General features: G+C 62.3%; 4 protein-coding genes and 1 long non-coding RNA gene across 18 annotated transcripts in view; 2 read left to right on the top strand and 3 right to left on the bottom strand.

Moving 5' to 3' along the window:
* Positions 1-13,623, bottom strand: part of WDR4 (WD repeat domain 4) — a 21,319-nt gene extending 7,696 nt beyond the window's left edge. The window contains exons 1-6 of one of the 3 annotated variants that reach the window (XM_070071789.1): positions 13,462-13,623; positions 12,711-12,776; positions 12,262-12,353; positions 4,037-4,193; positions 3,416-3,528; positions 874-934 (exon numbers count right to left, since the gene is read on the bottom strand). In XM_070071789.1, coding sequence (XP_069927890.1) covers positions 874-934; positions 3,416-3,528; positions 4,037-4,051 — 189 coding nt within the window. In that variant the 5' untranslated portion in view covers positions 4,052-4,193; positions 12,262-12,353; positions 12,711-12,776; positions 13,462-13,623. Of the gene's footprint in view, positions 1-873; positions 935-3,415; positions 3,529-4,036; positions 4,194-12,209; positions 12,354-12,710; positions 12,777-13,461 lie in introns of all 3 variants that reach the window. The other 2 variants (XM_002724033.5, XM_070071788.1) reach the window with 2 other exon arrangements.
* Positions 13,624-16,596: 2,973 nt separating this feature from the next.
* Positions 16,597-24,757, top strand: NDUFV3 (NADH:ubiquinone oxidoreductase subunit V3). Of its 2 annotated transcripts, XM_051829962.2 has the most exons (4): positions 16,613-16,771; positions 17,925-18,045; positions 21,688-22,599; positions 24,536-24,757. In XM_051829962.2, the coding sequence occupies exons 1-4, from the start codon at positions 16,724-16,726 to the stop codon at positions 24,691-24,693; spliced, it is 1,239 nt and encodes a 412-aa protein (XP_051685922.2). In that variant the 5' UTR covers positions 16,613-16,723; the 3' UTR covers positions 24,694-24,757. The 2 variants fall into 2 exon arrangements, with proteins under 2 accessions (XP_051685923.1, XP_051685922.2); XM_051829963.2 differs by lacking the exon at positions 21,688-22,599 and having other exon boundaries at positions 16,597-16,771.
* Positions 24,758-50,439: 25,682 nt separating this feature from the next.
* PKNOX1 (PBX/knotted 1 homeobox 1) lies at positions 50,440-118,987 on the top strand. Of its 8 annotated transcripts, none has more exons than XM_051829951.2 (12): positions 50,444-50,605; positions 82,582-82,650; positions 84,183-84,288; positions 86,551-86,678; positions 95,804-95,975; positions 98,159-98,329; positions 104,207-104,306; positions 105,471-105,568; positions 109,185-109,313; positions 111,922-111,998; positions 114,273-114,445; positions 116,522-118,987. In XM_051829951.2, exons 3-12 carry the CDS (start codon positions 84,238-84,240, stop codon positions 116,725-116,727), a joined length of 1,305 nt encoding a protein of 434 aa, XP_051685911.1. In that variant the 5' UTR covers positions 50,444-50,605; positions 82,582-82,650; positions 84,183-84,237; the 3' UTR covers positions 116,728-118,987. The 8 variants fall into 8 exon arrangements, with proteins under 8 accessions (XP_069927888.1, XP_051685913.1, XP_051685911.1 ...); XM_051829949.2 differs by having other exon boundaries at positions 50,480-50,605; positions 104,210-104,306; positions 109,191-109,313; XM_051829947.2 differs by having other exon boundaries at positions 50,480-50,605; positions 104,210-104,306.
* LOC103346741 (uncharacterized) lies at positions 59,313-61,302 on the bottom strand. The gene is made up of 2 exons (XR_001792820.3): positions 60,777-61,302; positions 59,313-60,604 (listed from the first exon to the last, which is right to left on the bottom strand). It is a non-coding gene; the product is annotated as an uncharacterized lncRNA (long non-coding RNA).
* A 4,821-nt stretch (positions 118,988-123,808) lies between the features above and the next one.
* The window catches only part of CBS (cystathionine beta-synthase), a 12,813-nt gene continuing 1,058 nt past the window's right edge, over positions 123,809-135,563 (bottom strand). Inside the window, exons 2-17 of one of the 4 annotated variants that reach the window (XM_051829933.2) lie at positions 134,077-134,294; positions 131,157-131,263; positions 130,043-130,177; positions 129,733-129,812; positions 129,512-129,646; positions 129,219-129,288; positions 128,494-128,585; positions 127,850-127,975; positions 127,612-127,696; positions 127,014-127,119; positions 126,261-126,338; positions 125,725-125,859; positions 125,371-125,479; positions 124,880-124,964; positions 124,602-124,643; positions 123,809-124,057 (exon numbers count right to left, since the gene is read on the bottom strand). In XM_051829933.2, coding sequence (XP_051685893.2) covers positions 123,954-124,057; positions 124,602-124,643; positions 124,880-124,964; positions 125,371-125,479; positions 125,725-125,859; positions 126,261-126,338; positions 127,014-127,119; positions 127,612-127,696; positions 127,850-127,975; positions 128,494-128,585; positions 129,219-129,288; positions 129,512-129,646; positions 129,733-129,812; positions 130,043-130,177; positions 131,157-131,263; positions 134,077-134,285 — 1,698 coding nt within the window. In that variant the 5' untranslated portion in view covers positions 134,286-134,294 and the 3' untranslated portion in view covers positions 123,809-123,953. 4 annotated transcript variants of the gene reach the window in all.

Raw genomic sequence — 135,563 nt, 5'->3', positions numbered from 1 at the left:
GCAGACATGTACATGATACACACGTGCAGACACGTACATCAGGGTACACGTCACACACGTGCACGCATGCACCTGCACCATTGCAAATCTGGCAGATAAACACGGAGACCAACACACAGCGACAGGCCTCTGCTCGCTCCCAGACCTCTCCACCAGGGCGAGAAGCCACGAGCCTCTAGCAGACGCCCGGTGAGGAGAGGACAGAGAGAGAGCAGACCTCACAGGGCAGAGGCACAAACGGGCTGGCTGCACAGGCCAGCAGGGCCCAGGGGCCCAGGGGCCCGGAGCAGGGGGAAAGCAGTGAGCTCAGTCGTGAGGCAGGCACGGGGGTCCCATTCCCTCTGCTTGCATGACAGCAGACCCCGCTCTGAAGCGGAGGGGCAGGAGACCCAGAGGGGAAACCACACAGAACACAGCGTGGGACAGACTCGGCCATGGTCCAGCCTGCAGGACACCAGGGACGTACTGCCTTCACTGGACCACGCCAGGGGCGGCCGTCCCAGGATGCAACAGCAGCGGGGAAGACCAAGAGCGGGGGCAAGGCAGAGCGAGACTCGGACCGCCCGCGGGAGTCCGCTGAGCGCACACCGCAGCCAGGTCCCGAGCCGCCAGGGGGCGCGCCGCCCGTGGCCACTGCACGGCCAGGAAGCTGAGCTCCGCAGCCAATGTGAGGGCCTCCCTGTCACGTGCTCCCACCTGGGACCCCAACACCCCGAAGGCATGGCAGCCTGAGAAGACGTGCACCCCGTACACTGCACACAGCCGACACACACGTGCACGCACACACACCACACACACGCATGCACGCATCTCTGAGACGCAGACAGGGGTGGAGGCTGCTCTCCCCATGCTGGGAGGGGCACGGTGACTCACCCCAGAGGACGACAGCAGCAGCCCAGGGTGCCCAGGAACCACAAAGATGCGACTCACAAACCTGTAGCAGGACAGGGGCAGAGGGTCAGCCGTGTAACGGGACACACACGTCTGCCACTCGGGGACCCACCCACTCCTCCAGGAAGGACAGGCCCTGCTCCCCAGGCCCCAGGCTAACCAGGTGATGGTCTCCAGGCAGCACAGGCCCTGCTCCCCAAGCCCAGGGTAACCAGGTGACGGCCTCTGGCAGCTTGGAGAAGCATAGGGCCGGCCCGGCTGAGGTGCCCAGGCACACCTGCCACGAAGACCCCAGAGTCCGCCCTGCCCAGCTGCGGAGCTCAGCGACACCGCAACACGCTCCCCACCTCTCCCCGAGACTCCTGCACGGAGGCCCTGGGGAGCCCAGCACAGGGGCAGGGGGCAGGGGGCAAGGGTCCACACTGACAAGCTGAGTCAGACCGCAGTCCAGTCCCTCAAGGACAACGCAGCCCCGATGTCCCAGTCCTGTGTGGCTGGCAACCTGTCCCCACCGGCCCAACATTGCCCGCCACGCCCGGCTCAGCTGGCAAGAGCGACCCTGAGGCCTGGCTCTCCACAAGACCCACCTGGGTCTGTCACTTGTGGGGCTAAGTCTCCCTGCTGTCCTCCCAGGCTGAAGGCACGGACCTCAAGCAATCATGGATGGCGACACAAGGTCCCCTCAAGCAATCATGGGTGGTGACATGAGGTCCCCTGGTCCCCAGCCCTGCCCAGCATTTATCCCATCACGGAAACAGCCACTGAGCCACTTCCTGTGTTGGAGAGAGTCGCAACAAAAGCCCCAGGACGCCAGGGGTCACAGGGTCACTGGACACGCGTGTCCACAACGGGCTGAGGGCAGCACTGCCCAGCAGACGGCGCGCACCTCAAGGCCAGCTACAGGCACGCTTTAAACCTGCAGAAACCAATGAGGAGCCTCGGTGCTACCTCCACGTTGCCCCAGACTCGGGCGAAGTCGCACAGCGCGCTGAGGCGGCGAGGGGTGGGCACTGGCCGGGGGTAGCACATGCAAAGGCCCTGAAGCCAAAGCCGGCATCTGGCAGGGCCAAGCAGGGGGAGATGGCCGAGGGCTCCAGACACGAGAAGCCCCAGCTGGGTCCCTAGGGAACTGGGAGACCCAAGAATGAGCCCTCGCGATGGACAGGCTGGGTACCACACCTCCCTCGAAGCCAATCTCCGTATCCGCCCCCTCAAGAACACAGAGCAGTCTTGGAGTCGAATTCGCTCCCCGACTTCTTCCACTGCTCAGATACCGGGGTGTCACACACCGCTCAGCCACAGGCCGCGGCCTAGAGGACCGCAGAGTGCATTCACGCAGACCAAGACGGCCACAGCCCCAGGCGACGGACCCCGGAACCACGCCCCGGCCGATGCAGCCCATCAGCCTCTCCCAGACACGCATCAGCACCTCCCCCAGAAGGGCTGATGGACGGTCCACGACGCCTCCCCAGACCTCCGACAGCTTGCCGGCCAGGAGCCACAGACCCAAGGTAAGGCACGCCTGCTCCAGACTGCTAACACCACAGAGTGTCCCCCCTCGGACACCGCTGGGCTCAGCCACAGACACCCACGTGGAGAGTTTTCCAGGAACCAGACTCATCCCCAGGCTAGGGTGGGGCGGGGGCAGGGTACCCCAGGAGGATTCAGTGTGGGGGCGCGGGCAGGGGGACTGCGGGAGGACTCGGCGTGGGGGTGTGGGCAGGGGTACCATGGGAGGACTCAGCGTGGGGGCGCGGGCAGGGGTACCATGGGAGGACTCAGTGTGGGGGTGTCGTGGGGGTGTGGGCAGGGGTACCACGGGAGGACTCAGTGTGGGGGTGTGGGCAGGGCAACCGCGGGAGGACTCGGCATGGGGGCGCGGGCAGGGGTACTGCAGGAGGACTCAGCGTGGGGGTGTGGGCAGGGGTACCATGGGAGGACTCGGCGTGGGGGCGCGGGCAGGGGGACCGCGGGAGGACTCAGTGTGGGGGTGTGGGCAGGGCTACCGCGGGAGGACTCAGCGTGGGGGCACGGGCAGGGGTACCGCGGGAGGACTCAGTGTGGGGGTGTGGGCAGGGGTACCATGGGAGGACTCAGTGTGGGGGTGTGGGCAGGGGTACCATGGGAGGACTCAGTGTGGGGGTGTGGGCAGGGTTACCGCGGGAGGACTTAGTGTGGGAGCACGGGCAGGGGTACTGTGGGAGGACTCAGTGTAGGGGGCACGGGCAGGGAGACTGTGGGAGGACTCAGTGTGGGGGCGCGGGCAGGGAGACTGTGGGAGGACTCAGTGTGGGGGCACGGGCAGGGAGACTGTGGGAGGACTCAGTGTGGGGGTGCAGGCAGGGAGACTGTGGGAGGACTCAGTGCGGGGGCACGGGCAGGGGTACCGCGGCAGGACTCAGTGCGGGGGCACGGGCAGGGGTACTGCGGGAGGACTCAGTGCGGGGGCGCGGGCAGGGGTACTGCGGGGGGACTGGGCGCGGGGGCGGGGAGGGGCACGGCTCTGCGGAGGGCGGGCACTCACTCGGTGTGGCCCAGGCAGAAGGACTCGATGCTGTGCGGTGCCGCGGCCCAGCTCACCCGGATCTTCTCGTCCCGGTCTGCGGTGAGCACAAATCGGTCATCAGGACTCACGGCCTGCGGCGCAGGGGAGAGAAGGAAGCCACTCGTTGGTCTCTGACAGCACCCCTGTCCCCCAGCAGGGAGGACGAAGACCCAGGGCGTGGGCGCGGGCTCCTGCCCTCCTGAGTCTGGTGCCGGACCCCCTCTCCGTCTCGGGGTGGTCCCCGCGTCCCAGCCCTCATCCAGCTCCATGCTCCTGAGGCCGGGGGTCCCAGCTGATGCCTGTCCTCTGCCGGGCAGTCTGGACCCAGTGCCCCCGCCAGCTGACCCACCCAGCCGCCACCTCCTGTACCCGCCTCCCCCACTGCCCCTGCTGGGCCCACCGTGGCTCCACCACCTGGGACTGCGGGCCTCGGGTGTCTGCGGGTGACCTGCTTGCGGGGGGTGGGGGGGACGGCCCTGGAGCAGAGGGTGAGCTCGGGGCTCCTGCTCGGGGCTCCCTCCACCTCATCACCCCTACCTGGGGCCACCCCTCGCCCACGGCCGCTCCTGAGCACGGAGAGCAGAGGTAACTCCCACGTACCACGTCCAGCAGCATGGACAGGTGCCCGAGCTGAAGCTGGCCGCTGGCGTGAGGCTCCGACACGGAGAAGGAGTAGACATCGCCCGACTTGTCGGCCACCAGGACCTTCTCCTCAGAGGCCGTGAAGGTCAGGGCTGTGCACCTCCTCACCACGGTCCTGCAGGCCAGAGAGACCCCCGGTGAGCAGCCAGGAGGCAGTGACGGCCCCTCCAGACCCTGAAGCCACACGCGGCCACCTGCAAACAATGAGGGCTCGGCCTCCAAGCGTCCATCAGGCCGTCAGTACCGCGCGAACCAACCCTTTACCATAAAACAGCCACAGCTGCCGGCTTTCTCCAGCTGCAGGCTGAGTAAGGGTCCCGGCTCGTTCCAGGCAGGCCCGAGGATGCACACCGCGGGTGGATGACGTAAGGCACATTTCAACGCAGTGGGTTCACCAGGACGTGACCGCTAGCACGGAGCCCCTGGACCCCACTGGCCCACATGTGCCCCTTCCTCCCGCCACCGAGCATGGGGCCACGCCAGCACAGCCACGCCAAGAACCGAAACACCGCCAACGGCTGAGCGAACCTCACTTCTGCTCGCAATGGTAGGAACCAGGTGGAGACACGGGGTGGGTGGCTGTGGGCAGTACGAAGCTCTGGCCCTCAGCTGGCACAGTGTCAGGGCACCATCGAGTCTCCGTGAGGCGCAGCACACGCATGAATTCGATCCTCGGTCCCCAGCCACAAAGTTCTCACGTCTGCCAGCTGGCTCGGCGAGAAACAAAGCTCCCATCCACCCCTCTCCCTAACCAGGGCCAGGGTTCGAGCCATCGCTCCCCACTTGAGTTCCGTGGGAATCTCCCAGGTAGGGGTGACACGGCCTCTGGCTAAGGGAAGGTGCCACACAGGTGCACACAGCCACACTTGCCTCCCCCGAGCAGCTGTCCCCGCTCTGTCACCAAGGGTGTGGCAGCTGCCAGTCCCCACAGGCGGCCGCGGGGCACCTGCCTCCCACAGCTGGGTACCAGGTGCCAGTTCAGACAGGGACTGAGACCTGGCAGAATGCCGTCCCCAGTGCATGGACCAAACGGGGCTCCTGGGCTTCTCATGGACACAGGAACTAAAGGACAGAAGAAAGGGACGGGCCTCCGGGCTGTGTCCCCAGCCGGCCGTCTCCTCTTCCACGTGGCGAGGCCATAGGAGCCGGCGCAAGACTCTTGGGCTCTGGGGCAAGAGGAGTCCAAGTTCCCAGAGTGCGCCATCATGCAAGCAAACTGCCGGCTGGGCCAGCAGCGCTGTCCCCACCGGCTAATCACGCGGCTGTGACAAACGCAGCCACAGTATCCAGGAGTGGTGGCCTCGGCTTCCAAGATGACATCCAGCCCAGGAGAGCCCACCAGGGCCCAGAGGAGCCCCAGCGCCTGCAAGCCTCCCAGGCAAACCTGTCCCGGGGCTGACCCCAGGGTCTGAGGAACCAGGCCCCAGGCAGGACAGCTGGCCATCGCCCACTAGGGCGCCGCAGGCAGCCGGCGCACTCACTCCACCCGATGCCCGGCCCTCAGCCTCTGCAGCCTCAGCTCGCGGCACTTCCTCTTCCCTCCAGAGTCAGGGGTTCAAGGCCCAGAGCCCCCACGGAGGAGCTCGCCCACAAGCACTCAAGGCTGAGCCTGAAGCCCCCACGACGGAGCTGGCACCGCCCTGAGCCCGATTCCGGGCCGCCCTGGTCAGGCCCTCCAGAGCACGGGGTGTTGCAGGAGCCCACACCTTCTCTAGCCCCAGCGCCCAAACTCAGGTTTCCAGAAGGAAGCCACCCCTGCGCCTGCGGGCGGCCGTGCCTGGCTGCAGACTCTCCCGGCCCTCGCTGGGAGCGGTCACCACAGGCCTGCGGGCTCTCGTTCTCAAATGCTGAAGACCAGGGCAGCACCACCTGCGTGCTCCCCTGTGCCGGGGAGCCGGCCTCGGTCCTCCTAAACCCCCTGGAGGAATCCTTGTCGCCTCGAGTCCCACCTGGGCTGTGCCTCAAATCCCTCCCAGGCCACGTCTGAGAGAAGCAGCACCAGCAGTGACCACTGGATGGGGCTCCGGGCAGCAGCAGCCAGCAGTGACCACTGGGCGGGGCTCCGGGGCTGGTCCCCACTCAAGCACAGCCCCCAGCAGTGTAGACCCCCCCCACCGCCAAGTGGATCAAGGCAGATAAACTCCAAGTGCATAGAACCCACGTCCGACAGGATGAGGGTGGGCATTTTCTGAACAGGGTCCATTGGACACATGGGCATGTGTACCCCAAACATGGGAGGGGCCCTCAGATCCAGGGAACACTTCACCGCCCCGTCCAGCGAGGCTGCTCCAGCCCCAAGCCGGCCAGCTCGGACCCTGCCGTCCAAGCAGTTCCCACTGTCCTAACGAAGCAGCCTCTCCCAGCCCCCCTCCCCCCTGACCGGTGTTCCCAGAATCCACCCCACCTACCAGAAACCTGTCCCCATCGAAGACAGCTGAGCTCACTATGCCCAGCACCAAAACAGCCACAAATACAGAATTCTAAAGGAACGCAGTCAGTAAGAGAGCCTCAGGAACTCGAGGCTTGGCGGGAGAGGGAGCAGGACTGCACCAGGCACCTGCAGTCACCCCGCCCACGCTGGGCCGGGCAGTCCGAGGAGGGCCTTCAGGGCCTCAGGGCCGCCCCCAGCTGCAGCCACTGGGCGTGGTCACGTGGCAGCCGAGGGCATCAGATCTGCAATGTGCCCTCCCCGCACCTAACTGTTGGCTACACAGAGTTGTGTTCCTAAGCACAGCCCGTCACCAAGAGGAAGCCGCGAGCTGCCTAACACCACCCAGCCGAGTCTGAGGAGGCCCCAGTGTGCGCCCCTCAAACTACAGAACCCCACGCGGACTCTCCTCCCCCACCGAGGACACCGCCATCACACCCACACTGAAGTCTGCACGCCCCACGGGCCTGGCATGCGGGGCACCCTGCCCCAGCCAGCCTAAGTGACGAGTCTAAGTGCCACAGGAAACCGCTGAGGGCTGAGAGAATCCTGGCGTCCACCGTCATCCCAGCCCAAGCCTTCTGGGGCGCTCAGAGCCACCGGGAGCCCAGGGCACGGCAAGCTCCCTGGAGGAAGGTGAACAGGCTCCCAGCACCCCTCCTCCCAAGTGCAGCCACACCGGGAAGCCACGCCTGCGCCTGACTGCCCGGCTACACACTGTCCAGGCCAACAGACACCTGCAAGACACCCGAGAGTGAGCCTGTGCCCCAGGGCCACCAGCCGGGCCTCGTGCTGCCGCCACCCCACACACGGCAGTGCTCACTCCTGAGTGTGGGACACACACTGCCCAAACACAGCCAGCTCGCCTGCCCTGTCTCGGGAGGTCACGGGAGACCCGGGGCCTAGAGCCCCAGCACCCAGCTAGCAGTGACAGGGCAGGGGCCAGGGCCACCCAGTACCACTCTGCCGCTGCAGAGGCCCCAGCAGTGTGATGGAGGACGCAGCGGGGCCCGTTCCACAGCGGGAGCTCCTGGACACTGCCCAGTGCCGCTGCCCTCGGCTGACGTCTGCGGCCCTCACCACGGGGAGGCCGCCCTGGCACAGCTCTCAGCGACCACAGCCCGACCACGTGCCCCTGGACTCAGGCAGAACAGAGACACTGTGGGTGTCCCACAGCCCCTGACCATGTCCCCTGGACTCAGGCAGAACAGCGACACTGTGGGTGTCCCACAGCCCCTGACCATGTCCCCTGGACTCAGGCAGAACAGCGACACCGTGGGTGTCCCACAGCCCCTGACCATGTCCCCTGGACTCAGGCAGAACAGCGACACTGTGGGTGTCCCACAGCCCCTGACCATGTCCCCCGGGCTCAGGCAGAACAGCGACACTGTGGGTGTCCCACAGCCCTGACCATGTCCCCTGGACTCAGGCAGAACAGCGACACCGTGGGTGTCCCACAGCACCTGATCATGTCCCCCGGGCTCAGGCAGAACAGCGACACTGTGGGTGTCCCACAGCCCTGACCATGTCCCCTGGACTCAGGCAGAACAGCGACACCGTGGGTGTCCCACAGCACCTGACCATGTCCCCTGGACTCAGGCAGAACAGAGACACTGTGGGTGTCCCACAGCCCCTGACCATGTCCCCCGGGCTCAGGCAGAACAGCGACACTGTGGGTGCCCCGCAGCCCCTGACCATGTCCCCTGGACTCAGGCAGAACAGCGACACTGTGGGTGCCCCACAGCCCCTGACCATGTCCCCTGGGCTCAGCAGGAACAGTGACACTGTGGGTGCCCCGCAGCCCCTGACCATGTCCCCCTGGACTCAGCAGGAACAGTGACACTGTGGGTGCCCCGCAGCCCCTGACCGCGTCCCCCTGGACTCAGCAGGAACAGCAACACTGTGGGTGTCCCACAGCCCCTGACCATGTCCCCTGGACTCAGGCAGAACAGCGACACTGTGGGTGTCCCACAGCCCCCGACCATGTCCCCTGGACTCAGGCAGAACAGCGACACTGTGGGTGTCCCACAGCCCCTGACCATGTCCCCCGGGCTCAGGCAGGAGCTTGATCCCAAACCAGACATTGAGGGAACCGAGAGGATGGACACACAACCTGGCCACAGCATTTGGAGGTGGGCATTCAGGAACGACTAGATCACTAGCGGGGAGGCCCTGAAGCCCGGAGGCTTGATGAGGAGAGGCCAGGGATCACTGGACACCTGCACAGACAGACGGCCACCTGTCTCCTGCCACACGAGGCCTGCACTGCCCTGGGACTCTGACCAGCAAGAAGCCATCGCCAGATGAGAGCCCCAGACCTTGAGACTCGAGCCAGGATCAAGCTCTTTCCTGATGGAGTGGGCCTGCCCCGGTACCGGTCTTGTCCAGTTCTCCGTCCAAGTCCCAGAGGTAGAGAGGCGGGAGGAGGTGCGGGTTCAGCGTCACTTCAACAGGGGACGGCTGGGAACAGGGGACTGTGCACACAGCTCGCTCTGGGAGGCAACACCCAGGAGCAGGCGCACACCTGCAGAGCCGCCGGGCAGCGCCAGCGGGGCTTGGAACGCGGGAGAGGACGACTAAGAGTTAACACAGGAGACCAAAGCAGACCCTGAGGAAGCAGACAGCTGCCCCAGAGCCGGGCGAGAACCTGGGCGGGCCTGCAAAGGGCTGGAGCCAGCAGAGGGGCACGGGAACCCAGACGGCCCGGCCCGGAGCTCGACCCCAGGCCTTCCGGGTTTGCGGGAAGCGCAGTCCCCGGCCTCAGTCACCTCCCGCCTGCCACCGTGAAGCTTCTGTGGATGGGGGGGGGGACGACACTCCGTTGACTGGGTCAGCTCCCCCCCATCAACAAAGGAAAGCGCACACACCCGAGGAGCCCGGAAGCACAGAGCTGCCCTGCCCCCTCCCTCAGCCAAGTACACGCGACAACAGCTTCCCCGCGGCCTTGGTGACACCCGTGCTGTCCACTCCGTCACAGCCACTCAGACTCCAGCGGGCGGAGCAACAGACCCCTCGGAAGGCAGGGAGCGTCCTCTAACGGAATCACACGCACGCCATTCGCCCCGGCAGCTCGTGCGGGGTGCCCGGACACATCAGTCACGAATGGGAGACAGCTGTGTATCAGTGCCCAGCACTCCGGAACAGCAAAGCAGAGAGAAAACACCTCCTCGCGGGGCAGTGGAGAAAACCACGGCCGTGCCAGGGCCGTGCCACGCCACGTTAGCCGCCCTTGTCACCAACCCTGCCCGGGAAGACGGCGGCCCACGACTCCAGAGCCGGGCCTGCCCCTCCTGCACGGGAGAGCGGATGCAGGTGCTGGCCCAGCCCCAGCTGCACCCGCCTGGCGTGAACCGTGGACGGACGAGCTCGCTCGCTCTCTGCCTCTCACATAACTGAGTGAGCAGCTAAGGAACGAGTGAATCTGATTACTGCCGCTCCAGAGGCTGCGCCCCACCCCCCCACTGCCCTCGACTAACCCCTCACAGCCCACAGCCTGCACTGACCGCTGCCCTCCCCTCCCCCGCTTCATCCTGATAGGCAGAGTCAGAGGAGAACACGCCCACTCACAGGCCCACTCCCCAAACGCCTGCAATCAACAGGCCCCTCGGGTGCTAGGCACCCATTACCCGAGCCATCACGCTGCCCCCAAGACGCAGCCGCAGGAAGCTGCAGTCGGGAGCCAGGGCCAGACACCAAAACCCGGTGCCCAACGTGGGCCATGGGCGTCTCAGCCAGCGTCTCCACCCCAAGCCCCAAGGCCGCCCCCGCCTCCCTCCCTCCCTACCCTATTGGAAGTCCAATCCCAGCAGCCAGCGGGAGCAGCAGGGCACCGCCATCAGCCGCGCCTGGGAAAGCCGGCTCCTCCTGGTGAGGGACTCCCACCGCCCGCAGAGCTGCCGCGGCTCCTGCCTCCAACCGTCTCATCCAACACCACACACCACGTGAAACAGCAAAGCGGCCACAGCGCCTGCTCCTCAACATGACCCCAAAAGAGGGCAGGAAGGGTGGTCCTCCTCGCAGCGCCATCTGGACCCTGGCTTCGCACTCCTCTCGGAAAACAAGACGGAGCAGCGGCGAGCAGCTGGCCTAGTCCTCACCACACTGCTTGGGACCCCCCCACCCCCTCCTAGGTGCCCCCCCTCACCCCGTCCCAGGCGCCCCCCGCCCTCACCCCCTCCCAGACGCCCCCCACTCCCACCCCGTCCCAGGCGCTGGGCTCCAGACCCAGCGCCGCGGCTTCCTGCGGCAGCGGGGGTTGAGTTCCGGGCTCCTGGTTTCCTCCGGGCCCAGCCCAGTGTTGCAGGCATCTTGAAGACCTCCCCGTGTCTGTCTCTGGCTCTCTGCCTTTCAAATTAAAAAAACAAACCAACCCACCCCACAGGGCCGGCCCTGCGGTGCGGCAGGTTAAGTCGCAGCCTGCAGCGCCAGCCTCCCTCACCAGAGCACTGGTTCAGGCCCCGGCCACCCCACTGCCCCGCCAATCCACTCCCCAGCTACAGCGCCTGCCACCCACAGGGGAGACCGGACTGGAGCTCCCGGCGCTGCCTTCAGCCTGGCGACAGCCCTGGCCACTGCTGTCACTCAGGGGCTGAACCAGCAGACGGCAGAGGTCTCTCCCTCGGTCTCTCTGCCTTTCATATAAATAAAATAAACCTTAAACACACACACACACGGGATCTAACAGCCCCAGTGACTCAGCTGTGAGCCAGTTAGAACGGACTTTCCTGGCCCTCAGTAACTCCAGCGTCACACCTGCGGCGCTGCCATCGTCCACGGGTAAACCACACGGCTTCCGGGGCCGGGGCAGACCGCGCACCACGCGTGCGCACAGTGACGCCAAACCATCATCACAAGGATTCCGGCCCCACCCCGCCACAGAGGCGGAGCACGTCTGTGGCAGGATTCAGGGCGACAGAAACGCTAGCCTGCCCGGCGTCACCCACAGGGCGCAGCGCAGGAAGCCCTGGCAAAGCTGGGCCTGGCACTGTGGTGCCACCATGAAGCTGCCCCTGGAGACACGCGCACCCAGACCAGTCTCGGGGATCAAGTCCCAGCCTCCTGCTAATGCCAGCCCGGGAGGCAGCCGCCGGCGGCTCGAGCCCTTGGGTCCCTGCCACCCACAGGGGCCTGGGCTTCCTGGCTCCTGACCTCAGCCTGCCCGCTGTGGGTATTCAGGGAGTGGACCCACGGACGGAAGATTCGGTGACGGGACGCCTCGGACGGGGCCGAGCAAGGCCAAGGGCGTGCTGGGGCTGGCTGGGTGACGGGACAGTGAGGCCGCGGCGTCCTGCTGAGCGGCCCGATGCTGAGCTGTCCACTCAGACACGCGGACGCCACGCTCCAGCCCAGAAACAAACTCACCCAGCTCACAGCTGCAGCACCCACATCTCAGTGACCCAAACCCCAACACCTCCCGGCACACGTCGTGAATCCCAGGCCGGAGGGACACCTGTCTGGAAAGCGGAGGGCACCGTGGCCAGGGCAGCTGCGCCCCATCCCCCTGCCCCCACCCCGCTGACTCGCCTGCCGTGGGCTCTCCAACCCCCCACCCGGAACGAGAGAACGAGGCCCCTCGAGCGCCGGAGGCGGCTGCCCCTGGTGGCGGTGCGTGCCAGCTGCTGGCCGCTGGTGACTGGCTACTGCTGTGGCATGCAAGCACGGGGAGGGCGAACATCTCAGTTATTCAGCGCTGGCATCGCATACCTGACACTCAGACATTGCCACGGTTTTGTACGGAAAAGAACCAGACGCTTACTGTCATCAGTCAAAGCAAAATGGCTGCCGGACGTGGAGAAGGTGGACGCCAGGATCGTGTCACTGCCCTGGTCCACGGGCTGTCCGTCCTCCCTGGGAAAGACACGAGACAGTCAGGCCTCCGGGAGGGTCCAGCGCCAACTCCCGGCCGCAGTGCGGGGGATGCAGCAGGCGCCACCTCCCATCTCCTAGCAAAACCCGCTCACTGCAAGGCCCCAGGCAGAGTCAGGCAGCGAGGGGGTCGTGTCAAACACTCCTCGAGAAGCGAGCGGAGCCCAGCGCCGCTGCAGGGCCCCGCGGGCAGCCACGCACACACAGCGCCCGCGCCACCGCCGCTCCCCGCGCCTGCCCGCGCCCGGCGTCCGCGCTCCGGGCTCCTGGCTGGAGGGGCCGCCGCTGTGTCCCGGGGGCAGCTCGCTCGCCCACGCGCCCCTCCGGCCCCCATCTCACCCTCGGTTTTCCCGCGAGGTCTTCTCCGCGGCGCTGCAGTCGTACGTGAAGACGCTGTCGCCATCGCTGGGGAGAGACAGGGACGGGGGGTTTTAAAGCCGGCACTCGGACTTCCAGCGCCGCCCAGCTGTCTGCACGCTCGTTAGACGGCGCGCGAGGAGGAAAGCCCGGTGCAGAACCCCACGGAGGACTCGGGGCGCCGACCCGTCTACTCTGCGCACGCCACCTGCAAGGCCGTCCCCAAAGCAAAGGCGGGCAGAACCTCAGCAGGAGGCGACAAGCCGCCCCTCGGCTCCCGAAGCCCCACGCGACACGGACCAAACCAGCCCTGCTCCGTCGCGACACCGCCTTCCCCACGCGAGGGCTCCCCACGCCGCCGGCCGCCGGGGCGCAGGCTGACCGCGGCGGGGCGTGCGTGACTCCCGCGGCTCCCCACGCCACTGCCCGAGGCCGCCCACGGCCGCCTCCCCCAGGCCGCGCCGGCACTGCGGACGCGCGGAGCACAGGGCCCCGGGGGCACCCTCCGGGTGCGGGCGTCCCGACCCCACCCCCGCCGCCGCCGCCGCCCGGAAGAGTCCGTGCCCGACTCGGAGGCCGCTGGCCGGGACAGGACGGCCCGAGGCCCGGGCGGCCCCGCGGGCTGCGTGTGCCCGGGCTCCCTGGGCCACCCCCGAGCGATGACGGAAGGAGCGCGGTCGCCAGGTCCGGCGCGCGCCCGCCACCTGGGCTCGCCGCCCGAGGACCCCCTCACCTGCACGCAGTGGACGCGGCCAGGAATCGGCTGCCGCCCCGCACCACCAGCGTCTGCCCGCACAGCGCCAGCCCCACGGAACACGCCATGCGCCCGGCCGCCCAGCCGCCCAGCCGCCACCCACGTGCTCCCGCCCCGCGGCAGCGCCTTCCTGCCGTCGCCGGGCGGTGACGTCACGGGAGACGCCGCGTGTTGGCGTACTTCCGGGCCCGCGTGCGCATGCGCGGAGGGCTTGGCTTGGCCGCTGTGGGTGACCCAGGCGCCTTGGTTCACCAGGTGTGCCCGCGGAGAGGTGGTCCACGCTAGAGCGAGAACAAGAGGGAGAAGAGGAAGACTCCTCCATCTTCTGGTTCACTTCCCAAATGGCTGCAGAGCCAGGGCTGGGCCAGGCTGAAGCCAGGAGCCTGGAGCTCCGTCTGGGTCGCCCGCATGGGTACCTGGGCCCATCCTTTGCTGCCCTCCCAGGCATTAGCAGGGAGCTGGATCAGAAGAGGAGCAGCCGGGACTCGAACCCGTGCTCTTCTGTGCGATGCACGTGCTTGTAAGAGCTCAGCGTGGACCTGGTCTAGCGCCTTGTGCTGTCTCTGCTCTGGGGTTGGACACGCTGCTTCCCCTGAAGGCGCTTTATAGCATTCTGTGCTCTCTTTAGAGGGAATACTGTCTTTTCTTTCTTTCTTTCTTTCTTTCTTTCTTTCTTTCTTTCTTTCTTTCTTTCTTTCTTTCTTTCTTTCTTTCTTTCTTTTTTTTTTTTTTTTTTTTTTGACAGGCAGAGTTAGACAGTGAGAGACACAGAGAGAGAAAGGTATTCCTTCTGTTGGTTCACCCTCCAATGGCTGCTGCAGCCGGTGCACCGCGCTGATCCGATGGCAGGAGCCAGGTGCTTCTCCTGGTCTCCCATGGGGTGCAGGGCCCAAGCACTCGGGCCATCCTCCGCTGCACTCCCTGGCCACAGCAGAGAGCTGGCCTGGAAGAGGGGCAACCGGGACAGAACCCGGTGCCCACATGGGATGCCGGCGCCGCAGGTGGAGGGTTAACCAGGTGAGCCGCGCCGCCGGCCCCGGAGGGAATGCTTTCCCTCTCTTCACATAGCCAAGGCCAGGTGAATACGCGTCTTGCACTGAGACTTTTAGTTGTACTCAGAGTCTCCGCCATGAGGTTGTAAACTTAGATGGTTCTAAAGAAAATGAATGAATTAAGGCGAACCCTAAACATACAGACAGGATGTGGAGATGCAGACCCCTGTGTTGGATGGTGAAGTGTTCAGCCCGTGTGGCCAGGTGGCCACAGGCACAGGTGGGTCCCCTCCCTCTGGGATGGGGCTCTGGCCGGCTGGCACGAGCCGCGTGCTGGCTCTGTTCCACGCAGGTGGCCACAGGCACAGGTGGGTCCCCTCCCTCTGGGATGGGGCTCTGGCCGGCTGGCACGAGCTGCGTGCTGGCTCTGTACCAAGACGAGACGCCTGGGGGAGGAGACCTGCAAGAACGCTCACTTCCCAGCAAGCTCCCCGCCGGCCTGCTCCTTCTGTCTCCCGGACACAGTGAGCCCCTCCTCGTCTCTCCAGGCCTGTGGGAGGGCCTACCCCTGCACTGGGTGTAACAGCCACGGCTCCACAGGCCGCTGTCTGGAGGGGACAGCTTTGCGGCTGGTGGTCACCCAACTGGACAGGGCCCTGAGCCCTGGTGCAGCGGGCCGTCGGGACCACGGCCCATCCTGGGGGCGCCAGAACCAGGGTCTGATCAGAGTGCCCAGGGAGTCCGGGGACTCGTAGACCGGCTTAATCCAGGTATAGAACGAAGACGGCACCGAGTGGTGCAGGAAGGCGAGGCGGGCGCTGCGGGCACCACCCGGTGGTGTATTTCCCCGACAGGCTTGGCTGGGCCCGGCGCGGCCGCGAAGTGTCTCAGGCCACAGCAGGTCCACGGCCGAGCTGGCTTTGCCATCGTCGTAACTCAGCAGCTCTGGACCTGCACCCAGAGCCTGGAGGCTGCCACGATGTGAGACCCTCCTCCCTCCCCGCACCGGCACCCCTCCCCCACCCTGCCCAGGGCCTAGCACGCGGGGTCCAGGCTGTGGCTCCCAGGGACGGGCAGGGGCAGGGGCCGAAGGCTCCAGTCTGCTTCCACCTGCTGGGCGCTGCTCCCCAGCCCGAGCCACAGGAAATGCCTCGCTTTCTGCTTCCCTGGTGGTTCTGATCCGTCCTTGGTGGGGCGGTGGGCTGGGGCGGGCTCGCACACCCATCAGTGAGGCCGTCCTCCAGGGGCGGTGGGCCCCCGCACTGAGGCTGACCATCCACCCCTGCTCCACGACTGAGCCTGGCTTTCTGAGGGCTCTCCACACTGAACGCTGTAAACATTCGGGGGGTTAGGCCGGCGCCGCGGCTCACTAGGCTAATCCTCCGCCTTGCGGCACCGGCACACCGGGTTCTAGTCCCGGTCGGGGCACCGGATTCTGTCCCGGTTGCCCCTCTTCCAGGCCAGCTCTCTGCTGTGGCCAGGGAGTGCAGTGGAGGATGGCCCAAGTACTTGGGCCCTGCACCCCATGGGAGTCCAGGAGAAGCACCTGGCTCCTGCCATCCCATCAGCACGGTGCGCCGGCCGCAGCAGCCATTGGAGGGTGAACCAACGGCAAAGGAAGACCTTTCTCTGTCTCTCTCTCACTGTCCACTCTGCCTGTCACAAAAAAAAATAAATAAATAAAAATAAAATCATTCGGGGGTTGAAAGTTTCCATTGCTGACCTGCGCCAACTCTGACGTCAGCGTGGACCGCGCTGACGTCACGGGGTGCGAGGTCGCCAGGACACGAGGTGGGAGGCTGCGCGCCCGGGCAGGATGTCGGTTCAAGGCTGCGACGACGGGGAAAGGCGTGAGGAGCAGTCCCAGTTCCCGCCCCGGGCTCCTCCGCGCCCACAAGGGCACCCACAGCGCCTCGCAGGGCGCGGACCCATCTTCCGGGCCGGCCTGGGGGCGGCGCCCTTCTCGCTCCTGCCTCTGATTGGCGGGCTCGCGCAGCCACTCGGCCTCCGTCCCGCCCCCACGCGGCCTGTGGTTGGTGAATTCGGCCCAAGGGGCGGGTTCCCGAGCCGGGGCGAGCGCAGGCGCCCGCTTCCCGCCCCGCCCAGCCCCGCCCTCGTGCTCGCCTGTGATTGGTGAGCCCGGCCCACGGGGCGTGTACTCAGGCGGGAGTGCGCGCGCAGCGTTCGCCTGGGTGTCCGTGCGACCTCCGCCGGTGTCCACTCGGCGCGGCTGGTCGTGTGCGGACGCCATGGCGGCCGCGCTTCTGCTGCGGCAGGGACGAGCCGGAGCGCTGAAGGTAAGGCGGGGCGGCCGCGCGGGGACCCCGGCGTCGGGGCCGGGCCGCGGGGCGGCCGAGGGCGGCGACGTCTTGCTTCCCGTGTGGCCGGGACGGGAGGGGAGGTCGGGCTTGGGCGGGCCCGGTGCTGCTGCGGCGTTCGCTGCAGGATAATTTAAAATACAGTGTGTGCGGGGGGTCCATCTCTGGGGCGCGGGGTCAGCCTTCGCGTGCGCGCCCCGCGAACACGCGTGGCCGCACCGCCTTAGGTGTGCGTGTGCCTGCGGGCCGCCGCTGAGTCCACGCGCGGTGAGAGGCCCAAGATCTATTTACTTATTTGGAAGCCGGAATTAGAGGCAGAGAGAAGAGAGAAGGGGGGTGGGGGAGCTGGTTCACTCCCCAGTTGGCCACAACGGCCAGAGCTAAGCCCACGCAGGTGCAGGGGCCCAAGGTCCTGGGCCATCCTCCACTGCGTTCCCAGGCCACAGCAGGGAGCTGGATGGGGAGTGGAGCAGCCGGGACTCGAACCGGTGCCCATGTGGGATCACAGCGCCGGCCCCAGAAACAGTGTTTTGTGGGCTCACGGAGGGAAAAGACCCCGTGGGACTGTCACTCACCGCGTGTTGGTCGTGATTGTTCGTGAAACCCCTGTTTTATTTAGAATTTCCATACCGCGCATACAAGTATGTTGGGAAAATCATGGTAACCATTAGAAATACACTGTGTGGGGGCTGGCGCTGTGGTGTAGCGGGTACAGCCACTGCCTGCAGTGCCGGCATCCCACGTGGGCGCAGGTTCCAGTCCCGGCTGCTCCACTTCCTATCCAGCTCTCTGCTGTGGCCTGGGAAAGCAGTGGAAGATGCCCAAGTGCTTGGGCCCTGCACCCGCATGGGAGACCTGGATGAAGCTCCTGGCTCCTGGCTTCGGATTAGCACAGCTCCGGCCGTTGCGGCCAACTGGGGAGTGAACCAGCGGATGGAAGACCTCTCTCTGTCTGTCTGTCTGTCTGTCTCTGTGTTTGCCTCTCAAATAAATAAATAAATCTTTAAAGATAAGCAGACAGACTCCGGGTGACGCCCTCTGCCCGGGTGCGGTTCCTGCGTGGTCCTCACGGGTCGTGAGCTGGCCCGGTGGCACCCTGCTGAACAGCCCCGCGTGTTCGTTCTTCCACCAGACGGTGCTCCTAGAAGCACGCGTGTTCCGAGGATTTGCTGCCACGGCTCCTCTCTCCGCGGAATCCGGGAGGAGTGAGAAGGGACTGCCGCCGACCCCCAAGAAGCAGGGTGCACCCAAAAGTAAGACCTCAGGGCCGTCGTGGGGCTCCTGCCAGCCCTGCTCGCCATCCCCACGGGGTCCCGGATCCGCTCGGGAACGGCTGGCCGTGGTCCCCTGCCCGGCCTGGCTGCTCTGTGCTCCGCGCGCCCGGGGAGGCCATGGAGCGGGTGATGCCGACAGCCGTGCCGCATCTCCAGGGCCCCGCCGTGAATCCTGCCCATTCCCCGTCTCCAGTCCCTGGGCCGGCTGGGGTCCCAGGCTTCACCCAGTCAGGGTGCGGGAGTGGGGTGCAGGGGCGCGGGGGCGCGGGGAGCAGGCATCTCCCGCCCTGTGCGGATGCAGGACGTCTGGGCTGTTTGCAGCTGTTCCACAGTTGTTCTGCCTGTGCTGCGACAGTGTGTGTGTGTGTGCGTGTGTGTGTGCATGTGTGTCTGTGTGTGCATGTGTGTGTTTATCTGAAAGGCAAAGCGGTGGCGGGAAAGAGCCACTGATCACACCCTGAATGCCTGCAGTGGCACGCTGGGCCGGGCCAGAGCTCTGTCCAGGTCCCCTGTGTGGGTGGCGGGGACCCGAGTGCAGCTGTGGCCTCCTAGGACGCATCAGCAGGAAGCCGGGACAGAGAGAAGAACCGGAGCTCGGATCCGGGTGCGGCTTCCCGTCGCCCCCACCAGTCTGTTTACGAAGGCTGACCTAAGTTTCAGAAGGAGGGAGCTGCTCCACCGTCTGCCTCGTTCCCCAGGTGGCCAGTGCGGCCAGGGTCTCCCACGTGGTGCAGGCCAGGCACTTGGCCCATCCTCTGCTGCTTTCCCAGGAGCAGTAGCAGGGAGCCGGATCGGAAGTGGAGCAGCCGGGCCTGGAACCTAATAGCGTCTGCACCCCGTCCACTTGGGCGCCATCCCCGTCCACTTGGGCGCCGTCCCGTGGCGTCTACACCCCGTCCACTTGGGCGCCATCCCCGTCCACTTGGGCGCCGTCCCGTGGCATCTACACCCCATCCACGTGGGCGCCGTCCCGTGGCGTCTACACCCCGTCCACTTGGGGTCTGGATTCCACAGGAACTTACTCGGTGTGCTGCCCTTCTTGAAGGTGCGAGTGCTTCAGTGTGTTTCTGAACACAAGGACTCCCTCCCAGAGCAGTCACGATACCATTTTCCCACCTGGGAACGTCTGTGGGAGCGCTAGGTGAACTGTCACACCTCACATGTTGGTATCTGTTGAGTGTTCACTAGCGAACAAGTAGTCGAATTCTTTGCTAACGTCCTGACGTCTCATGCCCGTGATTCTACTTCACAGATTCATGAGTTACGGCTAAATGGATTTTCAGATGGTCACGCCAAAGAGCCACCCCCCCCTTTAAAAAAATTATTTATTTGAAAGGTGGAGTTAGAGAGAAGCAGAGGCAGAGAGAGTGACCGTCCACTGGTTCACTCCCCAAAGGGCTGCAGTGCCAGGGCTGGGCCAGGCTGAAGCCAGAAGCCAGGAGCTTCTTCCAGGTCTCCCACGCGGGTGCAGGGGCCCAAGCACTTGGCCCGTCTTCCACGGCTTTCCCAGGCCATAGCAGAGAGCTGGATCAGGAGTGGAGCAGCTGGGACTGGAACTGGCGCCCATACGGGATGCAGGCACTGCAGGCAGCCCCAGGAGTCCCTTCTTAGAATCGTGCTCGTGGGTGAGTGAGAACCACCGCCTTGTGCTGTGGGGGCCCAAGCTGGAGCCCGGCGGGGGCTCTCCGGGAGCCTGTGTCTCTGGCGGTGGTGGGCCCTGCGGGCCTCAGCAGGATGCACGTGGGACAGGTTGGGGCACGCTTCGTGTCCTTGCTCTGTGGACGGCTGAGTACTCTTGGGAGGGAAGGCAACCTGACACACAGCTGTGGCCTGTCACTTATGTGTGAATCCCTGTACGAAGAGAACAAGTGGTGCTTCTACACCGCACGTGCAGGGCTGCCTCCCCCGTGTGGGTGACCGACAGGGGTCTGGAGGAGCTCTCGCCCTCAGCCCCTCCGGCTGCCTGTAACGGGGCCCTGGGCAGCTGCTGTCAGGGTCACAGCGCTCAGCAGAGGTCGAGGGTCTGTCCTCAGGCAGGGCCCCGGCCCATAGCCCGTGTTCTGCCTCTTTCCGTCCACGGTCTCCGGCTCTGTGTGGCGCAGGTGTCAGCATCCCGGCTGCTGTCAGGTGCACTGTGCACACCACCCGGCTGCCCTCACAGGTGCACCGTGCACGCCGTCCGGCTGCCCTCACAGGTGCACTGTGCACGCCGTCCAGCTGCCCTCACAGGTGCACCGTGCACGCCGTGCACCCTCTTGGAGAACCACAAGGCCCTCTGGCTTTGGTGAGTTTGAATCCGTTCACTGGTGGAATTTTGCCAGTGAGCATTAAGTTGTTGACTGAATAACATCTGCGTAGCTTCGTAAAGACTATAGCAAGTTAAGCCTCCACCTGCAGCGCCGGCATCCCGTATGGGCACTGGTTCAGTCCCGGCTGCTCCACTTCCAGCCCAGCTCCCTGCTGATGGCCCGAGTGCCTGGGCCCCTGCACGCACATGGGAGACTAGGAGAAGCTGCTGTCCGGCCCGGCCCGGCCCTGCAGTTGGGGTCATCTGGGGAGTGAACCAGCAGGTGGAAGACCTCTGCCTCTCCCCTTCTGGAGCTCTGCGTTTCACATAAATAAATCAGTCTTGGAAGGAAAATAAAACAGTAAAGGTGGGTGGCTGGCAGGTGGCGGAGGCCGCACACCGTGCATGGTCGGTTGGGATTTCTGAGTGGTACAGGCGTGGTCAGGGAGACGGCGGTCGGCGACGTGCCGCGTGCAGCGTCCTGAGCTCTGAGAGCCGCCGCTTACTGCTTCGGCACCTGCTCTGTGTGCCTGGTGGCCGCAGTGCGCCGGGGGCGGTTAGGCCTCCCCGCGTCCGCCTGCCCTCCCCTCTCCTCGCCCCTCCCCGCCCCTCCCCTCCCCCCTGTGTGAGCGTGTGCTGCCCCTCGTCTCGCTCGTCTGTCCGTCTGCGGCTCAGCACACAGCGCCTGGTGTTCAGAAGGAGGCTGGGAGGGCGTTCTGTGCTTGCGAGGAAAGCGACAACAGTGTTCTTCCACGAAATCCCACCCTCCGTCAGTGACTGGAATATGGGACTCTCATACTGGAATGTTTTCAGGCTTAAAGCCTGTTCCCTCTGGTGTGCGTGACAGGAAATTCCAGTTTGGGAGGCGCTGTGACGCTCTGTCTTGCTGGCTGAGGGAATCCCAGCGACGCACGTGGTCTGAAGGACCTGTCTTCCTTTTTCGGGTGGCGCTCTGAGCTGCAGGACCCCTGTACGTGTGCAGGCAGTACACGCGCCACGTCCAGATAGGAGTCACGGTTCTGAACTCTTTTGTTTTTTGAGAAATATGTCTTTTAAGGGATTCAAGCGATTACGCATTTTTGAAACTTGAATGTCATTCAAAAATATCTTTATTATAATTTACCTTAGATTTGGGTGCGGTCTGAGAATGTGAAGCGTCGTCTCGAGGGAAGTGCCGTGGTGAGAAGCGGGGGCAGGCTGGGCGGCGGCACCCTGGCCAGGCTCCCCCAGCCGGCTTTCCCCGGGGCCGTCACACCGCGACGTTCCGAGCGCGGCCGTGTGACGGGTGTCGGGTCAAGTGTGGAAAATAACGCTGCTCTTTGTGCATTTCCTAGATGTAGTGGAGCCCCAGGAGGGGGCAGAGCTGCCGGCCAGGCAGACGGCCGCCGCGCCCCGGGCTCTCCCGTCGGCTGGCCGCACAGGCGGAGGGGCGCACGGGCTCCTGTCCGGGAAGACTTTGGTAGAGTTTCCTCGGAAAGCTCCATTCCCGTCCCGAGAGCGGCGCTCAGACCCAGCAGTGACGCGGGAGGGCCGGAGAGGGCCGGACGGCTCGTCCTCGTCCTCGTCCTCGTCCAGCTCCTCCGACTCTGAGTCCGACGAGGAGGGTGACCGCCCAGGCGCCCGTCCTCGCGGGAAGAGCAGAGGCAGGCCCCCGGCAGCCAAGGCCTCCACAGAGGAGAAAGCCCGGGCACAGAAGCCGCACGCGTTTGTCGCCCACCCACCCAGGAAGAACGGGACCCCCGCCCAGCCCTGGGAGGACACAGGCGAGGCCAAGCCCAAAGCCGCAGCCCACAAGCCAGAAGCAGGCGCCGAGCTCGGGCGGCGGGACGCAGCGGGGAAGCAGGTGCCGAGAGTAGTGCTGTCGGCTGGCGCTGACAGAGGAAGCCAGAAGCCGTGTGACATCAGAGACGCCTCGTCCGATCACGCGGAACCAGGGCTGTCTGCCCCCGCGACGGCAGAGGCTGGCCCAGGAGGGCAGCTGCAGGCCGCTCCCCCCGGTGCCCAGCAGAGCCATCGGGAGCGAGCGCCGGGACCCAGCCTGAAGGCCGCGTCTCCCCCGACGAGAAAAGAAAGTGTGGGCGGGCAGGTGACGGCCGGGCAGGCGACGGCCACAGCGGAGGTCCTGGAAGATCGGGAGCCCCCGGGCAGCGTGAAGACCGTTCCCGTGGACGGGGAAGACGTGTGCGAGGAAGCGGGCGGGGTGACGGAGGCCGCCTCTGCACTGGCGCCGCGGGACGCCGCACAGGGTACACAGCCCTTCCTGTCCCTGGGGCCGACTCCAGTTAGTTCCCTCCTGTGTCTGTGCGATGACCTGGGCCACGGGCAGCAGGGCTGATGGGAGAAGGGTGGCGTGCCTGTCCTGCAGGATCCACTGCCTCACATGCGGCCCTGAAGCGCCTTACGCTTTTCTTTTCTTTTTTTTTTTTTTTTAATTTATTTATTTATTTGAAAGAGTTACAGAGAGAGAGAGAGAGAAGTCTTCCATCTGCTGGTTCACTCCCCAATTGGCTGCAATGGGCAGAGCTGCACCGATCCGAAGCCAGGAGCCAGGAGCTTCTTCCGGGTCTCCTACGTGGGTGCAGGGGCCCAAGCACTTGGGCCAATTTCCACTGCTTTCCCAGGCCAGAGCAGAGAGCTGGATCAGAAGTGGAGCAGCCGGGATTCGAATTGGCGCCCACGTGGGAGCCGGCACTGCAGGCGGCAGCCTCGCCTGCTACGCCACAGCGCCGCCCCAAGCTGGGGAGTGTGCCCTTGGCACTCTTGACGGCTCCCTGAACAGTGTAGTTTTGATGTCCTGCCCTAACTTCTGGGCGCTGAGTGTCCACTGTTGTGCCTACAGAGCGTCTGGCTGAGCCAGCGAGCGTGGGAGCTCAGTGTCTGCCCTGGGTGCGGGGTCTCTGGGCAGACCCAGCCCCACGTTTGCCTCGCGCGCTCAGGCCTGAGCGAACACTCACTTTTTAGAGTTAAAGCAGGAAGTGCCAGGTGTCACTCAGCCAAGCTCTGCGTGGAGCCCTTCTCTGAGTTTCCCGAAAGCCCGTGGTCTGCTTGAGCTGCTGTCGCGAGCTTTGTGGACGGTCTTCCTTCCTGTGCTGCCCGCTCTCCTGGGCACTCGTCTGGGAGGCCGCGGCCCTGACGCCGCCCCGCCGCCGCCATGGGCCGTGTGTTCCTCCCCTGCCCTCGCTCCTCTCTGATACGCCGAGACGCCCGGGCCGCGTTTCCTGGTGCGGCCGCCTGCCGTCGCTTGCTGCGGGGCGGAGTGGACGCCACACCCGCAGGACAAGACGCAGAGTCCGGGTCTCAGACTGCGGTCCTGAACGCTTGCTTGCTTTTCCAAATATTCTTTGTCCTTAGAAGGCGGAACGGCACAGCCCCTGGGTGGGCTGGGCTGGGCCGGGCCGACTCTGCGGGCTTGCAGGCTCGCGGGCTCCCACGTGGGCTGGGTCTCGACGAGACTTAGAGCCCTCGTCTCTGCTGCCGCCTTCCTCGTCTTACCCACGGTGATGCATTGTTGGCTTGAGATGGGATAACTGTCACCTCGTGCTTTCGTTGAGCTCAGCTAAAACCGGGCAGTGGAGCTGGGGTGTCCACGCGGTGGTGGAGCCGCGTGCCGCGCCCGGGTGCCCACGCGTGCCCTCAGCTCTCCGCCTAGCCCGCGGCCCGTGTGCCACGGCTGGGAACAGGGTTCTTTTGTCTCTGCCCCACACTTTGCAGTCTCAGGATCGGCAGAAGTTCCGGTGTGCGGGCTTTGGTGAATTTTCCCATTAGAGAAGTAAAGCTGACTTCGTATTTTCAGTCTACGAACCTAAGCTGTAGCCACTTCTTCCTCCAGACAGCAGTCAGCCGCGCAGCGCAGGCCGCCCCTGACAGAGCCCCGGGTGTGCCTGATCGAGTCCCAGGAGGCTCGCGGGCTGCGTGTCTGCAAGTTTCCTCCTGACGTTGCTGGTTGCTGTCAGCCGGTCTCCAGGGCAGAGCAGCTCGGGTGGCCCCGGAGTCCCTCCGCAGGCGTCCGAGGCTGAGGAACCACGCGAAGACGCCAGGGCCTGGTGCCCGTCTCCGCCGCTGGGGTGAACTCAGCTCGCTGCGGGGGCACGTGGCTCCGGGAGCTTCTCCTGTGGCCGGTTGGGCCCCCGCCGCGGGCTGTAGGCAGTGCGCCCGCCCCTCACGCTCTGCCTTCCTCCCCAGAGCCCGCGCTGGCGCCTGCGGAGCCGTCCGACGCCACCACCTACAAGAACCTCCAGCACCACGACTACACCCCCTACACCTTCCTGGACCTCAACCTGGAGCTCTCAAAGTTCAGGATGCCGCAGCCCTCCTCGGGGCGAGAGTCGCCTCGGCACTGAGGGAGCCGCCCGCGGTCTAGACCGTCTGCGTCCCCGCCTCTGAAAATAAAACCCGCTCAAGGCACGAGGGTGTGTGGAGTGTGGGGGTGGGTATGGGGGGGGTGCATGTGTGCGTGGGGTGTGAGGGTGTGGTGCGGGCATGGGTGAGTGTATGGGTGTGGGGGGGTGTGTGGGTGAGGGCTTGTGTGGTGTTGCATGGTTTGTGGGTAGGGTAGGGTGTGTGGTGTGGGTGAGGGCATGTATGGTTTATGGGGGTGTATGTGAGGGTGAGGGTATGTGTGTGGTGGGTGTGGGTGATGGTGTGTATGGTTTGTGGGGTGTGGTGTGTATGTGTAGTGTCTGCATGGTTTGTGGTGGGTGTGTAGTGACTGTATGGTTTGTGGTGGGTGTATAGTGACTGTATGGTTTGTGGTGGGTGTGTGTGTGGGTGTGGTGGGTGTGTAGTGACTGTATGGTTTGTGGTGGGCGTGTGTGTGGGTGTGGTGGGGGTGTAGTGTATGGTTTGTGGTGGGTGTGGGTGTGTAGTGACTATGATTTGTGGTGTGGGTGTGTAGTGACTGATTTGTGGTTTGTGTATAGTGTATGGTTTGTGGTGTGGTGTGTGTGGGTGTGTAGTGACTATGGTGTGTGTGTGGGTGTGTAGTGACTATGGTGGTGGGTGTGGTGGGTGTGTAGTGACTGTATGGTTTGTGGTGTGTGGGTGTGTAGTGACTGTATGGTTTGTGGTGGTGGGTGTGTAGTGACTGTATGGTTTGTGGTGTGTGGGTGTGTAGTGACTATGGTGTGTGTGTGGGTGTGTAGTGACTATGATGTGTGGTGGGTGTGTAGTGACTGTATGGTTTGTGGTGTGTGGGTGTGTAGTGACTATGGTGTGGGTGTGGGTGTGTAGTGTCTATGATTTGTGGTATGGGTGTGTGGTGACTGATTTGTGGTGTGTGTGTAGTGTATGGTTTGTGGTGTGTGGGTGTGTAGTGACTATGGTGTGGGTGTGGGTGTGGTGGGTGTGTAGTGACTGTATGGTTTGTGGTGTGTGGGTGTGTAGTGACTGTATGGTTTGTGGTGTGTGGGTGTGTAGTGACTGTATGGTTTGTGGTGGGGGTGTAGTGACTGTATGGTTTGTGGTGTGTGGGTGTGTAGTGACTATGGTGTGTGTGTGGGTGTGTAGTGACTATGATGTGTGGTGGGTGTGTAGTGACTGTATGGTTTGTGGTGTGTGGGTGTGTAGTGACTATGGTGTGTGTGTGGGTGTGTAGTGACTATGATTGGTGGTGGGTGTGGTGGGTGTGTAGTGACTGTATGGTTTGTGGTGTGGGTGTGTAGTGTATGGTGTGTGGTGTGTGTGTAGTGTATGGTTTGTGGTGTGTGGGTGTGGGTGTGTAGTGACTATGATTGGTGGTGGGTGTGGTGTGTGTGTAGTGACTATGGTGTGTGGGTGTGTAGTGACTATGGTGTGGGTGTGGGTGTGTAGTGACTATGATTGGTGGTGGGTGTGGTGTGTGTGTAGTGACTATGGTGTGTGGGTGTGTAGTGACTATGGTGTGGGTGTGGGTGTGTAGTGACTATGATTGGTGGTGGGTGTGGTGTGGGTGTGTAGTGACTATGATTGGTGGGGGTGTGGTGGGGGTATGTGTGTGTGTGTGGGTGTGTAGTGACTGTGGTGTGGGTGTGGGTGTGGGCTCGGGTTCCCTGTCACAGTGGAGGCGTCCCAGCACCTGCTGATGCGCTCCACATGCGCTTGGGGTTGGTTGGGGGCTTCGGGCTCACGGAACGAGCAGCAGTGGGGAGGGTCGGCACCTCAGGCCTGTGGTCCTGCCCGCTGCGGCGTGGGGTGACCGCACGCTCGTCAGAGCCGGGCCTCAGAAGGGTAGCGGTGACTTCTGGTTTTTGGTAAGTCAGAAATAGGAGTTTGTCGCTGCATTGCAAAGAAATGCCCATGTCGGCCATAGCGTCTCGGCAGGAAAGCGCAGTTCGCTTTGTTCCCTCCACAGGATCTGACGGCAGGGGCAGTGGTGGGAAGAGGGACAGTCGGTGGCCCAGTGACAGCCAGGCCCAGGGGCTCGGCGTCTCTGGCTAGGCCGGGGCACCTCCCGCGCTGTGGCTTTAGGTACTCTTGAGGACGGCTTGTGTGTATGGCGAGGTGGGACGGCCAGCAGTCTGGGCAGACGTAGGCGGGGCCGTAGCTGCCGAGAGCAGCCATGCCGTGGGTGCCGCAGCCGTGCCGTGGGCGCACGATTTGCCTTGTTCACGGCTCTCTCCGGGTGGTACCGCGTCTGAATTCTCCTTGGCCTCTGTCAGCTCAGGCAAACTCCAGACAGCGTCCTGGGAGTCACCTTTCTCTAAGCCCACACTTCTTAAAGGAGTCAAGAAAAGGGGGAGAATTGACAGCCGGCGGTCGTCTGCCAGGTCTGTCCCACGCAGGGGCTCGGCGGCTCAGCGGTTCCTCTGTCACTGTCTCAGTTATGACAGAAAGGGGCCGCAGCCCCAGACGCACAGTGGGAGGCGGGCCGCCGCAGTCTGCTCGCTTCCGTGTCGTCTGGCTGCTTCCTGCTCGAGGTGACCAGTGAGTGCACAGGTTTCTTGTGTAAGATTGCAAGATGACAGGAGAGATGAGATCATCCTCTGCTGGCTCACCGCACGTGGCCCTGCTCGCCCGGGCTCAGGCTGACGTCAGGAGGAACCGGGCGCTCCCTCGGGTTCCGCTGCTTCTCCCAGGCCCTTAGCAGGGAGCTGGATCAGAAGTAACACTGGGGACACAAACCGGCGCCCACAGGGGATGCCAGCCTCACAGGCGGTGGCTGTACCCGCAGTCGGTCTCCTTGGCGCTGGTCCACCTGCTGTTGCTGTAACAGTCGCTGAGGCTGGGCCATTGTACAGAAGAGGGGTCCGTGTGGCTCGCGGGCTGTGAAGGCCCCGTCTGCATCGCCCGGGCCGGGTACCCCACTGTTGGGAGTTTGGTTTGCTCTTTGATTTACTAGCTCGTGGAGCCCCTGTGACGTGGAGGTGCGCTGGGGGTGTGAAGCCACGTGTCCCAGACTGACTGCCTCGGGCGGAGTTCTTCCATGGCCGGGGGTGTGTTTAATGGGTACACAGGTACCCATTAAAGATGAAGCCTCACAGGACAAACTTGGTCCTTGGGAGCTGGTCCCGTTGGGCCAGACTCGGGCTGCTGGGAGCAGAGTGCACTCCCTCCACCTCCCAGAGGCGGGTCCTTGGGCATCGCGACCCCGGGGCCCCGTGTGGTGGCCCGCAGAGTCCGTGCCGTCTGCCTGTAGTCGCCGTGTTACTCCAGGGACACCCTGTGGGTCACATGCTGTCACCCCTGCCAGATCTGTCACCCGCGTAATACGGGTGTTAACAGAGGTAGTCACTTTACCTCCTCTGTTTTTATTAGATTATTTGTATTTATGGACAAACGATAATTGTACATATTTATGGGGTACATGTAATATTTTGATACATGCATACATCTTAATGATAAAATTAGGATAACGAGCATCCATCACTCATATATTCAAGATTTCTCGTAGTGTGAACATTCAAAAGTCTTTTTTCTAGCTATTTAGAAAAATGCAGTCTGCTGTTGTTAACTGTTGTTACCCTGATGTGCAGTAGAACACCAAAAGGATAATGTTTATAATAAGGGATAAAAAGGTACATTTTAATTCAATAGAAGGAAACCTTTCTGAGGTTTAATATATATATATTTTTTTTTTTTGAGAAACTTAATTAACTTTGAAGAAGAACCCAAGAATTGTTCCTGTTTTGCGAGCACTTAGACATAACTATAGCTTAGGAGGTGTAGAAAGTACCCTTCACTTAATGCGTTAAAGTGAAGTAAATCCTTGTGCGTTGGTTTTACAGTTAACTCTCATAATCCCACTCTTTGAGGACAGAGGTCCTGCACAAGGAGTAAGTGCACAGTGACTCCCGTTGTTGATTTAACAACACTCCTATGTAGGATGTCAGTGACCACCTGAGGCTTTTTTTTTTCTTTTTTTTTAGTTTTATCCATTTATTTAAGAGGCAAAGTTACAGAGAGAGAGGTCTTCCATCCATGGTTCGCTCCCCAAATGGCTGCAGTGGGTGGAGCTGAGCTGATCCGAAGCCAGGAGGTTCCTTCGGGTCCCCAATGTGGGCGCAGGAGCCCAAGGACCTAGGCCATCCTCCACCACCCTCCCAGGCCATAGCAGAGAGCTGGATCGGAAGAGGAGCAGCTGGGTCTGGAACCAGTGCCCATATGGGATGATTAACCTGCACCATAGCACCAGCCCCACCCACAACTCTTGACGTGAGCTACCAAGGCTGTGGAAGCCTTTTGAATCCACAGTCTCCGTCAGTATTTAGACAAGGCCATGGGCAAAGTGGACGTTCTCGCCTCCCTTCAGAAGAAAGTGCCTCCTTCTTTGATGGCCCCTTTCCACTGGGGTCTCTCACTGAGATCCTTCATGTAAAATATTTTTTGCCTCAGTGGCTTGGCTTCCCATGGCTGAAATGCTCTCGTGGGCTTTTCAGCCAGACCAGGATGCATTAAGGGCTGATTCTGAGGTCCGAGTGCTACTTAGAGCGATTGTCATTCTGTGAGCCTGCTGTGTGTACGCTTCCTCTCCCGTTCTTCCTGTCGCCAGAACCTTTGCTCCCGTAACATCTGGCCCGAATGCCCTTGGACTGCTGGAGATTGTGTGCTGGTCAGGCCCAGCCCTCGCCTATCCCAGGTTCTCCCCGCCCCCTGACTGCACCCTCCCCGCCCTCTGACTGCACCCTCGGGGCTGACCTGCTGCTGGTTTGGGACGTTCATACCTTTAGGGCACTGCTGGCTGAGTTGCAGCTCCCTGCCTAGGGTGCCGGTGTGAGCACACAGGAAGCGAGCAGAGGTTCATAGAACGGGCGCCGCAGAGCCCACTGCCCTCCCGGGAGGATGCCTGAGGTGGCGGGGACGCCAGGTGGGTGTGTCCTGTCAGAGCAGAGGCGGCGTGCCTTGTCGGTCGGGCCCAAGGGAGTCTCTGCTTCGCATTCCCTTCTGTTTCTATTTCTTCTTCTATTTGCAGAGTGAGAGAGACAGAGAGGTCTTCATCCACTGGTTCACACCTCAAATGGCTGCAGTGGCCAGGGCTGGGCCAGGCCAGAGCCAGGAGCTTCTGGGTCTCCCTTGTGGGTGCAGGGGCCCAAGCACCCGGGCCACCCTGAGGTGCTGTCCCAGGAGCGGGAGCAGAGGTGGAGCAGCCGGCATGGGAACTGGCAGCCCTGTGGGACGGAGGCACTGCGGACGGTGGCTCACCCAGCTTCCCTGGCCGAGCCGCAGCCCCGGCCCCTGGGTTTTCTTCAATGACCTGGCAACAAGGGAGCCTCCTTAGCTTGCGGAGGGCGGCCAGTGCGAGCAGGGTGACACATGCTCCAGTGGTAAAGGGGTCACCTGGCCAGAGAGAGGACTGAAATGAGGGGTGGGGCCAGGCGCTTGCAGTGCCTGCGCAATGTAGAGGACTAAAATGGGGGGCAGGCACGTCCGGTTCCTGCGCCCCACGTGTAGGACTAAAGTGGGGGGCCCCAGCACGTCTGGTTCCTGCACCCCACGTGTAGGACTAAAGTGGGGGGCAGGCACGTCCGGTTCCTGCACCCCACGTGTAGGACTAAAATGGGGGGCCCCAGCACGTCCGGTTCCTGCACCCCACGTGTAGGACTAAAATGGGGGGCCCCAGCACGTCCGGTTCCTGCACCCCACGTGTAGGACTAAAATGGGGGGCAGGCACGTCTGGTTCCTGCACCCCACGTGTAGGACTAAAGTGGGGGGTCCCAGCACATCCGGTTCCTGCTCCCCACATATAGGACTAAAATGGGGGCCCCAGCACGTCCGGTTCCTGCGCCCCACGTGTAGGACTAAAATGGGGGGCAGGCACGTCTGGTTCCTGCACCCCACGTGTAGGACTAAAGTGGGGGGTCCCAGCACATCCGGTTCCTGCTCCCCACATATAGGACTAAAATGGGGGCCCCAGCACGTCCGGTTCCTGCGCCCCACGTGTAGGACTAATGGGGGCCCCCAGCACGTCCGGTTCCTGCGCCCCACGTGTAGGACTAAAGTGGGGGACCCCAGCACGTCCGGTTCCTGCACCCCACGTGTAGGACTAAAATGGGGGCCCCAGCACGTCCGGTTCCTGTGCCCCACGTGTAGGACTAAAATGGGGGGCCGCAGCACGTCCGGTTCCTGCACCCCACGTGTAGGACTAAAGTGGGGGGCCCCAGCACGTCCGGTTCCTGCACCCCACGTGTAGGACTAAAGTGGGGGGCCCCAGCACGTCCGGTTCCTGCGCCCCTCGTGTAGGACTAAAGTGGGGGGCCCCAGCATGTCCGGTTCCTGTGCCCCACGTGTAGGACTAAAGTGAGGGGCCCCAGCATGTCCGGTTCCTGCACCCCTCGTGCATGCCTGACCAGACTCCCAGCTCGTATGCACCTGGGGAGGGGGAGGAGGGCAGTGATGCCGCACACGACTGGGTCCCTGGCACTCACCTGGCAGTGTCCGAGCAGCCGGACAGTACTGGTCACGCAGTCCCCGGGGAGCCAGGCAGTGCTGGTCACGCAGTCCCCGGGGAGCCAGGCGGTGCTGGTCACGCAGTCCCCGGGGAGCCAGGCGGTGCTGGTCACGCAGTCCCCGGGGAGCCAGGCGGTGCTGGTCACGCAGTCCCCGGGGAGCCGGGAAGTACTGGTCACGCAGTCCCCGGGGAGCCGGGAAGTACTGGTCACTCAATGTCCGAGCAGCCGGACAGTACTGGTCACGTAGTCCCCAGGGAGCCGGACAGTGCTGGTCACTCAGTGTCCGAGGAGCCGGGCAGTACTGGTCACTCAGTTCCCAGGGAGACGGGCAGTGCTGGTCACGCAGTGTCCGAGGAGCCGGGCAGTACTGGTCACTCAGTCCCCGGGGAGCCAGGCAGTGCTGGTCACACAGTTCCCGGGGAGCCGGGCAGTGCTGGTCACTCAGTGTCCGAGGAGCCGGGCAGTGCTGGTCACTCAGTCCCCAGGGAGCCGGGCAGTTTTGGTCTCTCAGTCCCCGAGAAGCCGTGTAGTACTGGCCTCTCAGTCCCTGAGGACCGTCCTGGTCACCTGGTGTCAGGACCGCTCTGAGACGCTGCACCTGAGGCGTGGCTGGACCTGACGTCCTTAGCCTGCCCGTCTGGACACAGCCGCTGGAGTCCACGGCCACCCCTCAGGGGCCCTCTTGGAGCTGCGTGAGCGGAACAGGGTTCCTGTGTGCGGGCAGCGGGCTGGCCACACGGGCTCACACTCGGACCAGCTCCTGTGTCGGCGCCAGGGAACCAGGCCCCCGCCACCGAGTGTGCTCACCCGGCTTCCCGCCTCCAGCACTGGGGAGTGGATTTCTGTTGTATGTGAAGCCCAGGTGGACACCCCGCCCCCTCCCTGGGGAGGCCCCAGCAAGCTCACAGCACCGCTGCGCTCAGGAGGGGAGTGTGACCGCGGGACTCCCAGAGAGATCCACTCCAGGTGTCTGCAGTGGAGTGTCTTGGCAGGGGTGCTCTGCGGGGGGCCGGGCTTGCAGGGGGGGCTTGGGGGGGTGCTCGACAGGGGGCTGGGCCTGCAGGGGGGGTGCTCTACAGGGGGCTGGGCTTGCGGGGGGGTGCTCTACAGGGGGCTGGGCTTGCAGAAGGGGGGTGCGGGGGGTGCTCTACAGGGGGCTGGGCTGGCAGAGGGCGGGGAGAGATCCACTCCAGGTGTCTGCAGTGGAGTGTCTTGGGGGGGGTGCTCTGCGGGGGGCCGGGCTTGTGGGGGGGGCTTGCGGGGGGGGGGGTGCTCTACAGGGGGCTGGGCCTGCAGAGGGCGGGGCTCTGCAGGGGGCAGCCTTGTGGGGCAGCAGGTTAAGCCACCCTCTGATCCCACTTCTGAGTTCTGGTTCAATACACAGGTGCTCCGCTCCTAACCCAGCTCCCCGCTGTTACTCCCGGGAAGGCAGTGGAGACGGCTCAAGTCCCTGGGCCCCTGCACCCGCGTGGGAGACCAGGCTGGTGATCCTGGCTCCTGGCTTCCGCCAGGCCCAGCCCCGGCTATTGAGGCCTTTTAGGGAGTGAACCAGTGGATACAAGATTCTCATTCTCCCTCCCTCTCTCTCCCCTCCCTCTGTCGCTCTGCCTTTCAAATGAACTGTTTTTTTTTTTTTGTTTTTTTTTTTGACAGGCAGAGTGGACAGAGAGAGAGAGACAGAGAGAAAGGTCTTCCTATGCCATTGGTTCACCCTCCAATGGCCGCCGTGGCCAGCGCGCTGCGGCCGGCGCACCGCGCTGATCTGATGGCAGGAGCCAGGTGCTTCTCCTGGTCTCCCATGGGGTGCAGGGCCCAAGCACTTGGGCCATCCTCCACTGCACTCCTGGGCCACAGCAGAGAGCTGGCCCGGAAGAGGGGCAACCTGGACAGAATCCGGTGCCCCGACCGGGATAGAACCCGGTGTCCCGGCGCCGCAGGTGGAGGATTAGCCTAGTGAGCCGCGGCGCCGGCCCAAATGAACTGTTTTTTAATCCTTCACAACTTTGCAGCAGCTCTGGACACAGTGAAGCCCCGCCCCCGTTAGCGCCTGGGATCCGCACGCTGGGCCTCGCCGACTGCTTTGCCCGTGCACTGCAGTGAGGCCGCCGGGCTTCCCCAGGAAGGTCACCCAGGCGTCCGGACCGGGCAGGACGGCTGAGCGGCAGCGAGGGAGACAGCCGCGCGGGAAGAGCGGGTGTCAGTGGGTTGGCTTTCCCAGGAGCCTGAGCGAAGCAGGCCGCGCCCTGGTCTCTGGTGTCTGCTTCCCTTGTGGACGCCGCGCTGACCACTGGAAGCAGACACGGCCTGGCCCCGCCTCGGAGGCAGGGGTGGGCGTGGGGTGCACGGAGGCCAGGCTCCTTCCCCTGTGGGCCTTCGGAGCCTAAGGAGATGCCAGTGAGGAGACGGCGGGCACCTGTGTCCCCTCGGCGGGTGCCCTCAGGTAAACAAAGGACAGTACGAGAATGGGGGGCCTGGGGTCGCCCACCCGGCAGCTGGTCTCTGAGCTGCAGTTCTCCCCGGGGCCCCATCCCCCCTGTAGGGACGATGCACTGGGTCTCCGGCCTCCGCTGTTCCTGGTCGGGTCTGATAAGGTGCAGCCCCCAGCTGGTCCTTCCAGAGTGAGCGGCCCCACCCCGAGCTGCCCACAGGCGTCAACGCACGAGTGTCAGCGCTGGTGTGGTCGGCGTCTCCCACTCCCTGTCACTCGGGGACTCCCTGGGGCCCAGGCTCCCTGCCAGGAAGCGGGGCAGCAGCCAGCTGCTGGGGTTTGGATGGGGGCTGAGTGCGGCCCCCAAGGGTCTCCAGTGTGGCAGTGTTGAGAGGCGGTGGGGCCTCGTGGGAGCTCACCGGGCTGCCCCTGCCCCTCCTGCCAGTGTGGGGCCATTGCCACGTGTGCCGCAGACGAGGGAGCCCTCACCAGAGCCGGTGCCACAGACCCTCAGCTCCCAAAGGGCTTCCAAGCTCGCAGCCTCGCATACTGATAGGAGCAGGCAACGGGCTGGTTAATCGGCCGCCCCTTCCCAGGCGCTGCCGGGCGGCAGAGAGCATCCCAGGCAGCCTCCTGCCTGCCTGGGCCACACCGGGGCCTGCGGGTCCCGCGTCAGCGGTGGTGGTGCTGGCTGGGACCTCTGCACAGGGAGCCGGGGTGGACACCACAGCAGGGCTGGGATCAGGGTTGCGGGCGAACAAAGGGTCACACGTGTATTGCTTATGCCCGATTTAAACTCCATGTTTATTTATTCCACATATATGAGGCAGACGGAAAGGAAACCGCCCATCAGCGGGGTCACTCCTCAGAGGCCCTCAGCACCCAGAATTCCACCCGGGTCACCCACAGGGCTGGCAGGGCAGAACTACTGAGCCATCAGCACTGCCTCCCGGGGTGCACGCGGCAGGAAGCCGACACGGGGAGCAGGACCCCGGGCGCTGACGTGGGTGCCAACCAGCGCACCAAACGCCTGCTCTTGGATTTTAAATCTCATAAGGACACGTAAGGAGTTCAGCTTCCTGTTTATTCTTTAAAGGGATTCTGATTTTTTAAAAAGACTTTTTTATCTATTTGAGAGGTAGAGTTACATACAGTGAGAGGGAGTGACAGAGAGAAAGGTCTTCTTTCCGCTGGTTCACTCCCCACATGGCCACCACGCCAGAGCTGAGCCAATACAAAGCCGGGAGCCAGGTGTTTTCTCCAGGTCTCCTACGCAGGTGCAGGGGCCCAAAGACTTGTGCCATCTTCCACTGCTTTCCCAGGCCACGAGTGGAGCAGCCGGGACTCGAACCAGTGCCCATATGGGACGCCGGCACTGCAGGCGGAGGCTTAGCCCACTATGCCACAGCGCCGACCCGAAAGGGATTCTGATTTTAAGCTCCAGAAAGTAAACTCTGAGTCCTCTGGAACACACATGGACTGACATAAATCTGCGTAACTCGTCAGCGTCAGTGTGGTTGCCAGGCTGCAGTCCCCCGGGAGGTGGCCGGTGTGCCTGTCATTCAGGAGAGACCTTTGGCCGGCGCTGCTGCGGCTCCCGGAGCACGGCAACCCCCTTGTGGCGGCCCCCTGACTCCTCACAGTGAGATTCTTGGCTTCCACTCTCTTAGAATTGGTAACGCCCGGCTCTGCTGCAGTGCTGTACCGCCATGGCTGGGATCCCACGTGGGCACTGGTTCTAGTCCGGCTGCTCCACTTCCGATCCAGCTCTCTGCTGTGGCCTGGGGAAGCAGTGGAGGATGGGCCAAGTGCTTGGGCCTCTGCACCCACATGGGAGACCCGGAGGAAGCTCCTCACTCCTGGCTTCATCCTGGCCAATTCCGGCTCTTGCAGCCACCCGGGGAGTGAACCAACAGATGGAAGATCTCTCTTTCTCTGTAACTCTGACTTTCAAATAATTAAATAAATCTTAAAAAAAGGACTTAGGGGATAAAAGGGTAGAAAATACATGAAATAAAGGGACGCGGTTTGAATGATTCCCATCGAAAGCTGAACACACAGAAATGCGTCGTACTTTTCTCCCCACCTTGAAGAATACGAAGATTTCCCGGGACACGGGTCCTGCCAGCGCGCGAGGACCCCGTGGCTCTAAGGCCGCTCGGGCTTTACCGCCCTCAGATGCTACGTGACACCTGAGGGACTGTCGCCTGGGAGACGGCACCAGGGTAGAAGTCGCCGAGCCTGGGCTGCTACGGGCAGGACTGGCTCGTGGCGTGGGGGACGCGCAGCGCACCTGGGCCAGCCGGTGCTGCAGGAAACGCGCCTGCGCCATGGCGGCCTCGATGCCCAGAGCCGACCTCTGCAGACACCTGTGTGTCATTCCAGCTTCCTAAACGCCAACCAGCAGAGGCTTTATCCGCAACCACGGGTTCCCGGAGGCAGCGGGCACGGGGAATGAAACCCAGGGCTGGCAGAAGCTGTGCGGTGTTACCGTGACTCTCGCCGGCACCCTGTGGGGAGCTGAGAAGCCTGGTGGGGCACGCGGTGCAGGTCCCGTGAGGTGACGGCTTTAACGGAGGGCTTCCAGTAGCTCGTGCAGAACTAGCATCCAGAGGTGAGTCTGTCTGGGTGCAAGTGTTTCTAAAGATTTATTATTATGTATTTGAAAAGAATAGAGGGAGACACACACACACACACACACACGAGGGGGTGGAGGGAGAGAGGTCTTCCATCTGCGGGTTCACGCCCCAGATGGCTACAATGGCCAGGGCTGGGCCAGGCTGAAGCCAGGAGCCAGGAGCTTCATCCAGGTCTCCCTCGTGGGTGCAGGGGCCCAAGCACTTGGACCATCCTCTGCTGTTTTCCCAGGCCGGGGCAGAGAGCTGGATCGGAAGTGGAGCAGCTGGGATTTGAACTGGCGCCCATAAGGGACGCTGGCACTGCAGGCGGCAGCTTCACCCGCTGGGCCACAGCGCCGGCCCCCAGCTTTCCTGACAGCACGAAACACACAGGCGCCCACAGAAGCCGTGGGGCGCTCAGGGCCGCTGGAGACCTTTGCTTAGCAAACCCCCACTTGTGGGATAAGAAGACGGTGTAGACGAGACCCGGGGCGGGGATCTCAGCATGAGTAAAAGTGCTTGAAACTTCAGAAACTTCTGTGGACATCCCGCCGAAGCTAGGCCAGTCATAAATTATTTCCATCAAGCCGGTCAACAACCTTCTAAAGATCTTTGCTGGGTAGCACTTTGCGATCCTTGCACACGGAGAGGCGGAGACGGGGAGAGACAGGGCTCCCGTGCACTGGTTCACTCCCCAGAGCCTGGCAGTGGTTGGCACTGGTCGCTCATCCCAGGTTGCACACCAGCAGGAAGTCGGGTCAGAAGCAGGGGCAGGGCCGAGCCCAGGCACTCTGGGTGGGATGCGGGCGCCCCCAGCGGCAGCTGTCTGTTAAGCAGCGTCCCCGCCACAGGCAGACACGTGCCCGCCCTGGTCCACGTTGGAAGTAGAGACAGCACCGGCCATCGGGGGACTAGGATGTGCCCGCCCGGCGGGAGGAGGGCTCCGAGAACTGGCTGACCGGGGGAAGGTGGCCCTGCATTAGGAAGAGGCCACCGGGCAGCCAGCCTGCCTAACAAACAACACCCCCTTCCCACCAGGCTGCCCCACGCCCTCTGTCCTGTGTCTCAGAGAGGTGGGACCTGAGCCGGCTCCGAGGCAGCTCAGTGAGTTCACCCATCCCCGAGTGTCTCCGGCACACACGGGAAACACAGACACCAGGACACTGCTCTTTCTTTTTTCTCTTGCCCGTCTGTCTCTGCCACAGCGGCCCCACGGGAACCCAGAGAGGCAGAAGGAAAGATGCCCCCAGCCCGCGCCACAGGTGCGCGGCTTTCTGCCCTGCACAGGGTGTGGGGAGAGCCCTTCCAGCTCCGGAATATCCACAAGCACTTAAAAAGTTGTTTACTTATTGACTCGAGAGGCAGAGTTACAGACAGGGAGAGGGAGACAGAGAGGTCTTCCATCTGCTGGTTCACTCCCCAAGTGGCCACAACGGCCAGGGCTGAGCCAGGCTGGACCCAGGAGCCAGGAGCTTCCTCCGGGTCTCCCACGCGGGTGCAGGGGCCAAGCCCTTGGTCCATCCTCTGCTGCTTTCCCAGGCCCTCAGCAGGGAGCTGATCGGAAGTGGAGCAGCTGGGATATGAACCCACAAGAACCCGGTGCCCGTATGGTGCCCTCTACACCACAGCGCTGACCCCTGCCTTCTTCATCCTCACTTTATAAAGATTTATTTCCGCATTTGAAAGGCAGAATGGACCCGAGACAGGAAGTCGCTCACCAGCGCCGCTCTGCAGGGGTAGCGGTGGGGCCTGGGTCAGCAAGGAGGGCGCCTGTGCACGGTTCCATGTGCCCCTCCCCTGTGGGCGGCGCTTGAGTCTCCCTCTGCACCCCCACCCCACCCCACCCCACCGTGCACCCCTCGCACCCCTGCGGCGGGGCCGCTGTGTGGCCAGCTCCAAGCTGTGGATGTTGGCATTCTCAGCCTTCCTGGGGCAGTAGCGGGGCCTGGACACACACCACAAACTCCTGTCCACGCACCCCGGCCAGTGACCCCTCCCACGAAGCCGTGGACGTGCGCCAGATCCGCGGCGAGTTCCCGGAGAAGCGAGGGCGCGGGAGCTCTGAGCGGGGATCGCCCTCGGCCCTCTCCCTCCTGAAGCTCCGGGCAGACCCAGCACCAACGTGGAGGTGAAGGCAGCTCCTTCTGCGGAGGCTCCAGCCAGGACGAGAGTCCCCGACCAGGGTCACCACCCGGCAAGCGGGCGGTGGAGAAGGGTGGGACAGAGGGTGCCCGCCGAGCGAACGGCCTCTCCTGGCCTGCGTCCGCCGCTCCCGCGCTGCGAGTACCGGGTCCGCGCCCTCCGCAAGCCGAAGCACCTGCCCCGGCAGCACAGCGTGCTGGAGAACTCCACCCGCTTCGGGGCGCGCACGCCGCGCGGGGCGGGAGCCTCAGCCCGCGGCACCCACGCCACGACGGGCCTGACGCCGGCTCGCCCGCAGGCGGTCACCAACAGGCACGCACAGGAGGCCCTGCAGTGCGATGCCCCTGTCTTCAAGGTGCGGCCAGGGCGCATGGGGCTGGGGAGCCGGGAGGGGGCCCGCAGGGTCAGCCTGCTGTAGAGCCGAGGGGGAGCCTCCTACCCTGAGCCTGCAGGCCCAACTCCGATTAAACCCACGGTGTTGTGAAAACAGAAAAAGAAAGGCAGAGTGACCGGGAGGGAGAGACAGACAGTTCCACCTGCTGGTTCTCTGCTCAAATGCCCACAAGGGTCAGGGCTGGGCCAGGCCAAAGCCAGGAGCCGGGAGCTCCACCCAGCTCTCCCACGTGGGTGGCAGGGGCCCAAGCACTTGGGCCGGCAGCTGCTGCCTCCCAGGACGCACACCGGCAGGAGGCTGGATCAGGAGCAGAGCCGGGGCTTCACCCAGCGCCCTGAGACAAGACGCCAGTGTCCCAAGGGGCGTATTGACCGCGTGCCGGCCGCCCACCTCGGGGGACGCCTTATTCTAAGGCAGCTTCTGAGACCTTGCACTGTTCCTTAGCCCAAGTGCTCAGCCTGCCCAGGCTTCTGGGGTCTTAGTCAGCCTCAGTACGGGCAGGCAGCAGGTTGGCAATCCTAGCACACAACCCTCATGCAGTTGGAGACTGCAGGTGGCCTGGGGGCGGGCCCCCTCTTTTGGAGCCTCAGACTTCCCTCTCTGGTCCCCAATAGAGGGCAGGAGTCCCACGTCCAGGATGGAAAATCACCCACCTCACTCAAGGCTCCTCATTCAAATGTTAATTTCTCTGTGGCCACTCAGCTGGGCACAGTGGCCAAGGGGACACACACAGCACGGTCCCGTCCCAGGGCGGCAGAGACCAGAGCTGGCAGGACACGTGTGTGTCACCGTTCTCACCCCCTCCCCCGAGCACCTCTCCTGTCCGAGGGTCCTTAGAGGCTGCAATGGAAACGCTGGGGACCGCCTGGCTCGCGCCCTTCCGCGGCTGCCGCCCGGGGCCCCAGGCCTTGTCCACCTTGTCCGCCAGCCCCTGGTGTTGGTCTCCACTGCTGACTGGCGTGCTGGGCTGCGGTGGCCGTGTTTCCACTGTACCTCCACCTTGTCAGGAAGTCGCAGCATAGACGGTCTGGGGACAGCTGCTGCCGTGTGGCGTCTGGGACCCTGGGGGAGTGTACACAGCGCCTCTGAAGTTCACGGAGGCGCAGCGAGTCACTCACGGCTCGGGATGGCCGCGTCCTGCCGCAGAGAGCCTGGGCGTGGGCTGGGGATGCCCGCATCCTGCCGCAGAGGGCCTGGGCGTGGGCTGGGGATGCCCGCGTCCTGCCGCAGAGAGCCTGGGCGTGGGCTGGGGATGCCCACGTCCTGCCGCAGAGAGCCTGGGCGTGGGCTGGGGATGCCCGCATCCTGCCGCAGAGGGCCTGGGCGTGGGCTCGGGATGCCCGCATCCTGCTGAGAGAGCCTGGGCGTGAGCCTGGCTTCGCTCCTGACTCCAGCTTCCTGCTACTGCGCACCGGGGAGGCAGAGGGCAATGGCCTAAGCACTCGAGTCCCTGCCTCCCACCCGGGGGACCCAGATGGAGTTCTGAGCTCCTGGCTCTGGCCTGGCCCGGCCTGGGCCATTGCAGGCATTTGAGGAGTGAACCAATGTGATCTCTCGTTTGGTTTCTGTCTCTGCCTCCCAGATACAATAAAAAATAAAAGTTTCTGGGAAAATGCAATTAAAAATAGATTTATACTGGTGCAAAAAAAAAAAATTGAAATCCATGCATGGTGCCTTCATAATGCTTCCGTGAGCTCTTTGAGTACCCCTCACATGCATGGACTTCACCATTTTAAAAAAGATTGGTTTCTTTATTTGAGAGTGACAGAAGAGGGAGAGGCACAGGCTGGAGCCAGGAGCCAGGAACTCCACCTGGGTCTCCCACATGAGTGTCAGGAGCCCAAGTTTTGGAGCCGTCGTCTGCTGCTTCCCAGGTGCATTGGCAGGGAGCTGGGTCCGAAGTGGAGCAGCCGGGACTCGAACCTGCGCTCTGAGCCGCTATGTGGCATTGCAAGAGGCGCTCGCCCCACTGTGCCGTAATGTCTGCCCCAGATTTCAAAACTGAAAAAAATATATTTGAGATGCAAAAAGAGAGACAGAAATAGAGAAAGAGAGGCAGGGCTTCTGTCGTCCAGGTCACTCCCCAAACACCTGCAGGGGCCCGAAGCCGGGGCGGGAACTCAGTCCAGCTCTCCCGTGTGGGGGCAGGGCCCCAGCTCCTTGAGCCGCCACTCGCCACTCGCTGCCTCCCAGGGCGCACGTTAGCAGGAGGCTGGGACCGACCCGGAGCCAGCGAATGAAGGCGGGACGTGGGTGTCCTGACCCGTGACTGAACCACCAGGCCAGTTCAACATTTCTGCAGCAGCGTAAGCTAACTTTCGACCCTGTCCTCCACAAACTCTGCCAAGTACTCTTGTGTGAGAAGGGAACCCCACTGAACTCCAAAGCTGGTGACACTGCCCTTAGCATCGACAGCGTCCCGGGGCCTCGCACCTCGCGCCTCAGCCGCTCCCAGGTACAGGCTGATGGGCAAGAGGAGAGAGGTGGGGTCCAAGACCCCCTTCCTCCCCGCAACAAGGCCGCCTCCCAGCTCCTCTCCATGACGTTGCTCCGGGCATGGTCACGGGGGCTGCACGGTCAGAGCCGTTTTTACAGTCATGCTAACACAGGCCCGGCCCTCTCCTCGCTGACGTTTGCAACGCTGGCCTGACAGTGCTGGTGGGGCCAACTGTGGACCCTCGGCACAGAAACCAGCGGCGGAGGGGACGGGAAGTCTCCCCCAGTCACTCTGTGTTCTGTGCACCGCGCCCTCGCCATGGACAAGCGGCCTGGTGGTCCTTAACTGTCGCGCTTTACTGAGTCCTGGCCGTTGAAGGCTCGTCCTTTTGGACAGCTGTGGGGGAAGCCGTGCCAGGTGGTGCCCAGGCAGCCCCTCGGGCGTGGACCAAGGGCGACGGAGAGCCTGGCCGGTTGTTGGGCTGTGAGCTCAACTCGTGGCTGGCTTTTTTCCCGGAACACCATTCTGGCTTCAAAGAACAACTGTTTGCCAAACTTTCGGCTGTGAAAGACTTGGGACCTTGCCAGAGGTCTCCTTCAAAGCAACAAAGCAGGTTTACCACCCCGAGGGCCCCACACGGTCTGTGCTGTCAACGGTAACACTGAAAGGCCAAGCCAAAGTCACAGCTCCGGAAAACATGGCTCCGTCCCCGCGCCTGCACCCTCTCCCAGCACTTCAAGTCCCTGCCGAGGCGGGCGGTGCCGTTAACAGCTGCGGCTCTGATAGTGCGGAATTAACAGCTCCCAAATGGCCGTGTCGCAAAGTCACGTGGCGCGACAGCGGGAACAGTGGCTTTGTGTGCCACGGAGTGGACTGCGCCGATGTGGCGTCAGTGCCCACGTGGCCACGGGGTGGGCTTTTGAGAGACACCAGGCCGAGCACTGAGCGTCTGACCCGGCTGAAGCAACATGCTCTCTGTGTTTGTTTTGTTTTAAATATATATATATACATATTTATTTATTTGAGAGACACAGAGAGAGAGAGAAAGAGAGAGAGAGAGGTCTTCCATCTGCTGGTTCACTCTCCACTTGCCCACAACGGTCGGAACTGTGCTGATTCAGATCCGAAGCCAGGCGCTTCTTCCTGGTCTCCACGTGGGTGCAGGGGCCCAAGGACCTGGGCCATCCTCCACTGCTTTCCCAGGCCACAGCAGAGAGCCGGATGGGAAGTGGAGCAGCCAAGGTAGGAACCGGCGCCCACGTGGGATACAGGTGGGAACTCCAGCCGCTGGGCCACGGCGCCAGCCCCTGACCTCTGTTTTCATGTCTGCAGAGCTGTGTGTGCTCAGGGGCCTGCAGACGTGAGCCCGTGGGGCTGGGAGTCACCGCTAACCTCCCTGACGCCAACGCCACCGTCTGCTCAGGAAACTCCTTACCCTAACCCCAACCTCTTGAGTGTGGGGCAGGGGCGCAATCAAGGTATTTGAAACCAAGGGATGGCAGATGTCATTGAGACCACCTCCTACCCCGGCACTGCTGCCACCCACCGAGGAAGCAGGAAGCAACCGTGTGGCAGGGATGTGGAGAAACGGGAACGCAGGCACCGCTGCGGTGGCCTCTGTGGTTCCTGGAAAGGCTAAACGTAGGGGCGGCGTGGAGGCACCGTGCGACGCCGCCATCCCTCGTGGCCCCCATGCCAACCCCGGCTGCTCCACTTCCACGCAGCTCTCTGCTGTGGCCCGGGAGTGCAGTGGAGGATGGCCCAGGTGCTTGGGCCCTGCACCCCATGGGAGACCAGGAGAAGCTCCTGGCTCCTGGCCCAGCCCTGGCCATTGCAGCCATCTGGGCAGTGAACCAGTGGATGGAAGACCTCACTGTCTCTCTCTGTCTCTACCTCTCTGTTACTCTGCCTTTCAAATAAATAAATAAATAAGCCTTTATTAAAAAAATCAGTCACAGAATTACCGATTGACCCAACAGTTCCACTTCTAGACCCAAAAGAAGCGTGAGCGACGGTCAGGAGGTGGAAGCAGCCCGTGGCGAGCGCAGGTGTGTCCTCCGACGCCACTCAGCCCAGACACAGGCCGGCCTCTGGCTGCTGTGGGCACTGGAAAGAGCCAGCAGGTGGGAGACCCCTCTGTCCCTCTCTGTCTTTATTTCTCTCTTTCAAATTAGGAAAAGAAAGGAAGGAAGGAGGGAGGGAGGGAAATGTATTTGTTTCTTTCTTTTTTTTTTTTTTTAAAGTGACACCCCCAATCACCTGCGAGTCTACTTCAGAGACTGGCCGACCTCAGACAGCAGCAGCGGGGCGGCGGCCGGTGCGGCCTCACTGCTGGCAGGGAATTGTGGGGCTTCTGGGCCACACACTGCTACCGCGCTGGGCCCAAACAGAACCGCTACCCCAGCCCGCTGGGAGCCCAGGGCACAGGCCAGCTCCAGGTGCCTGGCATCTGACGGAGGCTGCCCGGGGCCGCGGCCGAGACCCGGAAGATACAGGAGACCCTGAGGAGCTTCGTGCCCGCCATCAGCACGGCTATCCCGGAGCAGGCGGCCGGCACGAGGTGTCTTTTTTCACCCAGAAAATTGGCAAAGCCTTGTGCACGAGGGTTAAGCCAAGTGCCACGGGTGCCTGAGCCAAGCCGGCTGGCAGGTGGGCACAGAGTCTGAGGCTACGGTTGAATGTCCCCTTCAAAACCCAGGTTGGCATTTAAGTGCCACTGTGGTAAGAGGTGGGGCCTCTGGGGCCGGCGCTGTGGTGCAGCCGGTAAAGCCACCACCTGCGGCGTGGGCATCCCATAGGGCCGCCCGCTCAAGTCCCGGCTGCTCCTCTTCCAGTCCAGCTCTCTGCTGTGGCCGGGGAAAGCAGCGGAGGACGGCCCAGGTCCTGGGGCCCTGCACCGACGTGGGAACATTGGAGGAAGTTCCCGGCTTCGGGTCGGCCCAGCTCCGACTGCTGTGGCCACTGGGGAGTGAAGCAGCGTGTGGAAGACCTCTCTCCCTCCCCCCCGCCTCTCTCTCTCTCTCTCTCTCCCCCTCTCTCTCTCCTCTCTCTATAACTCTGCCTTCCCAATAAATAGATAAATCTTTAAAAATTTTTTTCTTAACACTGGTGGCATTTGGACCTGGATGTGGCTGCCATTTTCCCGGTGCACTTAGTGGGGTCTTTGCAGGAGGAGGGGGGTCTTTGCGGGAGGAGGAGGAGGGAGAGCTGGTCTTCGCCAGCTCTCCACAAGAGCTTGGGCCCACCAAGCTCTCCACAGGACTTCACTGAGGAATCCTGGAGGCTTGGGGGGAAGGGCCGGGGCACCCTCGGGCCAGGCTGGGCGGATCCTCCAGAGGAGCCCCTCCCACAGGAAGCGTGTCCCCCCCCCACATGATCCCACGCATACCAGGAGGTGAGAGAACCCCGTGGGATCCCCGTGGCAAGCGTCAGAGCCGGGCCCTTCCACAGGAACCGTGTCCCCCCCGCATGATCCCACGCATGCCAGGGAGGTGAGAGGACCCCGTGGGATCCCCGTGGAGAGCGTCAGAGCCGGGCCCTCGCGACGGGACCTCGGACACAAGCCCAGGGCCCTTTTGGCCACAGTGCCACTGCCTTTCTAAAGGAATACGCCAGGTGTGGTCAGGCTCTGAGACGGCCACGGTGATCTCCTGGAATCTGTGTCTTTGTGTCGTCCCCTCCTGCTGAGTGTGGACAGCACCTGTGCCTTGCCTGTGACCCGTGGAACCTGATACAGGGCTGGGGGTGGGGGCAGGGGGGACACGTCCGTGATTCCACAGACTCCTCCTTCCATCCTCCTCCGTGGCTTTGATGAAACAAGCTGCCATGTGTCAAGTCCACGTGTGGAAGTCCACGTGGCAAGGCCTGAAGGCCAGCAAGCTGCCAAGCCCCCACAAGGAACCGCAGCTCCGATGGCCACATGGACGTGGGAGCCAACCCCTCCCCAGCAGACCGTGCCCCGGCTGACACTTAGTGAGAGTCCCCGTGGCGGATGAACCACGGAGCCACGCCCGCACCTCCGACCCCAGATCTTAACTCTGTGTAGTCTTGAGCCGCTAGCTTTGCGAGAACTCCTTACACAGCAGTAGGCACTGGACTGGACACATGGCCCTTTGGGAACGTTGGTTCATGCATCCAGCAGTCTCTTGCCAGGACAAGCACACGTGCTCGGTATTCATCAGTGAAGAAAACAGAAGTCCTGGGGCCGGCGCTGTGCCACAGCGGGTAAAGCCACCACCTGCAGGGCCGGCATCCCATATGGGCGTCCGTTTGAGTCCCGGCTGCTCCACTTCTGATCCAGCTCTCTGCTGTGGCCTGGGAAGGCAGCGGAAGATGCCCAAGTGCTTGGGCCCCTGCACCCACGTGGGAGACCTGGAGGAAGCTCCTGGCTCCTGGCTTCGGATCGGCTCAGCTTTGGCCATTGTGGCCAATTGGGGAGTGAACCAGCGGATGGAAGCCCTCTCTCTCTTTGTCTCTTTGTCTCTGCAACTCTGCCTTTCAAATAAATAAATCTTAAAAAGGAAGGAAGGAAAAAGGAGGAAGAAAACAGAAATCATACTCTCACTGGGCACAAACGCTACCGCTGGTGGGAACAGGGTGGGGGGAACGTGTGCTGGCTGTGGGAGACAGGAAGTGAGCTGTCTAACGTCTTGGCTCTGCTGCTGACAGCATCCCAGCACGCTGCGTGTATAAACAGCGCTGACGTCGAGATGAGCAGGGTCCCCACACGGCTGTCCTCTCACTGCACGGCACAGGCGGCTCGGCTCCTCCACCCCCACGTAAGGACCCCGGCTCCATCATGGGGCTCACGGCTGTGACCTCATCCAGGCTCGAGTGCTTCCATAGCTGCCACTCCACACCCCACCCGTGCATCGTCCCCTCGTGGGCAGGGGCTGCAACGCGAGGGTTCTGCAGGGACATAAGCGTTCAGCCCGGAGCAGGCACAGCAGGCAGGTGCACTTGCACAACCCCGCAGAGAGGAACAGCGGGCTGAGGCGGCTGGGCTGGGTGCGGGGCTTGCAGTTTTACACCCCTCCTGGGACAGGACGTGACAGGACTGCAGGGAGGGAGCCAGGCCGATCTGCCCAGGAAGAACACTGCAGGTAGAGGGAGCAGCCAGCACCAGGGTCCAGGCTTGCTGGAGAGACGGCCAGACCGCTGTGGCTGGAGCGGCGGGAGCTGAGGTCAGGGGGCGGGGGCGGAAGGAAGGCCCTGTGCATGCCCCTGGGCCACTGTGAGGACCTGGGTTCTAATCTTCCAGGAGTTGCTGGGCTGAAGAAGGTGATGACCCTGGGACTAGCACTGTGGCGTAGTGGGTAAAGCCTCAGCCTGCGGCACCTGCATCCCATACGGGCTTGAGACCTGGCTGCTCCCCTTCCGATCCAGCTCTCTGCTGTGGCCTGGGAAAGCAGTGGAGGATGGCCCAGGTCCTTGGGGCCCTGCACCCACGTGGGAGACCCGGAAGAAGCTCCTGGCTTCGGATCAGCACAGCTCCAGCCAATGCAGCCAACTGGGGAGTGAACCAGCGGATGAAGATCTCTCTCTCTCTCTCTGCCTCTGCCTATCTGTAATTCTGCCTTTCAAACAAATATATCTTTAAAAAAAAAAAAAAAAAAGGCAGACAGAGGGTAAATAAGTAAACTGGAAATAAGCTGAAAAAAAAAAAAAAAAAAAAAGAACGTGATGATGAAATTTGGTGGTCCGTCTGCCGCAGGTGCCGTGAGCATGAAGACGTCCGAGCAATCAGATGTCCGACCTCCCAGACGGGGCACCTCTGTCTGCAGGGCACCGGCTGCCGTGTGGCACTCAGCCGCTGGGACCCAGAGGCTACAGGCTGACAAGCCGTGGGCGCCGGACAGGACCCGGCTCCCGTGTGCACCGTCTGTGGCAGGGGGTTACGCCGGGCTCCCGGGGCAGGCCGGGCCGCGTGCGCTCACTCCCCACCAGCGTGGTTGCTCAGCAGAATGGACCCCCGGTTGAAATCTAAAACCTACACCGGAGGGTCCGGATGAGGCCAGGTGTTGTCTGATCAGGGTCTTGAGCCCAGGAACATGAATTTGTCTTTGAAGGAGAGGACATTGAACTTGGTTCAAACTCAGCTGCATTTTTTTTTAAGTCTATGTGTGTTCCCAAATTTTTTTTTAAGTTTGTTTTTCATCTGGGATCTGTTACTGCAACATACAGGTTTTAGAGAACTGTTAGCCAGCTGTACCCTTTTGTTTTTAATATTTAATTTATTTGAAAAAACAGTTACAGAGAGAAGTAGAGACAGAGCGAGGGAGAGGTCTTCCATCTGCTGGTTCACTCCCCAGATGGCCGCAGTGACTGGAGCTGCGCCGATCCGAAGCCAGGAGCCAGGAGCTTCTCCCGAGTCCCCCATGTGGGTGCAGGGGCCCAAGCATGTGGGCCATTTTCTGCTTTCCCAGGCACATTAGCAGGGAGCTGGATCAGAAGTGGAACAGCTGGGATTCGAACCAGAGCCCACATGCAATGCCAAGGCTTTAACTTGCTTTGCCATAGCATCGGCCCCATTCCTAATTTTTTAAAAATTTTTTATTCATTTTCTTGAAATTGAAAGGCAGAGATACAGAGAGAGAAGGAGAGAGGGAGGGAAGAAGAGAGAATCTTCTATCCACTGGTTCACTCCCCAAATGGCCACCAAGGCCAGGGCTGAGCCAGGTTGAACCCAGGAGCCAGAAGCCTTCTCCAGGTCTGCCACGTGGGTGCAGGGGCCCAAGCACTTGGGCCATCTTTGCTGCTTTCCCAGGAACATTAGCAGGGAGTTGGATCAGAAGTGGAGCAGCCTGGCCTTGAACTGGTGGGATGCTGGCACCACAGCCGGAGGCTTAGCCTACTATGCCACAGTGCCTGCCCCCAAACTCAGCTTTGATCGAGCAGTTAAAAACAAGGATATCAGAAAAATTTTGGACGGTATCTATGTCTGAGAAAGGAACAGTTCAAACAGGTCGATGAAGGAAAGTCTAAAAGTTGTCCAGGGGTTGGCGCTGTGGCACAGCGGGTTAAAGCCCCGGCCTGCAGCGCCGGCATCCCATCAGGGTGCTGGTTCAAGTCCCGGCTGCTCCTCTTCCTATCCAGCTCTCTGCTATGGTCTGGGAAAGCAGTAGAAGATGCCCAAGTCCTTGGGCCCTGCACCCACGTGGGAGACCTGGAGAAGGCTCCTGGCTCCTGGCTTTGGATCGGCGCAGCTCCAGCAGTTGCAGCCAATTGGGGAGAGAACCAGCGGATGGAAGACCTCTCTCTCTCTGTCTCTGTCTCTCTCTCCCGTAACTCTTTCAAATAAATAAAATGAATCTTAAAAAAAAAAAAAAAAAAAAGCTGTCCAGTTCCAGGTACAAACAGGAACACGGAGTCTATGCCTCATTTGTGGTATTTTAATGATGCAATCAAAGGTCAATTGATTTGAAAAAAATAATCCGAGAAGAGTTGAGCAGAGGCCCTGCTCATAGCTGGTGACTTCCCACCCAAGGCCCCCCAGGAAGACTGAGCAATTTTAAAATTTGAAAGGGAGGGAGGGAGAGAGGAGGAAGAGGGAGAGGGAGGGAGAGGGGGAGGAAGGGGGAGGGGAGGGGAGGGGAGAGGCAAAGGGAGAGGAGGAGGGGGAGAGGGAGGGAAGGGAGGGGCGGGGGGGGGGAGGTGAGAGTGGCAGCAGGAAGGAATTCGCTCCTGCTATTTCTGTTAAGGTCACACCTACAAGGACTTTTTAGCCCATTCCCCTACGCGGGGTTCTTGGGAAAGCACTAACAAAGATTGCAAATACGGATTGGCATTAAGGTGTGCAAATGTTTCTTTTTTAAATCTTTGCGCCCCCTCCTGTTCGAGACCCGGGAAGGAGGTGTCCTGAGGCCTCCTGAGAGGTGGGGTGTCTGTGGGGGGGCTCAGCCTGCCCCTCACTCTAGGACAGACAGGTGGGTGGTGTGGGGGGGGCCCAGCCTGCCCCTCACTCTAGGACAGACAGGTGGGGGGTGTGTGGGGGGCCCAGCCTGCCCCTCACTCTAGGACAGACAGGTGGGGGGTGTGTGGGCCCAGCCTGCCCCTCACTCTAGGACAGACAGGTGGGGGGTGGGGGGCCCAGCCTGCCCCTCACTCTAGGACACGAGGGCCCAGCCTGCCCCTCCACTTCGTGGCTCCAGCAAATCCTGGCCTTCCTGTGCCCGCTGGTTGGGAAGCAGATGAGCCCGGCCCAGCGCTGCCCCGGCTGTCACCCTCTGCCCCCTTGGCCCGGACATTCGAAGCGGCTTTAGAGCAAGGCCCCCTCTGCCTCCGCCCTGCAAACCACTCGGCGGGCTTGCGCCCTGGGCTGTGCGTGCGCCTCAGTGTTCTGCCCAGGCGAGGGTTTCGCGGGACCCCCCGCCCACGCAGTTCCACACAGCGCGGGTCCTAGGGCTCCCAGGTGCTGCGTGGGCCCTGAAGACTTGGTGCGACCCTCGGCGGACCTACCCCGGGAGGCTGCGTGGGGGCCGTGTGCCCAGGGTGCCGTCCTGCACCTGGGGGAGGTGCCACCAGGGGCACAGGTGTTCCGCCCAGGCCCCAAGCACAGACCACACCTGGAGCCAGGTTCACTTTCCGGGAAGGCACGACGGGCGGGGCGGAGGCCGGCCCGCAGCACCCGCGTCCGCCAGAGCGGACAGCGGGACCACCCTGTAGGAACCCGCGCACTGCGGGGAGCCAGCGCCCTGTACGGCCGTAGCGCACGTGCGCAACCCCCGCGCAGCCCCTGCCCGCGCCCAGCCGGGCCTGAGAGCCCCGGGGCAAGGCGGAGGGGCTGCCGCGGGCCTGCACCCAACGCGGGCGTGGCATATTTACGGGAATTCGGCGCCCAGACGCCCCGTACGAGGGCTGTTCTAATGGTACAGCCCGCCGCCCCCGCCGGACCGTGGCAGATGGTTTCGACCGGCTTCGCAAACCTCTCCCCGGCCGCAGAGCGCGCGGAGGGGGCGTGGCGAGCGCACCAGCCCACGCCCCCTGATGCATAGTCATAAGGCACTTGGGGCCGCCTTCCGGGCGGGGCAGGCAGCTCCTCGTGCCCGGGCGCGGCGGGCGCGGGGCGGGGCCGGACTCCGGGCGCGAGGGCGGGGCGGGGCCGGCCGCCGCCCGGCCCCCGGCCTCGCTCTCCGCCCCCGGCGCGCAGGCCCCGCCCCGCGCCCGCCGCCGCGCACGGGGGGCGGGGCCGCCCGCGGCAGGCCCCGCCTCCTGCCTGAATATTGATGCGGCGCGCGTCGGCGTCGCCCTCCTCCCATTGAGCGAGGCTGTGTCGCGTGGCCCAGCGTCGGCGTGACGGTTGGACGCGGGCGCGGCACTGCGGGTCCCGATTGCTGCAGCCGCTTGTCAGTGTGATGAAGATTGGCACCCAGGTAAGCTGTCACTCAAGCGCTCCGCCGCCGCCGCCGCCGCTCTCGCCGCCGCCGTCCCCATCAATCACACCGGCCCGCGGCCGCCGCCCGCCGCTGCCGCTGCCGCGGGGTCGGCGGCGCCCCGGAGGGCCCGCACCGGCCCCGCCGCCCGGGGCAGGGGGCGGGGAGGGGGCGCGGGTGGGGGAGGGGAGCCGGCGGCCGCGGGGGCCGGGGGCGCCGTGCGGCGGCGGCGCGGGGACGCGCCCGGCTGTTCTCCTGTGTGGGCTGAGGGACGCGGAAATTTCTGGAAGGCGCCGCGGCCGCCGCGCCGGGCCCGCTCGGGGCGCGCGCTCCTAACCGTCCCTTTCGGAGAGCGGCGCGCGCCCGGCGCGGGCGGGGGCGGGGGCGGCGGGGGGGCTCGCGGGGGCGCGCCGGCGGGCGGGGGGCGCGCGGGCGGGCGGGGCCGGCCGAGGGCGCGGGGGCGCGCGCGGGCGGGCGGGCCGGGCCGGGCCGGGGCGCGCGGCCGGGGGCGCTCGGCGGGCGGGAAGATGGCGGCCGCCCACCCGGCCGGGCTCCGAGGGTCCCGGGGCGCGGGCTGGGCCCCCGACGGCGGCTCCGCGGCGCGGCCGTGGGGTCCTTTGTGAGGCGGCCTCACGCGCCGGGCGGACACGCGGGGCGTGGGGCGCTGGCGAGCGTTTCCGGGGCCGGACCCTGCCGGCCTCGGGGCGGCGGGGTCCGGCTGGCGCGGGCTGGCGCGGGGGTCTCCTGGAGCCGCCCCGCGCCGCAGTTGTTCGACACGCACCGTTGTGCCAGCGGCCGCCCGCCGCTGAGGGGCCGGGCCGCGGGAGCAGGTGCGGGGCCCAGGGGAGGGTCGCAGCTGTCACTCTGGCCAGCTTGTCCCCCGCAGGAAGCTGCTCCGGGGATGATGCGAGGTGCGGCCGCCCCCTCCGCTCCGCGGCCCTTTGTGGCCTCCGAGGGGTGGCAGGTGCACGGGCGGTCAGCCGGCGACAGTGTCCCGATGGCGTCCCTGCGCAGAGCTGTCGGGGAGCAGAAAAGCCCGGGCCGGGGGCGCCCCCGGCCCCGCCCGCGCCTCGGAGATGCTGCCCGCTCCAGCCACTTCCTGCTGGTTCTGGAAAGTTCGCCCAGAAGGCATTTGACGCTGCCGCACGCGTGCTGTGCCTGCGGCGAGGCTGGGCCCAGGCCCCGGGGCAGGGACGGGCCGCTTCCGGCCGCGCGCCTCTGGGGTCTTGGGGCTCCTCTGGGGTCTTGGGCACCTGGAGAAGCCTGGGAGCCGCGCTGGGCGGCCGGGGGCGCCGTCGCCCGGGCGTCCAGCCCTCGCGCTCCCCCGCCGGGCGAGGTGGAGCCGCGGGGCTGCTGTTGCCGGTGGCCGGCTGTGGCCAGCTGTGTGGTCAGGTCCTCAGGAGGCCGGCCGACCGCCGCATGGGGCTGGAGGACCGTGGAGGGAGGAGAACGGGAACCCGGTGGGATCCATGGGGCCAGGGTGAACGGGAACCCGGTGGGGTCCCCGGGCCTGGGCGAATGGGGCCTGGGCCTCGGCTCAGGGGGCCGACCGCGCCCCTGCAGCAGTCTCCCCGCCCCGCCCCGCCCCGCCCCGCCCCTCCAGCACACACCTGGAGCGCGCGCTCCGGACCCCGGTGCGCCCAGGCGGGGCCCCTTCCAGCAGGGCTGTGGCCCAGGGGCCACGCACGGGTCGGTGCTGCGGTTGCAGATTCTGGAAGGATCTGGTCAGGCTCGTGTGGAGTGACGTCCTCGTGTGGGCCTGGTGTTGTGTGTTGTCTAAGCCATTTCTGGAAACTTTATATTTTTTACATCGAAAAACGTGGGAATACAACTTTACAGGGAAGAGAGGTGTAACAGACATTACATTTCTGCACTTCACATTCTTCTGAATTCAGTTACGCTTGTTCCTGCTTTGCAGGGTCCAGAGAGACGGCGTCGTCCGTCTGCTGGGCCGGAGCTGGGCAGGCCGAGGCCAGGCGCTCCATCGGGTCTCCCGCATGGGGCGGGGGCCACAGTACTGGCGCGCGTCCTCTGAGGCTGTGCCAGCGCCGGCCGGCGGGAGCCGGGTCCCTGTGGGATGCCGGCGCCGCAGCCGGCTTGCTGGGGCCCTGTAGCCACGCAGGTGCACCGTTCGTCGGCAGCTGGTTCATTGCTGTTGTCCGACCACCCTGAGACTGGAGCTGACCTGTGTTCCCCCTCTGCAGTGTGTGCGTGGACGCGGTCCTCCAGCGACCACCCTGAGACTGGAGCTGACCTGTGTTCCCCCTCTGCAGTGTGTGCGTGGACGCGGTCCCCCAGGGACTCCCGTCAGCGCCGTCGCGGCATCTGGGCGGTGTTGCGCCGTGGTGGGGCGTGTGCCGGGATTTCTTAAGGCTGAGCATGTGCGTGTCGCGTCCGTTCCCGTTCCCGTGGGCTGTGGCGACGCGGCCGTGGCCGTGCAGTGCCCGAGACCTGCTTCAGCCGTGGGCATAGGCCCGGAGGGGGCTCGGTGGGTCCCAGGGTAGCTGCAGGAACTGCCGGCCCGCGTTCAGTGGAGGCCACCACTTTGGCTCCCAGCAGCGGGGTGAGGGTCCCCACCACCACTTCCCCCAGCGCGCGCTTCTGGTCAGCTCTTCGGGATCCTAGCCGTGGCGCAGGCGTGAGTTGTTGCGCCCGCTGTCGGGCGTCTGAGGGGTCTGTGGAGTCACGGTGGCTGTTTGCACGCACGCAGCTAAGCTGTTTGTGCGTGTTAGTAGGCGTCATTACGTACGTTTCGTGTTTTCCAGACGCACACAGTAGTGATTTTTGAAGGCCGTGCCTGGTGTGGCAGAGCCGCTTGAGCGTGTAGGCCTTGGCCTTGGCCGTTTTGCCATCTGAGAGCTGATTGGTGCTGGCCAGGAAGGGCCGTGGCTCTGGGGAGACCCTGGCCCCCAGGGGTCAGCGCCCCGTTCATCAGGCGTGTTCACTGAGCCCGACGACGCGTGTGCTGTGGGGTCTGCGTGGCGACGCGTGTGCTGTGGGGTCTGCGTGATGACGCGCGTGCTGTGGGGTCTGCGTGACGACGCGTGTGCTGTGGGGTCTGCGTGACGACGCGCGTGCTGTGGGGTCTGCGTGACGACGCGTGTGCTGTGGGGTCTGCGTGATGATGCGCGTGCTGTGGGGTCTGCGTGACGACGCGTGTGCTGTGGGGTCTGCGTGACGACGCGCGTGCTGTGGGGTCTGCGTGACGACGCGTGTGCTGTGGGGTCTGCGTGACGACGCGTGTGCTGTGGGGTCTGCGTGATGATGCGCGTGCTGTGGGGTCTGCGTGACGATGCGCGTGCTGTGGGGTCTGCGTGACGACGCATGTGCTGTGGGGTCTGCGTGACGACGCGCGTGCTGTGGGGTCTGCGTGACGACGCGCGTGCTGTGGGCGTCTGCGTGACGACGCGCGTGCTGTGGGGTCTGCGTGACGACGCGCGTGCTGTGGGGTCTGCGTGATGATGCGCGTGCTGTGGGGTCTGCGTGACAATGCGTGTGCTGTGGGGTCTGCGTGACGATGCGTGTGCTGTGGGGTCTGCGTGACGACGCGTGTGCTGTGGGGTCTGCGTGACGACGCGCGTTCTATGGGCGTCTGCGTGACGACGCGCGTGCTGTGGGGTCTGCGTGACGATGCGTGTGCTGTGGGAGTCTGCGTGACGATGTGTGTGCTGTGGGGTCTGCGTGACGATGCGCGTGCTGTGGGAGTCTGCGTGACGATGCGTGTGCTGTGGGGTCTGCGTGACGATGCGTGTGCTGTGGGGTCTGCGTGACGACGCGTGTGCTGTGGGGTCTGCGTGACGATGCGTGTGCTGTGGGAGTCTGCGTGACGACGCGTGTGCTGTGGGGTCTGCGTGACGATGCGCGTGCTGTGGGGTCTGCGTGATGCGTGTGCTGTGGGGTCTGCGTGACGACGCGTGTGCTGTGGGGTCTGCCTGCCGCGCAGTCCTGCTCTGAGGAGCGCACTCTGAAGCCACCGGAGTGCCGGTGTTTAGATTTGCTCGGCCTTTTGCAAGCAAGTGGACTTTGGGTGGGAATGCGACTCTGTTTTTGGGTGGAAATACTTGGGTTTTTGCACAGAATCCAGTAGCTGTGACTTTCCTCGCCTGTTAAGCTTGGAGTGGCGTCTGCAAGCCTCCTGACAGCGTCCTCAGAACGAGTCGCTTGTTGACCGGACGTCTCTGGGCGGGGACAGGTGGCCGCGGGCTGCGTTGCCCGGCACTGGCTGAAGCAGCCGAGCTTAGCCGCCAAGACGCCTCGCAGGCGCCGTCTGCTGAACACAGCTTCGACCTTTTCCCCGACATGTAGATCTGTTGATTGCTGGGTGTGTGAAGGGGACACCCTGCGGTGCCAGAGCTGGGGTCAGGCCAGCGTCCCCGCATTTCTGTGGGGCCTCGGCAGCTGCTGTACCTGCTGGGTGTGGCAGCTGCAGAGGGGCCGGCTGCGTTGCCGTGCGGAGACAGAGACACTGTCATGAAATGGAGTGCGCTTTATACGGGTTGAAAGAAGTGTAGGTAAAAGCACGGGTGGGCATTTAGCCTTCCAGGGGCGGCGCAGTGGCGTAGTGGGCCGTCCCCGCCTGTGGTGCCGGCATCCCACATGGGCACTGGTTTGTATCCCAGCTGTTCCTCTTCCAATCCAGCGCTTTGCTCTGGCCTGGGAAGGCAGTGAAGGACGGCCCAGCGGGCGCTGTGGTGTAGCCGGTAACGCTGCCGCCTGCAGTGCCAGCATCTCAGAGGGGCGCGGGTTTGAGTCCCGGCTGCTCCACTTCCGATCCAGCTCTCTGTGGCCTGGGAAAGCAGTGGAAGATGGCCCAGGCCTTGGCCCCTGCACCAACATGGGAGACTTGAGAGAAGTGCCTGGTTCCTGGCTTTGGATCAGCCCAGCTCCGGCCACTGGGGCCATTTGGCGAGTGAACCAGCAGATGGAGGACCTCTCTCTCTGTCTCTCTAACTCTGCCTCTCAAATAAGTAAAAAAATCTTAAAAAAAAAAAAAAAGAAAAAGAAGAAGAGGGCACCTGTGTCCCCTGTCAGTAACCAGGGTTGGTCCGGCTCTGGGAGGCAGTGGTAGTGCTGACTCCGGTAATTCAGTCGCTGCCGCCGGCCTGGGGGCCTGGACTGGGTTCCCTGCTGCTGCCGGCATTTGGGGAGTGAGCCCGCGGGTGAGCGCTCTGTCACTCTTGTTTCTTTCTGCCTCTCAAATACATAAACAAAGTAGTCCCTGTTTTAAAGAAATATTTATTTACTTATTTGGAGGATGGTTACAGAGGGAGAGGTCTTCCATCCACTGGTTCACTCCCCAGTGGCTGCAGTGGCCGGAGCTGAGTCGCTCCAAAGCCAGGAGCCAGGAGCTTCCTCCAGGTCTCCCTTGGAGGGGAGCCCCAGCACTTGAGCCACCATCTGCTTTCCCAGGCGCATCAGCAGGGGCTGGACTGGAAGTGCAGCAGCCGGGACTTGAACTGGTACCCACATGGCACCCGCTGCACCACAGCACCAGCCCCGGTTTGTTAAGGTTTTTAAAGAATTGTGTATAGCATGTCGCTTGGACGGCTAAGCCAGGAGTTGGTGACCTGCAGGCCTGTGGGCCAAATCCCACTACGACCTGAGTTCCACTGTCTGTCCTGTAGAAGAGAAGTTTGCTGGACTCCCCCCCCCCCCCCCCCCCGTTTGGTCTGAATGGGGATCGCGGAGCCCAGCCGAGGGAAGTGGGCGGGACGTGTGGGCAGTGGGTACAATGTTTCCCCCAGTGGATTCTTCGTGGGCTGTGGTCAGCGTGTGAAGTCATCCATGTAAAAACAGCCATAAGAAGTAACTGTCATCGTTAGACTCACACAGGGGCGCGTGTGACTAAGTGCCGAGAGACTAACCCCAGAATCTGCTGTAGTGGCTGGTTCCTGTCGGTGCCGGGAAGCCCTGCGCGCTCGTGGGGTCCACCGAGGCCCCGAGGCTGCTGGGAAAGCCCAGAGGGCTCCTTGGGGCTGGCCCAGGGCTGGGTGTGAGTGGTTGATGGAGGGGAGGCCTGGGCCGGTGGTCATTGTCCTCAGACCTGGGGGATGGGGAGGGAGAGTTGGAGGAGGGCCTCCCTCTGCTTCTTGGGGCTTCTTTCTCTAGAATGCATCCCCGCTGCTGCTTGCCCCGAGGTCCGTGTGTCTTCTGCCCGCGGGTTTTAAGGAGGAGATTGAGTCCGCCCGTCTGCTCCTGTGCGGGGTCCCTGCGAGCGTTCGCCCACGGGGGGACCTTCTGGCCAGCGTGCTGGGGGGTGCTTCTCTTCCAGCTTCAGTCTAGTGTGCCCTGAGAATGGAGTCTGCAACTGTTTTAAATGAAAAACCACTCCCCTTTTATGTCTGTCCTCAAAAATCCTGTCTCTTTAAAGCTGTCTGAGAGGCAGAGAGAGAGAATCTCTCTCTGCTGGTCCACTGCTCAGGTGGTCTCCGTGGCCAGAGCTGGGCCAGGCTGACGCCGGGATCCGAACACGTGGGTGGTGAGGTCCGATTGCTTGAATCGGCACCTGCCCCTCTGCCTTTCAAGTAAACAAAATTTTTTTTTTTTAAGAAAGGATATGGGGTACCTAGAACTCCTTGTGGAATTTTCTTAGACAAGGAGAATTCAAAAAGTTTGTGGGAAGTGGAGTTAGAAGATGGGCTTGTTAGGTGAGGAACTGTGAAAGCGATGCCTGGTGTTTTGCTAGAACACATTCCCGTGAGCTTGCAGAAGGCAGGTGATGGCTGAAGTGGTCGGGTTCCTGCCAGCAACACGGGAGGCCTGGGTTGTGCTCCTGGCCCGGCCCGGCCCAACCCTGGAGTGAACCAGCAGGTGGGCAGGTCTTTTTCTTCCTCTCTGCCTTTCAAATCAAATACATTTTTAAAATTAAGATAAAATGTGGCCTTCAGATACCCTGAGATTTTTCTGAAGGTCTAACACCGTTTCTGAGGCGACCGCAGGCTGTGTGCTCGGCGGACGAGGGTGTGGGACGTCCCTGCCTCAGCACGCAGAGCCCCGTCTGCAGGGGCAGGGGATGGGCTTTTGTGTTGATTGACATTAGAGATTCTCACAGGAAGCAGTTGGCGTGGGTGTCGTGTGCGTCTCCACCAGGTAACTAAAGAAAGGGGGTGGAGCTCCCTGCTGTGGCCTGGGAGAGCAGTGGAAGATGCCCAAGTCCTTGGGACCCTGCACCTGCGTGGGAGACCCGGAAGAAGCTCCTGGCTTCGGATCAGCGCAGCTCCGGCTGTAGCAGCCGTCTGGGGAGTGAACCAGTGGATGGAAGACTTCTCTCTCTGCCTCTCTCTGTAACTCTGTCTCGCAAATAAATAAAAATAAATCTTAAAAAACCAAAGAAAGGGTGTGGGGAGGACGGTTCTGTGGTGTAGCTGGACAAGCTGCCGTCGGGACGCTGGCATCCCAGATGGGCGCCAGTTCCAGTCCCGGCTGCTCACTTCCAGTCCAGCTCTCTGCTGTGGCCTGGGAAGGCAGCTGAAGGTGGCCCAAGTGCTTGGGCCCCTGCACCCACGTGGGAGACCCAGAAGAAGCTCCTGGCATCAGCCTGGCCCAGCCCTGGCCATTGTGGCCATTCGTGGGGTGAACCTGCGGATGGAAGACCTCTCTCTCTCTCTTTCTCTCTGTGTGTAACTCTGCCTTTCAAATAAACAATTTTTTTTTTTTTAAAGGATATGGGGTACATAGAACTCCTAGTGTACCGAAGAGGAAAGGCGGAACAAAGAACAATACAGTCATTTCCACAAAGGGAGTTAAGGAAAAAGAAAAAACGAGAGCAGCTGGCCACAGTTAACGCAGGGTTACCTCTCCCGGGCAGGGAACTGCGGACTCAGTAGAGAACGACACCCAGCTGAGTGCTGCACGTGAGCGGCACGTCTGGAGTTTGCTTGTGTAGGTGGGGGAGACGGGGCGGGCAGAGCACGAGGGCGTGCATCGCCCAGACAGCCCGAGGTGAAGCAGAGGGCAGGACAGGCAGCCGTGCCAGTCCACTTCCTAAGTGCCGCGTGGCCTGGCCCAGGTCTCTGAGAGGCGGACCCTCACCTGCTGCCGCCCAGGGTCCCCACTAGCCAGAAGCTGGCACTGGGAGCGGAGCTGGGCTCAAACCTGGTTGCTCTGATGTTGGATGCTGGCATCCAAACTGGGGTCTTAACGGCCTGGCTGAGCAGCCTGCTGCAGGCGGGTGCAGAGCTGGGCCTGGGTCTCCCGTTTGTGTGGCAGGAGTCCGAGCCCTGGGCCATCCTCTGCTGCCTTCCCAGGAACGGGGGCTGGGTCAACAGCAGAGCAGCTGGCGCTTGACCTGGCGCTGCGACGTGGAGTCCACCTGCCGCACCGTGCCGGCCCCCGTCCACAAACTGACTGAAGCCCCCTGTGTGTTGGCTGTGCAGGAAACGCCAAGTTTCCAAAAGTAGATCCCTTAGGCCAGAATCACCGACCACAGTGGTTCAGCCGTGGAAGAACCTCAGGGTGAAGGGGGGCACCTTGAAGTTTTGTGCTGGTGCCTGGAATTCTTAAGCCCCTGCTGTATACCTCTGGGAGCAGACCGATCAGCAGCTGTATACCTCTAGGGTCAGACAGATCAGCAGCTGTTCCAGCTGTGGAGGTGAAAGACAGCGGGAGAGGTGCGGGCGGCTCTGACCCGAGGCAGACAGCGCGTGGTCTCAGGTACACCTGCTGGGGAACAAGAAAAGTTAGGAGACTAGAAAAACAATCAATCTGAAGAAGACAGAGCCGGGTGTGATTTTCATTCTGGTAATTCTGGTTAAGAAGGAACGAAAGTAGGATTTCTAAAAATTTTTTGGAGAGGGAGAGACACAGGAAGACGGATGGGGCCTCTCTCTCCCCCAGTGTGGCTGCGGTGAGACTGGGAGCCAGACCTTCAATCCAGTTCTCTGACGGGTGGCAGGGACCCAGCTGTTGGGCTGTGTGGTCGCTGCCTCCTGGGTGCAGGCTGGCAGTGAACTGCTGGCGTGCAGAGCCGGGTATCGGACACCAGAAAGTGGGCTCTGGACGCCTCAGCAGCTGGGCTGAAGTCCACCCGGAGAAGAAAATGCATCTGAAAAGCTGTGTGACTTCACGTGCGAAGATTCTGCAGTGGGGTGGCGATGCGTTGGAGGGGCTCCAAGTGGGAGACACGAGTGGCCAGAAGTGGCCTTTGAGGTGGGAGTCCTGTGCCTTAGTCCAGAAACTAGACAGAAGTGGGGTGGTGATGAAAGCTGTCCTTGCGAAGGCCCCAGCCCCGCGTGGGTGAGTCAGTGGGTCAGTGAGCTCCTGCTATGGACCAGATGCTGTGAGCGTGGCTCCCGGGCCAGCAGCGAGCGAGAACCAGGGGCTCCCACCTGCTGGGAGTGGGCGGAGGACACCCTCAGAGACCGCGCAGTCAGTGGACAGCAGGTGAGGACTGCAGACGTCCGCTGAGAGGGGCACGGTGACAGTGGGCACTGTGGGCACAGCAGTGGGGGTGGGGCCCTGGGAGGGCAGAGAGGACCACGCCCATCATGGCCAGCGGCACTGGCTGTGTGGAGAGCAGGGTCTGTGCCTGGACCCGCAGGGCTTGAGCGGGCTCGTCCCGGTCAGATTGAGGTTTCTAGAAGCTCTCTAGACAGGGAAACCTGCCGTGTCCGCAGCACAGCGCTGTCAGGTAGCCCGTGGTCAGTCTGCACAGCGCGTGTGCTGCTGCTTTGCGGGGAGAGCAGGCCATGTCCAGCGTGCTGTGGCCGGGGCACATGGCTCAGGCCGGTCTGCTGGGTGGGGCCTGCTGTCTGAGGGAGGCTTGGGACCAGCGCCGCGGTGATCCAGGCTGCCCGCTGGGACACCCACATCCCACTTCAGAGTCCTGGTCCGGCTTCCTGGAAGCACAAGCCGAGAGGCGTGGACGATGGCTCGAGTGCTTGGGCTGCGCCACGGCTGGGGTTGCAGACCCCGGGCTCCAGCCGCCCGGCCCAGGCTGTGCGGGGTGTTCGGGGAGTGAGCCAGTGGGTAGAAGATCTCCATCTCTCACTGTTGCTGTTCCTTTCAAGTAGATAAAAATAAGCATTGAAAAATAAATCTTTAAAAAGGAAGGAAAACCCAAACCTATGGAGGAGGGGGCGGGGCCGGTTCATACCTTCTGGGGACAAAAGCTTTGTTTTCTTTCTACTCTAACAAAACCCAAATTACAGGAAAGGCACCCAGGTTAACTGACCGGAAGTTATGCTGAGGCACTGTGCCTGGGGCCTGTGTGGTCAGCGTCCTCGCTGTCCCTTCTGAGAGACGGGGCCTGCGTGGTCGGCGTCCTCGCTGTCCCTTCTGAGAGACGGGGCCTGCGTGGTCGGCGTCCTCGCTGTCCTTCTGAGAGACGGGGCCTGCGTGGTCGGCGTCCTCGCTGTCCTTCTGAGAGACGGGGCCTGCGTGGTCGGCGTCCTCGCTGTCCCTTCTGAGAGACGGGGCCTGCGTGGTCGGCGTCCTCGCTGTCCTTCTGAGAGACGGGGCCTGCGTGGTCGGCGTCCTCGCTGTCCCTTCTGAGAGACGGGGCCTGCGTGGTCGGCGTCCTCACTGTCCTTCTGAGAGACGGGGCCTGCGTGGTCGGCGTCCTCGCTGTCCTTCTGAGAGACGGGGCCTGCGTGGTCGGCGTCCTCGCTGTCCTTCTGAGAGACGGGGCCTGCGTGGTCGGCGTCCTCGCTGTCCTTCTGAGAGACGGGGCCTGCGTGGTCGGCGTCCTCGCTGTCCTTCTGAGAGACGGGGCCTGCGTGGTCGGCGTCCTCGCTGTCCTTCTGAGAGACGGGGCCTGCGTGGTCGGCGTCCTCGCTGTCCCTTCTGAGAGACGGGGCCTGCGTGGTCGGCGTCCTCGCTGTCCTTCTGAGAGACGGGGCCTGCGTGGTCGGCGTCCTCGCTGTCCCTTCTGAGAGACGGGGCCTGCGTGGTCAGCGTCCTCACTGTCCTTCTGAGAGACGGGGCCTGCGTGGTCGGCGTCCTCGCTGTCCTTCTGAGAGACGGGGCCTGCGTGGTCGGCGTCCTCGCTGTCCTTCTGAGAGACGGGGCCTGCGTGGTCGGCGTCCTCGCTGTCCTTCTGAGAGACGGGGCCTGCGTGGTCGGCGTCCTCGCTGTCCTTCTGAGAGACGGGGCCTGCGTGGTCGGCGTCCTCGCTGTCCCTTCTGAGAGACGGGGCCTGCGTGGTCGGCGTCCTCGCTGTCCTTCTGAGAGACGGGGCCTGCGTGGTCGGCGTCCTCGCTGTCCTTCTGAGAGACGGGGCCTGCGTGGTCGGCGTCCTCGCTGTCCCTTCTGAGAGACGGGGCCTGCGTGGTCGGCGTCCTCGCTGTCCTTCTGAGAGACGGGGCCTGCGTGGTCGGCGTCCTCGCTGTCCCTTCTGAGAGACGGGGCCTGCGTGGTCAGCGTCCTCGCTGTCCTTCTGAGAGACGGGGCCTGCGTGGTCGGCGTCCTCGCTGTCCTTCTGAGAGACGGGGCCTGCGTGGTCGGCGTCCTCGCTGTCCCTTCTGAGAGACGGGGCCTGCGTGGTCGGCGTCCTCGCTGTCCTTCTGAGAGACGGGGCCTGCGTGGTCGGCGTCCTCACTGTCCCTTTTGTGAGACGGGGCCTGCGTGGTCGGCGTCCTCACTGTCCTTCTGAGAGACGGGGGTAGCATGTCTTGAACCCCCATTAAACCATACAGATGATGTCATGTAGTGTTTTTTTTTTTTTTTTTTTTTTTGGACAGGCAGAGTGGATAGTGAGAGAGAGAGAGACAGAGAGAAAGGTCTTCCTTTGCCGTTGGTTCACCCTCCAATGGCCGCCATGGCTGGCGCGCTGCGGCCGGTGCACGGCACTGATCCGAAGGCAGGAGCCAGGTGCTTCTCCTGGTCTCCCATGGGGTGCAGGGCCCAAGGACCTGGGCCATCCTCCACTGCACTCCCTGGCCACAGCAGAGAGCTGGCCTGGAAGAGGGGCAACCGGGACAGAATCCGGCACCCCGACCGGGACTAGAACCCGGTGTGCCGGCACCGCGAGGTCGAGGATTAGCCTAGTGAGCCGCGGCACCAGCTGTCATGTAGTTTTAAATTTAAATCTAAATGGAGAAAAGTCGTCTCATAATAGAAAGCAAACTGAGCTGAAGGAACCTAATCAGAAATAGAGTTGGCTTAGACAGAGAGGAGATGCTTGAAATGACTTCAGAACAAATTGGATTGTACATTCTGGTTGGATAAATCCTAAAATCAAGGGACCTACAAAAATACTGCAGTTTTTAGCACTTATATTGTTAGTAATAATGGTTTTTATTCTTTATAAAAATTTCTTTGAAAGGCAGAGTTAGATAGGAAGAGACAGAGACAGAAAGAGACAGGTACCATCCCCTGGTTCACTCCCCAAACGGCCGCAACAGTCAGGGCAGGGCCAGCTTGGAGCCAGAAAACTGCGTCCAGGTCCCCGCTTGAGTTGTGAGGACCCAAGCACCAGGGCCAACCTCTGCCTTCCTGGGCTCCTCCGTGGGGAGAAGGGGAAGAAGTGGAGCGGCTGGGATGTGAACCAGCGCTCCTGTGGGATGTCTCAGCGAGGGCGTGGCCAGCTGTGCCACTTCGGCAGTCTGTGTGCCTTCGGTACTTTTTTAATTTTTAAAAATTTATTTATGGTCGGCGCCGCAGCTCACTAGGCTAATCCTCCACCTTGCGGCGCCGGCACATCGGGTTCTAGTCCCGGTCAGGGCGCCGGATTCTGCCCCGGTTGCCCCTCTTCCAGGCCAGCTCTCTGCTATGGCCAGGGAGTGCAGTGGAGGATGGCCCAAGTGCTTGGGCCCTGCACCCCATGGGAGACCAGGAGAAGCACCTGGCTCCTGCCTTTGGATCAGCACGGTGCGCCGGCCACAGTGCGCCAGCCGTGGCAGCCATTGGAGGGTGAACCAACGGCAAAAGGAAGACCTTTCTCTCTCTCTCTCTCACTGTCCACTCTGCCTGTCAAAAAAAAAAAAAAAAAGTTTATTTATTTACTTGAAAGTCAGAGTTACACAGAAGGAGAGGCAGAGAGAGAGAGGGAGGTCTTCCATCCGCTGGTTCACTCCCCAGATGACTCCAACGGCAGGAGCTGAGCTGATCCGAAGCCAGGAGCTTCTTCCAGGTCTCCCACGTGGGTGCAGGGACCCAAGCACTTGGGCATCTTCTGCTGCTTTCCCAGGCCACAGCAGAGAGCTGGATCGGAAGAGGAGATGCCAGGACTCGAACCAGCGCCCACATGAGATGCCATTACTGCAGGCGGCAGCCCTACCTGCTATGCCACAGCGCTGGCCCCAATGCTTTTTATATATCATACAATAAAGAGGTCAGTAAGTTACTGTCTTAGGAAACGTGATTTCCAGGATAAGAGAAAACATGTACAAGTGGAAAATAGAGGGGCTGGCGCTGTGGCACAGCAGGGTAGAGACCTGGCCTGCAGAGCTGGTACCCCATACAGGGCTCCGGGTGCTGGTTTGAGTCCTGGCTGCTCCATTTCCAATCTAAATCTCTGCTGTGGCCTGGGGAAGCAGTGGAAGATGGCCCAAGTGCTTGGGCCCCTGCACCCACGTGGAGACCTGGAAGAAGCTCCTGGCTCCTGGCTTTGGATCAGCTCAGCTCTGGCCGTTGTGGTTATTTGGGGAGTGAACCAGCAGATGGAAGACCTCTCTTGCTCTCTGTTTCTGCCTCTCTCTGTAACTCTGTCTTTCAAATAAATAAAATAATCTTTAAAAAAAAAAATACAAAATTTGGGGCTGGCACTGTGGTGTAGTGGGTAAAGCCACTGCTTGCAGTGCCGTTACCGCACATGGGCGCCGGTTTGAGTCCCAGCTGCTCCACTTCCAGTCCAGCTCTCTGCTGTGGCCTGGGAAAGCAGCGGAAGATGGCCCAAGTGCTTGGGCCCCTACACCCACGTGGGAGACCTGGAGGAAGCCTCTGGCTCCTGGCTTCAGATTAGCGCAGCTCCAGCCATTGCGGCCAGTTGGGGAGTGAACCAGCGGATGGAAGACTTTTCTCCCTCTCTCTCCCTCTCCTCCTCCCCCTCCCCTTCTGTCTGTGTGTGTAACTCTGACTTTCAAATAAATAAATAAAAATTTTTAAAAACTACAAAATTGAAACAGTTAAGGGGTAGGTGTTAGAGTGCATCGGGTCCCCACCTCCGCTTCCCATCCAGCTTCCTGCGGATGCTCCCGGGAGGTAGCAGATGATGGACCAAGGACTTGGGTTCTTGCCACCCCGTGGGAGACCGGGTGGAGTTCCTGGCTTCCGGCTGTGGCATGGCCTGGTCCCAGCTGTTGCAGACATTTGAGGAGCAAACCAGCAGATGGACGATGTCTCTCTTCCTCTGTCACCCTGCCTTTCAAATAAATAAATAAATAAGTCTCTTTTTTTAAAAAAGCAATTAAGTAAACTCCCTATAACCTCATGTTTGAATTGGAGATATCAGTATTAATTTGTTTTAAAATAATTTTTAGGAGAATGCATTTCCCAGTGCTTTACTAGAAGGGTCTAGAAACAGCCAGTGAGTAGCAGTGAGCAGACCTCACCGAGCTGTGGGCTGTGAGCACCGTCCCAGCGTGAGGAATCGGCTGCTTGGATGAATGGCAGAGTGCAGTTTAGCTCAGCAAATAGACATAGTGGGGCGCGGTGGGCTAATGCCCTGGCCTGCAGTCTGCATCCCATATGGGCGCCAGTTTGAGACCCAGCTGCTCCACTTCCAGTCCAGCTCTCTGCTGTGGCCTGGGAGAGCAGTAGAAGATGCCCAAGTCCTTGGGCCCTGCACCCACGTGGGAGACCTGGAGGAAGCCTCTGGCTCCTGGCTTCGGATCGGTGCAGCTCTGACCATTGCGGCCAATTGGGGAGTGAACCAGCGGATGGAAGACCTCTCTCTCTCTCTGTAACTCTCTCTCTGTAACTCTGACTTTGAAATAAATAAATAAATCTTTTTTTTTTTTTTAAAGAAGACAAAGTGAGTCTAGACCACCTGATTCTGCCTGAGAGCAAGAATTACTTGTTTGTTTTATGGACAATTTTTTTGAGTTATTTATTTATTATTTGAAAGAATTACAGAGAGGCAGAGAGTGAGGTCTTCCATGCGCTGGTTCACTCCCCAAATGGCTGCAACGGCCGGAGCTGCACTGATCCAGAGCCAGAAGCTTCCTCCGGGTCTCCCATGTGGGTGCAGGGCCCAAGGACCTGGGCCATCCTCCACTGCTTTCCCAGGCACAGCAGAGAGCTGGATTGGAAGAGGAGCAGTCGGGACTCGAACCGGCGCCCGTGTGGGAGCCGGTGCCGCAGGGGGTTTCTTTACCTGCTGATGCCTCAGGGCTGGCCCTGGTTTTGTTTTTTGTTTATTTTTAAGTTTTTAAATAACATTTGTTGTATTCACTTGAAAGGCAGAGAGAAATCTCCCATCACTAGTTCACTCCCCAAAAGCCTGTAACAGCCAGGGTGGGGCCAGGCTGAAGGCAGGAACTGAGTCCAGGTCTCCTATGTGGGCGACAGGGACCCAAATACCTAAACCATCATTTGTTGCCTCCCAGGACCCAGGACAGCAAGAGACTGAGTGGAGCTGGCTGTTGGAGCCAGCCCCCCAGGGGGATGCTGGTGTCCTGCCCTTATTTTAATCACTAGGCTCAGCCCCCCCCCCCCCAAATAAATTTCTATTCTTAATAAACTACTCTGCCTGGGGCTGGGGCTGCCAGGTGCTTGGCATCCAGTGAGGGCCTCGCTGCAGGGGCGGCAGGTGTGCCGGTCGGGTCTGTCTGCCCCTTGGCCGCCGTGGAGCCCCAGCCCTCCTGAGGTCATGTCCTTCTGATCACCTCCCGAAGACCCACCTCAGAATGCCACCAGTGGGGTTGAGTGTCCAGCACAGGAACTCTGGAATACGTTCAAACCGTCGCATTCCGCCTGGAACCCACGACTCCGTGTCCCTGTCGCGCACAGAACACGTTCGTCCCACCCCGTAGCTCCAACGTCCTAAACTCCTCCCAGTGTCAGCCCAAACACGGAGTCCAGTCTCCTCTGACTCAGCCCCGGGAGGCCTGGGCGGATTCGTCACCACGCGGATTCGCTCCAGCGCGGCCTGTGCAAGCAAAACAAGTTATGTGCTTGTGCAATGCCGTGGTGGGACGGGTGTGGGGCAGACGTCCGTGTTCCTGAAGGAGAGATGAGAGAGGAGGCGCAGGCCCCCAGGAAGTCTAGAGACCCGCAGGGAACACAGCGGTCCGTGCTGTCCGTGCACCGTGGGCCTGAGCAGCCCGCCTCCCGGCTTTCTGCACCAGCATTCGCCCGCCCTCTGGGCCTCGTGGCCGCCGCTCCCCTGGTTCTGTGGGCATTGCGCTAGGCTGCACCCCAGGCCGTCTGGATCGTGCAGGAGTAAGGAGACCTAGGTGGGGGAGTGTTCATGGCCCACAGCTCCTGGGTTCTGTGGGCCTGCGTCAGCAGCACCACCTGGACACCTGAGCTTACATGAGCCCCGGGGTGGAGTTGAGAGCCCTGCACCACAGTGAGGGGGGTCCTGGCCAGGGGCGTCCTGGGGGTGCCCAAGGGTGGTCCTGGCCAGGGGGGGTCCTGGGGGTGCCCGAGGGGGGTCCTGGCCAGGGGGGGTCCTGGGGGTGCCCCGAGGGTGGTCCTGGTCAGTGGGGGTTGTGGGGGTGCCCCGAGGGTGGTCCTGGTCAGTGGGGGTTGTGGGGGTGCCCCGAGGGTGGTCCTGGTCAGTGGGGGTCCTGGGGGTGCCCCGAGGGTGGTCCTGGCCAAGGGGGTCCTGGGAGTGCCCCGAGGGGGGTCCTGGGGGTGCCCTGAGGGTGGTCATGGCCAGGGGAGTCCTGGGGGTGCCCCGAGGGGGGTCCTGGCCAGTGGGGGTTGTGGGGGTGCCCTGAGGGTGGTCCTGGTCAGTGGGGGTTGTGGGGGTGCCCTGAGGGTGGTCCTGGTCAGTGGGGGTCCTGGGGGTGCCCCGAGGGTGGTCCTGGTCAGTGGGGGTCCTGGGGATGCCCCGAGGGGGGTCCTGGTCAGTGGGGGTCCTGGGGGTGCCCCGAGGGTGGCCCTGGCCAAGGGGGTCCTGGGGGTGCCCCGAGGGGGGTCCTGGCCAGTGGGGGTCCTGGGGGTGCCCCGAGGGTGGTCCTGGTCAGTGGGGGTTGTGGGGGTGCCCCGAGGGTGGCCCTGGCCAAGGGGGTCCTGGGGGTGCCCCGAGGGGGGTCCTGGCCAGTGGGGGTCCTGAGGGTGGTCCTGGTCAGTGGGGGTCCTGGGGGTGCCCCGAGGGGGGTCCTGGCCAGTGGGTGCCCTGAGGGTGGTCCTGGCCAGTGGGGGTCCTGAGGGTGGTCCTGGCCAGTGGGGGTTGCGGGGGTGCCCCGAGTGTGGTCCTGGTCCGTGGGGGTCCTGGGGGTGCCCTGAGGGTGGTCCTGGTCAGTGGGGGTTCTGGGGGTGTCCTGACTTGTCCCCTGAAGTGGGTCTGCTCTCCTGCGGCTCTGGCTTAGGGAGTGGGAACAGCTGTGAAGGTCGCTGGAATGCCTGCAGGGGCCTCCGTGGCTCTGGTGGTCCTTTCTGTCCTGTGCCCTCCGCGGTGCCTCAGCCGCGCCCTGGGTTTCCTTCCCTGAAGGTACTCTGGTTCTCTCCCTACCACTAGGCTGAGAATTTTCCAGAGCTTTCTGCTGAGTTTCTCTTTTAATTACACATTCTGTGCTTAAGTCGTCTCGTTGCCCTGATTGCACTGTAACAGTTGAAAGTAGCCACGAGGGGTGGGTGTCGCGGTGCAGCAGGTTAAATGGCCGATTACGATGCTGACATCACACGGAGGTGCCAGTCTGGGTCTGGCTGCTCCACTTCTGGCCGGCTTCCTGCTACTGTGTCTGTAAGGCAGTGGAAGGTGGCCCAAGTCCTTGGGTTCCTGCGCCCACACGAAACCCTGGATGGGTTCCAGGCTCCTGGCTTGAGCCTCCCTGCCCTGGCTGCTGTGGGATTGAGGAGTGAGCCAGTGGATGGGGGTACTGTGGGCACCCCCCCAAGCTCTTGCCCTTGTGTGAGATAAGAATTCAAAGTGGAGACACAGGTAATGTGCAGTGTGAGAGCAGGAATCATTAACAGAAGGAGCACGCTCCCTAAGTATGGGCACCACGGGGAGAGGCGACCCCAGGAGAGGACCAGGGCAAGAGAAGGCCCACGCAGTAGCGGGTCCCTTTGTGGGGGGGGCGCCCTAATTAGAGATGGACCAGGGGGGACTGGAGCAGGGCTCAGCGTGCGGAGGTTTCCTGGGAGTTTCTCCACATGGAGTTTGGCTTCCGCGAGTTGGTGATGGCATCTCCTCCCCAGTCCTGGCTGAGACACAGGTGCATCATGGGAACCTGGGCGCACCCGACGGCCGTGCCCAGTGCAGGGATGCGGAGAGAAATGTGGGAGATGTCGCAGCCGTCTTCCTAAGCTCTGCCTAGTTCCCCCATAGCGTCCCTGCCTCAGCGTTCTGTCTCAGTCCGTCTTCCGTGTCTGCGTCACGCTGAAGGGGGAATGTCCAGGCCTGGCCAGGGGATGGGCTCTCTAACTGATCCATGGTTCCGTCTCAAGAGCCGGGGGTTTGTGAATCCCTGCCAGTGGCAGGGGTCCCTGCCCGCTCATCGTGATTGAGAAGCAGTTGACCGTTAGAATGAGCGTAGTTGGGAAACGATCCAGGTCGGGATTCCTTTTCCGAGAGGGAAGCTGTCTCCTGGCGCGTCTCAGATGGTGGCAGCTTGCAGGCTGCCTGTACCAAAATCGCAGGCCCGCGTAGCTTGAATGTAAGCCCTCGTGATAACGTCTTCCCGAGCACACTGCTCCTACAGTAGATATTAGTGACGTGTCACAGCATGCCCTGCAGGGAGTGGCCTAGGGCCACTGCTTGTCTGTGGCCACCTCGGGTGGAGAGTGCGGCCTCGCGTAGTTGCTGTGAAACCTGGCCGGTGCTCAGCCGGGCTGTTGAAGGGGAGAGGTGCCAGAGAGCACCGGCCTGAGGCGAGGCGGTTTTCCCTCTTTGTGGTGGAAGAACTCCCCAGGGAGTTTTCTGCCCAGAGCGGCTTTCTGAGAAACCGGGAAGAAGTGGGTAAAACCGACCTGCCAGAGAGCCCAACGGCCTCACCGTAACCAAAGCAACGATTCTACTTACCCTCTGGGGTTTAAAGAGATGACGCGGTCCTCACTTGGCCCACCCATGAAGACTGGAGAGTCAGAGTTACTTTTTTTTTTTTTTTTTAACAGTTTATTTATTTGAGCGGTAGAGCTATAGACAGGGGCAGTGACAGAGAGAGGTCTTCCATCCGCTGGTTCACTCCCCGGATGGCCGCAGTGACTGCAGCTGCGCCAATCCAAAGCCAGGAGCCAGGAGCTTCCTCCGGGTCTCCCACGCGGGTGCAGGGCCCAAGCACTTGGGCATCTTCCGCTGCTTTCCCAGGCCACAGCAGAGAGCTGGATGGGGGTGGAGCAGCCGGGTCTCGAACCGGCGCCCATGTGGGATGTCCGCGCTGCAGGCGGAGGCCCCGGAAGCTGGAGTCCTGGCAGGCGCCCCAGTGGGCCTGCCTGTGCTGTAACTGCAGCGGGAGCCGAGCGGCACTGATAGGCCGGCCTGCTGGGTGACACTGGTCGGAGGAGAGGCTGCTTTTCAGAGCCGTGTCCGGGAGAGTGGCTGTGGATTTTGGAACCAGTGGCGTGGGAGTCTGGTGCCGTAGTCTGTCAGGGCCTTTTGTACCCGACCCTCATGGACGGTTTGCTTTCTCTGGCCCTGGCGTCTGACTCAGGGAGCGTCAGCGTGAAGGGTCTCCCGAGGATGCCTGCCCTTGGCACCGCCCTCATCCTCAGGAGAGCGGCAGGCGGGAGCCTACGCCGCAGTTGCCTCGTGGCGGAGCCCGGCCCCAGCCCTCCCAAGACCTGCCGGGCCCCTGTGGCTTTCCCTGAAGGCTGAGGTCTCCCAGCGGCGTGGCGCTGGCGGGAGAGTCGGGGTCAGCTTGCAGACGGGAAAGAGCCCAGTCCGCTGTCACTCTGGGTGAGCCTACAGATGCAGAAATATTTCCCTTAGCAGGGCTTCCGACACTCCTTGGGCCTTTTGGGGGGACTTGGAAAAGACTGTCCATCTCGTGAAAGTGTCGGAAGACCACCAGGTACCTGACCTTCCACGTGCAGCTGCTGCTGGCGGCACTGAGGGGTGGCCTGGTGTGACCGCAGCAGAAGGGCCAGGGCGGGTCACCTCCCTCCCCGCAGTCATGCGGGCCTTTCCCCCAAGCCCTGAGGAGAGGCCCCCGGGAGCGTGACCCTGTGCCCTGGGGTCCGCCGCTGGCCTCGTCCTGAGCCCTGTCTCAGGCTGGCGGGGAGAGTTCTGGTCGCCCCCCAGGCTGAGGTTTGAGCGCCTTGCCTGCTGCCCTGTCTGGTGCTGCCCCCTGAGGTGTCCCTGAGTGGACAGCAGCCACTTCAGAGGCTCTTGAAGCTGCCCCGAGAAAGCTGAAGCCTTTTTGCCATGCCTCAGGGCGGGGTGCTTGGCAGATGGCCTCCCTGCGTGCAGCGCAGGGAGGCAGAGCTGGAGCCCGCCTTTGCCTCCGTGGCCCTCTCCTGACCGCCACGTCCCTGAGGGAGCAAGCCGAGCCTTTGGGCCGCAGTGTTGGCGGCCCAGCTCTCACCTGAGGGTCACCCTGCGCGTGGCCTGCCTTCCCGGCTCCTTCCTTCATGAACCTGCCACCGTCAGCGAACCCCTCAGCACCGGGTTTCCCAGGGCTCACCTCCCAGCTCAGGCCTGCTCCGTGTCTGCACACAGGAGCCAGCTGGCCTCCAGTGGGTCCTGACGGCGGGTGAGTCGCTGGACTGAGGACCTGGCCTGCTCAGAGCTCCTGGGAGTCTGAGGAGCCCTGTACGTAGCAGGCGTCCTCCTGTTCGCCACGGTGGTCTCTGATCTCCAGAACTCCTGTGCCTGGCGTGGAGTTTGACCTCAGGTGGCTGAAAGGCAAGTTCATGGTTTCTTCCCCCAAACGCTGTAGCAGTGACGGCTCCTAAGCCTGCAGGCCGTCCTGTGGCCGCTGGCTGCCAAGGTGGATCCAGTCTCTGGGTGAAGTGCTCAGAGCTGTTGCTGCGTCTCTGCTGCAGGCAGAGTGGACGGGTTGTCTCAGGGACTCTGGGGCTGGCAGGGCGGCGCCGCGGGAGCTGCTGCCTGCGAGGTCAGGATCCCATGTGAGTCCCAGTCCAGCTCCGTGCTCAGCGTGCCTGGGAGAGCAGTGGGGGACTCGCGTCCTGGGCCCTGCACCCACAGGGGAGACCCAGAGGAAGCAGCTGGCTGCCGGCTTTGGCCTGGCCCAGCTCCAGCCATTGTGGCCGTGTGGGGAGTGAACCAGCAGATGGGAGGTCTCTGTCTCATCCTGACTTTCAAATAAGATAAATCTTGTTTTTAAGAAGAATCTTTAAAAATGTTTTAAATCGCCATTCCTAGTGCTGGAGCCTCTTGCTAGGTTCTGATCTTCTGAAAGCCTTGTGTTCTCCTGGCAATTGAGTGAGTCACTTTGTAAAGATTTATTTATTTATCTGAAAGTGTTTCAGAGAGAGAAGGAGAGACCAATATCTTCCATCTGCTGGTTCACTCCCCAGATGGCTGAACAGGCCAGGGCTGGGTGAGGCCGAAGCCGGGAGCCAGGAGCTTCTTCCAGGTCTCCCACGTGGGTGGCAGGGACCAAACACTTGGGCCATCTTCCACTGCTTGCCTGGCCATTAACAATGACCTAGATTAGAAGTGGAGCAGCCAGGACTTGAACCAGTGCCCATATGGGATTCTGGCACCCTTTAACCCACCATACCCCAACACTGGTCCCACTGGTCTCAGGACTTTTTTTTTTTTTTTAAGATTTATTTATTTGTTTGAAAGGCAGAGTTAGAGGTGTGGGGGGGTGGGTCAGGGAGGGAGTCTGAGACAGGGGAAGCCATTTCCATCCACTAGTTCCCCCCACAATGGCTGCAACGGCCAGCGCTGGAGCAGGCCAAGCCCAGGCTCCAGGAGCTTCCTCTGGGTACCCACATGGGTGGCAGGGCCGTCCACTGCTGCTTTCCCAGGCGCATGAGCAGGGAGCTGGATCAGAAGTGGAGCAGGAGGACTTGAACCGATGCTCGTGTGGGAGGCGGAGGCTTCACCCACTGCACCGCGGTGTTGGCCCCAGGGTCGGGCCCTTTAAGGATTCATACAAGGGTTTGACTGGTGACCCACATCCTGGAGTTGAAATCCTGCAGACGTCTGCCGTTCCCAAGAATGTTTATGGCCACATTTTCTTGTGCTGGTCCTGTACATGACACAGTTTCCTTTCACTTGAGTCGGAGGGTCAGGGTGTTGCAGGTGGGTCACTTCATGCTTAGAAAGCAGGTTGGCTGGATAAACTCTGTATCCTCATTTCCCTACAGTTTTAAGGCTTAGCTGGCGTTTTCCTCTGAGTCATCCCTAGAGGTACTGCGGAAGAGTACAGTGTGGACTGCTCCGGCGTCCGTACGTTGTTGTGGACTGCTCCGGCGTCCGTACAGTGTGGACTGCTCCGGCGTCCGTACAGTGTGGACCGCTCCGGCGTCCGTACAGTGTGGACCGCTCCGGCGTCCGTACAGTGTGGACCGCTCCGGCGTCCGTACAGTGTGGACCGCTCCGGCGTCCGTACAGTGTAGACCGCTCCGGCATCCGTATAGTGTAGACTGCTCCGGCGTCTGTACGTTGTGGACTGCTCCGGCGTCCGTACAGTGTGGACTGCTCCGGCGTCCGTACAGTGTGGACTGCTCCAACGTCTGTACAATGTGGACCGCTCCGGCGTCCGTACAGTGTGGACTGCTCCGGCGTCCGTATAGTGTAGACTGCTCCGGCGTCCGTATAGTGTAGACTGCTCCGGCGTCTGTACGTTGTGGACTGCTCTGGCGTCCGTACAGTGTGGACTGCTCCGGCGTCCGTACAGTGTAGACCGCTCCGGCGTCCGTACAGTGTAGACTGCTCCGGCGTCCGTACAGTGTGGACTGCTCCGGCGTCCGTACAGTGTGGACTGCTCTGGCGTCCGTACAGTGTAGACCGCTCCGGCGTCCGTATAGTGTAGACTGCTCCGGCGTCTGTACGTTGTGGACTGCTCCGGCGTCCGTACAGTGTGGACTGCTCCGGCGTCCGTACAGTGTGGACTGCTCCAACGTCTGTACAGTGTGGACCGCTCCGGCGTCCGTACAGTGTGGACTGCTCCGGCGTCCGTACAGTGTGGACCGCTCCGGCGTCCGTACAGTGTGGACTGCTCCGGCGTCCGTACAGTGTAGACTGCTCTGGCGTCCGTACAGTGTAGACTGCTCTGGTGTCCGTACAGTGTAGACTGCTCCGGCGTCCGTACAGTGTAGACTGCTCTGGCGTGGAGGGGCTCTGTCCTTTTACAAGAGCATGCCAGACAGATGGGGGTCGTCTCTGGGGTCTTGAGGACTGACTGTCCTAGTACGCTGCTGGGTTACGTTTGAGGACAAATCCATGCATTCGAAGACGGACACCAGGGTTCTGCGTCTGTGGTCACGGAAGTGCATCCTGAGGCCTAGGACTGTGCTCTGGGAGGTGCCTTCAGGCGTCTGGCATGTGGTAAGCAGGATGTGGGGATTTAGCACAGTACAGTGGTGGCCACCCTGAGATCTTGAACCACTCTGTTCCCCGCTGGCTTGGAAACAGGCAGAATCGGGGTCTTACAGGGAGAGACTGACATGGAACCAGGACTCCATGCCGAGACTCAGCAGCCAGGGCTTGGAGTCCCCATCTAGCTCTGGCTTTAAGGGTCACTGATGTTGATGAGAAAATGCTGTCTTGCCTTCTAAGAGACTGTGATGGGGACAGTGTGTGGCCCACCTGGATCAGTCCTGCTCCCACGGAGGGCCCACCCTGCCTTCTCACTGGGAAGGTCATCCACGCTGGGACTCGTCTAGAGCTGAGTAGCATCATGACGAAAGATGTGGACTTAGGAGCAGTTAACCTGAGAGACGTCCCCAGGAATGACCGCATATCCCGCCAACTGACAGAGTGACAGGCACTCAGGCACCACCCCAAGTTGGGAGAGAGAGGAGCATCTTCGTGTAGCACACTAACGGCTAGATAAATTTCCAGGAGCAGGGTTCACCGTCAACTCCCGCAGTGACTGAGCTCTGAGGATAGGGGTCCTGCGTAGGAATTCAGCACAGAGTGAGTGCCTCCTGGACCACTTAATTAGAAGGTTAATGCTCTTGGGGCCGGCACTGGCGTAGCGGGTAAAGTCGCTGCCTGCAGTGCCGGCATCCCATATGGGCTCTGGTTCCAGTCCCGGCTGCTCCTCTTCCGATCCAGCTCTCTGCTGTGGCCTGGGAAAGCAGTGGAAGATGGCCCAAGTCCTTGGGCCCCTGCACCGCGTGGGAGACCTGGAGGAAGCTACTGGCTCCTGGCTTCAGATCAGCACAGCTCCGGCCGTTGCAGTCTATTGGGGAGTGAACCAGCAGATGGAAGACCTCTCTCTCTCTTCCCTCTCTCTCTCTGCCTCTCCTTCTCTCTCTGTGTAATTCTGACTTTCAAATAAATAAATCTTAAAAAAAAATAGAGAATGTGATCATTAGAATAATATCACATAAAAATTTTAAAAAAAGGTTAAACTCCGACTGTGATGCCAGTAATCACACAGGATCCTGGCCTGAGATCTCTGAGTTGCAGGTGCCTCCTGAGTCCCCAGGCCCCGTCCGTTCTCAGACAAGGCCACGAGGGCATTGGGAGTCCTCCCTTTGGAGCTGGGGAGAGTCTGCCAAGGACTGTCTTACGTTGAGTGCAAGGACCAGAGGGCCCTTCACTTGCGCCAGTGTCCCGCTGCCTACACCTGAAGCGCCCTCTCCTGGGCTCTCCATGCCAGCAGAACGCCCCCAGTTGACCCTGAGGTCACTGGACACTGGATACCGCGTCTGCTGTCCCACGAGTCTGCTGTTGGGCTGCTGCCCGCGTTGGGTCTCCCTCTCTTCCTCAGCCCGCCTGTTTTAAACACCGGACGCTGGTCTGTCTCGTGGTTCCTGGGAGTCTGGCGTCCCAGGGCCACTCTGAATCAGCGTAGTGGTGAGTGCACAGGAGTCTGTGGAATCAGTCACCGCCGAATGGTGCAGCTGTGGAACCTGGGAAGAGAAAAGGCGGACATGGCTGTGCGTGAGCCCGTTGTGGTCACGAATCCGGCTTGGACCCCTGCGTTAGGTGAGATCTCCTTTTTGCCCGGACTTTCCTGGGCTCCCTGCAGGCCGGCGCGGACCTGGGCCGCCTCCCTGGCCTCAGACGCGCTGCGCAGCACCTGGCTTGCCACAGCACCTAGGGCCTTTGTGCCCGTGGTGCTACCACACCTGGGGCTTCTGGGCCACGGGGCAGTAGACCCTGGAGCAGCACTGTGCCGGGGTCTGGTTTGTGCCCCGGTGTTGTCGACGCTGGAGCTGATTCCTGGGTCTGAGCGTTTCCAGTGCTGGAGCTGAGACTGTTAGCAGAGATCATAGTGGGGTTCTTTGTGCAAGAAAGAATTCAGCTGTGAGAGAGGGCAGTGGGCAGCAAGGTAGCCAGGTCTGCGGGGGACAGGGCATCGTCAGAGTGTATGGGACAGAACCTGAGCGCCCGCTCACTCAGACTGGGGGAAGCGAGGGTACAGTTCAGTGGAGAGAACACATCTGCCTGCCAGGCGGGCGGCTCCACTGAGAGCTGAGCAGACTGGGGCTCGTGAGGGAAAGGGGTCCGGTTCCCCCTGCTAGTCCTCCTCTCGAGTAAATAGATACAAATCTTTAAAAATTTATTTATTTGAAAGGCAGAACTAAAGAGGCAGAAAGAGAGAGGTCTTCCATCCACTGGTTCACTCCCCAAATGGCTGCAATGGCCAGAGCTGGGCCAATCCAAAGCCAGGAGCCAGGAGCTTCTTCTGGGTCTCCCACATGGGTGCAGGGGCCCAGGGACTTGGGCCATCTTCTACTGCTTTCCCAGGCCACAGCAGAGAGCTGGATTGGAAGTGGAGCAGCTGGGACTCGAACCAGCACCTGTGTGGGATGCCAGCACTGCAGGTGGCCACTACGTACTGCACCACAATCCCAGCCCCTTAATGTGTCTTTCATTATCCTTAGGTTGCGCAAGAAACCGAAAGAACTTGGTAAACATGGTTATTATTTTAAGTCATTTTCTTGTCAAAGTTTAAAAACTAAATTTTGTGTTTCAACACAGGAAGCGTTGAACACTCTTACTGTGTGTGTTCACCTGCATTACTCTTAGTTCAGAATTATGCTTTTTGTGATTTTGAATGTCTGAGAAGGGCCTGGCCTATGGGTTAGGCTGCAGCCTGCAATGCTGGCGTCCCATATGGGGGCTGGTTCAAATCCTGGCTGCTCCACTTCCAATCCAGCTCCCTGCTAGTTAGTGCCTGGGAAAACAGCAGAGTCCTTGGGCTCCTGTTCCTACATGGGGGACCTGAATATAGCTGCTGCCTCCTGGCTTTGGCCTGGCCCACCCCTGGCCATTGTGGGCAATTGGGGAGTGAATCCACGGTTGGAAGAGCTTTCTCTCTCTCTGCGACTCTGCCTTTCAAATAAACAAATCTTTAAAAATATATAACAAAAGTAAGTATAGGGCCCGGCACTGTGGCATAGAATGTAAAGCTATGCAGTGCTGGCATCCCTTACAGGTGCTGGTTCTAGTCCCAGCTGCTCCACTTCGATCCAGCTCTCTGCTATGGCCTGGGAGGGCAGTAGAAGATGGTCCAAGTCCTTGGGCCCCTGCACCCACGTGGGAGACCCAGAAGAAGCTCCTGGCTCCTGGCTTTGGATTGGCCCAGCTCTGGCCATTGCAGCCATCTGGGGAGTGAACCAGTGGATGGAAGACCTCTCTCTCTTTCTGTCTCTGCCTTTCTAATAAATCTTTTTTTTTTAATAAGTATAATTTTTCCTTGGCCAGCAAAACCAGGCTCAAATGCATATTAACAATTATTAAAACACTTGTTTTTTCTGACAGTTAAGTTTGTTAGCTTTTATTTAAGTGACATGTCCCAAAGGCTTTTGGGTTCACTTAGGTTTTAAGTTATGTGTGCACTCATTCGTCTATAATCAGTCAAAAATAGAATTAGGGAATGTTATCACATAGACACAGTGCTAGTAAAATGGCGCAGTCTTATCTGTGGCGCCATCTACACCCTGGACAGAATCCTGGGCTCCAGCTCCCGCTGCCATTGCTGGAAGCCAGGTGACCCCATGGCCCAACCACCAGTGTCAGCTCCACTCCCACCCTAACGGGATTCGCTGCTCCTACTTCCCTGCCCGCCCCCTGGTAAAGGCTCCACAGGACCTGTTCCTGACACATGGGTCTCTCTTAATCTCTTACATACTCTCTCTCTTTTTTAAATAAGTTCTTTTTCTAGATTTATTTATCTATTTGAAAGGCAGAGTTACTGAGAGAGAAGGAGAGGTAGAGGGGGAGAGAGAGAGAGAGAGAGGTCCTCCATCCACTGGTGCACTCTCCAGTTGGCCACAACAGCTGGAGCTGTACTGATCCAAAGCCAGGAGCCAGGAGCTTCCTCTTGGTCTCCCATGTGGGTGTAGGGGTCCCAGGACTGGGGCCATCCTCCAGTGCTTTCCCAGGCCATAGCAGAGAGCTGGATCAGAAGTGGACCAGCCGGGACTCGAATCGGCGCCCATATGGGATGCTGGCACTGTAGGCAGCAGTTTTATCCCCTAGGCCACAGCGCAGGCCCCTCTTACCCTCTCGCCCTCCCCCTCCCACCCCACCCTCGTCCAGCTTCCCCCACCCGACAGTAAACCTTTAACTCCAGTGTTTGGTGTGGCCTTGCACACTGCAAATTGTGTACAAATGCCTAACACGTGTAACGGGTCTCACTCCACAGAAGTGGGGTGTGCAGGCAGCATGGAAAACACAGAGACCTCAGGCCAACAGCAGGTCCCAGAGTGCACTCAGCTGGGGTCTGGTGCACTTCACCTTGGCCCTGCCCCTGTTGGGGAATGGTCTCCCCCTCCCCCCACCCTGCCCTACCACCGGGGCCCAGAATCTGTGAGGGGCTGACCAGAGAGGCAAGGAGGGAAACAAAATGCTTATTTTGAGATTATTCGCCGGAAACTTAACCAAGTTACAAAAGAAGTGTAGCAAGAAATAAAGCAGTAACCTTTAAAACAAGTTATTTTATTTATTTGAAAGGCAGAGTTACAGAGGGGGAGCGGCAGACAGTCCAGCCATTGGTTCACTCCCCCAGTGGCTGCAACTCCCGGGGCTGGGCCGGGCTGAAGCCAGGAGCCCAGAATCCCATCAGGGTCTGAGGGTGGGTGGCAGGGCCGCAAGCCGTGGGGTGGGCGTCTTCCCTTGCTTTTCCCAGGCGCATTCCCTGGGGGCTAGATGAGGCCTGGAACCAGTGTTCAGGAGGAGCCGGAATCCACTTCAGGGCAAGGCGGCCCCAGGAAAGTCCCAGTCATCGCGAGAAATGCTGCCTGCATTGTCATGCAGGGTCCGTGCTAAAGGCCCAAGACCTCTCCAAATCCCAAACCAGTTTAAGCCTGAAAAGTGCCCTAGGCCAGTGATGCCTGGACAGCAGTTGGCCACAGAAAGGGGCTGTCACCAAGACCCCAAGTACTCAGCCCTGCAGGGCAGCGCCTGAGGGGACTGCTGGCCCTGGGGCGACAACCACGCAGGAGGAGGACCCCTCCTTGTCAGAGAACCCCGAGACTGGTTGCAGGAAGTACTGTGGAGCTGATGGCAGGATTCTGAGTCTTGCAGCCTGAGGTCCTGGACCCCTCTGTGTAGTGAGACACAGGACTTGCAAGGTAAGGGAGACTGGGACCTGAGTCTCCACCTATGTCCTTCCAGACCAGAGCGTGGCTTCACGTGGGGAGAGGGGCGGCGATTACGTGATTGTCTTAACGCTGAGCCAGTCTTTGGCTTAGAAAGATGAGCCTGATGACAGCTTATCCTTGGGTGGGATCCTCTTAGTGTTGTCCCGTTTAATGGTAGACTTCGCCAAGTCCCCTGAGCTGATTGACAGGCCTCAACTTAACCTCGAGGTCGTAACCTCCTAGCACTGAGAAGTTGTGCTGGGATGGGTGCGAGAGATGCCACTGGGGGCTGTTTGCCTGATTGCAGGAACTGGGTTATTCTACTACGAAAATGTGCTGTCATTTTGCTGAGTGGGTGGAGCTGAGGAGGAGATGGACAGATGCGGTGCTGAGTGGGTGGAGCCGGGGAGGAGATGGACAGATGCTGTGCTGAGTGGGTGGAGCCGGGGAGGAGATGGACAGCTGCGGTGCTGAGTGGGTGGAGCCGCGGAGGAGATGGACAGCTGCGGTGCTGAGTGGGTGGAGCCGGGGAGGAGATGGACAGCTGCGGTGCTGAGTGGGTGGAGCCGCGGAGGAGATGGACAGATGCTGAGAAGTGGAGCCACCGCGGGCGGGCAGCGCCATCTCTTGGCGACTCTCCAGCTCCGTGCCTTGGGTGAGGTGCTGGCCGCCCCAGCCAAGAAGGGCTGCGTTAATCCTTGCGTGGTGTTCCACTGTGCGGAGAGCACACACGTGCTCCCGAGACTTTCAGTACAAAGTTCAGGTTTTTCCTTTAGAGCGAGTGAACTAATACCAGAGAGAGGAGCTCTAACCAGTTCTGGGAGAGGGGGGCCTGCAAGTTATATGTTTTTAAAACAATTCTGACTCTTTCCCCAATATTTATTACAAACTTTTTAAAAGAAATTTATTTGAAAGGCAAAGATAAAGAAGAAAAGGGTGGAGGGAGGGAGGGGGAAAGAGAGAGAGAGAAAGAGAGGCCTTCCATCCACTGGTTCACTCCCCAAATGGCTGTCATGGCCAGGGCTGGGCCAGGCTGAAGCCAGGAGCCGGGAGCTTCCTGCAGGTCTCCCCCGTGGTACTTGGGCCGTCTTCTACTGCTTTCCCAGGCCATAGCAGAAAGCTGGATCAGAAGTGGAGCTGCTGGGACTCGAACCAGCACCCATGGGGGACTGGCACTGCAGGCCGTGGCCTAGCCTGCTACGCCGCAGTGTCAACCCCTGTGTAAACATCTCGACGGAACATTGCAGGAGTAGAACCACCGTCGCGTCTCCAGATCCTAGCTCGTCCTTCACAGCACTTGTTTTTGAAATCGAGGTCATGGACCGATGTATTTCCTTAGTCTCTAACCCAGAGCAGTTCCTGTACTTTTCTATCCTAAGTATTTTACACTTCTGTGAACTTTCAAAAGGTCTGAGGAAGCAGGGTGCAGGCCTGCGGCCCCTGTTAGGCTGCGTACCCGCGTGTGCTTCTCTCTCCCGGTTACCACCATGCGGTCCTCAGAGTCGGGAAGGGAGCCGGAGGCCAAGCCACCGTCCTCGCCGATCCCACTCAGAGTTTGCCGTCGGTCTCGCTCTTGAGCTTGATAGCAAAGGAAGGCACTTCTGGGGGTCCCTGGACTCGGGGAGCACACACACCGCACGTGCATGCAGAGGTCCAGCAGCCTTGCGGGCCTTGGCGCTCGGAGGGCCCTGGCCAGCTGCCCTGCGGGTGCCCCGCTGGTTCACTCCCCAAATGGCCACAGTGGCCGAGCTGGGCTGGTCCGAAGCCAGGAGCCAGGAGCTTCTGGGTCTCCCCCGTGAGTGCAGGGACCCAGGGACTTGGGCATCTTCCTCTGGTTTCCCAGGCACATTAGCAGGGACGCATTAGCTGGATCAGAGGTGGAGCAGCAGGGACTCAAATTGGTCAGATGTGATGCCAGTGACGCAGGCAGCAGCTGCCACCACGACGCAGAGCCGGCCCATCGAGCTGCAATGACGGCTTTACAAGTGGTTGTTCTTTTCTGTCGTGAACGGTCTGACTTCCGTAGAGTTGCACCCACTCCCAGGTTCTGTGCTGGCCCCTTCGTCTCCCAGGCGAGGCCTCCTGACTTGGGCTGCTTCTCTGTGAGTTGGCGTTGTTGGCACCGGGCACCGAGGGGCTGCTCCCTCCCCTGCACAGGAGGCCTGGAGAACAGGGGCTCCTCTGGCCAGGCGGACGTCTCCACTGTGACCCAGCCGTGGGGTCCCTGTGCTGGGGGGGGGCATGGAGGAGTGGCCCTGTAGAGGACAGGGTTTGGGGGACACCGTTGGGACAGTGAGAGTCCGCAGGTGCGGCCCCGAGGGCAGTCGAGGCCCCAGGTGACGGGGAGCAGTGTTTCCTCCCTTCTCCTGTGCACGCAGTCCGTGCGCCGGGCGCCTGTGGAGTCTCCTGCCCTCCTCTGCGCACGGCCCCGCTGCTCCCAGGAGGGCGCTGCGTGGTGGGTCTGCCCCTGGCAGCAGGTCGCCCCTCCCCCACTCCTGCAGGCCCCCTTCTCACCAGCACGCCTGGCCCCCTCCTCCGTGGCACGAGCCGTCCTCGACGTGGCTGGCCATCCCGCTCCCAGGTCCCCTTCCTGCACGTGGCTTCGGGGGCGCTGCCTGCTGTGCCCGTGCCCTGGGCCATCCCATGAGCTCCTGGGCCTCCCAGTCTCATGGCCTTGTGTTCTGTCCTTGTTTGCCAGTGCTGCCCAGGGATGACCACAAACTCGGGAAGAGAAACGACAGACAGTGACTGTCCCGTGGTTTGAGCCCAAGCTGTGGGCAGGGCCACATGACCTCTGCGTGCTCCGGGGTGGGGGGGGGCTTTCTGCTGCCTCCAGGTTGGTGTCCAGCATCCCTGGCCGGCTGTGACTGTGGGCCACGCTCTGGTCTCTGCCCCTTCTTCACGGGGCATAGCCCTCTGCGCCTCGGAGCTCCTCCTCCCTCCTTTCTAAGCACAGCCGTCTCAGCTGGGATCCTCACGGGCCCCCACTGTAGATGCGCCCATGCCCGGACACGGGGTTAGGTCTCGGATGCACCCCACCCTGTCTGCTGAGCGGTCAGGTCTGTCCCGTCTCAGCTGGGATCCTCACCTGGCCCCCTCTGTAGATGCTCCCATGCCCGGGCACGGGGTTAGGTCTCGGATGCACCCCACCCTGTCTGCGGAGCGCGGCCAGGTCTGTCCTGGGCCAGACAGCTCCCGCGTGGATGTCTGAACGTCCCAGCCCTAAGCACTGCGTTGCTTCCTCTCAGGCTGCAGAAGCCGGCCTCGCCAGCCTGCTGCGTCTCAGGACCTGCGGCTCCGCTCCTCCAGGTGCTCAGGTAGGAAGCTCAGACCCAGCCCGCCTCTCGCTGCAGGCCCCGGGCCCACCTGCACCCCTGTCCCCCCACTCCATCCAGCTGCAGGCCCCCGGCTCACGTGGTCTGAGTCACTCCGCTCACGTCTTCCTGTGGCCGCCGGAGTCGTCACTGGCTGTGCGTCGGGACTGGACTGGCGTCAGCACCTGCCCCCCACCCCCCCGGTGGCCCACACCCGCCTCCTGCCGCCAGGTGCTGGGGGGGCTCACTCCCTGAAGCTTTCCCTGCCCCGTCTGGTTGCCTGGATCCCGTCACACCTGGCATTTGCCTGCACCCGTGTCACCTGGTGCAGCCGTGTGCCAGTGTGCACCAGTGCCTGGGACAGAACAGGTGTGTGTTGGAGGCAGGAGTGACCTCACGTTAGGCTGGTGAGGGCGCTGGTCCCCGCTGGTGGCCGCAGCACGCCCCGGCCGACTCCGTAGCCTTGGCCGATCACACAGCCCCTCGGCTGTAAAGGAGCACCCTGGGGGCTGCACGCGTGCACGCGTGTCCTAGTGCCCACTCAGGAGGTGGCCTGGACGCCCTCCGGTAGCTGTCTCGCTGCTAACTCCATCCCTGTGTGTGTGACCTGGGCTGGACTGACTTGGTAGCTCTGTGCAGCTCCGTCCCCAAAGGTGTCCTTCCTGGTGACCTTCGCTGGTCCTGCTGGTATGGGTTGACCTCCACGTAGCCCTCAGCCCCCACAGCGCCGCTGGCCTGCGCCAGCTCTGTGCGCGTCCTGCCTGCGTCCCCGTGGCGTGGCAGGTCCTGCGGTGGCCCCGGCCTGTGATTCTGAGGCTCTGTGGTGTTGTGAGCAGACGGGCCCTGTGCAGGTGCTGGGTCGCACGCGTGTGCGGGAGTGCCGTGTCAGCGCCTCCCTGGATCTTTCTGGCCCTGCCTTCGCGGTCCCCTCCCGTCAACTCAGGTGGCATCGTCCCAGGGACCCTGTGGGCAGCCGCCCCTGCCCCCTCCCCGCCACTCCGCCCCTCCGCCGGTCTCTGTGTGGCGCCACCTGCTGTTTGCTGGGTGGATTCTCTCTCCACCTTTTCTGCTCCAGGAGAGTAGGCGCGCAGGCCCAGAACAGTGTCCGTGTGGGGGCGTCTGCTGGGAGTTTGGGGGCAGTGCATGTGGCTGGAAGTGCCCCTGACCGTTGGGGGGACCACTGACACGCGGTGTTGACGATGCCTTCTTCTCTTGGTGCAAAGCTGGGATTTACAAACACACGATGTGGTGGTGGGCATTGTCTGTCCCGGGTCTGCTTCAGCTCCAGCTCCCTGCTGCGTGCGCCCTGGAAAGCAGCAGGCGGCGGCTCACAGAGCTGCATCCTTGCCCCGTGGGAGAGCTGGACTGAACGCCTGGCTCCTGACCGACCCGGCCCAGCCCTGGCCGTGGCAGGCATTGGGACTGGACAGTGGGTAGCACATCTCCGTCTGCATTCACGTCAGGAACATTCTGAAGGAAGGCTGGGAGGTGAGGGCGGTGGCGCTGACGCCTGCTCTCCGCTTTTGTCTTCCCAGGCACCCTCCGCTTTCGGCTCAAGATGATCTGAGGACCCAGGGAAAGCTGAGAACCATGATGGCCACGCAGACCCTGAGCATAGACAGCTATCAGGATGGGCAGCAGGTGAGCCTGTCCTGTGTGCTGCCCTCTGAGCCGCGGGGCTGGTGCACCTTTCCCGTTCCATCCAAACGCGTGTGCGTCGCTTGTGTACTGGTGTTCAGAGACGGAACCAGAACGCAGAGGGTTGCCAGTAAGGACCCCAGAGTCAGATGACAGTTCCTAGGGGCTGACCTTTAGCCCGTGGGTGTGGTTCGTACTGATGCTCTGAAGGACGTGGGCGGTTCTGGTACACAGACCCCTGTTGACCAGTCACTGTTCTCGGTGTCCTGCTCGGCGACCTGCTTACGAGAAGTGGCTTCAGCTCCCAGGTCCCACGCGGGAGGGGACTTCTCGCAGGGCGTCCGTGTGCACCCTGGTGCTCAGAACTGTGCCATGGCGACCCCATGGCTCCGTGGTGTGCTCCGGCAGTGCAGGGCCGCGTCTCCCGTGTCTGGCGGTGCAGGGCCGCGTCTCCCTTCTCCAGCAGTGCAGGGCCACGCCTCCCGTGTCCGGCGGTGCAGGGCCGCGTCTCCCGTGTCTGGCAGCGCAGGGCCGCGTCTCCCATGTCCGGCGGCGCAGGGCCGCGTCTCCCGTGTCCAGCGGTGCAGGGCCGCGTCTCCCTTGAAGCTGCGGTATTTGTGGTTGCGTGTTTTGTGTTGTGTGACCTGCAGGAGCTGTGTGTAGGGGCAGTGGCAGCCTTCGCAGTCTTTCTCGGGGCAGAGATCGGGCCCTGCCGTTTGCCGCTCTCCTCTGAGCAGGGTTCTGCTGGAGTTGGGGTGCGGGTGGAATGTGCCCCTCCCATCCACTGTCTCAAGATGGCAGCGAGGCAGGAGCGGCTCTGGGGAGGCTGGGCGGTCAGGGGCAAGGGGCCGTGCCTCTCTCCCCTTAGTGGCCGGCTTTGTACCATTCTTGTTCCGTTCCTGTGCTAGAGTTTTGGTTTTTTGATAGGTGTTTTGTAGGTTCCTTTGTCGGGCTGTTGTTTTTGTTTTTCTTGCAGGAGTGGAGGGAGGGAATTCTGTGGTGTGGGCTTTCTCGGCCCGTGGCATTGCCAGATGATGTTTTCCATCCAAAATGCAAATCCTTCCCCCGCCTGAGCTCTCCGAAGTCCCAGCCGCCCCGGCCCTGCGTGGCCTGGCCCCGCGTGTGTCCGTCCTTGCGTGCTGAGTTGCTGGCCCCAGCTGTTCCCTGTGCTCTGCCCCCTCCTGCCCTTCGGGTCTCTGCTCTGATTCCCAGCCCGGGGCGGTGCAGGCCGTTGTGCCCGGGGCCACGCCCCTTGCTTTTTAAGTCACCGATGCCTCGGGCAGCCTGGAAACACGTGCCGAGCGTAGCCATCCCTCCAGCACTGGGGTCTCTCAGTCATCAGATGGTGAAATAAGTCTATGAAGACGGTTACGTAATCGGATGGCCCTCCAGAAAGTCTGTGTGTGGGCTTTGGTTGCCTTTGGTTGCTGTTTTTAAGAGAAGGAAAAGCAGCGTCCCCAGTGTAGCGCACCCTCCAAAGGGAGAGAGGAGAGCAGGGGGCTGCAGGGGCGCCCCGTGGAGCCGACTCCCCAGGCCCCGCTGCTTCCCCGCAGGACACAGCCCGGCCAGCTCCGCCAGTCCCCTCTGCTCACAGGGAGTTAGGAGCTACCGCAGCTTTTCTGTCTGTCTTTCCTTTTTGTTTTTATTTTTTGGTAAACTGAATTCTGTGTTTAAGGATTTAAATGCCTTTTACGTAAAGGACAGACACATGGCTTGTTGGAAGTGGTTTAAATGATAACATCGTCAAGGCTTTAAGTAAACACAGCTGGTCTCTGAAGGCAGGGACATTTCTGAACTGTTTCGCCTGGTGTCCCTGAGGGTCCGGGGTCAGTGTGCGCATTGAGTCCTGTCCCGGCCGTGCAGCCTGTTGGGTCTGGGTTGTTTGTCACAGGACGAGAAGAGCTTGGGCTGTGGTTTGTTCTGCCTTCCTGTGCCATTATCAAGTGCAAGGAGAGAGAAGAGGGACTGAACTCACACAGTCCTCTTCATGTCGTGTACCTGCGGGGGTTAACCAGAGCCCCTCGCGGACAGTAGCCGTCTTGTCTGTCTGTGCGGCAAGTGTGTTAAATGCGGAGGAGTCCTGCTGGGGCTGCGGTTCACGTGGTGTCGCTCGCTGTGCCTCTCCGGGAGCGGAATACAGAGTGGCAGCTTGTGTGTCCTCTCCGGGAGCGGAATACAGAGTGGCAGCTTGTGTTTCCTCTCCGGGAGCGGAATACAGAGTGGCGCGCACCGTGTGTGGGGTAACCAAGTCTCTTTCTCTTGCAGATGCAGGTAGTCACAGAGTTAAAAACAGAGCAAGACCCCGCCTGCTCTGAACCTGACGCGGAAGGAGTGCGTCCCCCTGCTGCGGAGGCTCCGGCCCCGATGGACGCGGACAAGCAGGCCATTTACAGGTAGCGCTGGACACAGGCAGCGGGCACCAGGGCTGGCAGCAGGCACAGTGAGCTGCCAGCCGACGTGCTAACTGCCTGGGAGGAATTTTCCTGGTTATTTCTAATATCTTAAAAAAAAAAAAAAGTTTGGAGGCCTGCACTGTGATGGAGCAGGTAAAGCCGCCACCTGCAGCACTGGCATCCCGTGTGGGCACCGGTTCGAGTCCCGGCTGCTCCAGCTCTCTGCTGTGGCCTGGGAAAGCAGTGGAGGATGGCCCCAGTCCTTGGCCCCTACAGCCTCATGGGAGACCTGGAGGAAGCTCCTGGCTCCTGGCTTCAGATCGACAGCTGCAGCCTTTGCGGCCATTTGGGAAGTGAACCAGTGGATGAAAGACCTCTCTCTCTGCCTTTCAAATGAATAAATAAATCTTAAAAATCAGTGCAGCATAACTGAAAAATAAAATATTAATACTGGATATAAATCTCCATTTTGGGTAACCTTGCAAAAAGAACTCTATCGGCCCAGATTGATTTATGGGAGAATCCTACCAAACCTACCAGGACGAGAAGGACAGCGTGTGTCCACGGCCTCGTCCAGGATCAGCAGAGGGGGGCTCCCACTCCACGCTCCGTGGGTGGAGCGTCACTGATAGGAGAACCAGGCGACACACGCTTCAGACCACTACCCCAGGAGCTTAGACGTAAAAACCGTCAATACATTAACAAAGCAAACCCAGGAATACATGGAGAGGGTGACCCACGGTGACCAGGCGACGTTTATCCCAAGAATGCAAGACTTGCTCATTATTCAAAGATCAGACGGAGCCGGCGCTGTGGCGCAGCAGGTTAATGTCCTGGCCTGAAGCGCTGGCATCCCATATGGGCGCCAGTTCAAGACCCAGATGTTCCACTTCCAATCCAGCTCCCTGCTATGGCCTGGGAAAGCAGTGGAAGATGGCCCAGGTCCTTGGGCCCCTGCACCCACGTGGGAGACCCGGAAGAAGCTCCTGGCTTCAGATTGGTGCAGCTCCGGCCTTTGAGGCCAACTGGGGAGTGAACCAGAGGATGGAAGACCTCTCTCTCTCTCTCTCTCTCTCTCTCTCTCTCTCTGCTTCTCCCTCTCTCTCTGTAACTCTTTCAAATAAATAAATAAATTTTTTTTTTAAAAAAAGTTCAGACGATAAGACCCACCAGGGGATCACAGGAATTGATGCAGAAGAACTCAGTCAGACGCAGTGCCCTGTTAGGATTAAAAACCACAGAAGAGAGCAGTGAGTGACAGCCCACCTGTACCTTATGGAGAAAGACCGGGTGCTTCCCCCGGAGACGGGGACCGGGGCACGATGTCCACCCTCACTTCTGCTCAGCCTTGAAGTGGGTGTCCCGGACAGCGCAGTGAGGGAGGAAGCGGGAGGAGGGCACAGAGCGGCTGTGTCAGCTTCGCTGCTGGGTCGTCTGTGTGGGAAACCCCAGGTCTCAATCAGTGAGCTTTGTAAGCTTGCAGGGAGCAGGCACACACCAGTCCTATCCCAGTGTGTACTGGAAACTAAAAAGACAGTACCACTCACAGGAGCTCCCAGCACTGTTCACGGTGTGAACCCAACGGTGCGCGCAGCCCTTAGGTTGAAAGCTGTGAAGTGCTGGGGCAGCCGTCGGTGCCGGGCCCCACAGGCTGGGAGATTGATTGCAGCAGACGCCAGCTCACCCAGAACGGAGCCACAGGTCCAGCTCAAATCCCAGCGAGATTCTCAGCAGGGCAGTTTTGTGCTTGCCGACAAGGTGGTTCATTTATTTATTTCAGAGAAAAAACACTCCCATCTGCTGGTTCACTCCCAGGAGCCCACAGTGGCTGGGAGCTGGACTCCTCCCAGGTCTCCCGCGTGGGGAGCTGGACTCCTCCCGGGTCTCCCGCGCGGGGAGCTGGACTCCTCCCGGGTCTCCCGCGCAGGGAGCTGGACTCCTCCCGGGTCTCCCGCGCGGGGAGCTGGACTCCTCCCGGGTCTCCCGCGCGGGGAGCTGGACTCCTCCCGGTCTCCCGCGTGGGGAGCTGGACTCCTCCCGGGTCTCCCGCGTGGTGGCAGGAACCTGACTACTTCAGCCTCCCAGGGAGTGGGCATCTGCCGTGAATCCAGGGCTCGAACCAGGAGCACAGATGTGGGTGCTCGTGTCAGCCGGCGTCGTAGCTGCTGGGCCAGATACCCGCCCTACTTTCGATTTCACGTGAAAGACGAAAGACCTAGAGCAGCTAAGAGAGTTCTGGAAAAGAATGAAGCTGGAGGAGTCAGTCCCCTCGTTGTGAAACTTTACTCGAGGCTGCAGAAAGCAGCTGTGGGGCTGGCAAAGGGACGGACAGCCAGTCCCTGGCACCAAACAGCCAGAAACAGGCCTGCCACTTCCTCTTTGATAAAGGCACAGAGCGTGGAGAAAGGATAGACTTTATTTAAATGTTTGTTTATTGTCATCTACTTAGAAGAGAGAGAGAGAGAGAGAGAGATCTTCCATCTGCTGGTGCGTACACTAATGCCCGCAAAAGCCAGAGCTGGGCCAGGCTAAAGCAGGAGCCCAGAACCGTGTGGGTGGCCGGGCCAGGCCCTGAGTCACCACCCGCACCACTGCATCCAGGACGCAGCAACAGGACTCGGTCGGCAGCAGAGGAGCTGAGGCTGACCTGACGCTCAGATGTGGGTGCAGCTGTCCCAGGCAGGGGCTTGGTCCAGTGAGCTGCGACCCTCTCCTGTGAGAGGGTGGACTTTGAACAAGTGTTACTGAGCCAGTGGATATTAATATGCAGAAACAAGACCCTCAGCATTGGTTTACTCAAAATATATATCCAAATTTAAAATTTTATTTATTTAAATTTTAAATTATTTATTTTCATTTTATTCAAAAAAGGAGGAGATCTTTCATCCGCTGGTTCACTCCCCAAGCATCTGCACCAGCCAGGGCTGGGACAGACCGAAGCCAGGACCTCAGACCTCCAGCTGGGTCTCCCCTGTGGCTGTCAGGGACCCAAGTCCTTGAGCCAACTCCACTGCCTTCCTGGGTGCGTTAGCAGGAAGCAGACTCGGAAGCTGGGGCTTGAACCAGGCGCTCTGACGTGGGGTGGGCAGTTTAGCTGCTCTGCCACACGCCTGCTCCCAAATGCAGAATTCTAACACCTTAGAAGAGGGCGTAGGACAAAATCTAAGTGTCTAAGATACAAAGAGTGTTCAGCCAAGGACTTGTGTCTGGAATGAGTAGAGAACTTTGAACACTCAGCCATAAGGGGCCTGCGCCCTGCGGCAGCAGCATCGCCCCACTTCCAGTCCTGCCCCCTGGAAAGGCCTGGGCCCCTGCACCCACGTGCGAGACCCTGAGGGGGCTCCTGGCTCCTGGCGTTGACCTGGCCCAGCCTCTGTCATTGCAGCCAGTGACCCAGGCCAAAGCCAGAGCTCCATCTGGGTCTCCCACGCAGGTGCAGGGGCCCAAGTACTTGGGCCATCTTCCACTGCTCTCCCAGGCGCATTATCAGGGATCTGGATTGGAAGTGGAGCACCTGGGACTGGAACCAGCACCCATATGGCATCAGAGGTGGTGGCTTAACCCCTGTCCCACGCCAGCCCCGGGTCTCCACCTTCTGATGTTGTTACAGCGCCCAGTGCCATAGGTGTGCGTATGTCTGTGTAACCGCACACTGATGTTAGAGTCCTGCCCCATAGGTGTGTGTATGTCTGTGTAACCACACACTAATGTTAGAGTTCTGCCCCATAGGTGTGTGTACGTCTGTGTAACCGCACACTGATGTTAGAGTCCTGCCCCATAGGTGTGTGTATGTCTGTGTAACCGCACACTGATGTTAGAGTCCTGCCCCATAGGTGTGCGTATGCCTGTGTGGCCGCATACTAATGTTAGAGTCCTGCGCCATAGGTGTGCGTACGTCTGTGTAACCGCACACTAATGTTAGAGTCCTGTCCCATAGGTGTGCGTACGTCTGTGTGGCCACACACTAATAGAGTTCTGCCCCACAGGTGTGTGTATGTCTGTGTAACCGCACACTGTTAGAGTCCTACGCCATAGGTGTGCGTACATCTGTGTGGCCACACACTAATGTTAGAGTCCTGCCCCATAGGTGTGCGTATGTCTGTGTAACCACACACTAATGTTAGAGTCCTGCCCCATAGGTGTGTGTATGTCTGTGTAACCGCACACTAATGTTAGAGTCCCGTCCCATAGGTGTGTGTATGTCTGTGTGGCCGCACACTAATGTTAGAGTCCTGCCCCATAGGTGTGTGTATGCCTGTATGGCCGCACACTAATGTTAGAGTCCTGCCCCATAGGTGTGTGTATGTCTGTGTGGCCGCACACTAATGTTAGAGTCCTGCCCCACAGGTGTGTGTATGTCTGTGTAACCGCACACTAATGTTAGAGTCCTGCCCCATAGGTGTGTGTATGCCTGTATGGCCGCACACTAATGTTAGAGTCCTGCCCCATAGGTGTGTGTACGCCTGTGTGGCCGCACACTAATGTTAGAGTGAGTCCTGAGCCATAGGTGTGTGTATGTCTGTGTAACCACACACTAATGTTAGAGTCCTGCCCCATAGGTGTGTGTACGCCTGTGTAACCACACACTAATGTTAGAGTCCTGCCCCATAGGTGTGTGTACGTCTGTGTAACCCCACACTAATGTTAGAGTCCTGTCCCATAGGTGTGTGTACGCCTGTGTGGCCGCACACTAATGTTAGAGTCCTGAGCCATAGGTGTGCATACGTCTGTGTGGCTGCACACGGATGTTACAGCGTCCTGCGCCATAGGTGTGTGTACGTCTGTGTGGCCGCACACTTATGTTAGAGTCCTGCTCCATAGGTGTGCATACATCTGTGTGGCCGCACACTAATGTTAGAGTCCTGCGCCATAGGTGTGTGTATGCCTGTATGGCCGCACACTAATGTTAGAGTCCTGCCCCATAGGTGTGCATACGTCTGTGTGGCCGCACACTAATGTTAGAGTCCTGCGCCATAGGTGTGTGTATGCCTGTATGGCCGCACACTAATGTTAGAGTCCTGCCCCATAGGTGTGCATACGCCTGTGTGGCCGCACACTAATGTTAGAGTCCTGCCCCATAGGTGTGCGTACGTCTGTGTGGCCGCACACTTATGTTAGAGTCCTGCTCCATAGGTGTGCATACGTCTGTGTGGCCACACACTAATGTTAGAGTCCTGCCCCACAGGTGTGTGTACGCCTGTGTGGCCGCACACGGATGTCCGTGGGAGCCTTAGTCACAGTTGTCAGGAGCTGGGAACAACCCAGATGCTCCTGTACTGACGGGTGGGTGGGCGGCTGGTGGTGTAGACACCCCGTGGGGTGCACTTGGCAGAGAACGGGAAGGGGCCGGGCTCCGGCAGCGCTGGCGTGAATGCCGAGGGAGCGAGGACCACGACTGTGGGGTTACACCTGCGCGGCTGCCCCTGACGGTGCTGGAGGCCTCATCGGCCACGGCGGGTGGGGCATGGGGCAGGGCCGTGTGATGGCCGGGTGGGACAGGGTGTGCCAGGGTGTGCCGCTTACACACACCTGTGCGCACGTTAGGCCATCACGAGCAGTCAGTTTGGGGTCATTTTTTTAAATAAAAAATTGAAAATACAGTGGGCAGACGTTTTTACAAATTGGCATCATGTGCTTCAGAATTAATGCAGTTAACAATTTCATGAGACAGTTCCAGTTGGAACTGCTACAAAAACGGGTTAAACCCGACCACGTCACGGGTCTGTGACAGCGACGTGGAAGAGACGGCACAGGCGTTACTGCAGGTTACCCGGGGGGGGGGGGTGCGGGGGGGGCTCCGTGTCCCTGGAGGATGTTTGTGTGGGCACGTTATAAATCCAAGACGGTGCAATCCAAGCCCAACGGGATCGACCCTAAACTCCATCCCGCACAGGCAGGTGTGTGAGTGGAGGGCGGCAATGGGTAGTGGGGGGTGTGGGAGTGGAGGGCGGCAGTGGGCAGTGGTGGGTGTGGGAGTGGAGGGCGGCAGTGGGCAGTGGTGGGAGTGGGAGTGGAGGGCAGCAGTGGGCAGTGGTGGGTGTGGGAGTGGAGGGCGGCAGTGGGCAGTGGTGGGTGTGGGAGTGGAGGGCGGCAGTGGGCAGTGGTGGGTGTGAGAGTGGAGGGCGCCCACTCCTCGTGCACTGCGTCTCCCCTCCCGCACACGGCCGCCCACGGGGCCGCGTCTCCCCTCCCGCACACGGCCGCCCACAGTCCTGCACCACTACCGTGTGCCCAAATGACCGTGACCAACGGGCTGCTTCCAGTTTCCTGGTGCTGTGCGGGGTGCTGTCTGAGAGGTGGGTGCTGTGCAGGGTGCTGTCTGAGAGGTGGGTGCTGTGCGGGGTGCTGTCTGAGAGGTGGGTGCTGTGCAGGGTGCTGAGATGTGGGTGCTGTGTGGGGTGCTGTCTGAGAGGTGGGTGCTGTGCGGGGTGCTGTCTGAGAGGTGGGTGCTGTCTGAGAGGTGAGTGCTGTGCGGGGTGCTGTCTGAGAGGTGGGTGCTGTCTGAGAGGTGGGTCCTGTCTGAGAGGTGAGTGCTGTGTGTGGTGCTGAGAGGTGGGTGCTGAGAGGTGGGTGCTGTGCGGGGTGCTGTCTGAGAGGTGGGTCCTGTCTGAGAGGTGGGTGCTGTGTGTGGCTGAGAGGTGGGTGCTGTGCGGGGTGCTGAGAGGTGGGTGCTGTGCAGGGTGCTGAGGTGTGGGTGCTATGCGGGGTGCTGAGAGGTGGGTGCTGTGTGTGGTGCTGAGGTGTGGGTGCTGTGTGGGGTGCTGAGAGGTGGGTGCTGTGCAGGGTGCTGAGAGGTGGGTGCTGTGCAGGGTGCTGTCTGGGAGGTGGGTGCTGTGCAGGGTGCTGAGGTGTGGGTGCTGTGTGTGGTGCTGTCTGAGAGGTGGGTGCTGTGTGTGGTGCTGTCTGAAGTGTGGGTGCTGTGTGGGGTGCTGGGAGGTGGGTGCTGTGCGGGGTGCTGAGGTGTGGGTGCTGTGCGGGGTGCTGTCTGGGAGGTGGGTGCTGTGCAGGGTGCCGGGAGGTGGGTGCTGTGCAGGGTGCCGGGAGGTGGGTGCTGTGCGGGGTGCTGTCTGGGAGGTGGGTGCTGTGTGTGGTGCTGTCTGAAGTGTGGGTGCTGTGTGGGGTGCTGGGAGGTGGGTGCTGTGTGTGGTGCTGAGGTGTGGGTGCTGTGCGGGGTGCTGTCTGGGAGGTGGGTGCTGTGCAGGGTGCCGGGAGGTGGGTGCTGTGCGGGGTGCTGTCTGGGAGGTGGGTGCTGTGTGTGGTGCTGTCTGAAGTGTGGGTGCTGTGTGGGGTGCTGGGAGGTGGGTGCTGTGCGGGGTGCTGAGGTGTGGGTGCCGTACAGGGTGCTGTTTGGGAGGTGGGTGCTGTGTAGGGTGCTGAGAGGTGGGTGCTGTGTGTGGTGCTGTCTGGGAGGTGGGTGCTGTGTGTGGTGCTGTCTGAGGTGGGTGCTGTGTGTGGTGCTGTCTGGGAGGTGGGTGCTGTGTGGGGTGCTGGCTGGGAGGTGGGTGCTGTGTGGGGTGCTGGCTGGGAGGTGGGTGCTGTGCGGGGTGCTGTCTGAGAGGTGGGTGCTGTGCGGGGTGCTGGCTGGGAGGATCTGTATTTCCGCACGAGGTCTGTCTGCCTGCGTCGTGCAGTAAATACCAGAGGTAGACCACTTCACACCAGGTAGGAAACAACAACAGGTGCTGATAGAGCCGTCGGAATCCAGGCGTGTGGCTAGTGGGTGTGCAGCAGCCTGGCCGGTCCCCGGAAGTTAAGCCTAGAGTCAGGTCCGAGCCAGCAGTCCACTCCTGGTGTGCGCCCCGGAGCGTGAAGGCTCAGCCCACGCAGCGCCTTGTCCAGGGACGCCCCCAGCCACGCCTCACGATTGCTGGCAGGAGGAGGCCTCCCGGCGTGCTTTTCTGAGGAGCCTGTGGACAAAGGGGTCTGCTCGCGGACGGAAGGCGGGCGTCCTGGACACGGGTGTGCTGCCCGGGCCGCCTGGGCCCGCTCTGGAAGCACGGAGTCCAGCCCTGCTAACACCTGGGAGGCAGCAGACGGCGGCCGAGCGCCCGGGCTCCTGCACCCACGCGGGAGACCCGGATGGGGTCCTGGCTTCTGCCGGGCCCAGCCCTGACCGTTGCAGCCATCTGGGGAGTGAACCACAGATAGGAGATTCCCTCCCTCTGCCTCCCTCTGTCTCTAACTCTGACTTTCAAATAAAATGTAAATGTTTTTTTAAAAGATTTATTTATGTATTTGAAAGAGAGAGAGAGAGAGAGATCTGTCTTCCATCTGCTGGTTCACTCCCCAAGTGGCCACAGCAGCCAGGGCTGGGCCAGGCTGAAGCCAGGAGCCGGGAGCTCCATCGGGGTCTCCCACGTGGGTGCAGGGCCCAGCACTCGGGCGTCTTCTGCTGCCTCCCGGGCCACAGCAGGGAGCTGGATTGGAAGTGGAGCAGCCGGGACTCTAACAGGTGCCTGTATGGGATGGCGGCGCTATGGGCCAGGGCTACGCTGCAGCACAGCTGTGCCAGCCCCTAAATAAACACATCTTTACAGAAACATAAATTTAAAAAAAAAGCCTCACAGCAGGTGAACTTCTGATGTGTTCTACAACGCTGAGAAGTGGAGTGAGGCCGACCTCAGCGGTTCCGCAGGGCGGTGTTGCTCCTGTGTGCGGTGTCTGGGCAGGCACGTCCATGGATAGGTGGATGGGTTGTGGGCTGGCGTGTGGGGAGATGGGCCTGGCAGGGCTTCTCCCAGGGGTGACGGAATGTCCTGACACTGGCTGAGACCGCGGTGGCGCAGCCCTGGGGACGCGCTGAAGACCCCGGGGGGCCCACGGCCGGAGCGTGGTGACGCAGCCCTGGGGACGTGCTGAAGACCCCGGGGTGCCCACGGCCGGAGCGTGGTGGTGCAGCCCTGGGGACATGCTGAAGACCCCGGGGGGCCCACGGCCGGAGCGCGGTGGCGCCGCCCTGGGGACGCGCTGAAGACCCCGGGGGGCCCACGGCAGGAGCGCAGGTGCACGGCGCCACCCTGGGGACGCGCTGAAGACCCGGGGGGCCCACGCAGGAGCGCAGGTGCACGGCGCCGCCCTCGGCCGCCAGAGTGACGGGCCGCCCTCTGCTGCCCGTGCTCTCCCAGGCACCCGCTGTTTCCGCTGTTAGCGCTGCTGCTGGAGAAGTGCGAGCAGTCCACGCAGGGCTCGGAAGGCACCACATCGGCCAGCTTCGATGTGGACATCGAGAACTTCGTCCGGAAGCAGGAGAAGGAAGGGAAGCCCTTCTTCTGCGAGGACCCCGAGACGGACAGCCTGGTAAGTGGGCCGCTTCCGCCTTCAGGCTGCTCAGGCGTCCTGAGCTCTGCCCGCCTGGAGAGCTTGCGCCTGCGCGCTCCTGTAAGGAGAGGGAGCGGGCAGTGATGGGCAGTGACGGGCGCTCAGCCTCCTCTGTCAGACAGCGTGGGCGCCCGTCCCCAGTGGACGGTATGGAGAGGGACCGGGCAGTGACAGGTGCTCCAGCCTCCTCTGTCAGACAGCGTGGGCGCCCGTCCCCAGTGGACGGTATGGAGAGGGAGTGGGCAGTGATGGGCAGTGACGGGCAGTGACGGGCGCTCAGCCTCCTCTATCACAGCGTGGGCGCCCGTCCCCAGTGGACGGTATGGAGAGGGAGTGGGCAGTGACGGGCGCTCCAGCCTCCTCTGTCAGACAGCGTGGGCGCCCGTCCCCAGTAGATGGTGACGGAGAGGGACCGGGCAGTGACAGGTGCTCCAGCCTCCTCTGTCAGACAGTGTGGGCGCCCGTCCCCAGTGGACGGTATGGAGAGGGACCGGGCAGTGACGGGCGCTCCAGCCTCCTCTGTCAGACAGCGTGGGCACCCGTCCCCAGTGGACAGAGGACTCAGCGCTCTGCTGTGGGCACTCCTGCCGCACACTGCCTGGTCACACGGCACACGGGTGTGACTTCAGCGGCGTTCTCTGACAAGACGGCCCTGCACGTCAGAGGCTGGCGCTGACTTTGTTTTAAAATTTTCATTTTCTGGGGCCAGCGCTGTGGCGTAGCAGGTAAAGCCGTTGCCTGCAGTGCCAGCGTCCCACATGGGTTAGAGTACTGGCCATTCCGCTTCTGATCCAGCTCTCTGCTGTGGCCTGGGAAAGCAGTAGAAGATGGCCCAAGTCCTTGGGTCCCTGCACCCACATGGGAGACCTGGAGGAAGCTCCTGGCTCCTGGCTTTGAGACGCCACAGCTCCGGCCGTTACAGCCATCTGGGGAGTGAACCAGTGGATGGAAGACCTCTCTCTCTCTCTGCCTCTGCCTCTGCCTCTCTGTAATTCTGCCTTTCAAATAAATAAATCTTTAAAAAAAGTTTTTCATTTTAGTTGAAAGGCACAGAGATGGACAGGGAGAGCAGTGTTTCGTCTGCTGGTTCACTCCCCAAATGCCTACAGCGTCAGGGCTAGCAAGGCTGACATCAGAGCCCAAAGCTCAGTCTGTTGTCCATGTGAGCGACAGGGACCCCGTGCTTGGGCCATCACCTGTCGCCTCCTGGGTCGCGTGTTAGCATGCAGTTGAATCAGAAGTGAGGAGCCGGGACTCGAACCAAGCACCTTGTGGGATGCAGGTGTCCCAGGTGCGACTCAGCTGCTGTGCCCGCTGTCTGCCCCGTCTCTAGCAGACTTTTCCTGTCTAACGTGTGTGCTTATCTGAAAGGCAGGTGACGAGCGGGGAGATGGAGCGAGAGCTTCATCTGCCGGCTCCCCAAAGAACCACAACAGGTGGGGCTGAGCCAGGCCAGAGCCAGGAGCCAGGAGCTTCGTCAGGGTCTCCCGTGTGGGCAGCAGGAACCCAGGTTCTGGGCTGGCAGTCACTGCCTCCCAGGTGCAGTGAGTAGAAGTGGGGGTGGCCGGGACCGGCCCCGGGCGTTCCCACCTAGGGCGCAGGCGTCTGAGTGGTGTCCGAGGCTGCTGCTCCGCGGAGCCCTCCCCACGCGGCAGGTTCGGCAGGCTTTGGGCAGGTTGTTCTCGGATGGTTTCATCGTTGACGTTAGTTACCCCAGTCGTGAGACAGATTCCCCTGAAACTTAGTGACTTAATGTGAACCTTTCAGAAAAATCAGGAACTCCGTGGCATTGAGGGCGAGGCGTAGCCTTTCAGACTGGGCACGCGACCACGGCCTGTGGAAGGCGGAGCTGACAAGCTGAGCTTGGTCGACCTAGGAACCCTCCGTGTCCTAGTTAAGACGTAGAGCCGGAGCGGAGCAAGGCTGGGAGACGGCCAGCCACGGAGCCCGTGAGACGGGCCGGCTGCGGGCGCGGGCTCACACGTCAGCTCGGGACTGGGGTCGGCCCGGGGCTCCTGCCCCTCACAGGAGGCGCGGCCGGTTCCCAAAGCCCGTCTGGGGGTGGCATCTCTGCTCCCACGGTCGAGCTGGTCGAGGCGCTGATGAGGGCCCGCGTACGATGCCACCTCTCCTGCCCGTGACGTCTCTCCTCTTGCGTCCAGATGGTGAAGGCCATCCAGGTCCTGCGCATCCATCTCCTGGAGCTGGAGAAGGTGAACGAGTTGTGCAAAGACTTCTGCAGCCGCTACATCGCGTGCCTCAAGACCAAGATGAACAGCGAGACGCTGCTGAGCGGGGAGCCGGGGAGCCCCTACTCCCCCGTGCAGGCCCAGGTACTCGCAGGCCCCGCCGCGGCGGCCCTGACCCCAGGGGCCCTCCGGGGCTCAGCACCGGCACAGGGCCCGTGTGCCTGGGCCTTGAGCAGCTGTGGACTGAGTCCCGGGTCTGTGTAGGCTCCCCGTCCTGTGTTCGTGGGTACCAGGGTACTGTTCTCTTGTGACTTTTTCCTACACATATAAGATTCTGTGATAGAAAAAAGCATAAAATTCGCCATTTGAGCGTGCGGTCGGGGGCATCATGGGCGTTGTCATGGTTATGCAGCCGTCACCAGCATCCGCCTCCAGGACTGCATCCCCCTCCCACCCCGAACCTCTGTCCCCTTAAACACAGCTCCCGCCCTCCCTCCCCTACCCCACTGTTGGTCACCGTGGATGTGGCCGCTCCAGGGACCTCACAGATGTGGGCTCCTCCACGTGGTGCCAGTGTCTCCCTGGGCTCATGCCCATCGTGTTTTCTCTGGTCAGCGCCTGCTGAGGCCCTGCCCAGCCTCTCTCTCCTCTGGTTCCTTTGTTTATCTAATTGGAAAGCACCTTCCACCTACCGGTTCACTCCCCAAACGTCCCCAACAGCCAGGGTTGGGCCAGGCCAGAGCCAGCAACCTGGACCTCCACAGGGCGCCCCAGGAGGGTGCAGGGATCCAAGTACTTGAGCAGAGCAGCAGGAAGCTGGGGGTGGGGGTGGAGGCGGGACTTGAACCAGCGCTCTGCTGGGGCACGCCGGCGCCCCAGGCGGCACTCCTCTCCCGTCTCCCAGCTGGACGATTTTCGCCGTAAGCCTGTTCCAGGTGCCAGGCCCTGAGGACCGGCTGGCAGCTTCCCCAGGTCTGTCGCCGAGTGTCTTCTGGCGCCTTAGCAGGTGCTCAGTGCAGCTCGAGCATCCTTAGTGTTGACCGAGCACGGTTCATCGGCTCTGCCGTTGAGGGACCACGCTCTCGGCAAGTCCACGACCGCTCCGCCCAGTGCCGAGCCTAACGATCGTGTCCCGTGTTCTTCTCTCAGAGTTGCTTCACGGTTACGTTTAAACCCGCGGTCTGTTTTGAGCGGACTTTTGTGTCAGGTGTGAAATTCAGCTTGAGGCTGTTTGGTCTGAGAAGGCCGTTCGCTGACAAAGCAGCTCTCCCCCCGGAGCCGCTCTCTGCACCTCTGCAGCTCGGACGGGCGTCTGCCTGGCCCCTGCGGCACCATCTGGGGTCTGTGTCATCGCCTCTGTGTTACCCAGGGAGCCCCGGCACCTGGTGGGCCAAGTCCTCTGCTCAGAGTCACTCCAGCCATTCTGCTGCTTTCGCCTTTTCAGGCAAATTTTCCTTGTCTGGATCTGCAAACGTGCACGACCTGTGTGTCGTCTGGGTAGAATCGTCATCCTCCTGGGTCTTCTGATTACAGACGCGGTACGTCTCTGGGTCTTCTGATTACAGACGCGGTACGTCTCCAGGCTCCACTGACTTGCGTCGCAGCTGATCTTTTGTCCATGCTTTGTAGCTTGCACGTAGAAGTCCTGTACGTGTGTCTTTATTTTCTTTTAAAATTTTTAGTTGTATTTTAAAGGCAGAGAGAAAGAGAGATCTTCTGCCTGCTGGCTCACTGCCCAGTGCCCACAAAAGCCAAGGCTTGGCCAGGTCACATCCAGGAGCTGGGAGTTAATCCAGGTCTCCCAGGTGGGTGGCCGAGGCACCAGGGTGAACATTAGCGGGAGCTGGATCTTAAGTGGAGCCAGGGCTTGAACCCAGGTCCTCCAGTACGGACACTGGCGTCCTGTGGTGTCTTGACCACTGCGCCAAACATGTGTTTGTAGAATTACGCACAAGTATTTATTTGTTTGATTGTAAATTATATATATATAATTTTTTTTTTGGCAGGCAGAGTTAGAGACAGAGAGAAAGGTCTTCCTTCTGTTGGTTCACCCTCCAAGTGGCTGCTACGGCTGGCACGCTATGCCGATCCGAAGCCAGGAGCCAGGTGCTTCCTCCTGGTCTCCCATGCTGGTGCAGGGCCCAAGCACTTGGGCCATCCTCCACTGCACTCCCGGGCCACAGCAGAGAGCTGGACTGGAAGAGGAGCAACGGGGACAGAACCGGCGCCCCAACCAGGACTAGAACCCGGGGTACCAGCGCTGCAGGTGGAGGATTAGCCTAGTGAGCCGTGGCGCTGACCTATAAATGATATTTTAAATTTTTGTATCCTGGGGCTGGCGCTGTGGGACAAGTGGGCTAAGGGCCCCGGTCTGCCGTGCCGGCATCCCATATGGATGCTGGTTCGAATCCTGGCTGCCCCACTTCCAATCCAGGTCTCTGCTGTGTCCTGGGAAAGCAATAGAAGATGGTCCAAGTCCTTGGGCCCCTGCACCCACGTGGGAGACCTGGAAGAAGCTCCTGGCTCCTGGCTTCAGATCAGCGCAGCTCCGGCCATTGCAGCCATTTGGAGAGTGAATCAGTGGATGGAAGACCTCTCTCTCTCTCTCTCTCTTTCTCTCTCTCTCTCTCTCTCTCTCTGCCTCTGCCTCTCTGTAACTTTGCCTTTCGAATAAATAAATAGGGGTTGGCACTGTGGCTTAGTGGGTAAAGCTGCCACCTGCAGTGCTGGTATCCCATGTGGGCATCAATTCGAGTCCTGGCCGTTCCGCTTCCGATCCAGCTCTCTGCTATGGCCTGGGAAAGCAGTAGAAGATGCCCAAGTCCTTGGGCCCCTGCACCCACGTGGAGACCTGGAAGAAGCTCCTGGCTCCTGGCTTCGGATCAGCCCTGCTCTGGCCGTTGCAGCCATCTGGGGAGTGAACCAGCCGATGGAAGACCTCTCTCTGTAACTCTGTCTTTCAAATAAAATAAATCAGTCTTTTTTTTTTTTTTTTTTTTTTTTTGACAGGCAGAGTTAGACAGAGAGACAGATCTTCCCTTTCTGTTAGTTCACCCCCAAAATGGCCACCATGGCCAGCACTGTGCCGATCTGAAGCCAGGAGCCAGGTGCTTCTCCTGGTCTCCCATGGGGTGCAGGGCCCAAGCACCTGGGCCATCCTCCACTGCACTCCCTGGCCACAGCAGAGAGCTGGCCTGGAAGAGGGGCAACCGGGACAGAATCCAGCGCCCCGACTGGGACTAGAACCCGGGGTGCCGGCGCTGCAGGTGGAGGATTAGCCTAGTGGGCCACGGCGCCGGCCCGAAATAAATCAATCTTTAAAAAACAAATCTTTAGAAAAAAAATGAAGTTTTGTGTCCACCTGTTCACGTTGATATTTTGAAATATAACTGATTTTTTAATATTTATCTTTTTTTAAAGATTTGTTTGTGTATGTGAAATAGTGCTGGGCAGAGGAGTAGAGGGAGTGAGCGAGCACTCTTCTGTCCGCTGGTCTGCGCCGCAGTAGCCAGGGCCAGGCCCGGCCGGAGCCAGAAGCCTGGAGCTCCAGCTGAGTCTCCCGCGTGGTGGCAGGGACTGAGTCTTTGAGCCAGGCACAGTAGCAGGGAGGGTGTGGGAAGCAGCGTGTGCAGCACTTGGCTGGCGCTGCACCGCCGTGCCACAGCCGCCGCCCGCGCGTTCACCCTGTCCCGGGACCTGACCTGGCTCGCTGATGATCTAAGTGGACGGATGCTTGTTTTGGGTGGATTCCTTAGGATTTTGTACCAGTCGTCTTGTGCAAGTAGGGACAGCTCTGTTTTCCCTCTCGGACCCTCATCCCTTTGTTCGTTGGCTGGAGCGGCCAGGGCCCAGTGAGAGTGGGTGCAGACACGCTGGCCTTGCCGCCCTGTCAGGGCCTGTCCTCCACAGCTTGTGTCTCCAAGACCTTCATCAGGTTGGGGAGTTGCCCACGTCTGCCATCTTCCTGAACGGGTTTTACCTTGGGTTCTGCCAGCTGCTTTCTCGGGAGTGGCGGGTCTGACCGTGTGACTTTCTTGTCTGCTTACATGGGAGACTCGAGGATCTCTTTCTTAAATGTGGGACGGGCCTGGCACTGCTAGAACAAACGCCACTTGGCCGCACAGGTGCTGCTTCTTCCCCCTCGTCTGGATTCTGTTTGCTACTGTGTTTCTAAGCAGATTCAAGGCGGCTTAGCCTGCCGAGCCGCGCTGCCGGCCCCCGCCTGACCGCACAGGCCTCGCGGCGGCCGAGCCCAGGCCAGGCGGATGCAGCCTGTGCACGCTGACAAGGGGCAGCAGGGCGCGGTGTTGTGTTTTGGGCTTTGTCTGTTTGGGGTCTGGGTGATATAGGCTTCATAAAAACCAGATTGGGAGTGTTCCCTCTTCTGTCTTCTGGGAGAGGTTATGTAGAATTGGTATCAGTCCTTTAGATATTCGATAGATAGCATTCCCCACCAAAATTGCAGGGACCTGTCGAGTCCCCGCGTAGGAGTTCTGAATTGGCAGTTGGGCTCCCTCGAGGCTGTGGGGCTGTTGCCGGCTCACGCTGGGCGGGCTGTGTCTCTGTGCGTTTCTGGAGGGTTTGGTGCATTTCCCGCTTGGAAGAGTGGGGTTGTCCACTTCCCTGCTTGACCTTCGGTGTCTCCAGGGCCTGGAGCCGGCCCTGCCGTCCCCTCCTTGAACTGAAGCCGCGTTGCGTCTTTCCTTTGCTTTCTCTTCTTCCAGCCTTGCTGGAGGTTCCTTTATGTATTGGATTTTTTCAGGAACCAGCATTCTGTGTCGTTAGTTTTTCTGTTCGGTTTCATTCATTACTGCTCTGAACTTTTATTCCCTTCCTTTTCCTTGGTTCATTTTGTTCCCCCGTTCTTTAGGATTTCTGGGTGGGTTTGGATGGCTGATTGGGGTGTCTGACCTTGAACTTCTGTTCTGACCGGATTACCACGGCAGATGTTACTATACCTGATCTTAGCCAAAAGGCCGAGAAGCCTTACCATGGCAGATGTTCAGACAGACCTACAGACTTACACGTTCAAATCGCCGGGAGCCCGCAGAGCTGTGGCCTTGGACGGCACGCACCTGTGCCATGTAATTGCTCAGGGACTCAGGGCTTGCCGTGTGTCCCTTTCCCCGGCCAGCTGCCAACACAGCGGTCACAGTGACTGGAGAAGGAGCCCGTTTAGAGCCAGCTTCACGTGGGGGGGGCCTCCCACATGTTCACCAGCACATGCGTGTGCCTGCTGCTGGCCAATCCTGATCTCACAGGAGGGGGGCTGTGGTCAAGGCAGCCACCAGGGGCGACTCCCCAGCACCGCCCAGGTCACTCCCAGCTGCCTCCCAAACTTGTACTCTTTGTGCTCATCTGGCCAAGGAGGATTTGGCTCCTGGACACTCAGAGCTGTCTGAGCCAAATCCATGGAAAAAGGTGTGGGGGTGGACAAAGCCGTGGTGACCAGAAAGCTGCACCTGCCTGCCACGGATCGGTGGCGACGAGGCGTGTGCCGTGAGGCGTGAGGTGGGGACAGCCTCGTGGGGCCAGCAGTGTGGCTCAGCAGGTTAAGCCACCGCCTCCAAAGCTGGCATCCCAACCAGAGTGCCTGTGTGAGCCCTGCTGCTCCCTGCTAATGCACCTGGGAAGGGAGCAGAAGATGGGCCAAGTGCCTGGGCCCTGCACCCGTGTGGGAGACCCGGACGGAGCTCCTGGCTTCACACTGGTCCAGCCCCGTCCCGTGCAGCTGTTTGGGGAGTAAACAGTGGGGTTTCTATGCCCCCGATCCACCCCTGCTCAGTGTTTGAAAGAAATGCATGGTTAGAAAGAAAGCAGAAACCCGTCTCCTGGAAGCCGCGCCGAGCAGCAGCACCCGTGTTGGCGTCGCGCTGGCCCTGGGCGTCCCGCTCTGCGATGCTCCCCAGGATCCGCGCTGTTCTCTGCTTTATTGAGGACACTGTCCTGCCTCGTACTGTGAAGTGCGAACCTGACCGTGCATTTTCTAACAATTCCTGCGACGTGTGTTCTGACTTCCAGCAGATTCAAAGCGCCATCACGGGCACGCTCAGCCCTCAAGGAATCGTGGTGCCCGCATCTGCCCTGCAGCAGGGCAACGTCACCATGGCAGCGGTGGCAGGTACGGCGGGCCCTGGGCGCCCCCTCCGCGTGCTTCCGCGGTAGACCCTGCCGACGCGATCCTGAGACAGTAGCGTCAGCAGCTAGAGCCGTTAGCACGCCTGTGTCCTAGGAATCCTCGCTAACAGATGTTTTACACGAATTGTGTTTCTATACCAAAAACACATTGAGAAGAAAAAAGTGGTTTCTACAGGCAGATGCAGAGCAAAGACAGTGTGAGTCCAGGTGGCTTGGTTTCCGACTGTGCGTTCACAGTGCTCGGGAAGCCTTGAATTGTATCACCAAGGGGTGGTGACGGCGGGAGCAGCCTCGATCCCAGGTGTCACAGCCCGGGTCTCTGGGAGCAGGTAGACCCCACCAGCACAGCCCGGGTCTCTGGGAGCAGGTAGACCCCGGGGTCACAGCCCGGGTCTCTGGGAGCAGGTAGACCCCGGGGTCACAGCGCCGTGTGGGAGCAGGTAGACCCCGGGGTCACAGCCCGGGTCTCTGGGAGCAGGTAGACCCCACCAGCACAGCCCGGGTCTCTGGGAGCAGGTAGACCCCGGGGTCACAGCCCAGGTCTCTGGGGGCAGGTAGACCCCACCAGCACAGCCCGGGTCTCTGGGAGCAGGTAGACCCCACCAGCACAGCCCGGGTCTCTGGGAGCAGGTAGACCCCACCAGCACAGCCCGGGTCTCTGGGAGCAGGTAGACCCCGGGGTCACAGCCCAGGTCTCTGGGAGCAGGTAGACCCCGGGGTCACAGCGCCGTGTGGGAGCAGGTAGACCCCGGGGTCACAGCCCAGGTGCTCTGGGAGCAGGTAGACCCCACCAGCACAGCCCGGGTCTCTGGGAGCAGGTAGACCCCACCAGCACAGCCCGGGTCTCTGGGTGCAGGTAGACCCCGGGGTCACAGCGCCGTGTGAATGCGCACTGTCGCTCACAATGGGAAGCCGCCAGCAGCAGCACGGAGGGGAGCCCCACAGGAAGAAAGCCATCTGGGGCAAACAGGACTGCAGCGCTGGTCGTGCAGAACCTTAATGTGCGCTGGCCGTGGCGGGGTGGCGGCAGAGCAGGCAGCAGGAGGCAGCTGCAGAATCCGTGTTCTGCGCCGCGTGCGGGGGCGCTGGGGTCGGTCTGGGTCCCTGAGGCTCCGTGGTTGGCTGACTCGCTCCTTCTCCCTTTGAGGCGGCACGGTCTATCAGCCGGTCACCGTCGTCACTCCGCAGGGCCAGGTGGTCACCCAGGCATTGTCGCCCGGAACCATTAGGATCCAGAACTCACAGGTACGTGCGCCTTTCGTGCAAGGCTTTGGGGCAAGTCTGCTCGCCGTGGGAGCAGAGGGGAACGGGCTGCAGCATCCCCTCGGGTGGGGGCCCTGCCCTGTGCAGCCTCTGCCCTCTATCCTGCACAGCCTCTGCCCTCTATCCTGCACAGCCTCTGCCCTCTGTCCTGTGCAGCCTCTGCCCTCTGTCCTGCGCAGCCTCTGCCCTCTGTCCTGCGCAGCCTCTGCCCTCTGCCCTGTGCAGCCTCTGGGTAGTCTCAGTGCCAGCCCTTTGCTTTGTTTGTCATCGTCATCTCCCTCACTGCAGGAAGTTGAAAACCCAGCAAAGTCGGAGCAGCACGCTCGGGCCCTCTGCACGCGGGGCCCCCAGGACCTGCCCCGTGCAGGCCCCTGAGGAGCCACAGCAGACCCACAGCCTGGCCACACTTCCGGGGGGAGGGGCTTGGGTTGGACTGTGTGTGTCTGCATCCATGTGTGTCAGCTGTGTGTCCTCCATGTGTCTGTGTGCATGTGTGTCTGCTGTGTGTCCTCCGTGTGTCTGTGTCCATGTGTGTCTGCTGTGTGTCCATGTGTGTCTGCTGTGTGTTCTCCATGTGTCTGTGTGTGTCTGCTGTGTGTCCTCTGTGCGTGTGTGTCTGTGCATGTGTGTCTGCTGTGTGTCCTCCGTGTGTCTGTGTCCATGTGTGTCTGCTGTGTGTCCTCTGTGCGTCTGTGTCCATGTGTCTGCTGTGTGTCTTCCGCGTGTCTGTGTCTGTGTGTGTGTCTGCTGTGTGTCCCCCATGTGTCCATGTGTCTACTGTGTGTCCTCCGTGTGTCCATGTGTGTCTGCTGTGTGTCCTCTGTGTGTCTGTGCATGTGTGTCTGCTGTGTGTCCTCCGTGTGTCCGTGTGTGTCTGCTGTGTGTCCTCCGTGTGTCTGTGCATGTGTGTCTGCTGTGTGTCCTCCGTGTGTCCGTGTGTGTCTGCTGTGTGTCCTCCGTGTGTCTGTGCATGTGTGTCTGCTGTGTGTCCTCCGTGTGTCCATGTGTGTCTGCTGTGTGTCCTCCGTGTGTCTGTGCATGTGTGTCTGCTGTGTGTCCTCCGTGTGTCTGTGTCCATGTGTGTCTGCTGTGTGTCCTCTGTGCGTCTGTGTCCATGTGTCTGCTGTGTGTCTTCCGCGTGTCTGTGTCTGTGTGTGTGTCTGCTGTGTGTCCCCCATGTGTCCATGTGTCTACTGTGTGTCCTCCGTGTGTCCGTGTGTGTCTGCTGTGTGTCCTCCGTGTGTCCATGTGTGTCTGCTGTGTGTCCTCTGTGTGTCTGTGCATGTGTGTCTGCTGTGTGTCTTCCGTGTGTCTGTGTCCGTGTGTGTCTGTGCATGTGTGTCTGCTGTGTGTCCTCCGTGTGTCCCTGTGTGTCTGCTGTGTGTCCTCTGCGTCTGGAATGCTCCATTTAGAGCCGTGATGCCAACCCGAGGGGCTTCCCAGCTCTCAGTCGCTCCCCCTCCCCAGACTGCGCCTGCTTCTCCTCGGCCACGCCTCCCCTGCATCTGGGCGCCCAGGAGTTTGGTTTCCAGGAGACGGGCAGCAGCCGCAGGCGCAGCAGGGACGGAGCGGGGCTGCCCGTGTGGCAGGCGTCCTGCCCTGCCCTGCCCTCCTCTCGCCCTCACCTCTGTGCAGAGCTAGGGCTGCAGGGCCCCGTTCAGGTCTAGAGTCACGTGAGCACACACGCACACACCATTTACACACCACTCACACACTGTACACACACATTGACACACCACTCGGTACACACCACACACACATCACACCACTCACATCACACCACACACACCTCACATACACACACCACACGTATCATACCACTCACACACACCACACACTACACACACACTACACACACACTCCATTCACGCACACACCACACACACACACTCCATTCACACACACACTCCATTCACACACCACACACAAGCACACCACTCACACGGCACACACACACCATGCACTATACACACACCACACTCTGCACACCTTCTTTGAAAGCCAAGTCTCAGAAAGACGCCGTCTGCCCGCCCGGCTCCTGTTGCGGCGGTTGGACCTGTTCACCCCTTGTGTTTTGCGGAGCTCACGGCCGAACGCAGAGGGTCTGCAGCTGCTCTTGGCTGCGGGCAGCCGAGGTCCTCGCTGGGCCTTCACAGATTCCCCAGAGTCAGACAGCAGGGGCAGGGCGGGGGCTTGGGAGAGGGCCAGGGGACTGCTCGGGCCCGGGCCCGGGCAGGCAGGAGCGGGCCGCACGGCGCCGCCCTCGGCCCTGTGTGCTACGTTTATACAGCGTCTGTGAAGACAGGGCCGCCTTCGGGGCCAGCTGTATTCTGTTGGAGGAGAGTACTTTCGGATCTGTCAACGTGGACTTTAAAAGCAGAGCATGGAGAGAGGGAGGAAGGCAGCCTGACCGGTCCTTGATCCCCTGGTTCACTCCCCACGTGGCCGGGCCAGGCAGGAGCCAGGAACCCTGCCCAGGAGTCCCAGGCGGGCGGCGGGGCCCAGGGACTGGGACCGCCTTCCGCTGCCTTCCCTGGCACGCTGTCAGGGAGCTGGCCCGGGAGCAGAGGGGCTGAGCTCCCCTTTGCCCTCTGTGCCCTTTTTTTTTTTTTTTTTTTAAGATGTGCGCTTCCTTGGCTCAGACACTTGAAGCTTTCCTTCGGTTCCACCTTCTCTCTTCCTCTGCGTGTCATAGTGTATTCACTCTGGGCTCTGTTTCCTACGGGCTAGTGCTTGGGGGCACGTGGCTGTCCTCGTTTAGAGGAGAGCCACTTGATTAGACTTGTCACAGAGAAGGGCCAGGTGTGGCCTTTGCTTTTAAAATAGAGTTGACAGGAGCCAGTGCTGTGGCGTAGCAGGTAAAACCGCTGCCCGCAGTGCCGGCATCCTATATGGACGCAGCTTCAAGTCCCAGCTGCTCCACTTCCGGTCCAGCTCTCTCCTATGGTCTGGGAAAGCAGTGGAGGATGGCCCAACTCCTTGGTCCCCTGTACCCGTGTGGGAGACCTGGAAGAAGCTCCTGGCCCCTGGCTTCGGATTGGCCCAGCTCCTGCGTTGGGCCACTTGGGAAGTGAACCAGTGGATATAAGACCTCTCTCTCTCTCTCTCTCTCTCTCTCTCTGACTCTACCTTTCAAATAAATAAATAAATCATTTAAAAATTAAACAGAGTTGACAGAACGTGATTTCTGTTCCCCTCGGTAGTCTGGGGGCACGTCAGCACCTCCATGCCTGCTGAGGGAGTGTGGCTGGGCAGCGGCCGTCCCCTGGCGCAGCCTTCCCAACACCCCTGGCCGGCTCAGGCCCGGAGGTGAGAGCGTCACTGCTCTCCTTGCTGCAGGGCGCTCCGAGTCACCCGTGTGGGGTTAGGAAGTGGGGGAGCCGCCTCCGCAGAGTCAGCCGGCCCCAGGCTTCTGCTTTAAGTCCGCCGGGCCCCAGGCACCTGCTTTGAGTCGGCCGGGCCGCAGGCGTCTGCTTTGAGTCGGCTGGGCCCCAGGCGTCTGCGTTGCCATAAGGAGCCTTTGGCTGCCGTCTGTCTGCCCTCGGCGCTGTGACCGGCCCCTCCTGTGCCTTCTCACTGTTTCTCAATTGTTTGAAAGCTGCAGCTGCAGCTGAACCAGGACCTCAGCATCTTGCATCAAGATGACGGCTCCTCCAAGAACAAGCGGGGCGTCCTGCCCAAGCACGCCACCAACGTGATGCGCTCCTGGCTCTTCCAGCACATCGGGGTGAGGACTGGGGCCGCGGGGGCACGCGTGGCCAGGCGGGAGGAGGTTCAGGGACCATCCGCTCTGTTGGTGTTGGCGTTGTGTCGAGCAGGGGCAGAGGGAGGCCACCGTGGACTCCCGAGGCGTAAAATACAGGGGGCCCCACCGCACAGCAGCGCGTCTCCCCACACGCAGGAGCGGCTCCCCGGCTCTCCCATCTTGGCTCCCTGTACACGCCGCCCACGAGCACCATGAGCCCGTGTGCCCGTCTAGAGTGAGGGAGGTCCGTGGGAGACGCCGTGTGCGTCCGAGTGGGCCTCGAAGGGATGTGACAGGTTGCAGATGGAGATGCCGAGGGCTTACGGTGCACCGAGAGGAGGTGGCCTGGCACCGGCACACCTCGGTTCACAGCTCCCCGGGCTGAGAGGGGCGGCAGCTTCTTCCGAGGACATCTGTGCTCCGTCAGTGGGCGGACATGGGCCAGCCCCTGCCCTAGAGCCAGGGCAGAGGTAAGCAGGCCTGGTGCTCAGGACGAGGGCGCAGTGAGGCCAGGGGGAGCGCAGGAGGGAGCCTCGGGGGCCACCTCTGTAGGCCGGTAGGGCTCACCCCGCCCTGTGACCTCGTGCGGCCCCTCTGCGGCCGGCTCCGGTCCAGGCATCTGTGCTGGCTGTTGTCACCACCTCGTGTGTCCAGGTCTCGCCCTGGCTTCTGGCTCAGCCCCACTGTGCTGCTGCCACCAGCAGAGGTGTCCGAGGCCTCCTCTCGCCCCCCGTCCCTGCCTCAGCACCTTGGCGCCGCCCGCCCAGCCGAGGCCCATGTCTGCCCATAGGCAGTCTGTCTCCGTCCTCCGCCTGGCCGTGGCCCCCGAGCAGCACCCTGTCTGGGTTGCCCTGGGTCCCTGCAGGGTGTAGCCCTTCGTGGCTGAGTGCCCGCCCTGTCCCCTGACTGCCGTTGGGCCCCCGGTTGAGGGCGGGGTGATGTCGCACAGTCCTGGGTGGCGAAGGCCCCGCCTCTGGTGGGGGACCCCCAGCTCTCTGGCTGCAGCTGCTTTCCTTGTCAGCTCCAGTTCTGTCCTCGCTGAGCCGTGTCCCTCCGCACAAGGCAGCGGTGTGGGCTTGGAGCAGCCGCACGGCTCCAGGATCAGCCTGGAAAGACAGTCGCCAGAGGAGGAAGTGTGGTGGTCGGAGCTGGGAGCCATCTCGTGACGGTGGCGGGAAGTGAGCCTGGTGCGCGGGTCAGGACGCAGCTGGGTGCAGTGTTGTGCAGGCGTTAACCTGGGCGGTGAAGCTCTGGAGTGAGAGCAGAGAATAGGTGTTTTTAAATGCCGTGATTCTGGCCCGTGGACGCACCTGGGATGCAGTGGTCACAGCACAAGAAGTGGCGGGTTGGGTTTCCTTTAATGTTGACTTTCTGGAAGCTGGAAGCCGCGCTCACGGACTGCGCGGTGCTCCACCTTCTTTCCCGGGAGGCGCTGTGTGCCCCGCCGCCGTCCTGGCCGGGCCTGTCCTCCGCGGCCGTCCTGGGCTCCAGGGCAGCATTGGCCATTGCTCTGTTCCGGCCGGGCTGGGTTCCCGCCCCCTCTATTTTATAGGCTGTAAACGGTCAGAAGAGGGTCCCTGTTCTGCAGCCTGGAGCTCCCAGCAGCACCACCTGGTCGTCCTGTTGTTAGTGTCGGGGGAAGTGTGCCATGACTTTGCCGCTCGAATCGGGTGCCCGTTGGAAACCAAAACCAGAGTGATGCCCACGCTGCCTTGCTGGTGCTGTTCACTCCCGGGCTGAACCCAAGTAAGGGACTCGCGGGCAGGCAGGGTTTGAGCTGACGTCTCCCTGGTTTCCACGTGCAGGCGGTCGTGGATAAATTGCATATTACAGAAGGCAGAAACCATTCTCCATGGTTCTTCTGTGAATTTTGACGTTGACTTCTGGCCATTATTTCTTTTTTTAAGATTTATTCGAAAGGTTGAGTTAGAGAGAGATGTACAAATGGCGCAATGGCCCAGCCTGGGTCAGGAAAGCCAGGAGCTCCGTCGGGTCTCCCAGGAGGGTGCCGGGCCCAAGCACTAGGGTCTTCTGCTTTCCCAGGCGCACGTGCGGGAGCTGGGATTGCAAGTGGAGAAGTCAGGGCACAAACCTGCACCCATGCGGGGTGCCAGCGTTGCAGGTGGCAGCCTAACCTACTGGGCCACCGTCTGGTTTGTTTGTAAGTGGAATGTGTTCAGTCGTTTGTAAAGAAGGAACACTGCTGTATGCAGCCCCGGGTCCAGCCCCGGTGCCTGGGACAGAGGCGCCACCTCCACCTGTCGGCCCGTGCCTCAGTTTCCTTGGCTGTGAGCCGCGTCTCTGGGGTGCCTGTGAGGGATCGGGACCGCGCTGTGCAGCGGGGCGGCGGTCTCCTGTTTGCCGGTAGCCCAGTAAGTGGCGCTGAGGTGCACCGCAGAGCTCCGCAACCGCCCGGCGCGCCCGCCCCGCCCCGCCCCGCCATGTGCCGGACTTCACGCTGAGCCTGGTGACGCCCTCGCCGCACCACCCTTCCTGGCGGCTTCTCACAGAGGTTGCTCTGGGTGACAGCTCCCGGCCCCGCCCCCTTTGGGAAGCGGAAGCCGTGGTGACCCTCCTCTCTCGTTTCTAGCACCCCTACCCGACGGAAGACGAGAAGAAGCAGATCGCTGCTCAGACGAACCTGACGCTGCTCCAGGTTAACAACTGGTAAGCCGCAGCCCGCCCCCAGTGGGGCCACCGGAGCACCTGGCAGTCGGACCCACGTCCGTCCGTAGTGAGACTGCGCTGAGAGACCGCGTCCACGCGACTGGCCGAACTCTGGCCAGTGCTCACGGGACGCCGGCACTCAGCCTGGGCTTGAGCGTCCCGCTCGCCGCTGCCTGGCTAGACTGTCTCCCTGGTGCGCCGCCGCCCTGAGTCCCCGTCCTCAAACGGTGTCTTAGGGGCTGCGCCTCTGCAGTGGGGAGGCTGGGCGTCCTGACCCCTCGTGGGCTCCCACAGCACACTAGCCAGGGTCCCTTCCAGGAGAGCGTGCGTTCACGGAACAGCGCCCCAGTTCTGGCCTCAGCTACGCGTGGGCCCAGCCCACAGGCTGACCGCCGGTGTGTGGGGCACACGTGACTGCTTGTGAGCCATTGTCTCGCTTAATTCTCTCATTGTTCAGATGCAGGGAGCAGTTCCAGGCGCGTAAAGATTGGCCTAAAAGGAAAACAAATTCTAACACTTGTGAACATTACCTTTTTACTTTAAGTGTGCCAAAATATAAATTTGTTAAAGTTCTGATGCAAATGGTAAAAATATTCCTGTTTGTGAGTTATGCAAGAGCTGTGCTTTGGTGTCTCATTAACTATTTCTGTTATTTCACATTCAAGCCTTTTTTTTTTTTTATAAAGATTTATCTGTTTATTTGAAAGTCAGAGTTACACAGAGAGAGGAGAGGCAGAGAGAGAGAGAGAGAGAGAGAGAGAGAGAGAGAGGTCTTCCATCTGCTGGTTCACTCCCCAGATGGCTGCAACAGCCAGAGCTGAGCTCATCTGAAGCCAGGAGCCAGGAGCTTCTTCTGGGTCTCCCATGTGGGTGCAGGGGCCCGAGTACTTGGGCCGTCTTCTGCTGCTTTCTCAGGCCAGCTCTGACCCAGGCCAGAGAGCTGGATTGGAAGTAGAGCAGCCAGGACTTGAACCTGTGCCCATATGGGATGCCAGCACTGCAGGTGGTGGCTTTACCGGCTAGGCCACAGCACCAGCCCCAACTCTGACTTTTAAGTAAACAATCTTTTATAAAAAGTTTTAAGAGTTGTAACATTTTGATATTTGTAGCTGTAACTGTTTCATTTTGTGATTACACAGCGGCCTCTCTGCGAGAGCTGAGCTTGGTCACTAGAGCGCAGGGCCTCCCCAGGGCCTGTGGGTGCCTGTGGGTCACGCTCACCTGTACTGAGCCCCATTCTCTTGTTGCTAGAACGTATCCTGTGTGCTCTCCTCTTAGAGCCTGAAGCTGAGTCTTTGGGAGCCAGCCTGGTGCTGGTTGTGTTCTGCAGGTGAGGGCACTGGAAGAGAGGGTGTCAGGGCAAGTGGCGAGCGCCCCGTCTCCATGGCCCCGTGAGCACAGCCCCCCGCTGTCCAGAGGTCAGGCCTTTCCTAGACAGCGTGTGTGAGCCCGGCAAGCGGCCACCTGCCTGGTGACTCATGCGACTGCGGAGAAGCAGAGGGGCCCCCGCGCCTCGGGTGCCTACCAAGGGGTCCTGAGTGTAGACAGGCTCTGACCCCACCGAGCTTCTGCGTGCTGCTGGCTGGCTCTCCTGCAGGGCCGCCCACGGCGAGGAGTGGCGTGGCGGCACAGAGACTGCACTCTGGCTACCACAGAGGGGAAAGCTATTGGGGTATTGGGGTCTCCTTGCAAACACTGGTTCCCCCCGCCACCCTCTGGCTTCTTAGGTTTAGAGGCCACAGCTGGGGGCACTCAGAGGGATGGAGCCTGAAAAGAAGGGTCTCTCCCCGTGTTCATTTGACAGGAAACCCCGTGCCAGCCGCCTGCCAGCCCAGCTATGTGTGCGGACAGCTCACACACGGGCGCGCGGCCCCACGAGGCCGTGGGGGGCCCGAGGGTTCCATCACAGCAGCACAGAGGCGGCCCAGGCCTCCCCCAGACCCATGCTTTGTGTAGACCGAGGATGGGACTGGCAGTCGCTCGTGGGTGGCTCAGCCTGTCGTCCCACCCAGAGGCAGAGGGGCCGCCGTGTGGGCGGGGGTGGGCTGGGCAGGACCTGCTTGGACTCATTCCCCACGGGCAGCACCGCCACTGCGGGCCCAGCTCCCCACGTGCCGTCCGCAGGGCTTGCTCCTCCCCAGGGCGGCGGGACGTCCGGTAATGCTGCTGGCGTCTGCGGTGGGGCCTGAGTTCTTGGTAGCCTGGCGTACGAGGCAGGCGCGCTGGAGGGCCACTGTGCAGGGTCGCTGACACAGGTTCCCTGCTGATTCCCAGGTTCATCAACGCTCGGAGACGGATTCTTCAGCCCATGCTGGATTCCAGTTGCTCAGAGACCCCAAAAACAAAGAAAAAAACAGCTCAGAGCAGGCCGGTTCAGAGGTTCTGGCCGGACTCCATCGCGTCGGGAGTCGCACAGCCTCCGCCAAGTGAGCTCACCATGCCGGAAGGTACGGGCAGCCCAAGCCGGAGTGGGCGGGCCGTTCCCTGAGCTCTCCGCCTCGCGCAGAGGCCCGAGGGGTGGTCGCGTCCCCGCACAGAGAGTGGCGTGGGGCAGGGGCCAGTGGCGTCTCACGTGGCACCCGTGCGCCCGGCACTCTGCCTGCCCATCCTGTTTTCCCCTCAGCCGTGGGGACCGAGGAAGGAAGGACCCTGTTCTCACCACGTGCACCCCCCTCCACCCGTGACCTCTGTCCCCTGCGGCCGCTCTGACGTATCTGTCGCGTGTGTCGGTGGTGGAGTCTGGCACTGCTTGCTTTCCTGCGGTGGCACCGGGGCGCTGCCTGGGGCAGGGAGGGCCAAGGGTCGTCCTGGGCCCCACCCCCCTCCCGAGGGAGCAGACGCTGCCTCTGTGAGTTCACAGTTCACCCCTGGGCTTCATGAGTGTCCCCTCTGCAGGGTCCAGGTGCTTCTCACCTTCGATGTCACAGTGGCCACCTCCCTGGAGGCCTGAGCCTGCTTCCGCTCTGACCATGGGAGGCGCAGCTGTACACCTGGTGCTAGCCTGGGCGTCTGTCAGCTCGGGGCCGGCCGGGGCTGGCCGGGGCTGGCCGGGGCTGGCCGGCTGCTCTCTGGCTGCTGGCACGCTGTGAGCGTTGCCGGGCACAGGGTGCTGGGTGCTGTGTGTCCTGAGCGCCTCCTGCAGTGTGCATGCTGGACTTGGGAGCAGCTGGCTCCCTGAGGTCTGGCTCCGTGACCTGCTGGGTGGTCCACAGCGGTGGCCTGAGGGGGCCGACCGTGCCCGCAGCACAGACAGACCTCTCGGTGGCTGGTGGCCGGGGGGCCCGGGGCGCCGTTCTCCATGACCTCTCCTGCCCGCATGCAGGCCTGCGGCTGGGATGTGGCCCGCCGCACGGGTGTCAGCCACACTCGCTGTCCCCGCAAGCCCCTTGGAGCTGTGCGCTCTGAAGCGAAGTCCCCAGGACGGCTTCCTCTTCCTCACGTGGGCTTGGATGTCACGACGTCGTGTTCGTGCTTCGACCTCACGTCTCCAGTGTTTGCTGTAGGAGTGAGTTAGGCGTCATTGTTCCCCGTCCCCTGGGAGAGGCAGTGCTGTGTGCTGCAGACGGCCGGGCCCGGTGGAGAGCAAGCCTCTCACCCTGGCTGCGCAGCCACCCCGCCCTCCTGCCTGTGCTCGGGGCACACAGGGCCTGGTGTGCTGTGCAGACTCACGAACAAACAAACCCGTCTTTCTTTTTAAAAAAAGATTTATTTGTTTGAAAGGCAGAGTCACAGAGAAAGAGAGGAGAGACAGAGAGAGATTTTTTTTTTCCATCTGCTGGTTCACTCCTCAAGTGACCACAACGGCCAAGGCTGTGCCAGGTGAAGCCAGGAGCCAGGAGCTTCTTCTGGGTCTCCCACGTGGGTGCAGGGACACAAGGACTTGTGCCGTCATCCACTGCCTTCCCAGGCCGTAGCAGAGAGCAGCTGGGACTCAAACCAGTGCCATGGGGTGCCAGCACTGCAGGCGGCGGCTTATCCCGCTACGCCCCAGCGCCGGCCCCTGAGTCCATCTCTAAACAGCTCGCCCCACTGCTAGCAGCTCCGGTAGTACAGTCCCCTGTCTCCCTCGCTGGGTAACCATCTTGGCGATGCGGGCTCCTTCTGGCCTGTCGCATGCCTCTGGGCCTTGCTGGTGGCTGTCGGGGTGACTCCGTCCTCTGCTGCAGGCTGTGGGGTGACTCTGGGGTCCCCTCACACTGATCTCCCTCACTCTCACCTCACTTCCCTTCCTTCTGTCCGCCGGCCCATCTCGCTCGTCTCACTCTGTCCAGTTCCTTGGTCCTGTGCTCTCCGGCAGCGCTGTGCCCGGAGGTGCTGCTCCCTCTGTCCTGGTGCGCGGCGGCAGCCAGGACCCCGGCAGGTGCGCGTGGTCTGGGACCAGCTCCAGAAACCGCCACCTGCCCGCTCGGCGTCCGTCACACACGCGGGTGTCTCACTCGGGCCTGGAAAGCAAACCGAGCCGGGTGGGTGCTGCTTCCCTCTGAGCCCTGAACGCGGTGCTGACGCGCGGTGCTCTGCTGCAGGCGCCGTCGTGACCATCACCACGCCCGTGAACGTGGACAGCCTGCAGTCCCTGTCCTCGGCCGGGGCCACGCTCGCCGTGCAGCAGGTCATGATGGCGGGGCAGAGCGAGGACGAGTCGGCCGACAGCACGGAGGACGACGGGGGCGCACTGGCCCCCGCGCACATCGGGGGGCTCGTGCTGGAGAACAGTGACTCCCTGCAGTAGGCGGGCCTCGGCCGCGAGCGGACGTTTCACAGTTTGCACAGCAAACGTCTTACAGTTTTATTTCTAATTGTTTTATATGTAGATATAGAAGTGCACTTTTGTATTTCCTAGCAAGCTTCCGGAGCGTCTTCGCCAGTGCAGCGACTCCTCTGCGTGTGCGTGTGCGTGTGCGTGTGCGTGGGTTTTTAAAGTTAACTCTAGAGCCGTGGCGCGTGAGCCCGTGCGTGGGTTAAGGAGCAGCGCGCCGTTCTCTGATCTGAGCAGCGCCGCCTGCTCGTGGCCCGCGGGTTTGCGGGACGCTCCGCGGCCGACGTGCCAGCGAGAGCTGCCGGCCGCACATGAGCAGACCGTGCGTGACCCCGGAGGGCGCAGACGGCGGTTCCACCAAGCCCAGCTCTCCCGTCTTCCGTGAGCCTGTTTCATTTGCTATATATACTGAAAAAGAAGCTCCTATTTTTACCTTGCTGGAATTATTGGATAAAAAGCTATTTTTATAAATTCGTTATGAATTGGATTATGACTGTATTGAGGATAAAAATTTCTAGAGGAGACCCAGTACCTGCTTCCCGCCCCCGCCCGCCCCAGGATTGGCTTTCCGCTCGCAGAGAGACGGCTGTCGGTGAGGCTGGTGTCTGACGCGCACCCGCGTGCTGCTCCGATTGCGTGTGTGTGCAGGCCTGGTGAGGGGACGCCGGGGAGGCGAGGAGCCACGCAGCCCGTGACGAGCCGCAGCTCCCCCACGGTGCCTGAGTGTCGTTTTAGGAGTTTTTAGTCCACATGCGTTCTGCGCAGGATTTTATGGTGGACTCTGCACACGGAGCAGGTGCTCTGCCCCGCTGGCTCAGAGCCGGCAGAGGGCGGCAGCCGTTCCCGCTCCAGCAGCCGACGCGCGGTGGCTCAGGCGCACTGGGCGCAGCCGTGGGCCCTCCCGGTGTTGAAGGCTGTGGCTTCAGAGCCCCGTGGAGCCGGGACAGAGACCAGCCCTGAGAGGCTCGGGGCTGCGGCTAGGAAGGCGAGAACCAGGTGCGTACTGGGTGCCTCTGTGTCCTCGCCGGGCGCCCGTCACGGGTGGGGGGACGGGGCTGTCCTCCGGGACGCAGTGGCCGTGAGGGGTTGTGGACCAACGCTGGGTTGAGGGACGTTTTTAACTAGTGCAGAGATTCTTTTCTGGAACTGACTTTTCCCCCATAGAAACGCGTGTACTTGGTGTTAATCGTAGGGGGATTCTCCCTGAGGAACCCAGAGACGCAGGAGACGCAGAGGTGCGCCAGCTCCTGTCGGCGAGAAAACGCATTCTTAGGCGGCCGTTGGGTTTATTATTTATAAACAGGTTTTAACATTTTACGTCAGGTCTACACAAAACGGAAAGATCACTTTAACTTTATTCCACGAATCTTTCTTGGACTTTCTGGGACTTCTTACTTCTCCCTCCGTCCCTCCACGCGTGTCTTGGCGCAGTCACGGATGGTGGGCCCCCGCCGAGCGGGCCCCTGGCGTGTGGGCTGCTGAGTTCTCTGCTGACGTCAGCCCTCTGAGGCCCATGGTGAGACCAGGGCAGGGCGGGTCTCAGGAGGAGGACCTGTGTCCACGGTGAGACCAGGGCAGGGCGGGTGTCTTAGGAGGAGGACCTGTGTCCACGGTGAGACCAGGACAGGGCGGGTCTCTTAGGAGGACCTGTGCCGCGCGGCCTGAGCTCCTTCCCCTCGCCTCACATGACCACGGTGCTTTCAGGCAGCTCCCCCGGGGTAGCGCCCACGGCTGTCTCGCGGCGACCAGCACAGTGGGGGACCCTGTGGCCGCCGTCCCTCCAGCCCAGCTGCGTCCTTGTCCAGGAGTTCCCTTAGGAAGGCCGATGGGCTTGTGGCCCTCGTGCAGCTCGACGGTGAGCAGGGCTCCGGCAGGTGCCGGCCGGAGCCGACTTGGCCTTCCACGTGACTGCACGGTGAGGGACGGACAGGTGTCAGCCCGGAAGGCCCAGGGCCCTGACTCCGAGGCATCCGGGCTCCCTTCTGTGTGACAGACCCCAGGGGACCCCGCAGGCTCGGCCGTGCGTGAAGCCCCGCCCCTCCCGGGCCTTGGGGACGGTCAGGTCAGCAGTCTTCCTTGCTTCAGTTCTGTTCGGTCTTTGAAACTGACAATCTTTAAAATGTGAATACTGTGACGATGTTTCTCGGATTGTTGTCTTTAAAAGGATTTTTGTGGAGCAATTGATCTATCAAATCAAAAAAATTAAAAACAGAAACAAGCCTTATGGACACTTTATTTGTGTACGGTGTGTGTCGCTGGCGGCGTCGGCCGTGGCCCGTGGGCCCTGACCCCCCATGTGTTCCGGATCTCCCCTCAGACTCTCGCTTCGCTTCATCAGTCGCTAGTTTTCCCGGAAAAAATCCGAAATGGGTTTTCTGTTGTTTTTATTGTAGTTTTAATGTCATTGATTTGACAGCAGTGAGAAGAAACTGCTGAGTCTGGTCGCCCGTGTTCAGAGGCAGCGCCGTGAGGGTCCCTGGCCCTGCAGAGGGCCCGGTGTCGGGGCTCCGGCACCTGCCGGGGGCTCAGTGCAGCAGCCTGGCGCACGTTGAAAATGCGTCCAAGGTTGCGAGGCGCGTTGTTCTGGGGCGTGGTCGGTGGGTGTGAGGCTCGCCCCGTGGGACCTGCAGGCTCAGCTGGCCCAGGTCCCCACCCTTTGTGGCCAGCCTGTGAAAGGCCGCAGTGGCCGGGATGGGAGTCAGGGGTGGCCGGGTCCCAGCGAGTTTGAAGGGAGCTTTGAGTGGTAGCATCGGCACGAGCTGCTTCGTCGTGTTTACAGAAGGGTTTCTAGAGAAACCGGGGCTGTTTGTAGCATTATGGTTTATATTGTCTCCGTTTTCGTCCAGATCATCCTAACACACGGCAGTCCACGTCTCAAATAAGCTCCTTCCCGCATGCTGACATGTGTCAGCGCAGACCTGGGCTTCCAGGAGGAGGGGCCAGCAGGCTGAATTGCCGGGCAGCCAGAGGGGCAATGGCACAGGGGCTGCTGGGAGCCCCGGGTGGGGAGAGGCCAGAGCAGGTGCAGAGGAGGTCAGGAGCTGGGAGGCCGAGGGCCCCAAGGGCAGTGCCAGATGCCAGGGGAAGGCGACACCTGCGGAACCTTTCTCTGAGCTGGGGGAGGGGCGGGATTCCCGCCAGTCAACCAGTCCATGTCTGGAAATGGGCAGGAAGGACAGGAGTGAGGGGTGGGCCCGCTGTGGGCCGGAGGAGCGATGCTGCGTCCCAGTGTCAGGCCACCGTGAGAGCAGTGGCACCAGGTGTTTGCAGAAACGGAGCCCAGTGACCTGGGACGGGCATTTGGAGAGATCTGGCAGTGTGCCCCGGGAGGGCCCCGTGTCTCGGGTCTGGGTCCGGGTCCACCACTTTTGACTGCTGCTGGTGCCTTGTAGAACAGGGGGAGCCCATGCTGCGACAGGCGGGCGTGGGCACTGGGGGCTTCCAGCAGAGATGCCCCCTCCCCGTTCTTGCTCCCTGCCTGCCCCGTGGTGTCTGCTCCGCCCCCTCCCCACCTCAGCAGGAGGCCGCCTGTTCTCTGCTGGCTTAGCCCAGCCCAGCGAGTCCTGTGCGGCGCAGGGCTCACGCCCACTGCTGGGCAGGCAGGCAGGACCTGGTCCCGGAGGCCTTGTGCCCCTCCTCCAGGCCAGCGGGTCCTCCCCGGGCACTGCACCCTGAGAGCCGCTCTGGCCGCTGCCTGCTCCGGGGCTGTCTCGGCACGCTTGGTGAACTTGAGATGTTTCCTCCGTCCCGTCCAGGGCAGCAGCCCAGGGGACCTGTGCGTCCCTGCCTCCTGGGGGAGCTTGTACCCTCCTTGGCACCTCTTCCACGCGGTGGTCTTACAGCTCACATTCGGGGACCTCGTGTGCCCTCCGTATGACCTCGGCAGAACCTCCACGTGGGCTGGTGGAGAGGGACGCGGCCAGCTCACAGCTGGCGTGGCCTGGGAGGCGCCAGGACTGCACAGCCGGGGCCCTGAGTCCCAGGGAGGCCTGTGGGGCCGGGGGTATTGGGGTGCGGTGGGGTCTTGTCCTGAGCCCCGGAGGGCACCGAGCCCGGCGTCTAAGGCCTCAGACACGGGAACGGGAGGGAAACGGGGCTTGGGAGTCGCTGCTGCGAGCCCCGCGCCGTGCTGGCTTGCGCCGAGGCCTCGGGCTGCTGGTTCTCCAGAGGTGTTTGGGGTCTTGTGGCCGGGGTGCTGCCCACAGGGGCCACAGCCGTGGCCGCAGCCCTGGGGGCCCCGGCTCTTGACACCAGCTGAACAGGGCTACAGGGCGTGAGCGAAGCTGAGGGCTGCCCAGGGCGCACGGAGAGCCGGCACAGCTGTCCCCTGCCACAGCCAGCACCCAGCAGCGACCGGAGCAGGCGTGTGCTGGTGCCGCTCGCCAGGTGTGGCGGTGCACACGCGCGAGGGCAGGTGTGGCCTGGCTTAGGCCACTGGCTCACCGTGGGTGGTATTTATTTATTTATTTATTTTTGACAGGCAGAGTGGACAGTGAGAGAGAGAGACAGAGAGAAAGGTCTTCCTTTGCCGTTGGTTCACCCTCCAATGGCTGCCGCGGCTGGCGAACCGCGCTGATCCGATGGCAGGAGCCAGGAGCCAGGTGCTTTCCTGGTCTCCCATGGGGTGCAGGACCCAAGCACCTGGGCCATCCTCCACTGCACTCCCTGGCCACAGCAGAGAGCTGGCCTGGAAGAGGGGCAACCGGGACAGAATCCGGCGCCCCAACCGGGACTAGAACCTGGTGTGCCAGCGCCGCTAGGCGGAGGATTAGCCTAGTGAGCTGCGGCGCCGGCCTTTTTATTTATTTTTTAAAAGATTTATTTTGAGAGTTACAGAAGACAGAGAGAGGCCCTCCGTCCGCTGGCTCACTCCAGGTGGCCAGAGCTGGGCCAGGCTGAAGCCAGGGGCCAGGAGCTGCATCCCCGCGGGTGCAGGGGCCCGGGCCCTCAGCTGTCCTCCGCTCCCCCAGGCGCGTTAGCAGGAGCTGGGCCAGAAGTGGAGCAGCCAGGACTGGCCCCAGGACCACCACGCTTCTGATGGGCTGAGGCACGGTGGACCTACTGTGCCATGTGCCCTCGGGGTTCTTTCTAGAACTCTCCACAGCACTAAGTGAGCTGGTGGCTGGATCGGCCGGTGCAGTCCACTGGGATGGGATAAACAGCGGCTGGTGCTCAAGCAGCCACACTGGACAATGAGGTAGAAGCCACACAGAGAGGCCTTGGCTCCTGCTGCTGGCTTCACTGGGGCCGGCAGGCGGCGCTGGGGGTGCAGTCCTCGGGGCAGATGGCTATCAGCAGTGGCCTGGGCGCTGTCCCACCCTGGTGCAGACTGTGGCAGGTGGGCCCCTGGCCGTGACGTAGACAGGATGGCGTTCCCAGCCATGGCTGAGGCAGGCTTCTGAATGAGCGCTCAGCCTGCCCCGGGCTCCCCCAGAGGCTGGGTGTGACCCCCTTGTATGCTGCAGGTGCAGGGTCTGGGAGCTGCACGTGTGCGTTGGCGTGCACGCGCCAGGGACTGCTGGGCACCGTGACGCAGGCTGGGTGCCACTCTGTGCGCCTGTGAGCTCGCAGACACCCTCCCCTGCACATGGCCCCAGCGCTGAGCTGATCCCTGGGACACGTGGTGGCTCAGGTCCCACCCTGCCCCGCCCACTGCATTCTGAATGCCTCCCAGGTGGACCTCCCTGCCCCGAGGTAGGCGTGGACTCAGGTCTTGGATCCAGATCAGACTGGCTCAGGGCAGTTTTTTGGGGGGTTGCTGCTGGAAGTGGGACCCCTCGGCCACCCTGTGGGACCCCTCACGACCCACGCCGGGGCTGGTGTAGCACACAGGTTAAGCTGCCACATGGGAGGCCCTGGCTCCACTTCCCATCCAGCTCCCTGCTAAGGCTCCCGGGAAGCAGCAGAGGGCGGCCGAGTGCTGCCCCCCACCCCCCACCCCCGCACACGCCTGGGAGACCCGGATGGAGCCCCTGCCTTCAGCCTGGCCACGCGGGGAGTGAACCATTTCCCTCTCCCTCTCTGCCAACTGAATCCTTAAAGGGGAACAAGGACCAAGTGACGCTCACGTCGTAGCCCCCGGGGGCCCTCGGGGCCCTGAGCTGCCGGCACAGAAGCCCGGGCCGGAGCCGACTGCTCGGCAAACCACCAAACAGGACCGCGGCAATCACGGGCAGCTGGGGGCCGCCAGGCTGAGGTCACAGCGACCCAGGGACACTCGGGCCTCCCTGCCGGGAACTGGTCCCACGCACATGCGTGCACATGCACACACACACACGTGCACGTGAACACGCGCACAGGCACAGAGAACCCCTCCCAGTGGGCACCAGGCAGAGCCCCGGAGCTGAGCAGGGGGCGGCCGAAGGTGGCAGGCGAGGACGGCTCTGCAGCCAGGGAGCGGGTGCTTGGAGTCCCACGCGTGTCTGGCACGGCGTGAGTACCTGGCACAGCTAACACGCGAGAGACCCGGCTGAGTGCTCAGCTCCAGCAGGGGCCGGCCCGGGGCAGGTGCTCGGCTATAGCAGGCCCTGTCGAGAGGGCGCTAAGACAGACGGCTGCAGGCGCCAGGGGAGCCGGTGGAGGGCGGGCGTGGGCGGGGCCCAGAGCCGCTGCCATGGGTGACTCCACGGCCCAGGAATTCGGCTCCCGGGGCCACGCCTGGCCCGGCCCAGCTACTGTGTGGGTGAAGACCTGGCTCTCCTTCCAGGTAAGGTGAAGGTCGCTGGAGGGGAACTTTGCAGGCCCTGTGCACTGTGCCGGGAGCTCCTCAGAGAGCCCTGGGTCCTAGGTGCCGCCGTCGCACGTGGCAGGACCCACACCCACGCCTGGCAGGGCCACCTGATGGGGGGGACGTCCCTGGGGACTGGACCCACGTGGTGAGCACACAGCAGCCGAGCGCCACCAAACTGGTCACTCAGAGGTCACGCACGCCCCAGACGGCGGCTCCGACCCACCCAGCCCCAAGGGGCGCAGCTGTCCCCAGAGATGGGACCCAGGCGACCCAGGCTCCCCGAGCGTCCCCGACACCCCGGACGGCCGGATCCGGTCTGAACAGTTCCTCGGTGAGACGTTTTAATAGGAAGCCCGTTCACCAGGATGCCATAAATAGAGCCGTGGGCATGGCCAAGGGTTAACCGGGGGAACCGCAAGACGGGGCCTCGCTCCGCGTGCTGGGGGCCCCCATGCCCAACTCCCACGCGTCACTGCTGGTCCTGCCCCCGGCTGGCCACGAAGTGGAGCAGGTCCATGGCGGTGACCACGCCGAACACCGTCTGCCGTTTGCTGGGCTGCTCGTCGCCGCCGTCTGTGGGGGGGGAACATCGGGCAGCGAGTCAGGAGGTGGCCAGAGCCAGCTGGCGGCCGAGGTCCCCCCCACACCGAGCCCCTGGGGCAGTAGGAGCAGCACCCACAGCCGGGCGGCCCAGAACAGTGGCCAGCAACCTGCGGGCCATACCCGCCCTGGCCCGCTCGGTAGCCAGCTGGTGGACACCACACCGGGCCTTGGATTCTGCTTCCCTGCCGAGCCGGCCCTGGACCATCCCATAGCCCAGGCAGAGGCGCCCGGGGTCGGGGAGACGCTGCCCTCTGGAAACCTGGGGAACAGCCCAGAGACAGGGCCCCAGCACCGGGGGCCGGCCCACAGCCGGGTCACGCCTGCCCAGGACGGGCCAGGAGGTGCGTCCAGGCCTGGGGTCACAGGACGGACTCTCAGGGAAAGTCCACACACCCTCTCCTCTTCCTCACCACGTGCAAACACAAGTACGTGTGAGGCCACGAGGAGGGACCGTCCTACCCATGCTGGAGTCAGACCCCGGCACCCTGGGGAGCGCTGGGCGGGGCGTACGTACCTGCGGGCCCCCCCACCTCTCCTGCCCAGGCCTGGTCCCGTGCTGCAGAGCCAAGGACGGGAGAGGGGTTAGATGGGAGCCCTCGGCCAGGCCAGGCGGGTAGGTGGGGTTGGGACTGGGCCGCAGGGCCCCTCGACTACGCCGTGGGCACTCAGGAGCGCAGCCAGCTCTCCCGGCCGGGAGGCAGCCTCGGGAGCCCCTCTGAGGGGACCAGGGACACAGTCCGCTTCTCCTGGGGCCGCCCTCAGGACCCCCGAGATCACCCCTGCGCCACTTACACTGGATCTGCTCGTGCACCACCAGGGCGAAGTGGTCGGTCTCCAGGATGTGGGAGAGTGCGCCCAGGGTGTCCGTCAGGCGGATCTGTGGGAGGAGCAGCCTGAGCGCCGGCGGCCAGGACGGCGAGGCCGCAGACGGGGACAGGACCCGGGGCCCGTGAGCCTCTCCTAACCCCGGCCACCGTGACGGCCCCGCAGGGCCGAGGATCCGGGTGCCGGCAGCCGCACGGGGTCTGCAGGGGGAGGGAGGGACTTCGTGTCCGGGTGCCAGGCAGGGCAGGAAGCAGCTTTCAGAACCGGTGCATGGCGGCGTGGGGGGCACAGGAGTGGCAAACGCACGGACTCCGGGAAGTGCAGGTGGCAGAGGTGGGGAGAGCCCCATCCCTTCCAGATCTGGGCGGGGCCCGGCAGCGCCTCCGGGGCCCGGCAGAGTCCCGGGCCGGGCACCTCACTCCCCCCGGGAGGCCCTGCACCTGCCGCCAGCGCCACACCTGCTTGAACTGCTTGTAGAGAACCTTGCAGACCTGGTCGGACGGCTGCACCTTCCCGGCGAGCAGGGACGACAGCATGTTCCCCAGGGTCACCATGCCCAGGATCTCTCTGTGGGAGGCACAGGACAGTGCTGGGGGAAGGGCGGCGGGCTCAGCGCCCTGCTGTCCGAGCCCCGACCTCTGAGCCCGACCTCAGGGTGCCCGTCACCCGTCTCCCGGGTGGGACAGGGAGCTGCCACTCAGGGACCAGCCTGGGGTGTGCCCTGGACGTCTTAGGCAGAGCGACCAAGGCCAGCTGTCTGTGGGGCCCCACAGCTGCCCCGTCCAGCGACAGTGGGGGGACCCAGGACTGACCCCGTTTCATCCACCACGGGCGCCTGGTCAAAGCCTTTCTCCCGGAGGATGTCGATGGTGTCGCTGCAGGTGACACCAGGCAGGACGGTCAGCGGGACTGACAGGCTCAGCTCCTGCACCCGCAGGTGCCACCACCTGGGGAGCCAGGGCAGGTGAGACCACTGCCACCAAGGACAGCGGGCAGGTCCCAGGGTCCCCGCGCCAGCGCCCTAACCACACGGGGCAGGTCCGTGTCCCCGCGCCAGCGCCCTAACCACAGTGGGCAGGTCCGTGTCCCCGCGCCAGCGCCCTAACCACAGTGGGCAGGTCCGTGTCCCCACGCCAGCGCCCTAACCACAGTGGGCAGATCCCAGGGTCCCCGCGCCAGCACCCTAACCACACGGGGCAGGTCCGTGTCCCTGCGCCAGCGCCCTAACCCCACGGGGCAGGTCCGTGTCCCCGCGCCAGCGCCCTAACCCCACGGAGCAGGTCCGTGTCCCCGCGCCAGCGCCCTAACCCCACGGGGCAGGTCCGTGTCCCCGCGCCAGCGCCCTTACCACGGCCTCTTCACCGAGAGCTCCTCCTCTTCCAGGAAGCCCTTCTGCAGCATCCACCTGTCACTCAGGAACTTGGACCTGCAGGGGCGGGCACCGAGACCTCACAGGGCGTCCGTGGTGGCCTCTGACCACGCGGAGGGAAGAGGCCCCAGACAGCTGGCCAGGGGCTCCAGGGAGAGGCCTGAGGGTCACAGATGAACAAGGGTCCCCCACCCCCTGGTTCTCAAGCCCTCTCTGCAGGCCTGGGTGGTCTCTGTCCTGAAAGGTAGGGCAAGGTCCAGCAAAGCGGGGAGCAGGCGTGGCCACACAATAGCCTGGGCACGTGAGCGCTGGGCTCACACCGTGCACCTGCGTGCTGGGCTCACACCGTGCACCTGCGTGCTGGGCTCCGGGGCAGGCTCGGGGCCCCCGCGCCAGCAGGACCAAGGCCATTGTCCCGGGAGCCTGGACTTGAGCACACTGGGCCCTAGGGGATGCCGGCCTGGCTGCCCGGCCCGCACGCCTCCAGCCCAGGCGAGCACCTGAGCGAGCGGGTGGGGTGAGTGAACAGGAGGCGTCACCAGGACTCAGCTTGGGTGTTGCCCGGGCCCCGGAAACCTCAGCAGAGTGCGGGGGACGGGGCCCCCAGGGGCAGGGGCTGCAGCAGGGAGTCGTGCCATCACCATGGAAACACCCAAGCCCCACAGTGGGGCAAGGCGGGTGACAAGACACGGGGGCCCCCAAGCCAGGAGGGCCCCTGGCTGAAGCTCTTACATGTAGTTCCGCACGGAGTCGGGCAGGATGACCACGCAGCGCTGACCCTCCTGCAGCTCCTGGGCGGCTTTCACGGCCACGGCCACTGCGCTGCCGGCACTGCCACCTGCCGAGGCACGTCAGTCAGACCCCTCCCCGTGAGTGCACGCGTGTGCCCGGGGAGAACGGCCCAGCATGTACGTGTGCACACGCATGCACACGTGGAGGGCCCAGCACACTCGGGGAGGGTCCCGGGGCGTCCCCTTGGAGTTCCCGCCTGCTCAGAGGCGTGGCCAACCCTCACGGCAGAAACACAGCCTGGAACCACGTGGGCTTCTGCTCAGCCAGGGCTGGGCCCGTACCCGGGCCGGGGCCTGCGTCTCAGCTGCCCACAGCCGCCCCACATGACAGGTGACGCCGGGCCCCACTCCCTAACCCAGAGACGGAGGCTCCCAGAGCTGCCGCCCGGCCCGGCCCGGCCCGGCCCTTGGAGCCTCGCGTCCTCCTGGCCCACCCTGGAACAGGACGGTGCTGGCAGGGCAGCTCAAAACCCCGCCCCCGGCAGGTGACCCTGCCGGCTGCCCTGAGGCCCGCGGCCCCGCCCTGCCCCCACACCCACCGCACAGCAGCCCCTCCTGCGCGATCAGCATGCGGGCGAAGGCGAAGGCCTCCTTGTCGGTGCTCTTGAACCACCTGTCCACCACCTGCGGCAGACCGTCCCGGCGGTCAGCGTGGCACAGAGGCCGCCATCCCAGCAGCCACCGGCTCTGCGCCAGCTGCCCCGGCGGCCCCTCCCTCCCCAGGGGGGCCCGGTGCCCTGTCCCGATAGCCGGGGTCCCGGCTGGGGCCCCACACACCGTCCGGTCGAGCACGGTGGGGATGAAGTCGTAGCCGATGCCCTCCACCTCGTAGGCCGTCACCTCCGTCTGGTTCAGCTCCTCCGGCTCCGCCAGGATGGAGCCCTCGGGGTCCACGCCGATGATCTGCAGAGGGGGCAGCCTCAGGCCCCGCCCTCGGCCTGCGGGGCCCCGCCCACAGCACACAGGTGCACAACCCCAGAACCTGACTGAAGCCAGCAGCCGGGGAGGAGCGGGCGGAGGCCTTGCCCCTGGAGCGCCCCCTGCAGGGCCCCCAGCCGGCGCTCGGGGAGGCGGGCGGCACGGGCACTGGCCTCTTCCTGGGGGCAGTGTCAGGGCCACAGGGAGGAAGTGGGCACTTCCGGGAGCCCCTCCCAGCTCTCTCAGACCCGGTGGGACCCTGCCCCAGGCTGGGAGCCTCTGGGCTGATCGTGGGGGGCCGTCACAGGGCACAGCCTCCCAGCCCAGGAAGCCCCTCTAGGCCACGCTGTGGGCGACCCCGGCCCTGGCGCGCGGCCACCGAGATGCTGTGTTGCTTTGCCTTGCTGAGCAGTGTCCGTGTAACGCAGGCGCACGTCACAGTGAGACGGCGCGGGCGTGGCTGTGCCGGGAGCGAGGCCTCCTGGGTCCCGCCTGCCGCTCACCTGGCATCCCGGGCACTTCTCCTTCAGCTTCCTGGCGATGCCCGTGATGGTGCCGCCCGTGCCCGCCGAGGCCACCAGCATGTCCAGCTTCCCTGGGGAGGGGGGACCAGCCTCAAGCCACATCCGGCCACATCCGGCCACACCTGGCTCAGCCCAACCAGGGCAGGCGACAAAGGCGGGCTTCCCGCCACCCCTCCCGGCAGAATGCACAGAGGCCGGGCGCCCACGGGGAGGGCGCGGGCAGAGGCAGGGTCTCCACGGCTGGGTCCCCGGCTGGGGATTCGTGGATGAGGAGGGCAGAGGAGCTCAATCCCTCGGGCTGTGGCTCAGAGCTGCCGGGCCGGGACTGTGGGGGGCCAGCGCCAGGGCGAGCCACGCCGACATGGGACCGCAGCCGCCCGGCACGACTCTCACAGTGAGGCCAGCCGGGCAAAGCCTGGGCACAGGACGGGGCTGAGCCAGAGCCAAGGCAGGAAGCCAGGCGCCCCACCCCCACTGTGGCTGCGGTGCCCGGGAGGGGAGTGGTCCCGAGCCTCGGGCCGTGTGCAGAGCCAGCCAGGCACCACCGCCCCCACTGACCCCGGTGCCCAGGCAGAGCTCAGCCGAGCTACCGGACACGCTCGGGGCTGGAGCAGAGATGGCCGTGCCCGGTGCTTGGTGTCACAGGCAGGGGCCACACCAGGGCCACACGCCATGGAGCCGCGGTGGCAGGCGGACGCACGCACCATCACACTGCTGTAGGATCTCCTCGGCCGTGGTGTCGTAGTGAGCCAGTGGGTTGCTGGCGTTGCGGTACTGCGTGGCGAGAGCAGAGCCGTGAGCTGGGCGGACGCCGCGGCCGGGCCAGGGGGCAACTCCGGGGACGCCCCAGCCCCACAGCGCCCGGGTCAGCCCAGTGCCCGTGGGGCAGGGCGGCGCTTGTGCCCAGGTGGAGCCAGCCAGGCCGCCCTGGGGGACACGCGGACACGGAATGCACGGCTCGGCCCACCGACCACCGGGCGGGCTCCCCGCCCCTCACCTGGTCTAGGATGTGTGAATTGGGAATTTCCTGCTTGAGCCGCCACGCCACGCCGACGTGGGACTCGGGGGAGTCGAACCGCGCGTTGGTGGGCGTCCTCACAATCTCGGCCCCCAGGGCCCGCAGGACGTCCACCTGCGGTGCGGAGACCACGGCTTCACCGCTGCCCGCCGCCTGCCCTCCCGGGGCCCCTGCCCGAGCCCGCCCTCCCCAGGCCGCACCTTCTCCAGACTCATCTTCTCTGGCATCACGATGATGCATCGGTAGCCCTTGACGGCAGCGGCCAGGGCCAGCCCGATCCCTGGGTGGACAGAGCAGTGAGCGCCGCCCCGCCCCGCCCGCCCACAGCCCGGGCCCCAGCGAGAAGGCGCCGCGGGTTCCATCGCCCCCCCCCCCCCCGCCCCCTCGCCCTCCCCTGCAGGGTGAGCGGGGCGTGCAGGGGAGGCCCCCCGGCTGGCCGGAGCCGGGTGCCCCGGGCGGGGTGCCCCAGGCCCGTTGGGGCCAGCGTCCCCACCGCGGCCCAGCTCTCACCTGTGTTCCCGGACGTGGGCTCAATGATGGTGTCCCCGGGCCGCAGGGTCCCGGCACGCTCGGCGTCCTCGATCATGCGCAGGCTGATGCGGTCTTTGACGCTGCCGCCCGCGTTGAAGAACTCACACTTGGCCACTGCACCAGGGACGACCATGAGGGCCTGAAAGCCACCTCCTCCTCGCTCCCACTCCCACCTGGGCACCCCCCAGCAGCTCCTGCCCCCACCCCCAAGGCCACTGAGCGTGAGAGGACACCTGGGAGCCCCGCGCGGGCACGGCTGGGAAACGCGGGGCCGGGGTCCCCTGGGGTCAGACCCCTGAGGCAGGGTCTCCTCCCCCTGTCCCCGCAGCCACGGGCCGCGCCTGCTTTCTCAAAGGAGGGGGTTCTGGGCTGCAGCCACCAGGAGCGGCCTGTGAAAGCCACACAGAGCCAGGTGGAGGTGTCCCCTGCTGGGAGTGACTGATGCAGAAGACACCACTCTGGCCAGCCCAGCGGGAGGCCTTTGTGCCTCCCCGGGCCTTGGGCTGTCGCTCTGTAAAATGGGCACATCCGAGGCCCCGCTTGCTCAGGCGCTAGGGGGTGGTCTCTGTCCCCTCAGGCAGGTGCGGAGCAGGCCCCGGTGGTGGCGCCTGGGGATCTTGGGGAAGGCGGCTGCTCTGGCCCGGCCCGGGCTCCCCAGCAGGGCCAGGGGAGGACACGGCGCCCCTTCCCCAGAGAAGGGCGACCTGGCCGGTGACCGCCTCGGAGCAGAGATGCCACGCTGAGCTGCTCCCTCCCGGCCGCCCAGGGCCTGTGCGGGGAGGGGAGGCAGGCGGTGGTCACGAGCCCCCTCACCTCGTGTAGCTCAGAGGAGACCCCCGGCCTCCGTGTCCACCAGGACCGGGCCGGCCCACACCTGCCAGGAGTCCACCAGCGCTGGGGGCTGGGAGTGGCCGGACCCAGCCGGGCGAGACCCCCCCAAAACCTTCTGACCTGCCCGGCTCCCGCTCAGACCCGCCCGCTGAGCTTGCCTGTCCCGGCCGCTGGCTCTGCCACACAGCACCTGCTACGCCTGACTGACCGGCCACTGCCCCGTCCCGGGGTCCAGCCCCTGGGGTCCCCGCCGGGCACTCACAGAGCTCACACTTCAGGCCAAAGTTCTTCCCGATCTTGTTGATCCGCACCATGGGGGTGTCCCCGATTTTCTGGAGAATATCGGGCAAGATTTTTGGAGATTTTGCCCTAAGTAGAGAGAGGGAGGCCAGGATTAGTAGGGACACAAATCCGGAGCCGGCGGCAAGGCGGGACTCGGGGGCGGTTACACACCTGTGACACGTGTGCTCATGCCAGAAACGCACACGCACCACACACGCACCTCGAAGCCTACAAAGCCCAAACCGTGCCCTGGTCTAGTTCAGGTGTTGTAGCCACTCCAGCCACCAGGCCAGGTCCCGGGGTTGGACGTGAACTTGGGTCCCGCGCCGACGGCGGCAGGGCAGGTACAGAGAATTGCTCGGTGTCTCAGGTCACTCCCCAGTCGAGAGGTTAAACCCCGCAGGCGGGCTGCGGCCGGAGGGTTTGGGCCCCGTGGCCTGGTCCGAGTCTCGGCTCCCCACCTTGATCCAGCGCCCTGGCAAGGTGCACCCTGGGAGGCAGTGATGACGGCCGGAGCGCTTGGCCCCTGCCGCCGTGTGGGAGACCCGGATGGAGCTCCTGGCTTCCACCTTGAGCCTCGCGCAGCCCAGCTGTCGCAGGCGCAGGGGAGTGACCACCAGGCGGGACATCCGTCCCTCCTCCTGCCCCACCCCCTCTTTTCTTTCTAAAGACGTATTTGGAAGGAAGAGTTACAGAGCGAGGGACACACGGGGAGCGCTTCCATCCACTGGTTCACTGCCCAGATGCTTGCAACAGCTGAGGCTGGGCCAAAGCCAGGAGCCTCTTCCGGGTCTCCCGCTCCGGCACAGGACCCAAGCACCTGGGCCGTCTTCCGCTTTTCCCAGGCCACAGCAGAGAGCTGGATGGGAAGTGGAGCAGCCGGGACTCAACCGGCGCCCACATGGGAGGCGGGCACTGCAGGTGGCGGCTTTACCTGCTACGCCACAGCGCTGCGCTTGGGCCCCTGCACCCACGTAGAGACCCCGATGAAGCTCCTGGCTTCGGGAGTGAACCAGCAGAGGGAAGACTTCTGTCTCTCTGTGCCGTTCAAATGAAAATAAATATTTTTTAAAAAACCCAAAAAACTAAGTTCTGACTCCGGCAGGGCCCCCAGGCCTCTGGCCAGCAGCCTGTGGCAGTCACCCCAAGGGACTCCCAGGTCCCTGGACCTCAGAGGCCAGGCCAGGTACAGGTCACAGTGGGGCCGGGCCAGGTGCAGGACCCAGTGGGGCCGGGCCAGGTACAGGTCACAGTGGGGCCGGGGCCAGGTACAGGACCCAGTGGGGCCGGGGCCAGGTACAGGACCCAGTGGGGCCGGGCCAGGTACAGGACATAGTGGGGCCGGGCCAGGTGCAGGACCCAGTGGGGCCAGGGCCAGGTACAGGACCCAGTGGGGCCAGGCTGGGGCCGGGGCCGGGCACCCCCCCAGCAGCTCCTCCACAGGCAAGATGGGCCGTGTGCTCTGCCAGAGGGCCGGGGCCCGACCTGCCACCCTCCTGGGGACGCTCCAGCCACCTCGGCCTCAGGACCCATGGGTGCTGCCCGCCCTCAGCGCCCACTGGGCCTGGCCTCACCTCTCCCACCCCAGCGAGCGCCCCCGGGGGGCTGGGGAGGCGGGGCAGGAATGCACATTCCAGGGTGGGAGGGAGAGGCCGCCTCAGGCCCAGGCAGGACTTGTTCCTGCCCGCTCCTCTCCTAGGCATGACCTCATGCCCGCTGGCCCTGGGTCAGGAACCAGGCAGAGAGCGCCTGACCCCCGCCTGGGAGCCGCCCAGCTGCCCCAGGGCTGAGCCCCGCAGGAGAACCGAGTGTACAGGGGCCAGGAGTCTGCTTGGCTCAGCCTCCGGGCACCTTAGCCCAACGCCCCCGCCCCCACCCCAGCAGGGCCGGCCCCTCCTCCCCAGGACTCTCTGGCCCAAGCCCTGCGGGCCCCAGGCCCCCTCCTGCAGGGAGCCCTGGTGACCAACGTCCCCTCCGGTGGGCTGGGCTCTGCGGTGCGGTCCTCCCGCCATGTCTCCTGAGTAGGGTGAGGCCAGCCAGGCAGGACCAGGTGCAGCCCGCCCCCACCCCTGCGGCCTCTCCCGGCTCCGGTCCAGCTGGCCAGCTGCCCACTCGGCCTCTCGGGCGCCCAGGGCTGGGATCCACTCACGCCTGGAGCTTCCGGGTTCACAGATTTCCAGCCCTTTTATTGGCCCCCTTGGGAGCGCCACACAATGAGCCCTGACTCAGTACCCGTCCCATCGGCACAAGCACCGGCCTCACGGCACGCAGGGTCCCCCGGCCCCAGGCTTGACAACCCAGCCAACGAGGGCCACTTTTTAAAAAGACTCACAACTCCAAAAAGCCTGTCCTTGATGGGCTTCGAGACGACCCCAACGAAATGAATCGAAGGCCAGTGATCCCCAGGGGAGCGAGCCCCGGCCGGTGTCTTTCCCATCAATGGCTGCCCTGCGCCCAGAGGGCACGAGGTAGCGGTGAGCCTGCTGCCACCTGTACCGCTTCCCACGGTCGGTGCTTGGCACGAGGCAGCGTGAACACCCGTCCACCCCAGAGCGGTGGTTAACTGGTCCAGCCGTGTCTGGCCACAGAGAGGCAGCGAGGGACCCAGCCAGAGCAGGAAGGCACAGCCGAAGCCGTGGGCTCACCTCCGGTCACTCCCAGACCGCGACGTGGGCACTCACGCTGCTTTGTTCAGCAAATATTTATATGGCGCGCCCAGTCTTGCTGGCAGCTGACGTGGGTACCGGCCTCGGCGTGAACAGGCCTCCAGCTGGCGAGCCTCAGCTCACCAGCACCCGGACCACTGTGAGGGGCCCACGCCCCAGCCAGCCACCGCCCCCCCCCCCCCGCCCCGGCCCAGCCCCGGCCCACCCACCACGTGGCCAAGAGCAGGGACTCACAGGGCTGCGTGCTGGTGTGGGGAGTCGGCGACAGGCCGGCCCAGCTCCCAGGTACACCTGCTTGGGACATCCGGCCGGATCCACACGCGCTCCGGGGCATCCTTGTTCCCGGGGGGTCTCTGGTCCAGGCTCCTGTCCGAGCCCTGGGCCCCCGAGAGGTGGGGGCAGCCAGCGGGCCCCTCTCCTGCCTGGGCTGTCTCGGAAGGCATTGCTGGGATCTGACAGAGGGAGGAGGGACGCCGGTTCAGGCTTGGAAAGTGCTGGATCCTGGCGGAGGCGGCGCCTGGCCCCCCAGAGGCGGGCACCCCTCAAGCCCGCCCACTAAGAGCAGGCATGCGGACGCGGGCTGCAGCTGCTGCACCGACCACGGTTTGGCTGATTCTCAAGAAGTTAAACATAGAACTCACACGAGGCCCAGCAATCCGCCTCGCGGGCACCGTTCCAGAAAGCCGCCGGTGGGCATCTGCACACCCGTGCGTAGGCCACTAGGCCACCCCGGCCCCCACCCGCAGGGATGGACAAGCCCAGTGCGCCCGTCCACAGGGAAGCTCTACGTAACCACGGAAAGGAATGGACTTGTGGCCGGGCGCTGCCGTGGGTGAGCACCGAGGACCGCATGCTAAGCCAGCCACTCCCTAGACATGCACACACCGCGGGGCTCCACGTCACGTGTCCTGCCCCAGCGGCCCCGGGGGCGGGGGCGCCCCTGCACAGAGCTCTGGGGTTTGACAAGGAAGTCTCCATCGCTGGGAAGGCATTTAACGCCTTTGACCTTCATGCTCACAGATGGCTAGGGTGGCCAGCCCCGTGCTACCCTCATCGGACTCACAGGTCACAAAGCCGCCGTGCACCTAAGCCAGATGGACCACAACGCCGTGCACCTAAGCCAGATGGACCAAAAGGAAGAGAGGAGGGAGGGGAGAGGGGTGCGCGGCCAGGTGCGCCCTGTCCGGCGGCACCTGGGGCACAGGAGACACCCCCTCCTCTCCAGAGGCCAGGGCTGGTCGCAGCCGCTGCCCAGCCTCCCGTGGACACTAAACAGGCGCCCAGGCCACGGCTAAGACAGCAGCTGTCGCCCCCTGCGTGAGGACGGGCAGAGGGAGGGAGCCAGAGCTCAGCACGTGGCCGTGTGATTGGCTCATCCCCAGCCCTGGCCCTGGGACCCTCCTGCCCATCCACAGCTGCTCTGTTCAAACGGGTGCCTGGGGCGGCGGCTGGCGGGGGGGCGGCCGCTGGGGTCCCAGCCCCTCCACTTCCGGCCCAGCTCCCTGCTGTGGCCTGGGAGGTAGTGCAAGATGACCCAAGCGCTGGGCCCCTGCACCCACGTGGGAGACCCGGATGGAGCTCCTGGCTCCTGGCTTCTGCCTGGCCCAGCCCTGGCCATCTGGGGCGGGGAGTGAACCAGCAAACAAGCTGTCTCCCTCTGCTTCTCAAATAAATATGCAAATACATATATTTAATGGGCGCCGGAGCCGCCAGGCCCCTTA

Source organism: Oryctolagus cuniculus, chromosome 4 (assembly GCF_964237555.1).
Source record: "Oryctolagus cuniculus chromosome 4, mOryCun1.1, whole genome shotgun sequence".
Classification (NCBI taxonomy): Eukaryota; Metazoa; Chordata; class Mammalia; order Lagomorpha; family Leporidae; genus Oryctolagus; species Oryctolagus cuniculus.
The sequence above is the reverse complement of the archived record's forward strand: the minus strand, read 5'-3'. Positions and strand labels throughout refer to the sequence as shown.

Excerpts from the sequence above, each read along its gene's own strand:
- NDUFV3 (XM_051829962.2), top strand. The coding sequence starts at position 16,724 with ATGGCGGCCGCGCTTCTGCTGCGGCAGGGACGAGCCGGAGCGCTGAAG. Across the intron at positions 18,046-21,687 it reads GAAGCAGGGTGCACCCAAAA|ATGTAGTGGAGCCCCAGGAG; the intron begins GTAAGACCTCAG and ends TGCATTTCCTAG. Across the intron at positions 22,600-24,535 it reads GCCGCGGGACGCCGCACAGG|AGCCCGCGCTGGCGCCTGCG; the intron begins GTACACAGCCCT and ends CTTCCTCCCCAG.
- PKNOX1 (XM_070071786.1), top strand. Across the intron at positions 95,976-98,158 it reads ACCCCGAGACGGACAGCCTG|ATGGTGAAGGCCATCCAGGT; the intron begins GTAAGTGGGCCG and ends TCTTGCGTCCAG. Across the intron at positions 114,446-116,521 it reads TGAGCTCACCATGCCGGAAG|GCGCCGTCGTGACCATCACC; the intron begins GTACGGGCAGCC and ends GCTCTGCTGCAG.